Raw genomic sequence first — 144179 nt, 5'->3', positions numbered from 1 at the left:
AAAGAAATACATTCAGGGACAAATGGGATTTTATTCTAGTGTAGTCATGACTCTGTCTCCTATCTCACTTTCTTCATACCATATATGAGGAGGCAGAGTGTGATTAGGCTGAAGAAAACAGGGGGCAAATGGAAGTTGCTTGGGAGCACTAGGACAGATGACAGTTGTGACTTTCAGCAGCCCAAGTAGTAGGTTCTGACTATGTTGGATGAGCTGAGGGCCATGGTTAACCCAGATGGCACCCTCATGCAAACTACAAAATGTCCCCTGTCTTCCAGGTGGTAAGCAGATCAACAGAGCAAAGAATGAATTTTAGTCCCTCTGCACCCCTTGGGACAATGTCCGTGTGCAGTGAACAGCCTATAAGGCTAGAAAGAAGCCCCTGTAGATGAAGAGAGGCCCATGAACTTGAATGTCTTCCCTGAGGTCAGTTCTTCCTGTGAGTGTCTGCTGTCCTGACTGGTACACAGCTCCAGGACTTCAGGGCAACCCACTTACATGATGGCAAATGTCACCGCGACACACACACTCACTCTCTTTTTTTCCTTCAATAAGAAGCCCTTTGCCCTCAGAGGCCACTGTAATTAACCCAAGAGAGAATAAGTCATCCTTCTAGCCAAACAAGAAGCAGTCATAATGGCTTAACATATTCAAACTGAAAACCTGTTTCCAGGACTCACCCAATCTATATGTCCTTCCATGTGAAAAACCTTATAATCAATGTTAAAAGAAAAAAAGAAAACACACATTAATATTCTATTCTGCCTTTATCCCCCTCTTCCTGCATCCACACCAGGTCTAACTGTACCATAAACTGTACGAAGGAATTGTTCTGCTCATTAAGGAATCAGATAGTGACAATCACATGGCCCATGCCAGGCTGTAAGCTCCTTTGTCTAAATGCCACAAATTGTTATAGTTCTGCTCTGCACTTCAGTGCTGGTATCATCACCCTTTAATTGGCCAGAAGACTCTGCTGGAACATTCAAAAGGAATAACAACATTCTTAGTCCCTGTCCAGTTTTCAATATAATTATTTGTCAGAATCATATTAACCTGATGTATGACAAACCCATAAAATGGATTCATTTAGGTCTCCAGGAGTCCTCCCTCATTAACTCTGATATTTATAGCTATGCTTCAGTGCCGCATTCCCTCCTCCTGTGAAACACAGAGCTCCGATGTCAGATTGCTCTGACGCTATTAGGGGAGTCATTTGTTTCCCATTGTTGCGAAGAGGGGCGGAAGAAACCAGGCCTTGCATCCAGACCCTTGTGAACCCTGATTGGCTCCTTTGCCCATTCCTTTATTTTTAGAGAAAAGGAAAAAAAACTAAAATTAGACACTCGTGCACACATCCTGCATGTTGAATAATTCAACCAAGGTAATGAGGCAGAACTAATTAGACTGTAGTATTCAGAAGGCCGGTTCCTAAATCTATCTTCCTGGGATCAAAGTCTGGCTTTACCACTTACTAGCTTGGGCAAGGTGCTGCATTTCCTTTGACCTTGGCCTCCTCATCTGTAAAATAGAGGTAATAATGTCTACTGATCACATGGGTTGTTGTGGGAATTCAATGAATTCATCCTTATAAAGTGCTTAGAATAATCTTGGGCAAGTAAAAAATAAATGTTACTTAAGGGTGTGATTATAATTGCTATTACTACACCAGGCCATAGCTAAACTAAGTTTTGTTCTGCAGGTCAGCGTTCTAGCCCAGGGGACTTCACGCGGTATTCTAGAGAGTCTTGATCTTAGACGGAAGTGATTCAGAGGTGGAGGTGTGTTAGTTGTGGAAAGGACAGTGGGAAAAATTCCATCAGCATGGACTTCCTCATACTCTTTATTTAGTGACTCAACACTTTCGTCCATTTCTAGGTGACTTCTAGTGTAAAGATTGAGTTCAGGGCTTGAGACCCAACACTACAGTTCCAGATGTCTGTGATTTGTACAAGTTCCCCAGCTAGTCTACGGGGCCCTACGTGTGGCTGTCTCTGCTGCTTACCCAGAATTCTTCATGATACTATGACTAGGAGGCCCATGGAAGTTGTCCTGCCCTTTAAAAATTTTGGGAGTCGTATGGCTACAACTTTGATATCCTGGCATCACGAAGGGCTGGAGAGTTTCTAAGGACTTGAAAATGACTGTGTTGGAAATGTTGTCCACCACAACAACAAAAGCTTAAGCTTTGGTTTCATCAAGTCAACAGAGATAGGCTATTAATAATGACTGGGTCTGTTTTCACTGTGGTATTTCTCACGTTGCCTTCTTCCCGTCTGAGCTTGTTCCAGCAGTCCAGGGGCATTGTGTTCTGGGATTGTCCACCTGTCTCCTGGAGCTGGTGAGCTCAGGGCATTGCAGTCAGCTCACATCCTTGAGGAAGGCCCTCATTGACTCCCACAAAGCCCTTCAGTATTGATTCGCAAATTCTGAACAATAATGAGATGCAATGAAGCCCTTCTTCCTCATATCAGAGGATCTAGGTAAAACACCAATTTCACCCTGTCATTCTTTCCCTCAGACCTTTGCTATCTTCCTGATCTGTCTGTTGGATAAAGTCCAAATCCTTCATCCTGGCTTTCAGGTTGACCTAACCAACTTTTTCTCTCACTTTCCTCCCTCGCCAAAAAAACAAAAACAAAAAAACTTTCTGGTGGATTGAATAGATTTTATCACTACCCTCTGCATCATCTTTTTCCTATCCTCTCTTTATTTTCAAAACTGGTTCTGTTTTAAAGACCCACCTCAGGATTTCACCTCGGGATTCCCCTCCTTTATGAACTTCCCTTGGCTACCCCAAACCAACGATTGCTTCTTCTATCATCTATAACTGTGCATTCTGTCAGTCACCTTCTTTATTCTTACTTGGTGGGGCTGGTTGCAGCAGGAAAGGGAAAATGAATCAGAGCACCGAAAAGGAGGTGGATTGCTGCTACTGAGACAGGATCCCAAAGAGTGGCATTGGACCCAGGGAGACTGAGCGCTGAAAACCAATCCAAACACTGATGTGTGAACCAGGATGGTCATTATGAAGAGACATGGGCCATTCACATGAGCAGAGTATGGGTCCCCTGTTAGCACAAAAAGACAGAGAGACCAGGACAAGTGCAAATTCCATGCATCAGCTCTTTTATTCAGGAACGAAGTCTCCTACAGGTACGGGAGTGCAAGGATGGAAAGATGTCGTGGAACTGTTTCCTGGTGGAAAGTGAGTCCCCGAAAAAGAAAGGGATTGGATTTACATAGGTTACTTTGAGAGGTGGTCTAGTGAACACATGTTGGTTTGCAAGCCTTTTGGTCAGGGTCTGAGGATGGTGTTTAAAGAGAGTTTACTTTTGAGGAGATTAACAACCTTCCAGAGACTGCTTCCTTTAAGGGTGGTAAAACACCTCCTCCCTGTCTGCATCTGGCCTGGAAAACATTTGTCCTGGGAGATGAAGGCTGTCAGTACGTGGACTCCATTTTCACTCCCTTTTCCCAGGTCCCATTATCTTGAGGATCTTTTTATTCTCCATATCCATTATCTCCTATCCAGTATCTTTCTCCCTGCATCCAAATGTCACGAAAGCTTAATTGATCATTAAGGGGTTCACCAGACATTTCAGCACAGAAGGCAAATGTGAACTGTAATATAGGTTACAGTGAGAACTGGTCACACACCCAGGGCCCTAGCAGCAGTGGGAACTCTAGTGACCAAACACTCTGCTTCCCAGATTCAGTGTTTTTAAATAAAAATAAAAATATTTGCCTTTCTATGTCCTCACTTGTCTAGGTTCACAAGATTGTCTTTTTGTCTCCTACAACTCATTCATTTTATCCTTTTATTCAAGAAATATGTGTTGAACCTCATCTGCTGCGAGCCAAGTGCGGGGGATATGGTGAACAATACCTTAGCTACTTCCACACCACTGGTTTTACTACATTGGGGTTTTGCTATAGATCTAAAAGCTTTTCTTTTTAAGGTGACTTTGGTGCATCTAATCTGATGTACTGTCTTGATATCAGAATCCTACACAACACTATTATGTAACTTTCCTGAGTGAAAATATTATAGCTTCAACAATATCTTAAGCTCTCAAAAGGCAGGGAACAACTTAATATTTATCATGGATCCCTTATGGTATCTCTAGTAATGTTCTGTACATAACAAAAACTGAATATGTGTCTTTTTACAAGAGAAAATGTTTCTTACCAACCACAAAGGTAGGGGGAGGCAGTCTAATATGGTTTTATTTCAGAGTCCCAAACCAGGGGCTCATGCCTTCCATCCATCCAGCAGACAGGTTATATTTGGCATACACAGTGTTTGGGTTTTTTTAAAAAAAATTGAGCCAGTATTTTAAAGACTAAGCTGTCTTACACACACTCTCACACACACCCCTCAAGATTCACAACTCTTCTGGATTTTTTTTTTTTTTTTTCTGGAAAAACTGGAAGCATTGCAACCCTTGGCCTCATATCTACTGGGCGAAAATGCAGGCAGGCAAGTGAAAAGCTGGACCTCTTCAGAGACACAGTCCCCAGCATGCCACCGTCCCTGTCGCTCTGTATTTCATCACACCCAGCCAGCCTCACTTATATAACAGCCGATTCCCGAGGCATTGGAGTCTGTGTCCTCCGTTTTAACCAAAGTCAGGATATTGGGAAAGGAGAGAGGAAATAACTGCCTCAACACAGAGACCGCAGAAAAAGAACAACTCTGGCTGCTCGTGTGTGTGCTGGCGCGCCGAGGCGAGGACAGGCCCGCAGGCTGCGCCCCGCGCCTTGGCCCTGGGCCTTCCTGACAGTCAGCTTCTCTGGAATGCTGGTCCTCCTGCTGCGGAGCCTACTGCGGCTCCAAATGGCCTGTCTCAGCTGATCCAAAAGGCTTCAGCCGGTCTCCCAGCCCTTCTGCAACCAGCCCAACCCCACTCGGCAGCCTTGGGCTCATCTGCTCCTGCCAAGGGAATGTGCTCGACTCGCTGTCCCCTCCCCCTCCCCGTGCTCCTCATTCTCGAGCCACAGACACCTGCCTGGGAAAACGACAAGGAGGAGAGTGAAGAGCAGAGAGAGGCAGGGAGGAGGGGATTTTGTAAACCTTATCCCACTGGATCTCAGGTCTCAGTACACAAAGATTTTAATTGTGTGTGTGCTTGTGTGTGTGTGTTGTGTGAGTATGTGGGGGTGGGGGTTTTATGGGGACAAAGGATAAAAGGAATAGACCAAATATATCTGCAATCATTCTTTAAGCTAGAAAAGTAGTAAGCTCAACAGAGCTTGTAACATATGGGACAGGCCAAGACTGCTTCCTTGTCAAGGCACTAATATAAACACGTGTGCAAACGTGTACCTGGGAATATACCTGCACCAACACACACAGATGTGCATGCACGGTTCTCCTTTAGATTATAAACAATTGCTTACTTATTGTAGTAACTTGAAAAAATAAAATGAAAAATTAAGGAAATGGGATAAAAAACATAATCTTATTACTCAGATAATTTTTAATCTATTTCCCATTTCTATGCATAATGCATATTATTTTGTATAGCTGGGAGTTTATATTGAATAGTAAATTTTTCTAGCTTTTTTTTTTTCTTCTTAAAAATTGTGTCATAAATATATCCTGGTGATTTTTTTTTTTTTTTTTTTTTTTTTTGGTACCAGGAATTTAATCCAGGGGTTCTTAACCACTAAACCATATTCCCAGCTCTTTTTATTTTAAGACAGGGTCTTCCTAAGTTGCTTAGGGACTCACTAAATTGCTGAGGCTGGCCTTGAACTTATGTTCCTCCTGCCTCAGCCTCCCAAGCTGCTGGGATTACAGGTGTGCCTCTCCATACCCAACTTCCCAGTGATATTTTTAAAAGCTTTTGATAACCATTGTTTAAATAATTTCTTTATACCCATAGTGTGAATTTTCATAATATACTTAACAAATTTCCAACTTGAGGGCATTTAGGTTGATAGGAGTTTTTGAGCTTTATGAGTAATTTTCCAGTAAACATCTTTGTGAGATCTCTGCGTTTAGTCTTATTTCCTTGGAATAGATTTCTAAAAGTGGAATTACTGGACAAAGAGTAAAAATACCATTAAAATTCATGAATTTTATGTTGAATGCTATTGCTTCCCTGAAATTGATACTGCTTTGCCTTCCCAACATCCTTCTATGAAAGTGGGCACTAGAAAGCTCACAGAATTTTTCAATTTGATACAGTGTGATACAAGTATAAGATGTCTCATGTATGAAGGGATTATTTCACTATATAATTTATGAGTGGCTATAGAATACAGACAGTTACTGACTATAAGTAATAGCTGGTTTGACTTAAAATTTTTCAGTAATAGAATGGTGTGAAAGTGATATGCAATCTGAAGAAACTATAGTTTGAATTTTGATCTTTTCTTGTACTAGCCATATGCAGAGTCGAGCAGGGAAGTGGCAGGAAGTTGCAGCTCTCAATCAGTCACTCAATCACAAGTGTAAACAACTGGTACTCTGCAGTGTACTGTGTTGCTAAGTTATCATGCTTGGTAGGTTAGGTGGATGAAATTAATTTTTGCCTTGTGATATTTTCATCTTATGATGAGTTTATCAGGACCTAATACAATCGTAAATTGAGCACATCTGTATACCCTAGGAGAACAGCCAAAGCCACTAGATGAAAAGATATTTATCTAGGTCGCCTCACAATTCTGTCTAAGAGAAATGGAAGAGTAACTCCCTGGCTCGTCCCCAGATAGCTCCAGGATCTCCCGTCATCCGTCATCCCATCCATGAGTTCAGTGAAAACCCAGAGTTTTTCACTCAACTGCTTGTGGAAGAAATAGCACACTGTCAGCTTCTGCCAAAGATGGTCACCTAGCCACTGTCCTAACTGGCCAGAACAGGAAGTTCCTTGTTGCACAGAAATCCCCTGCAGAACCTGTGGGTCCATTTTCTTTGCCCATTTCATTACATATTCTCTTGATCTTTCAATGTGTGATCCATGTTTCCTCTCTCAATCAAACACCTCTCTCAGAAATGAAAGGGAAGAAATACCCTTTCAAGGCATACTGTACATTTTCAAAGCAGAGCTCTCTGTGTCTTTAGATTATTTTTGGTGTGTTCCTTTATCATCATTGTTATTATCACTTATTCTATGTTACACAACTCTCTCTCCCTATAACTTGTGGAACTGATTCAGATAAGGCTGGCTTGGTAGTCAACCTGACCTCAGCCGTGGAACTTTCATGCCTAAGAAAGTTACTTCTTACCTCAACTATGCTGCTCTTGCTTGGAGGGCGTGTTGCTTCATCTACGTGTATTGCAAGGGGCTGGGTGAAGGGAGGTATTAAGAGGTGAACTATTTTCCTCTGGCTTAGGGATGGGCTTTGAGATCCAGGGCTCAGTGGTCATTGTCAAAGTTCCCAATTTTCTGTGCTGTGAGGCTTCTTGGTCCTCCATGCGAATGACTGCTTTACCCACTAGACATCCCTGAAGTTTCAGTTTGTACAGAATCTAAGCCCTTAGTGGGGGCTCAGTTATAGACCAGATGGCGACATAAAATATACAGCACGGTTCTGATGTTAAAATTTAATCCCTTCTCCTAAGAAATAGTAAAATATCTCTGTCGCTATCCTTTCTTAGGGGTTGTCATCCTGAATCTCTATCTTTTGCTAATCCTCTTATGCTTTCATTCAGATATCAGTCTGTTTCAAATTGGTTGTTTCCTTAATCCTAGACATTTTCTTATTAATTGAATAAAATCCTCTGTCTTTCTGAGTTTGGTAATGTGTGAAAGGTTTTGATATCTCCTCTTTCTCTGGACAGAAGAGAGCAACTTTAAGACTGAATATGATCTGAAAAGAATTACCCCATGGTTCAAAATCATAGATCTATGATAAATTCTGAGTCATAACGTCAATCATTTCCCTGGGATAGAGTTCCCTGAGGATACAACTGCATAACTCTCATGGAGACGTGCCCTATGCCCCACTCTTAGAAACTCAGTGTCTTCCAGCAATGACAGTCCAGCTGATGAGACCACTTGCTGTGATATCCCTTTTTTATTAAAAAAGAAAAAAAGGAAAAGTCCATAACAGAAGGTAACCCATGTATGATGTAAGTCTCCTTCTTGTTAACTTAAATAGCCTGCTTAATAGACTTTTGAATTAAATTCAGTTTACCTGCTTTTAGTTTTCTTTTTTTTCTCTCATGTTATCAATGTAACTCAGTTTTATTGGAGGGCATTTAAACAGTTTGCAAAAAATAAAAATGTCAAAAAATTACCAGTAATTCACCAGAGATGGTTAATTTCTTGCATATTTTCCTCCAGACATTTAAAATACATATAGTTAAATTAAAATAGGATCCGGCTGTTTGGTAATCCTCTTTTTTCTTTGGTATAATGAACGTCTTGGGTTTAAACATTGAAAGTGAGAATTTTAAAATTTTCTTAGTAGTGCGTAGATTTTTCTGAAAGTCAGGTGAGAACAAACCAAAAATAAATGTAAGAGCTTATAAGGTATGTGCTTTTTGTACTTCTTCTTTTCCTTGTTTTTCTGTTATTGGTGAACAAAGGTGAAGATGAAATGACAGAGGAAAAAAGGGGCCTATATCCAGTCAAGTCACCATGACCACTCCTTCTATATTGGGTCTTGGATTTTTTATTTTTAATCAAAAAAGGAGCCTCCTCTGGGTAACTTGACAGGTCTTATGTCACTTTGGGCTCTTGGGCAGGCAACAGTTAAGTGTCACATAATTCTAAGATAGAAAGTGGTCCACAAGGTTGCATCATGTTGGGGATCTGCTTTGGAAATACTCACTGGCTGGGGTTAGCAAGTGGGAAATTTAATGAACTGAAATCCCAACCAGGATGTAGGTCCCAACTTCTTGATCCTTTGACATGATTCTTTCAACCACATTTTCTGTATATTGGAATCCAAGACTTGCCAGGCCCTTTTCAGTAATTATTTTCTTTATGTTAGAGACTGTTTTCCTCTGCCATCAACTTAGGCAGTTTATAGAGGTCAACTTGCTTCAACTTCCTACTATGTAATCATCACCATCCATATTAAGAAATATTTCCACAGCTGTACTATATGAGACATGGCTTACATTTATTTTAAAGGCTAATATTTTTAGATAGTTTAAATCATGACACTCAGACAAATATCAAATGAACAAATGTCAAAGATTTTATTTAACTCATTAATTAATGAGAAAGCCAGTGAAATGTTATAGTTGGCTCAAATGAGAATACAGTTCTATGCTGAAATGCATAGATGAAAATCTGGTGAATAACCACAGGGTAGAATTCAATGCATTCCACTAGACACAATTTGCTTTCCATTCCACAGATAAGAAAACTTTGCCTTATTTTCAGTTTCCTACAATTCACAGAGTTGTAAAATGACTCAAAGATAATAAAATACAGAGATGACCTCTAGCCAGGACACCCAACAATACTTTTTGCCCATTTAGAATTCTTCCACATTTTGAGTTCGTGTGCCTCTGCCTTAGCTGCAAGATCCTTTTCAGAGCTGTGTGCATAAAGCAACACTGGTTCACGCAAGGGAGTAACCAGCACCCAATGGGAGAAGCAGCCCTCATGGAAAAGTTTATTTCCACATCCTCTAGATAGTCTCTGGTTCATGAGAGTTTGGAGAGAGGAAATGGGAAGAGGATAGCTTCTTGGGTGAGTTCCCTTATTGGCAGCAAAGAGTTTGAGCAGTCAGTGGGCTCCAGACAACAGGCAGCAGAAACCTGAAACCTGTCCTTGGATCCTCCTGCTTCAACAGCGTCTTTCCCATTAGGGTCAGAATCTTCTTCAATGCAGTGAAACTGTGAGATGGGGGAAGGGTTGGAATCAGAGGGTGAACTACCAGATGAAGTCACCCTCATCACCATTTGAATACACAATTTTTACAACCTAGATGACTTAAATATTTAAATCATCCCTTCCAGCATCATCTCCACTGGGATTGTTTCATCATCCAATTTTAACCACTACATTAAAAGATTCTACACACAAGCTTGCTGATGCTCAGTTTAAATCATCTCATGAAGACAGTGTGTTCACAGAACTACCTAGGCTGGGAGTGGCCTTGGAAACCTTCACGGGGAAGCATGATGACATTTCCAGTCAGAAGCTGCAGCCCAGCCCTCCAGGGGATTCCCAGACTGCCCAGGAGCATTGAACCTCTGGGGTAGGAGACAGGTCCTCATGAAGTATGTCGAAATGTGTTTCGGCCACACTCTGGGTACTTCCTGGTAATAGTTTCCTGTAAATCATTTTAATTCTAGATTGATTGAAATGAAACACCCTCCCCTGCCTTCTTGGCCTTGATGGGAGTTCTGTGTCTCCAAGAAAGTACTGGGGTGAAGAAAAGGCCTTCTATCATTCTGAGACCTGGACATCACTTTCCGAGGAAGACAGAGGCTGCACAGAAGAGCTGAGCAAGGGCCAGTGTGTAAATGTTGGATGACTTCCCAGCAACTCCTGAGTCAGGTCATTATTATGCAGTTTCATCGTTTGGTTCGAAGGAAATTCCCAGGACTGCTCAGGTTCATACACTGTGCAGAAGTGCATTCTAATATAACAAACACAGCCGCTGTGATTTGGGACTTCTCTACTTCCCATTATCCACTAATAAAATTATGCATGTTTTATAATTGGAGTGTGTTAGGATACACAGTTGCATCTAGTATGTGGTTTGGTATACATTCACAAGTCCACTTGTGGACCCAATAAGCCATATGACCATGGGTGTCTTGCCTCATGGCTCTGTGTATCAGTGCACTCACTCATCCGCGAGCTATGGAAGGGGACCAGATGGCTTTTCAACTCCCTTTGACTCTACACATACACTTCCATCTCCAGAGTAAATCTCAATTCCTTTAAAAAGCTTGTCACCAGTCCTGTGCCTGGCCAAGCTCTTGGAGGATGGTGGTTTTGCCCTGAATCTAGTTACTCAGTTAAAATTAAATATTACTTTATTAAAGTCCTAACTTCTTTGGTAAACATTAAACTCCATCTGGACAGGGCTGATGTTGTGCTAACTCAGCACTCTCTCCCCAGCATCTGACACAGCATCTGGCACATGCAAAGCGCTGAATAAATATATATGGAACAAATGAATGAGGCCACCAGGGATTTGAATTCTTATGTGCTCAATGATAGCAGAAAGGAGGCCTGGCCAGGATGGGATGGTGGGAGCTTCCCAAACTGCTCTCACCACAAAGGTAGCAGAAACCTTCAGATAACTGTGATCACTGCCAAGGTCTCTTCTGGCAGCTGAGGCTGCAGGATCTGCAACACTCAGTCCTTAGAACCTTCCCAGCAATGAACTCACACCCCCAGGAGAACACTAGTGTTACGTCACTCGTGCGGCTCTTCACTTACCTGACCTCTACCTGCAGAAATTCTGGGTAGGCCCAGTGTGCCAATGCTGAGGAAGCTCCGTGCATAATGTAGGTGCTGCCTCTCACCTCTACACCCTGGCCAGGGCCTGCCCAGTCAATCCTCCCTTACTCCCAGTGCCCCCCACTCATCACCCCAGTGCAGGGCAATTTCCTGCCAATTCTGATGCAAGTCCAAGCCACTGTAAAGCACACCCAGATGATGGGACAAGTGGAACCTGAAACCCCACCCAAATTCCCCTCATCAGTGGGGGTACTTACTCTTGTGGAGTTTTACACAGGAAGAGGAAAGTGAAACCTTGAAGGGTGTGACTAGACCGAGCCCTGACTGAGTCATGTTCAATACTTTGCATAAAGCCAGTCCTGCCAGAAGCATGCGTTTGGTTAAGACTCTCTTTTCCCCTCCTGCTCTTCCTTCTGCTTCTTTTTAGTGCTAACGAGCTAAATGGACTGTATACACAAACCTGTCAATACACTTTATAGAAAAGTGCAGGATCGGAGCATTTGTGCGAACTGCAGGACTTTCTCCGTTTGGCTCAGCTGTGTGTAAGAGGGGTCACCCACCCTTGGGAGTCAGCTTCTCCTTCCAGACTCAACTCAGGGGGGTAAGGAGAGCAGCTGGAGGAAAGTCTGCTGCATCTCCAGGCAACTCTGTGTGCCTGGAAGCCAGGGGAGAGCAGTGCCCCCTACAAACAAGTGTCATCTCACCAACACACGAAAGAAGATATTTTTACCCAACATGAAGTTAAACTTCAATCACAGTCTTAAGCTTTTAAATGTTCCTTAGAGTCCACAGTATTTCATTTCACTCATGAAATCTGTGATCTTTCCCAGAGATCTCTAAGTATAAATACGGAATTTGGAACTGCAAAAATTGGAGGTCACATCAGCAGTACAATAGAGGGAGGGCCCTGTGGCAGAGAGAGCTCAGCTGTGCTGTGGCCTTTTTGTCTATGGGGCTTAGATGTTTCCCAGGACTAAACTATCTGGTTAATGTGATTTTTTTCTATAAACACTGTCCATAGATTATGATCAAAGGCAGTGTGCACTCAATGAAAGAAGTGAGACCATGAATGCTTTTTTTCCCCCCTTTCCTTTACTGAGTCCTTGCTTGGACTCGCAATCCTGTCTCGGGGGATATTTGACCATGTCAATATCCATTTTCAAATGTCTAGTAATTTATACACATCACCTGGGTGGGATGAAAATCAGCAGTACTTATCTCTTTTGCAAAAGCCTAGATAGAAGACTGAGTTATAACAGGAATCTGGAGGACCTTTAAAAGAATTTACTCAAAATCTATGGGGAATGGAAAACATGAGATTTTAAGTGTGTGTGTGTGTGTGTGTGTGTGTGTGTGTAGATTCTACAAAGGATGGGGGAGGATACAAGGACAAGTGATGGCAGAAAACATTTCTCTTTTAATAACGAGAAACAGAGATGGAGATGATTTGGTCTGGGAAGCCTAACTCTGTACTTCTTGGAGTGCTTTGTATATTGCAAAACGATTTGCATACTGCTGGGGCTTGCTGGGTCCCTGCCCTGCAATTCTCCCAGGCCTCTCTTTTCGCTTCTGCCCTCTTCTTCCCACTAGGAATATGGTAGTAATTAAGCTAGCAGGAAACTCAGAGAACAAAAGACTCAGTGACAGGAGCTCAAAGTCACCTCTTACTTTTAACTCTGAAAAGATCTGGAGACAGATCTGCCCTGTCAGCTTCTCAGGAGGAGAGTCCGCCATTATTTTCTCTCTTTCTGGAAAGGAAACCCATTCGAGGGATTATGAATGTTACTCTGTGCCTCAGTCTGAAGTTTAAATCTTTTCAAGCATGCAGTTATTAAGATGCCAAGTTGCCTCACTTAATTACAACCTTTATTATAGTATTGAATACTTTAAATGCACTATTTATCACACCTGAAGAGAAGAGCAGTTCTACTTTAATGGACCACTCTCAGTAGGCCATCTATTGATTACCTTCTCTACTGAATTAATTCCTTGTAATCGCCTAGTGAGCAGTCATTAAAGGAAGCTCTCCCTGTGCATACAGGGCTGGGGTTGAGGGATATGATGAGCCTCTCACATAGCATCTTCCCCCACATTGCTGCAATTTGAGCTCACATCCTTAATGAACTAAGACCTCCAGGCCTACATGCTGTCTTCCCCTCAGAAGGGCTGTCTGGATTTTATAGGGGGCCACCAGTCACCACAGGACTGATCAGTTCCTTCCTTAAGAGTTTATTCTAACCAAGCCAACTGCACCTTTGTTTCTCCTCACCCAAGATCCCTCTGACATTGAAAAACAAGATTGGTCTATTGAAGAAAGCCCAGCCCCAGCAGGAGGCTAGTGTTTTTGGAGTTTCCACCATGTGATGGGTGTTACATGACATACATGGCCTCATTCCATTGCCATTAATCCAATCGTTGAATGAGTTCAAGAAGCAAACTTCAAAGTACATGTTATTAGTCCAGTTTTTTGGATGAGCTCTCCGAGGTTCAGAGAGGTGATATAGGTTGTTGTCCAAGCAAATAATAGCTGGTAGGTGGTAACTGTTCAATTTCAAGGAGGAGACAGATTTAGAAAACAGCATGCTAACAAGAGACAGGAAGGTGAAGTCCACAGCTGCGACCTGGAAGACAGAGGTCCCTGCAGACCTGGCATCTCCCGGGTGACCTCCATTCTTTTGTCCTTTCATAAATCCCACTCAGGAGTCAACTTTATAGCACTCAGCAGAGCCTGCTCCTCACAGACACCTCAGCCTTTTACAAATGAACTGTCTCCTCTAATTCAATTCCACTGCAGTTGCCAGCGGCCAGTGTAGCAGTATATTTGCAAAGCTGAATAATGAATGGTCTGGTTGGTGGCTTCTTTTCAAAGTTCCCTTCCTATTCTGGACCATACGTAGGTGGGCTGCTCCTTTCTTTGGCCTCTTCCTGAGCCCACCATAAAGGTGGTTGAATGGGGAGGCAAGAGCTGTGCCCGAAGATCATGTGTCTGTCCTGGAGATTGAAATGTTTCTAGGTGGCTACCCAGTGAGGGTTCTGGGGTCAAACAAGGGACGTACTTAACTTAATGCAAAAGTTGGCAGAGTTAGATGTGGCCACCTGGTAATGCCATGAGTTTGTATTTATGACCCCTCACTCCTTGCTTGCTTTTCTCTCTTTGTGGTATCTTATAATAATAGCAACAATGATGATCATTTTTTAAAAAACCTATCATTTGTTAAATATTAATTAAGAAGCAAGCCCTGCACTTAATACATTATATGCATTATTCCACTTAATTCTGATGACAACCTAAGCTAGGCATGGCCATCTCATTATGAAGGAGAGTCTGTAGTTGTCAGTCATTGTTGCACATAATCACTCAAGGAGTTTTTAAAAATGTGGAGATGTAGCTGCCTGGGGGTGGAGCCTGACAACTAATGGCTGTTAATGGGGACTGCACATGGGAAGACATACTGATACTGGTTCCATTCCTACAGAGTTAGATTTGCTTGGTCTGGGATGAGGCCCAGGTTTCGGGATTTGTTTTTCCAGGTGAGTTAAATGAACAGTCAAGGGTGAGCTCTGTTGCACTGGGTTGGATAATTTCCTGGAGATCTACACACACTGGGGAGTGAGGCTGGAATTTGAACTGGCTGACCCCGATTTGTGAGCTCCTTATTGCTATTCCTACCACTTTCACCCATCCGTCCACCACCAAGAGGGAGGCTTCCATTATTTATGCCTTCATATGGATGTCTTTCAGTAGCATTTTAACCCCCCTTTCCTATTTGTGGAAGGAAAAACCGCTGTACTCCATGAAAAGCACATTAGGACCCTGGAGGCTGCTGGAAGCATTTTGGAGGTCAGAGGGAGCAGGAGCCCTGCTGCTAAGTCTCCAAGCCTGCATTTATGCATTACACCAAGGTCATGAGTCCTAAGGGTGTCCTGAGGCTGCTGGAACTAGAGCAGAGCCTGGAAGCACCCTGAGCCCTCCGTTAAATGCTCTCCTGAGTACCCTGTCTCCTGACATCTCATCCTGACAGCATAACCGCTTCACTTTTGCAACTTAATCCTTAAACAAAGGAGGTGGGGAGTGGGGGGCTGGGGGGAGCAGGGAGAAGGAAAAAGAAAAAATATATCAATCCGAGTAGAGTTGAACTTTAAACAGAAAATCTAACAAGAAAAAAAAAAACCCTCTCGTCTTAGTCTGTCGAAGTCCCCTCCCCGCATCTAGTGGATTGCCATTATCCCTCTTGTCCCAAATTTAGTCCCTAGTATTTGTCACCCTGGCTACACCTGGGGGCTGTCCCAGCTGGGCAGGAACTTCTGATCCTATTCCCAGGTCTGAGTGGGCCTGCAGAGTCTCCGCAGCCCTTGCAGGGTGTCAGGCCTTTCCCGGCTGAAGAGCTCACCACTCGATGGAAGACACAGTTCATGCTTCAGTGCTTGTCGTTCACAGCCCCACTGCAGGCCTGTGGTCCCCATTATGCATTTCTGGGAGTTCCCCTGGGGTTACCCTGCATTCACTTGGGAAGGAACGCAGTCCAAGGTTTTTTGTTTTTTGTTTTTTTTTAATCTCCACAGTATCTATCCTTCTCCATGTGTGCCAGGCAGCCTCGGGGGCTGTGGGAGGAGGAGGTGGCAGAGGCTCTGAGTGTGCTCACTTGTGTCACTGCTGGGTACTGCTCAGGGCAGGGGTCCCTGCAGAGATTTTAATGGAAACTGCTCTTTCAGGTGTTATTCACATTCTTCTTTCTGGAACCCGGACAGAAGTCAGTGGAGATCTGAGCTGAGGACAAACAAGACACAATATGCTGACTTTGGAAGTTCCCCTCTCCTTACTAATGACTAACGTCACTCATCTGGTGGCTTTTACTTTTTTTTCTCCTTGGGGAAATTTCTAGGAAATGACTCAGTTCCTTAAAAGAGTGGACTCCTAATTCTCTTGCCCACTGCTCCATGCCCAGGCTCCTGCCAATGACAGCTGAGGTGTGCCCGATGCCGAACCCCAGACACTCCCTTGGAATGCCCTGTGGCTGAGAAAAGCTCTTAGCTCATTGGTTCACTGAGGCTGTAGCTTGTAACTCCAAAAGATCAGATGCTGAAAAGTAGACAGAAAAAGCAGTTAGATAAAAAAAAGACTTAGTAATGCCAGCTGCTTTCTTCCCAGTTGCTCCTGACCAAAATCTTGGTGCTGTCCTCGACTTCTCTCTGCTCCCGCCCAACATTACACCAAGCAGCAAATACGGAGGGTTGGGCCTTCAAAACACATCCAGAGTTGGGCCCTGTCTCTCCTCCACTACTTCCACTTGATCCATCCTCTCTTTCACAGCTCTTCACAGCTCCCTTCCCCCTCCACCTTTTGCTACTTTGTGGTCTGATCAATGCAGCAAAATGATACTGCCAAAGATAAATTGGATCATATCAATCCTTTTTTTACCCACCTCCCACGATGACTTTCCATCTCATATGGAATAAAGTCAAAGTCTTTACAATGGCTACAAGGCAGATCCGACCCTCTTCCATTACTCTTCTCGTTCATTCTACTTCAGTCACAGGGTCTTTGCACTTTGGTCTTCTGCAAGTCATGCTATTCCTCAAAGTACAAGCATGACCCGTGGGCTTTATGCAGTAATGGCTCAATTGTTTTGCATTGATTTCTAAATACAGATGTTCGACTTTAAGCCTTTGTTCCTCTTTAATCAGTTAAAACAGAGTAAAAGGGAAAAACTTGCCAAAATCTGCATTGCCAACTCCCCAACCCCTCCTCCCTTTTTAAAGTGGATTTTCTATTTGGCCATATTTGGGTTATACATTATGGCACATAAAAGAAATCTGTCTACTCACTAAAAGAATATCTCAAAGGAATATCCAGATGAACCCTGGGCAAGGTCTGACAACCATTTATGACCACTAAGAACCAACTGAAGTGTGAATTTGCTTTGAAAAATGGCTATTAGTAATGAAAATGTCAAGTGAACTCTAACTTTCTGTAACCAGAGTAGATGAATTCACCTTTTTACAAAGCTTCAGCATGCAAAACAAGCCCTGATCTTTCACCAGGATTAAAACTTATTCAAGGCTGTGACTGGAAGCCCTGGTTGCAGTACCCCAAAAGGAATTTAAGAGGTTTTTAAATTATGGTTTGGCATGTCTCCGAATTATTCTCAGAACCTGGGTGGAGCCAGCCTGACCACTTGAATGTACTCATTTCTAAGTGGGAATTTTCTACAGATTGGCTCCAATGTGGACATACAAAATGCATCCACATATATGAAGTATGCATTTCTCTGCCATCTCAGTTTATCTATGTAATGTGTGGTTTATCTTATATGGTTTATCTATGATAAGAAAAAGAAATTTAGAAAATGCTGGCTCAGTGCCAGCTTGAATTATAGACTCCAAGTTAAGACAGAGTTTAAAACTCAAAATATCTTGAACTTATTCTACTTTTTTTCTTACTAATGAGTTGAGAATTCCTGCCTATTTCCTTAATTACTTATATTCTCTCAAAATCTGTATTCAGACAAGTCTTCAGGATTTGGTGCCAGCATTTAAGACTGTGATGGTTTACTTTTATGTACCAGCTGAAATTAAAAAAAAAAAAAAATCAACAGTTCTACATTATTATAGCCTGAGTCGATGGGTAAACACTTGCCTTAGCTTATCTCCACATAAGGGCATCCTGCAGCTAACTGTGTATTTCATCAGTCTTACAAAACTGCATATTCAAAAGGAAGAAAATTTAAAAGATTCCCACATTTGTTGCATACCCTGCCTACCACACACGAGATGCGCTTCTTTGATATAACAGTCGTAGTCATGCTGCTTTCTTTGAGAAGGAAGACATACTGTCCGCTTTAGGACAAACTGTGTCATATGGAAAGACTGCTGCTTGACTCTGGCTGAGCTAAGGATAGAGGGAGTTTCAACTGGGGTTATTGTTCTATCCTCATCTATCACTCACCTCTTTTTGTTCTTTATTTTTGCCTTCCTCTTATCTTTTCCAAATGAGGGTGAAAATTGAAAAGGCTTGAAATAAGATAGGAGATCAAAGATGCAAAAGATTTGAGAGTCCACATGTAAATTCTATCTCTTAGGTTATTTCTAAATCACCTCTATGTACACCTGCTTGCTTGATTTCAAATCCAATTAGCCTCATCATTTCTGTCACCTACCATGGGCTAGGCTCAATGCCAGGCACTGGAGATGCTCCAGAAAATCAGGCGGGACCTTTCTTCCCGGGGACTCATAATGTGGGAACATACCTGTAAGCATCATTTCATCATGGAAAAATCACCAAAACACACACAGTCATATTCCCATAGCTTTAAAAATATTACACAGGAAGAGGTAACAATGTCAATCCACTACTGAGAACTGAAAATCTTCAGTGGTTCCAGACTTTTTCTGATGCAAATATAAATATAGCCAAGAATTCATAGGTTGGGGTTCCTAAGACCACTTGCAGGTGCCATGATTTGCTAGAAGGACTCAAGGACTCAGTGTATAGCTATAGCTAAAGTGTATTATAGTGGGAAGATAAAGCAAGATTAACAAAGGCAAAAGGTTGCACAAGGTAAAATCTGGGAGAAGTCAGGCACCAGCTTCTAAGAGTTCTTTCCCAGTGGGTTCACACAGGACACACTTAACTCCTCAAGCAGTGAGTTGCAACACAGGTGAAATGCTGTCTACCAGGGAAGCTCTTTAAAGACTCAGTGTCCGGCATTTGTATCAAGGGTGGATATTGTGGCAACCTTTAATTGTCACATATCAAAATTTCAGACTTCTCCAAGGAAAGCAGATGTTCAGTATAAACCACATTGTCCATACAAGCAGGCAGAGGGTTTTATTCTTACCAGTTGGGAATGATAAGAACTCTCCTGAGTTCCAAGTTTCCGCCTGCCATCCATGTGTGAAGCATGTAAGCAGAATTTCAAAGTACAGAGGGAGGGCCTGCTGTGTTAACTCTTCTGAAAAATCCACCTATACACTTTATTCAGAACCATTATGGTCTGTCTGCAACTTTTAAAGACAACACTGATCATGGACCTCTTTTCATGTTAGTTCATGTAGTTCTACCTGATTCTTTGTTTTAATTAAATAATATTCCATTTTATAGATGAAAAAATTATGTAACTGAGCTGGCACAGTGGCACATGCCTGTAATCCCAGTAGCTTGGGAGGCTGACACAGGAGGATCTCCAGTTCAAAGCCAACCTCAGCAACTTAGTGAGGTGCTAAGCAACTAGGTGAGACCCTGTCTTGAAATAAAAATATAAAATAGGACTGGGATGTAGCTCAGTGGTTGAGTGCCTCTGAGTTCAATCCCCGGTACCCAATCCCCCCCCCCCAAATTTATTTAACTGAGATGACAATTTAGTTTCCAATTTTTATATTACAAATCATGATGCAATGAGCATAATTATACACATATTTTTCAAGTATTCACATGTGTTTATTAGCTTTCTGTCAGTGTGACAAAATACTTGAGAAAATCAGCTTAAAGGAGGAAAGGTTTTTGGGGGGTTCATGGTTTCAGGGGTTTCAGTCCATGATCTCTTGGTTCTATTGTTTCTGGGCTTGCGATGAAGCAGAACCTCATGGCATGAGGAAAGCTGCTCACGTAAGAATGGCCAATAGGCAAAGAAAAAGAGAGAGGAATGGGTCAGGAACAAAATATACCCTTAAAGGGCACACCCTCAATGACCTACAATCTCCAACTGGGCCCCACCTCCAAGAGTTTCCATCACCTTTGAATAACCCATTAAGTTATGAATCCATAGATGAATTGATCCATTCTTTATTTCATATATTATTATTTTGGGGGTACCAGGGATTGAATTCAGGAGCACTCAACTACTGAACCACATCCCCAGCCTTATTTTGTATTTTTATTTAGAGACAGGGTCTCACTGAGTTGAGTCGTGCCTTTCTTTCACTGAGACTAGCTTTGAACTCATGATCCTCCTGTGTCAGCCTCCCAAGCTGCTGGGAGGTGAGCCACCACACCTAGCTTGGATTAATCCTTAAGGTCAGAAGTCTTATGATCTAATCACCTCTCTAAGGACACACCTCTTCACACTGAGGCACTAGGGACCAAACCTTCACCATATGAGCTTTTGGATCATATTTAAGGTCCAAGCTATAATATAATTGTTTTCTGTTAAAGAGGCTTGTAGAAATAGTAATCCTGGTATCATCATTAGATTTGGCCAGGAAGGAAAACCACTGTGTTGGAATTTTAGTTGATGTATTAGTTTAGAGAGAGATTGTCAGAAAAGGGGACAGTTAGGAGGCTATTTTTGCTCTCTGCTTTTTAAAAATTTGTCCTTGGGGCTGGGGATATAGCTCAGTTGGTAGAGTGTTTGCCTCGCAAGCACAAGGCCCTGGGTTCAATCCCCAGTACCGGGGGAAAAAAAAAATCACTAAAAATTTGTCCTTTTTAGATATACATGACAGTAGAATGTATTTTGGCATATTATACATACACAGAATATAACTTATTCTAATTAGGATTCCATTCTTGTGTTTGTACATGATGTGGAGTTTCACTGGTCATGTATTCATATATGAACCTACGAAAGTTATGCTCAATTCATTCTACTGTCTTTCCTATTCCCATCCCCCTTCCCTTTGTCTAATCTAGTGAATTTCTATTCTTTCCCCGCTCCCCTTATTGTGTGTCAGCATCCATATGTTGCTGAAAGCTTGGTCCTTGTTCCTGATGCCAATCCAATAACGAGGACATGGTTTTGAGAAAAAGGGAAAAGAAGATTTATTGCTTTGTCCCAAAGGCTGTGTTTCTGCCCATCAGCAGGAACAGGGGACTTTTATAGAGGTGACTCAAAGGCTACATTCTACATATTCTCTGCTGGAGTTGTAATTCACTTCTTAATTTGGGAGATAGTCATTTTTGATATCTTCTGGTACTATCCCAAAGACTGAATTACTTGTTCCTATGGTGGGTGTGTTCTCAGGGACAGATAAATCAGCCTAGGATGGGGAATAAAGGTAATCCTGTTTCCCTTGAGATTAAGGAGAGGTAGAGATTAGGGAGAAGCAGGGAAAGAGGAAGAGAAAGAAACATGTCCTTTTTAAAAATAAGTTGCAGTGGCAGAGCAGCAAGGCCTATATTCAAAGCATAAAGTGGACCACTGTTACACATATATCAGAGAAACCATTCAGATTTTGGTTTTTTGGGATTGGCTTATTTCGCTTAGCAAGATAGTCCCCAGTTCCATTCACTTACTAGCAAATGTCAAAATTTCATTCTTATCTAAGACTGAATAATATTCCATCGTACATATATACACCACAATATATATTCTTAATCCATTCATCTATTGAAGGGCATCTATATGGGTTCCAAAGCTTAGCTATTGTGAATTGAGCTGCTATTAACATCAATGTAGCTGTGTCACTGTAGTATACTGATTTTAAGTCCTTTGGATATTTGCTTAGGAGTGGGATAAGTGGGTCAAATGTTGGTTCCATTCCAAGTTTTCTGAGAAATCTCCCCACTGCTTTCCATAGTGGTTGCACCAATTTGCAGTCCCACCAGCATTGTATGAGTGTCCTTTTCCCCACATCCTCACCAGCACTTATTGTTATTTGTTTTCTCGATAATTGTCATTCTGACTGGAGTGAGATGGAATCACAGTGTAGTTTTAATTTGCATTTCTCTAATTGCTAGAGATATTGAACATTTTTTCATATATTTGTTGACCATTCATGTTTCTTCTTCTGTGAAGTGCCTGTGCAGTTCCTTTGCCCATTTATTTATTGGGTTATTTGTCTTTTTGGTGTTAAGTTTTTTGAGTTCTATGTATATCCTGGAGATTAATGCTCTATCTGAGGTGCAGGTGGTAAATATTTTCTCCCATTATGTAGGCTCTTTCTTCATGTTCTTGATTGTTTCCTTTACTTTGAAGAAGATGTTTAGTTTGATAACATTCCATTCATTGATTCTTTATTTTACTTCTTGTGCTTTAGGAGTCTTGCTGAGCTAGTTGGTTTGTAAGCCGACATGATGTATTTGATCCTACGTTTTCTTCTAGTAGACACAAGGTCTCTGGTCTGATGCAAATCCTTGATCCACTTTGAGTTGAGTTTTGTGCAGAGTGAGAGATAGAGGTTAAATTTCATTCTATTACATATGGATTTCCAGATTTCCCAGCACCATTTGTTGAAGAGGCTATCTGTTCTCCAGTGCATATTCATCGTGCTTTTGTTTAGTATGAGATAACTGTACTTATGTGAGTTTGTCTCTGTGTCTTCTATTCTGTTCCATTGGTCTTCATGCCTGTTTTTGAGCCACTACCATGCCATTTTTGTTACTATAGCCCTGTCGTATAATTTAAGGTCTGGTATTGTGATGCCTTCTGCTTCACTTTTCTCAGTAAGGATTGCTTTGACTATTCTGGGCCTCTTGTTTTTCCAAATGAATTTCATGACTGCTTTTTCATAGGAGGCTATTTCATCTTACCCCAGTTAGAATGGCAATCATCAAAATTAAAAATAACAATTATTGCTGGTGAGGACATGAGGGGAAATGTGCATCATTAATGGGACTTCAAGTAAGTACAACCACTTTGAAAAGTAGTACTGGACATTCCTTAGAAGAGTAGAATGGAACTGCTGTACAACCCAGCTATCCCACTCTTTGGTAGTTATCCAAAACAGTTAAAATCAGCAACGATAGTGATACATGTATGCCAACATTTAGAGTAGCATGATCCACAGCCGAGTTATGGAACCATCCTTGGTACCCATCAATAGATGAATAAATAAAGGGAAGGTGGTATATATACACAAGGGAGCTCTACTCAGTCAAAAAGAAGAATGAAATTATGTCATTTTCTGGTGAACGAATGGAAATGGAGACAGCATGTTAAGTTAAATAAACCAGACTCAGAAAGTCAAGGGTCGAATGTTTTCTTTCAAATGCAGAAGCTAAGGTTTAAAAAAGGAATTTTAAAAAAAGGAAATCTCATGAATATAGAAGGGGAGATGAGTGGAGTAGGGGACCAATGGGGGAGGAAGAGAGGAGGGAAGGGGAAGAACTGGGGAATGAAGTTGACCACATTATGGGATGTGCATATAAGACTCTATCACAGTTCTAATTGTATATGTAACTAAATACACCAATTAAAAAATAAATGGAAGACAAATAGAGTAGGGGTTGGAAGGAGAAAGTGAGAGAAAGCAGAAATACTGGGGATTGAAATGGAGAAAACTATGGAAACTAGTGAACTTATGAACCCCACTAATATGTATAACTATAATGAACTAATTAACTTTTTTTTTTTTTTAAGACACATAAAAAGATCACAAAAATCCAGGTGACGGTTGATCAGGGCCCGAGGAAATCAGTGGCAAGGAGCAGAAATGGTATAGACTTAGTGGGAAGTCACACACAGTCCCTGATGATGGATGGGAAGTGGGGAGTGAGCAAGGAGGAGCTCAAGGTGACTCCTCCTTATTTGGTCTGGAGGACAGTGACCAGGGGAAATGCCACAAGAGTACCTGTGAAGCCATTGTAATAACTCAGGGGAGCAATGGAGGGAGCTCAGATTTTGAACTGTTCCTTCATTCACTCATGCTAAGCATTTGCTGTGTGTCAGCTACTCTATGAGTGGTTCTCGCTGGTGCAATATTTGTCTTTTATCTGTTTGGTTTGGTTAAAAACATTGAGATAGAAATTTATGCAATATAGATTCTAAATAATGTGGTTGCTAATTAACTTCATTGCTATTCTTTTGTGAATGACACAAAGCTTAATAAAAGCTGCAGAGAGTAGTGGTGAGTCAGGTCCCAAATGCTTGAATAATTTGCTCACACTTTAGAGTAAAAATATGAGAAGGGAAGGGGAAAGAATTACGAAAGCAAAGAGGATCTCTCCAGTGTCTGGGTTTGAAGGCAGACTCCCTCCTACGCTCGCCTTTCAGACAAATGCCCTTAGCAAGCGTGAGCAGGTGAGCCTCCTCCTCCCTCCCTCCAGAGAGCCTTCTCCCCTGCATGGTTTCAAGTATCACTTATGAGGCATCAAATGCGACACGAAAGAGAGGAGCCAGAGAGAGCAGGTCTCTCTATGCTTATCCCCTTCCCGTTTGTCCCTCCTCCCTCTCCATGAGCCTAAAATGCAACTCCCCACCATCTGAAGCCCAGACCCACATAAACTGCAATTTGAATGATAAGGGAAGTTTGAGTTTTATAGGGTTTTATGCATCCTTCAATAGAAATTGAAGTGCTTTTATGCATTTTATTTCACAACTTGTTTGAATTTATATTGGAATCTGCTTCCTGATTAAGTTTAGTTGAGTCTGCAGAGAACTCCCATTCTGAATTCATTTGCACCCAATGTATGTAAGGAATGTGATCTCACACATTCTTGGTAAAAAAAAAAAAAAAAAAAATTATAGTTTTCAAAGCCCATATGAGGGTCATTTTTTTTTCTTCCTACCAACATGCCTCTTTATTCTCCTTTTAATTTGTGTAAAAAGTCAAATTACATTCTCTAAAGAAGATACATAAGTGGCCAATAAGCATATGAAAAGATGTTCACCATCACTGTCATTAGGAAAATGTAAATCAAACCCATGATGAGCTATCACTTCTCACCCATTAGGGTGGCTATTACCAAAAAAAGCAGAACATAACAAGTGTTGATGAGGGTGTGGAGAAATTGGAACCCTGTGCATGACTGGTAGGAACACGAAATTGTGAGGTTGCTGTGGAAACTGTGCAGTGGTTCCTCAAAAATTAAACCCAGAATTACCTACTCTTCAGCAATTTTGCTTCCAGATAGAATTTTTCTACCCCAAGGAATTGAAAGCAGGGACTTGAGCAAGAATTTGTGTACCAACGTTCCCAGCATAATTATTCTCAATAGCCAAAAAGTGGAAGTAACCCAAGTGTCCAATAAGGGATGCATGGATAAACAAAATGTAGTATATCCACTTAATGGAATATTATTCAGCCTTAAAAAAGAACGAAATTCGAACACAAGCTACAACATGGATGAACATTATGCTAAGTGAAGTAAGCCCCCAACATAAGAACAATTATGGCTCTACTTAAGTGAGGTTCTAGGGCTAGTCAAATTCATACATGCAGGAAGTAGAAAGGTGGTTGGTAGCAGGTGGGTGAGGGGGACATGGCTAGTTACTGTAAAATTGGAGGAGAGTTTCAGTTTGGGAAGGTGTAAAAGTCCTGGAGATGGTGGTAATGGTGGTACAATAGAAGTCGCTGGGCATTTCAAGCCAAGAGGGATTTATAGAAGGGAAGGAAGTTTCCAACTTGTGGTAGAGAAGGAGGGGAAAAAAAAATGGATGTGAAGAGAGTATTGCTACAGAGACAGGCACTGAAGTCTACCCTTGTGACCCCTACAGGTCTACTTGCCCTGTGGCCTGCTCGGCTGCTTCAGAAGTCAGCAGCCGCTGTTCTGGAGCCTCTGCGTGGTCGCCACCCCTGCGGGAATTAGCATTAGGCCGCGACTGCCCAGGCGACAACCGGAAAGAGAATCTGTCTGCCTTCCCCCTGCCACCAGGGGATCTAAGCTGGAACCAGCTGGTATGGGAGTCTGAGAAATGTAGTTGACAAGTTTCTAGCTCTTGCGATTGGAGGAGAGCACAGAAAGGAGCTGTTGCACATAGCAGTCCATTTCCTGCCCAAACCCAGTGTTGCGCAGCAGTTGAAATGAACCCTTCACATAGTCGGAACCCTGTGTGATGCGACAGGCTTGGGTGCCAGGAGGAAAGATCATGGCTCCCACATCACACAGATGTGCTTACTGGAGTAGGATCATGGACAGCAATAGCAATGGTCATTTACCAAACCCCTCCAGGAAGCTGAGTGTTCTGTGAAGTTCTTTAAATCCTACACCAACAAGTTTGTGAGTGAAGTTTTGTAATCTACATTTTACATATAAGGGAGGGCAGATCACACAGCCTTAAATGGTAGGGCTGGGATTCAAAACCAAGTCTGACTGACTCCTGTCGTGTTTAACTCTTCCGAGCTTCAAGTTCCAACTCTCAGGCTTGTTGGAGGCTTAATGATATTTTGTGTGTGTGTGCACCTAGTTTTACATTTCTATTTTCTTTCCCTCTTTTTGCATTCCTTTTGCATTCTCCTCTCTCCATTGATTCATGTTCTCATGGAGCGCCTATCAAGAACCAGCACCATGTGGTCAACCTCCTCTGACCAGCACTGTCCTACGCAGAATGGGTGCCAGCCATTGCCTCTGTCTGCCTGGTTCTGATAAATGGATTGACTTCTGGGTCAAACAGGGGTCAGAAGACTCAGGGTTGTTTTTGCCACGTGGCAACTTCTTCCCCTTACCACCTGTATTAGCTTCCAATGGCTGCTGTAACAAGTTACCATAAACTGGGTGACTTCTAACCAATAGAAATCTATCCTTTTTGTAGTTCTAGAAGTTAGAAGTTTTATATTTAGGTGTCAGCAGGGCTACCCTCCCTCCTAAGGCTCTAGAGGACAATCTGTACTTGTCTCTTCCAGCTTCAGGTGACTCCAGGCATTCCCTGGGGGCTCTGCCTTCGTCTCCACACCACCTTCTCTCCCATGTGTCTAGTCTCCTTCTGCCTCATTCTGTTAAGGCTACTTGTGATGGCATTTAGTGCACACCTGGGTAATCCAGGATGATCTGTTCTCAAGATCTTTAATGTAATCATGTCTGCAAAGACCCTTCTCCCAATAAGGGCAACCTTCACAGGTCCTGGGGAGTGGGATATAGTCATATCTTTTGAACACAACACCGCGACACCAGCATTGGGAATTAGAAAGAAAGAAAGGCTTTCTCTTTCCATCTCCCACCTTTGGATCTGGGCCTTCTATTTAATTCTGTAGCATCTTTCCTCTGGTATTTTCTGAGCAGTGCCACTGAAGAAATCAGAAATCTTGAGGAACATGCTAAAAAGGTGGCTATTTACAAATGCAGCTTTGTCATCTTCCTTAGATGGGCAAAGTGAAACCCACTTCAGCCTCATTTCTAGTTTAGGAAACTCTCCCAGTCGCTCCCTAATCTCTAGTGTCGGAATCCTACTCATTTCTCACCTCAAAGAAACGACCCAAATTAGCCTTTCTCCTTTCTGGCACTCTGCCCTGGACAAAAATGGAAGAGAAGTTTCTCCAACTAACTTAGTTCTTCCTCGTTCCTTCCTTCTGGATTTTATTTCATAAAAGCATTTCTTCGGTTTCTGAATTAGGCCGTGCGAATTCTTCCCAGGGATCCTCACATTCAAAATTCCTGTTTCCATCTTCCCAACCCTCTGCCTCCCAGGAAGCATCCACCACATTTTCACTTCTGGCTGTTGTTGAGAGCAGGGTGGTATCTGTGCTGCTAACTGTCTCAAGGACAAACAGGACTGCTGGGCCCCTGTGCTTACCAAGGTTGTTAAGAGATATTTGTCCGAGGAATGTGCAGTTGCCTGGAGACCTTATCCGTCAAGGACGAGAGCAGGGCCTAGCCCCGACTCAGCTCCTGAATAGTTCACCCCTTCCCTCCTCCCTTCTTCCTCTAGGACCGTCCAGTTCTGGCCGGACCCAATGAAAATCAAATAGATTGACCGGACCCAACCAGGGGAGGTTTAGCTGTTCGAATGTTAGCTAATTAGAAGAACACTGTAAAACTGCTTGCTTTTCCTTATAAAAACCCTGCTGACGAGGGCTCGGGGCCTCTCTCCTAGCGTCGTTGATTAAGGACGCAGAGGACCGGGTTCGAACTCGCTAATAAATGACTCTTTGCTGCTTGCATTGATCGTGGTCTCTGGTGGTCCTTGTGGGGTCTCAAGCCTTTGGGCACAACAGCTGTCTTCCCAGGCTGTCTTTCATAAAAATATAAAGCACAGTGACGGTCAACTCGGTGAAATCTTCCTGGCCCAGGAAGAAAGGGGGTGACCCTCTTTCATGCAGGATTTGGGAAGGATTTCTACTCTCTGAAACCTCAGTAGAAATATGACCAGCGGGCCCATCTGGCTTCTGGAATCGGAGGCTCACCTCTTCCTAGTGGGTCAGTTGTACATGAAACAGGACTACAGGCTCCCCACCCCGGTAGACCTGTGCATTCACATCACACTGGGATCCTGGCCGTGTGATTTCACCTATCCAGGTGACTGATCAGGACACAGCGCCTCTGAACACCACTGAAGAGCTTCCATCTGCACAGCATTTCCAGTTTTGCAGGGTTTTTCACATAGACATTTATTTGATTCTGAAAATAAACCAGTGAAGCAGTTGGCTGCATATTACTAACCTCATTTTACAGATTGAGAAGCTGCGCTTAGATGGTGGAGCCCAAGTCATCAACCTGCAACCCCAGCGCAGGAATTCTGGCTACGAAGGAAACTGGCTTTCTGCTCCTGCATTTCTCCTTTTTTTCCCCCTCCTTGTTTTTCTTCCTCTTTTCATCCTCCTCTGACTCGGTCCTTTGCCATGTATCTTCCTCTCTCTCTTCTAATTCTTTCTGCTATTATCTTCGACCTGAGACCCTATAAGGGCTTCACATTTACTGTGTGATCTTGCCCATTTCTTGACCTCTCTGACCTTTGGTCCACTCATCTTAAAAGAGGGCTCATACTGACTCTCACACAGGGCTATGGCGGAGGTTTGATGAGAATATACAGAGAGAGGGATAGAAACAGAGATGTAAAGGTGAGAGGGAGTACGTGGAATGTAATTAATAGTCCTGGCGCTTGGCTGGCATCAGCAGGCCGTTCCTTGCTCCACTTTTGTAACAGCATGGACTCATGGCTAAGACTGCACACACTCGTCCCCCATTCGCCTGTGCCATCTTTATCATGGAACTGTTGGATTTGATTTATCAGGAGACCCTGGCTGTGCCTTTGTGACTGTGAGCCGTGGCTGAACGAGAGAAGGTTGATAGATGTGGTCGGAGTGATTAATAGCAGCCTGTCTCCAGAGCTCCAAGAGTGGCGAGTGAGGCGCACCGCCCCGACTCCACTTCTAGTTTTGTATTGTCATACGGGGCTGTTTGGCCAAGCAGAAGCCCTGCATCCACAGCATGGTGTCTGAATGCATGCTCTGGATTTCCTGGGTCACCAAGACAGATTCTCTGAGCAGGAAAGAAAATGATCCTGAGCAATGGTATTTACCCAGAGCAGGGTGTGAGTGCAGGGTATGTGTACAGCTGTGCTTCTACCCTTGACTGATTTTATCACTGGACAAAGTGTGAGCGAGAGAAGGCACGGAAAAGGCAGGCCCATGCAGGTTTCACCCCCGTTCCTGCAATGCCATTATCTGGTGCCTTCTCAGTGAGAAATTCATCATGCCCAGGAATGTAAGAGCCAAGCCCAGAGAAGAGATGTGTCTCATTTTCAGATGTTGTAGCTGCTGACCTTCACCCACCTTTTGCAAATGAAATAGTATTACTTTGTAAAGCCAGGTACTTACCAACTTCTAGTCTGCAAATGCCCTAGCATTAGGAGGATTAAACAGAAAGAAACTCTGGATGTATCATTGTGACCTACCAAAGTTAGAATTTTCTTCCCCTACCTTCTTGTCTTGAACATTGCTGTCAGAGTGTTCACTGATCTCATTCAAGGGAAAAGCAATGGTGAATATGTCTTATTCTTCCCCGAGCCAGTTATCAAATACTTACACAGTACTTCTGAGACCATAATCTGTCAGGAATAGGGGAGTTGAGGTCTTGCCCTGCTGGGTCAGTATCTATGATCTCAGCCTACCAGTAAAGGTGGAAAAAACAACACAGTTCCTATTTGAAATTACACAGTTGGATGATGTTTCTCTTGGCTTCAAGCATAAAAGACTGGTGCCCAGAGCCAATTTTTGGCAAAATTGAGACGTATGAAGTTTATTTTCCCCCTTCTAACATTCCCAACCTCCTTCTTAATCACTTTTTCTCTTGATCCCTCTCCAAGTTCCCTGAGACTGTTTTCTTCCTTTGCCTTATCCACTTGTGAACTCTGAAGGATCTGAAACATATTTTCAGTCCTAAGTGGTTGATAAAATCTAGAGCAGTGCTTCACAACTGTAAAGTGTGTATGAATTTTCTATACTATTTGTATTAGTCTGTTTTCTGTTGCCATAACAAAATACCTAAGACTGGGTAATTAAAAATGAGAAGAGGTTCATTTAGCTCACAAATTTGGAAGTTAATAGTTCAAACAACATGGCATGGTTCAGTTAAGGGCCCCTCCCCAGGGCTGTATCATATCATGGTGGATGGCGTCATGGTGGGAGAATAGGTGAAAGGGAGAGATCACATGGTAAGAGAGGAAGCTAGAGAGCAAGACAAGGAGGGGTCCAGCCTTGTCTTTTAGTAAAAACCCTCTTAAGAAAACTAACCAGACTCCCATGAGAATTACATCAATTCCTTCTGAGGGCAACACCCTCAATAACATGACTCTTCAAGCTTCCATCACCTCCCGATACCACTATACCGAGGACCAAGCTCTCAGTACGGGAACTCTCAGGGGACACACATTGAAACCATTGCATTATTAACATGCAGATTCAAAACTAGTAGCTCTGGAGTAGAGTCTGAGATTTTGAATTTCTAAGAAGTTTCCAATGATGCTAATGTTGCTGGTCTGTGGACCATCCTTGAGTGGCAATTTCAAATGGAGAAAATGGACATAGTAAAAACTCTTCCTTCTCCTTCTCTGTTTTAGGGGTATGTGTGAGTGTGCATGTGTGTGCGTGCGTGCACATGTGTTTGCATGTGTGTATTTATGTGTTTATGTCCTTTATTTCCTAGTTATTAGTTATAGCATGTGGTCTCTTCAGGTCATACAACAGCATTAGTTTGATCAAGATTTTAAATTAGTTTCTCAGATTTGTAATAAATATAATTTCCACTTTTAGAAACTTTCAAAATATCCTGATCTCTCCAGGGGCAGTGGTACATGCCTATAATTCCAGCAACTCAGGAGGCTATGGCCTGAGGATTGCAAGTTCAAGACCAGCCTCAGCAACTTAGTGAGGCCCTAAGCAACTTACTGAGAGCCTGTCTCAAAATAAAAGATAAAAAGGACTAGGGATGTAGTTCAGTGGTTAAGCACTCCTGGGTTAAATGCATAGTACCAAAAAGAAAAAAAAATCCTGATCTCTTGTATAAAGAACAGTCATATCTAAATTAGGTTTTTACAATGTTTTTTCTCCTACTTTGTGTTTGGGAAAGAGGTGACTAAAGAGGGTTCCCTAGATAGGAGCCAGAGGAGAGACCCTGGCTTCAGTCCAAGTTCTATTATCACTGCCATTCAATGCATCCAGTGAACTTCAGGAAGAGACAATTTGCTTAAGAAACTGAAGGGCCTGAAGAGGGACGTCACTATAGAAGACAGAATCTGGTCCACAACCAGATGAGGACCAAAGACTTGGACTGGTCCTGTTACAACCTTCCACTGATTCAATTACAAAGTCCTAAGGAGGGAGAAGGCCGTGTCCAATTCAAAAGGGTGTTTCCACAGATGATTCTTACTTTGGTATCTGAACACAATAGAAGGTGTAACAGAGAGATGACAACTTCAGGGTCTCCCCACCTCCACTGCCTTAGCAGGGATATTCACCAAAGACAAAGCACTTGCAGAGGGTGCAGCAGACTTGCCTAGCAAAGGCAAGAGCAATTCCTGTTAGATTAAGGAGCAGCCTGCCTGGAATGTGGTGGTGGGGGCAACAGAGACAAGGAGGTCAGGAACAGACTGTACAGAGCAGAATGATGTCATGCAGGGAGCTGACCCATTTCACTCATCATCTTAGGTGAGAAACTTGCCAGAGCCTTCCAAGAATATGAGGAGAGAGGTGAGGGGGTTGAGAGATTTTGCAAGGGTTGAAACTCTGCATTAACCAATAGGACTAAAAGCCTAGGACTGTGAATCCCATTTATTTAAAATCCCATTGTTTAGGCCTCCATTCTGTGACCCATAAAACTGGCACCTAAGCTGAGATAAGTGGCTTGGAGGTTACACACCTGCTTTGGTCACAGCAGGTCTCTGTTCCTTCTTATAGGGCTTCAATGTGTGGTTTCATTTGAGGACAGGATTCCTAAACTAAATATGTAGAGCTGGATGCTCTGGAAAAGCAGACCAGCATGAGAACCCTACCACCCTCTTCCTCTAAGAGTAAGGCAGCAATGGATTCACTGGAGCAGGGCCCAGGCCGGGGGAGTTATGGCTAAGGAGGGAATTCCTGGAGTCGGAACCCTTCATGGTACAACAACTCCAAGTGCTAATGAAGTCCAATTCCCACAGGACAATGAATCCACCCAGGACTGTTGTGGTAGAGATTAGGGCAGGAAGAGGATCTTTGGAACAGGTGCTGAAATCCCTGGAAAAAATGATAGTGGCCAAGGCCGCAGACCTTGTGAGCTATTTTAATCCAGGAATGAAGATGCTGCTACTCATGCTTCAACTTCACAGTGCTCAGAGTCAGGTCCCAGCACCAGCTGGACTCTGCAGCTCTGAGTGTCCCCAGGGAAGGAGGACACTTCTACATTCAGCAGGACCCAATCAGACACCTCATTCTACCATGATTGAAATGTTCCAAGTAATGGGATTCTGAATAAATTAGTTATTCATCATGAAGGAGGTATTATAGATAAATACCATACCTCATTGCTATTCTAAGCTGTCCACCAGTCATCTCTTTTAAGGAGAAAAATAGAAGAATTAATGTGATTCTGAACAGTGATCTGCTTAATGATTTCAAGGTTTTTATCTGGAGAGGATTTCAATAAACTACTTTAAAAGAAGTGGAAGGCAAAAAAAAATGTGTGAAGGGCTTGTATAATTGCTGAAAGGTTGGTTCTCTAGGGCGAGAAATCAACAAAAAGGGTGAATGTTATGGGAAGATTTTTAAGTACTTATTCAGGAAAACTAAATAGAAAATCAATCAGGAAAATAAAAAATTCATAAATCCAATTGCTTCTAATTGGCTTAGAACATAGCACAGAATTCAAAATGTTTGCCTGTGAACAGCTCGGTCTCTTGAAATTATAACTCTTATCATAGGAGAGAGCATTTGGGTTACATTTTTTTTTTCTATCAAAGAAAACTCATCAAGGCTGAAGCAATCCTTCAAAAGGCTCAAGCTGACAATCTTCTCATCTTGGCCATTTATGGAAAATTCCTCCTCAAGATTAACTGGAGCCAAGGAAGAACGTATTTATTGTAAACAAATGGGATACATGTTGTTTCTCTATTTGCACACGGAGTCAAGACATACCATTTGTGTAATCATAAATTTACATAGGGCAATGTTGTTTGATTCATTCTGTTATTTTTTTCCCTCCCCCCCACTCCTCCCACCCCTCTTTTCCCTCTATACAGTCCTTCTTCCCTTCATTCTTACCACCCTCCTTATCCCTAACCCTAAACCTAAACCTAACCCTAACCCTAATGCTAACACCTTCCACCCCCCATTATACGTCCTCATCCGCTTATCAGCGAGATCATTTGTCCTTTAGTTTTTTGAGATTGGCTTATCTCACTTAGCATGATATTCTCCAATTTCATCCATTTGCCTGCAAATGCCATAATTTTATCATTCTTCATGGCGGATAATATTCCATTGTATATATATGCCACGGTTTCTTTATACATTCATCAACTGTAGGACATCTAGGTTAGTTCCACAATCTGGCTATGGTGAATTGAGCAGCAATGAACATTGATGTGGCTGTATCTGTGTAGTATGCCGATTTTAAGTCCTTTGGGTATAGGCCAAGGAGTGGGATAGCTGGGTCAAATGGTGGTTCCATTCCAAGCTTTCTGAGGAATCTCCATACTGCTTTCCAGAGTGGCTGCACTAATTTGCAACCCCACCAGCAATGTATGAGTGTACCTTTTTCCCCACATCCTCGCCAACACCTATTGTTGCTTGTGTTCTTGATAATCGCCATTCTAACTGGGGTGAGATGAAATCTTAGGGTAGTTTTGATTTCCATTTCTCTTATTACTAGAGATGTTGAACATTTTTTCATATATCTGTTGTGAAGTGTCTGTTCATTTCCTTAGCCCATTTGTTGATTGGATTATTTGTATTCTTGGTGTAGAGTTTTTTGAGTTCTTTATAGATTCTGGAAATTAGTGCTCTATCTGAAGTATGAGTGGCAAAGATTTTCTCCCACTCTGTAGGCTCTCTCTTCACGTTTCTGATAGTTTCCTTTGCTGAGAGAAAGTTTTTTAGTTTGAATCTATCCCAGTTATTGATTCTTGCTTTTATTTCTTGTGCTATGGGAATCCTGTTAAGGAAGTCTGATCCTAAGCCAATAAGTTGAAGGTTTGGACCTACTTTTACTTCTGTAAGATGCAAGGTCTCTGGGGAAGAACGTATTTTCATTTCAAGTCTTTAAACATGTATTAAGCCCCTACTGCATACACAGCACTAGGCTGGGCCCTGTGGGAAAGACAAAGGAATGAGCTATGGTTCCTGGGAATTCTCAACATCGAGGGGGAAATGGATGAATACCTCGTTAACTTTAAGACAGGACTAATGCGATGAGCGCTTGATAACAGAGACATCACCACACAGCGTGAGAAGAGAAGAGGGCACTGAGGATTTCTGACTAGGGATTGCAAAGTTTTGTTGGAGAAGATGAAATCTGCTTAAAAAGCAGAAAGAAAATAGTCCATGCAGGAAACAAATTAACAAACATGTTGAACAAATGTGGAACTGTGAGCTCTGCTTGAGGAATGTGCACTCTTTCATAATAACTCAGAAGAGTAGGGACACAGTGAAAACCTAAGAACAGGACTTTTTTTTTTTTCCCTCCAATGGTAGGGATTGAACCCAGGGCCTTATGCTTGCAAGGCCAGCACTCTACCAACTGAGCTATATCCCCAACCCCAGGAATAGGACATTTCTGTTTAGCACCGTAGTCTGTCTTCCTTCTCTAACTTTTGTGAGATTTCATGCTTTGTGGCTCTCCTCATTTCTCTTACTAAAATGAAAATATCCCAGTCAACATACCTACCCTTACGCGTTACTAATAGGCTACCCCTCCCAAGGAGCATTAGCTGTCTAAATTAAGAAAAAAATACTATGTATTTGTTTAAGGAATAGAAGAATTCAAGATATGGAAGTATTCATAATTTAAATATTAAGGACAACTCTAAAAAGGGGCCAGTCCCCTTTTCTTGATCGTGGGCTTTTTCAACATTCCAAAGCCTGCTAAGGGGGGACATGGGAAATAATCACATTATTTTCTAAGGTGTAATCTTTCTCTGGTGAAGGGATTTCAAGTACCTGAGTGATGGTGGCATTGTCAGGAAGGGAGATTTACCTGAGCAGACGTTTGGGAGTCACCTTAGTCTTATGGTAGGGATACACACTTTAGAGACAAAGTCCTGGGTTTTAATTGTAGCTGTGCCTCTTGGAGTAGTGATTCTGTGACAAGCTGCTCTGCTTCTCAGAGACAAGATTTCCCCATGTGCAAACTGGAAGTGATCTCTGATTCCACGCCCAGAATGTGGCACAAAAGTCCCTGGAATTGCTGCAGGAGGCAGCAGCTGATAGTGAGCTCCTCCCTAGCACAGAGGCAGTAGAAGTGATTTGCCAGAGGGGCCCAGGCCTGAGGGAGTTCCCCAGAGCAAGCTATAGCATTAGGCCTTGGGGACCTACGGCCTGCAACTCAGAAGTGCTCCCCACCTCCTTTCCCACTTTCCTTGCTGACCCCCATTTCCTGCTCTTCCCAGTCGGTTTCTCTATGCTGACTTGGTCCCCATTCAGAGCTCAGAGGAAAACTGTTTTTCCAGAAGACCTGTCACCCCTCAGACGAGGTTGGTTCTGATCTTTGCTCACAACTCCTAATTTACCGACATTCAGTGCACTCATTATTAGGCTGTAAAATTCATAAAGATAAACATCAGATTAACGTGGTTTACTATGTGGCCCGAGTTAGGTGGCCTCAAATACTCTCCAGTGAATTAAGGAAGGAAAAGGGAAAGAAAGGGAGAGTGGGAGGCGAAGAGGGAGGGAAAGAAGATCTTATTAAAATTCACCACATTGCAACCAAATAGACCATCCAGAGGACTGAAGGATGGTGTGTTCAGACGGATGTGGCAGCCGCTAAGGAAGAATCAGAAGTAGCTCCCATTAATATGCTATGATCCTTCTGGAAGAATAAAAAGGCAGCACCGGAGCTCACTCATTCTTACATACGTCAGCTTTGCTTTCAGCACTATTCTTGCTAACATTTAAATGCCAACATCATGACCCTGGGGTCCCAAGAACTGCACACAATAAATTCCTGAAAACTGACACCCTTCTGCAGCTGGGAAGTGCCTCGGAATTCTGCTCACCTGCTTTGCAAATGGGCCGTCTTTGACTAAGTAGGGTAGATGAATATTTTAAAATAGTCTTTCAAGAAAATATAGTAGAACATTCCATCATAAAACATTCTGCTTCTGTTTGCAATCAAAATAGTTGATGGGGTCTGTGGATGGAGAATTTGGATTGTTCTTTTCATTTTTTTAAAAAATCTTGACTACAGACAGGAAGTCCTGACAAGGGGGAGAGTGAGGTTAGAGAGAGGTGAGGAGCAGTAATAGGAGCTTAGCATTGGGATTTAGCGCTCAATTCCCTGCAAGGAACACTTATTAAGCACTTATTGGGTTCAGTAGTTCAAAATAATATCAAGTGTCAGTGACCATGTTAATAATTAAAATGTTTTAAGCAATTCCGGTGCCAGGTAGTGAATTCTCACTTAATACTATGTATTCTATAGTTAATATTGTACTAAGTTTACCCCAACTTCCAGATGGGGAGTTGGACACAGTATAAAAATAAAAACTGCAAGTATATAAACCAACAAATAATCCTATGTGCAGGGACCCATAATCATTAGGTTGTGAAGTCAAGAATTTAACAAGACATGTGAGTCTGTAGGCTGTGCCTCTTAGGCACTGCTGGGTGGGCAGGGCAGGTGGGAATGGGGAGGGAAGAGATGGAGCTGGTGGATAGTCCTGGTCCTTGAGAGCCCAGAGTCATTGAGATGCATCACAGCCAGAGCCTGGATTCTTTATTTCTTCTCTTTTTGTTGTTGGTTTCTGTTGTTGCTTTTGCCTTTGTTTGAGTTGCTGGAGATCAAACCCAGGGCCTCACACATGCCAGGCAAGCACTCTGTCCCTGAGCTAAACCCCCAGGCCTCATATTTCCTGTGCTTCCTTGTGGTCTTAGATCTTCCTTTTGGAACTGGAGAGTAGTCTGTTGCGCTTTGCACCTGCCCTTCTGTGTTTCTCCTGACCATCCATCCATTCCTGCCATTGTGGTCACAGTTGATTGGGTTATAAATTCAGAAGAAGGAAAGCATTTTCCAGGCAGAGGAAAGAGACTTCGAGAGGTTTCTGGGGTAACAATTCCCAGGAACTGAGAAAAGTCTGGTGTGAGAGGGAAGACATGCAGATGGACAGAGAAGGAAGAAGGGGGTGAACCAGGCTAGACAGAAACATGTTGTGTACCCTTGCAGTCCAATAGTTTGGTAGCCTTTAAAACTTCGTTCTTTAAATATTTATTCAACATTTGTTGAAATGAGAGGCTGAGCTCTGTCTGGGAAAAGGGCAGAAGAAAGTCTGCTCATTTGTTCTGCTGTCCTAATTTAGCTCTGACCTCAAACTTCATATACAACCCAGCAAAGCAGTAGGTCTACCTGCTCCATATTATCTCTTCCCATCCACCCCAGATCTCGGTCTAGCCATCAGTTATGGTTGTTTCAGAACACCCCTCAGGATCTCATCTCCCATCCACTTCCACGTGTCTCGAGCTTTCCAAAAGCATGTGGTAATCTCTGAGAGGGGATTCTTCTCTGGTAACAATTTGGCACCCAGTTACATTTTGGCATTTCTTGTGGAAGTTACTCCAGTGGGATTGCTTCCAGCCTGTACTTAATCTATTCCTGAGACAAGGAAAGGTGCATTGGAGAAGGTCAGGTTCCTGATCACATAGACATTGATATAGGGTCTTGGGGAGCCACTGGAAGTTTAAATGGAAATGATGGGGTTTGTTTTCTGAAGAGACTGCTCTGCACCAGTGGACCGAGGCCATGATTGGTGAGTCTGGAGTACTGAGGATGAGAGGGATAGACAGTATTGGAACTTCCCAATCTCTCTCTGCCTAAGTACCTGACTCTGTTTTTCCTTTTTCTTTTGATGATAGTAATCATTACTGTCATTGGGGGCACCTTCATCATCATAAGTCATAGGGCCTGGTAAAAAATGAAAATGCAGGGTTCCTTAAGAATTTTAAGACAGAAGAGCCAAGGAGGGAGACTTTCTGAGCCCAGGGCCCTGTAAAACCACACAGGATACCGTGAAGTCAGTTCTGCTAGTAGTCATATCTTGCCTGTCCCAGAATTTCCTGTGTTAGCTTAGCCTTCCCCATTTCTTTACTTTTATCATCTTTCCTCTGCTCTGTTCTGCTCTGTAGAGTCTGCTGACTGTCTTCTTTCTGGGTGTCATATGGCTTCTGTCTTTGCTACTGACTGATGATTATCTCTGAATATCTAATTTTCAGACGCCACATAAGAGAGGGGTTGAAAAATTGAAAAATTAGGAAGAGTGGCAGCAGATGATTAATCTCAAAATCTTAGGCTGACCTTGACTCAGCTGGCAGGGGCACATGAACAGATGGGGTCCTGGATAGAGCAGGTACAAATGTATGACAGACTCCTCCCCAATAAAAAAGGTAGGGTTGACTCCTCTTCTAGGCTCTATAACTATGAAAAATCATAAGACATATAAAGGGCCTATAAATTTATTTGGGAGCATCTTAGGTCTTTTTCTGCTACTAAAACATAGTATTTAAGACTGAGATACTTATAAAGAAAAAAAAAATTAGATTGAAGTAGAGAGCTTGCCTAGCATGCACAAGGCCCTGGGTTCAATTCTCAGTACTACACACACACACACACACACACACACACACACACACACACAATAATTTGTCTAGAGGTTGGGAAGCCCAAGAGCACGATGCCAGCCTTTGTTGAGGGCTCTTGTGCTGCATCATCCCATGGTAGAAGGTGAAAGGGCAAGTGCACAGACAAAGAGTGAAGGGCCAAACTTCTCCTTTTGGCAGAACCCATTTACATCATAACTAAACCACTTTTGCAATTAACAGTATTAATTCATTCAAAAGGATGATTGAATCGCCTCTTAAGGGTCTTACCTTTTCATACCATCACAATGGAAATTAAATTCCATTGAGTTATAAAAGGTATGTTCAAACCATAGCAGGGAGAAAGACACAAAAATCTAAGTCATGCTGTGAGGCTCCTGTCAGGATGGGGCCAGAAATGCATTGCCCAGCCCAGCCCACCTCCTCCCCTTCTGGTGGCTGCTGTGAGGGGGTTTGCCCATGTTGCACATCTGGCCCACCATCTGCAGTACTGTGTACCGGGCATGCCCTCTACTTCTCTGAACTTCAATATTCTCATGTATAAAATTAGGACAATTAGTGTACAGTCCCAATTTCATAGCATTTTGTAAGATAAAATGCATGACTCAGCAAATGATTTGACAATATTTTCTACTACAAATTTTTTTTCCCCTTTATTCCTAAAATGTTCTCCTCCTCCTGAATAGGCAAATCTGCTCTCTCTCCATGCAGGCGGTCTATGCTCTGTTCCTGCTCCTGTGATTTGCTCAGAGTTTTTCCACTACCCAGTGTGTCTTCCCTTCTCTTAAGAGCACAATTTAAGTTCCAAGACCTTCATGAAACCTTCCTTGATTATTTCAATCCACATACAGATACTCACAGAGCAGTAGTGAGGGTTGAAAGCGCTTAGGCCTCAGGGTGTACCCCCTCCTTCACAGCTCAGGAAATTGGGGCTGACAGAGCCTAACCTCTCTCTCTTTCCTCATCTTCCACTTACCACTCATCCGCAGCACCCATCATGACACTTAGTCATCCATTGCCACTCTTCCTCCTGTTTCCCATTAAAAAAAAAAAAAAAAAAAAGCTACTTGACTTTCTGATCTCAGTTCAAATAATTCCTTCTTCTCTACAGAACAGACCAATTGTACCAGTTGTCCTTTCTTATAGCTACCTGTTCCTCCCCTTGGCAGGCATCATCAAAAAGCAATTGGGACTTGCCTTCTCCCTCACTTGCTGCAATGAAAGCTGCTGTTATTTAAAAATCAAATGTTTAGCCAAGCATGGTGGCACATGTGTATAGTCCTAGCTACACCAGAGGCTGAAGCAGGAGGGCTAAGACCAGTCTGGGCAACTTAGTGGGACACTGTCTTAAAATAAAATTATAAAGGGTCTTAAAATAAAATTATAAAGGGCCAGGGGATGTTGCTCAGTGGTAGAGTAACTTGCTTAGCATGCACAAGGCTCTGGGTTCAACCCCCAGTAACTCCCACATCCCCCACACCCAAAAAACATCAAATATTAACTGGGTGCTTAGGAAGCCTACTGTGTGCACAATAGTGTGCTGACCATTGGGGATTCAATGGCAAGCCAGATGGATTTGGTGGTCCCTGCCTTCATGGATTTTATGTAAGACTATGGAATTGAGAACTGAGAATGAGTTCCTAGAACTTTCAGGAACAATCATAGACTGGAAGTTGCTTAAAAAATAAAAAAAAGAAAGAAAAAAAAAAAGAAAAGAAAAAAACTATTGAACCCCCCCACCCCTGCCACCACCACTATATTGAAGCAAAATAATGAGGGGTTTCTATAGTCAAACATAAGCTGATAGAAATATCTCAAGTGTTCCAGGAAGCATAACAAAGAAAAACGCTTTTGAAAATGAAATACCACTTTCTTGAGGCGAGGTTCCTGTTTCAAAGCACAAGAGTCAACATTTACTTTTGTCTTAGTTGTCTAAACTGCTCTAATGCTTTGTTTCACAAGGAAGAGCCTGGTTCTTTGTTGAGAAGTTGCCCTCACCCCTGAGCACCTGAGCAGTTATCTTCCTTTGTTAACTAATCTGAGTGTAAACAAAGCCCTGCATTGGAAGGTCAAGAGTTTCTTTTATTTAAAGAAGCCAAAATCTTGTGAAGTGGCACTAAATTATAAGCATTCGATCCATTCAGGGCGAGACTACTAATTTTCTAGGTTTCTAAAGGTCCACTTACGGGGACCTCCGTCTCTGCTGGTCTGAAAATACTCTCTTTAGAGATTATAATGGTCACAGCATCCTGTCCACGTTACTAGGATCCCATTGCCCATGGGCATTTCTGCTTAGCTCACTCTGCCAATAATTCAATATCCATAGGTCCCAAATGGAATTGTGATCTGTGTGCTCTCTTTTTATTCCTAATTTCTCTCTTTTTTTTTTTTTGCAAAAGGATTTATAATTTCAAATGATGGATGGGGAGAGGGCAGAAGTAATATAATATGTGATGATTATGAAGGAGAGGAGAAAAGAAAAAGTAAAAAATTAAAGGAAGAGTGAAAGAGAACAATAGAGATTGGCTGTCAGCAGAAATAGAGATAATCAAGGGGAACAGGTAGGAGAAAGAAGTATATCTAACATAAACATTTTTAAAAATTAAAAACGAAAATAAAAGAATACAAAACAAAACTAAAATATACTAATTGAACATCATAGTTCACAATAAAAACTAATCCAGAAAAATTAACTGACTTCAAAAATGCTAGAAATGAGAAAAAACAACTATGAATATGTATATATGTCCCTGTACCATTAAGGTCACAATTAAAAAGAGAAAAAGAATTAAAAAATGAAGATTTTCATGAAAAATTAAGGAATTATTTCCATTGGAGTTCAAAAGAGTCTCAGTTTCTCGCCTCAGCAGTTTTGGGTGGAGTTGTCTGCGGCAATGTGCCCCACCCTCTGGATGGCTGGAGTGAGAGGCAATCCTGTAGGTGAAATTCCTGGAGACAGGGTTTAGGCTCAGGTGGGCTTGAGGCTCTTTAATGAATGCCAATTGGTGTGAAGATTTTAAATCAGTGCACCTCCAGCGCACAGTACATGCTGAAAGACTGTACCCCAGGGATCTCCCCTAGGTTCCAATTGTGTGTTGGGGACCCAGTTCTTAGTCCCATAAGTCACCTTCAGACCCCACATTTCCTGGTCTTGGGTTCAGTCTCCAAACAATTTCTCCTGGTCCTGCCCTTCCAAGTTCCCAGCTAGATGTCTCTCTCCTAGTCAGTTCGGCAAGCAGCTGGATGGGAGGGGGAGAGGTAGAGTCAGGTAGGTTTCCATGACCAGTTGTCCTCTTTGTAAACCTCTCTCCCTGTTTGATTTTCTCCTCGTCACTTAAGCACACTCTATGTCATGCAGTGCGTGTTTCCTGGACCTGTATTTCAGGCCAAACTCAGGTTTGCCAGGAATTGGTCCCCTCAGCTGCTAGCCCCCTTGAAGTGACTGCAAACTGGTTCCTTCCTTTGTCCTCACACTTCCTGGAGAGATGGCAGCTTCTTTCCCTGCATAATGGATATTGTGCAGCACGTCTTTCAGGTTTGCTGGACAATGTCTTTGATTTCTAAATTCTCCATACCCAGACACACCTTGGGCCTGCAATGCGGTTCCTTTAATTCCCTTATCCTTCCACTATACTCATGGAGGGAACTCTCTGGATGGTGCTTCTGGCCTGGCCCTGCCAGTGACTGTGCTGCTGGGGATTTCTTTCTTATTTTTATTTTATCCAACCTCCTGAGTCCCTGATCTGCTTTGAATGTACAGTTTTAGATTCCAGTAAAGTCCTTCTGCGTTCTTTTTCGTTCACCCACCTTGCTGAGAAACTGCCATCTGCTTTCTTGGTTTCACTCCATGGAGCAGCCAGGAAAGTGACCTCCCCTGATTCTGCTATCTTGAAAACCTCAATTGCTGGATTTTATTAAAGGCCTTTTCAGTATTTATCAAGATGATAATATGATTCTTGTCCTTAATTGTATTTGTGTCATGAATCACATTTATTGATTTGCGTATGTTGAACCAAACTTGCATCCCTGGGATGAAGCCCACTGATCATGGTGTACTATCTTCTGGATTCCACCCCATACTCTATTTTTTTTTTAATTATTGTAAACAAATGGGATACATGTTGTTTCTCTATTTGTACATGGAGTCAAGGCATACCATTTGTGTAATCATAAATTTACATAGGGTAATGTTGTTTGATTCATTCTGTTATTTTTTCCCTTCCCCCAACCCCTCCCACCCCTCCTTTCCCTCTATATAGTCCTTCCTTCCTCCATTCTTACCACCCTCCTTATCCCTAACCCTACTAACCCTAAACCTAACACTAACCCCTCCCACCCCCCATTATATGTCCTCATCCGCTTATCAGCGAGATCATTCGTCCTTTAATTTTTTGAGATTGGCTTATCTCACTTAGCATGATATTCTCCAATTTCATCCATTTACCTGCAAATGCCATAATTTATCATTCTTCATGGCAGAGTAATATTCCATTGTATATATATGCCACAGTTTCTTTATTCATTCATCAACTGAAGGGCATCTAGGTTGGTTCCACAATCTGGCTATGGTGAATTGAGCAGCAATGAACATTGATGTGGCTGTATCTGTGTAGTATGCTGATTTTTAAGTCCTTTGGGTATAGGCCAAGGAGTGGGATAGCTGGGTCAAATGATGGTTCCATTCCAAGCTTTCTGAGGAATCTCCATACTGCTTTCCAGAGTGGCTGCACTAATTTGCAACTCCACCAGCAGTGTATGAGTGTACCTTTTTCCCCACATCCTCGCCAACACCTATTGTTGCTTGTGTTCTTGATAATCACCATTCTAACTGGGGTGAGATGAAATCTTAGGGTAGTTTTGATTTCCATTTCTCTTATTACTAGAGATGTTGAACATTTTTTCATATATCTGTTGATTGCTTGTACATCTTCTTCTGTGAAGTGTCTGTTCATTTCCTTAACCCATTTGTTGATTGGATTATTTGTATTCTTGGTGTAGAGTTTTTTGAGTTCTTTATAGATTCTGGAAATTAGCGCTCTATCTGAAGTATGAGTGGCAAAGATATTCTCCCACTCTGTAGGCTCTCTCTTCACATTACTGATAGTTTACTTTGCTGAGAGAAAGCTTTTTAGTTTGAATCTATCCCAGTTATTGATTCTTGCTTTTATTTCTTGTGCTATGGGAGTCCTGTTAAACCCAGAATAACTAAAGCAATCCTCAGTAGAAAGAGCGAAGCAGGGGGTATTGCAATACCAGATCTTCAACTCTATTACAAAGCAATAGTAACAAAAACGGCATGGTATTGGTACCAAAATAGAAAGGAGGATCAGTGGTACAGAATAGAGGACATGGACACAAATCCAAATAAATACAATTTTCTCATACTAGACAAAGAGGCCAAAAATATGCAATGGAGAAAAGATAGCCTCTTCAACAAATGGTGCTGGGAAAACTGGAAAACCATATGCAACAGAATGAAATTAAACCCCTATCTCTCACCCTACACAAAACTCAACTCAAAATGGATCAAGGACCTCGGAATCAGACCAGAGACCCTGCATCTTATAGAAGAAAAAGTAGGTCCAAATCTTCAACTTATTGGCTTAGGATCAGACTTCCTAATATCTCTTAATGATACTTCTGAATTAGAAATCTGAGAACACTCTAGACTCCTTATTCAAATTCAAAATTCTGCTGTTTTTAATCTAAATGTCTCCTGAATTGACCTCCCAACTCCCTCCCTGCACCTTCTTTCTTCTCCTGCCGTCCCTTCTTCCCCCGCCCTGGCTCTGGTCCTCATACCTTCATTACCCTTGTGTGTAATGTGGCTTCCTAATCTTCCTCAAGCCTTCAGGCTTGTCTTTCTGAGTCCCACAGCTCCATCCCACCAAATCATCTGCTTGCGATTCCTATCTTGTCACTTCCCTATTCAAACCTCTTCAGTGGTTTCCAGTTATCAGCTGTTTTTCTCAAGGGGAGGGGAGCCCTTTGAAACTTCAGGAGGGGCAGTTCATTGTAATGACTGCAGGACATTAGGATTCCTGGCTGCAGGCTACTACGTGCCAGTACCCACTCTCACCCTAGTCTTTATGATAACCAAAAAGTGTACACACACATTTCCAAATTGTCCCTGGTTCTGACCCTGTTGATAATTACCTCTCGGAGAAAAGCCAGTTCTTTTTATGGACTACAAAGCCCTCCAACACCTGCCAACAACTGCCCCTACCTAGACTTCTAGACTTCTGTACCCCTACCTGACACTTGATTATCACAGTGAACAGCTCTGCTGTTCCACAGGCCTGATGGCTCCTCCAAGTTCCTCAACTAGGTGACTCCTTCTTGTTCCAGACTCAATTCAGGGTCTCCTTCCAGAAACCTTTCTTGAATGGCCTCCTTTCTCTCATCTCCCTGAGTGCCCTTGTTAGGGATCATGGGCCTTCCAAGAAACTGAGGCAGCACAAAAGGCTCCCCTTCACCCTCATTCTTTTTCTTTTTATTTTTTTGGTATCAGGGATTGAGCCCAGGGGTGCTTAACCACTGAGCCACATCCCCAGACCTTTCTATTTTTTTATTTTGAGACAGGGTCTCACTAAGTTCTTAGGGCTTTCCTAAGTTGCTGAGGCTGGACTCAAACTTGTGATCCTCTTGCCTCAATCTCCCGAGTTGCTGGGATTACAGACATGCACCACCAAGCCTGGTTTTACCCCCTGATTCTTGAGATGAGGCCAGAAAGATTCCAGACATGTTGCTCAGAGTAACAGGCATGAGTTTATTAGCAGAGATAGAAAAGGAGAAGAGGACATTCTTAAGAGAGAGAGTCCTTTCAGAGAGGAGAGGGTGGTGCCCCCCTCCTCCTGCCCCCCAGTTTTATTGGGAGTCCTAGGGAAGATTCCAAAGTCCCATCCAAGTTGACCTTCTGACTTTTGACTGACAGCATGTACCTCCTCCAAGAGGAAATGGTAGGGTGGTCAGAGTTGAAGTTCTTAAGGAAATTGAGTCCTCTGTTGTTGTTGCCTCAATTTCTTGCCCCCTTAATCCCACTTGACCCTTTCATGAGGGTCTTGGTGTTTGGGCAAGCAGGGTGATTGGGGGTTGTGACATAGTTTCCCTAGTAATGGAGAAGCCTAGGGACTTGGATACATGAGAAAATGATGACGTAGACCACAAGTGGTAGTGTTTCCTCATTAAGACTCGGAGAGATTTCCGTGAACCATCTTCCAGGTATTTGTTAGATAAAGCTCCCTGTGAATTTTTTTTTTCCTTCAGTTGCCCTTGATTGTCCTTCTCCTGCTCACCCATCCATGGCTGACTAGCTACCTAATAACCTTCCTCTTGTCCTTGTCTCCACTACAACGCTGAGTGGTCAAGTGCTTCCCTGGGTATGCCCAGATCCCCAGGAATATTATCAGAACACTAATCACATCAAGTCACGATGGCCTGAGGGCTCTACTTGTGTTTCTGGGACAGACCTACCTTCCATCCACTTCCCACCCCACCCCACTTCATGGAGGCATTTGTTGTCTGTATTAATATCCTAGAGCCATGACAAATTAAAATAACCGAAAAGTTGTCTCCCACACTTCTGGAGGCCAGAAGTTCAAGTCATGGTTGCAACAGGGCTATTCTCCCACTAAAATCTCTAAGGGAGAATCCTTTCTTGTCTCTCCAGCTTCTGCTGGCTCCATTTTGTTTTTGTTTTTCTCTACCCTTTGGCTTGTGACTGCACAGTTCTGATGTGTCTCGTCTTGTGTGTCTCCTCTCCTGTCCCTTTTAAGAAAACTTGTCATTGGATTTAGGGCCCACCCAGGTAACCCAGAATGATTTTATTTCAAGATCCTTAATTACTCAGCAAAGGCCCTTTTTCTAAAAAGGTCCCAATACAATGTTCTGGAGGTTAGGAGGTAGATTCATCTTTAGGGGTCCTTTTCCCAAGTCACTGCATTCTCCAACTGCAGGGACCCCTGAGGGATCAGCTCCACAGCAGAGCCATGTTAGACTTGTGACAGGCTGGTTGAATATCCAGATGAGTCACTGAGAATTTGTCACCTGGTCACTTGGCAATGATTGGGAATACCCATGGATAAATTCATTCTCTTTAATTTTCAATTCCCTGTGCTCATGATTCACTTTCTCTGGAGCTTTCTTTTTCTTTCTTTCTTTCTTTCTTTCTTTCTTTCTTTCTTTCTTTCTTTCTTTCTTTCTTCCTTCCTTCCTTCCTTCCTTCCTTCCTTCCTTCCTTCCTTCCTTCCTTTCTTTCTTTCTTTCTTTCTTTCTTTCTTTCTTTCTTTCTTTCTTTCTTTCTTTCTTTCTTTCTTTCTTTCTTCTTTCTTTCTTTCAGTATGGTGGGTAGAACCCTGGGGTGTTCTACCACTGAGCTACATCACCAGCCCTCTTACATTTTTATTTTGAGATGGAGTCTCATTAAGTTGCCCAAGCTGGCCTCAAACTTTCGATCCTCCTGCCTCAGCCTCCTGCATAGCTGGGATTACAGTAGCCTGTGCCACTGTGCCCAGCTTTGAATTTCTTTCCATGTTAATTTTTTGAGAGCCTTTAAACCTCTCACTGAGTGAATCATTGAGGTTGCTGTGGAAGAAGCCTAATGGATTCCCTGTCCTCCTGGGGCCATCCTTCCTGATAGGGAAGACACAATTGCTTGTCATGATGAATGATAAAGGAAAGTGGTGGCTTCAGAAAGAGAGCAAGGTTAGGCTCTGTCAGGCTCAATTTCCTGAGCTGTAAAGAGAGAAAGGAAGGCTGCACTCTGAAGTCAAAGAGTTTTCAACACTAGCTACTTCTCCTTAAGTCTCTGGATGGAGGTCAAAATAATCAAGGAAAGTTTCACGAGGGCCTTGGGTCCTAACTGGGCTGTTAAACCAGAGAGAGCTTCAACAGGAGGAAGGAGAAGGGGAGGACAGTCCATCCAGCTTGTGGGGGCAGGAGGGAGGTGAGCATCTTGAGAAAGAGGTATTCGCCTGCTCTCCAGGGAAGGGAGACCTGGCTTTGGAATTGAAGCCCAGGGCCTGGAGCACTAAGCAGCAGGAATAAGGATGGATAGGATTGCAGTTGTGCAGGACCCAGGAAGCCAGTGTGCAGCCAGTGTGGAGGCATAGAGCTGTTGACAGCTTCCAGAGTGGGGGAGAATCAAATGAGGTTACAAAAGAGGCGTTTATTTTTTTAAGGAAAGCATTCAAGACACCAAGAAAAGTCCAGAGACCAGAAATCTGAAGCCAACACATGAGGCTGCCGTTGCCCAGGGGTGTGGAAGGGTGGCACCTGCAATTCAGGTGGCAGTGATGTTAGAGACCTACCTGAGTTTTTGTGTAATTAACTGGTATGCACTTTAAAAGAGACGAAAATCTCAATTAACCCCCAAAGAACCTGGGAGACACCCAGAAATACCCGTGGGAATTAAGATTCAAAAAAAGAAAATGATGAGCTTGCTTTGGGACACGTGTTGTGGCAATGTCCGGAAATTCAAACAGAAGTGTCCAGCTGTTTGTTAGCGATGCCTCGTTGCCCCCGTGTCACTTTTGCACCAGTGTCTTGTCACAGCCTGGCCTAATGGGCTGTCTCTCCATTGCTCCTGGGAAGGCAGCCTCCTGCTAAAACTTCAGAAAGGCATCCTCTGTCTTATCTTGAATGTGACCTTTCCCTTAATTTATAATATCTACTCCTGAATCTTTTGTTGTGTTAGCATCCATTTTCCACTCTCTAGTGACTGAAGAAGAGGCAGGAGGGGAGGTCAGCGCCCGTTTACGTATTTGTTCAGTGGATATGTATCAAGCACCTATTTTGTGCTGGGCACTGTGCAAAGCCCTGGGTATCTAAGAATGAGTAAAACAAACCTGGTCACCTTCATGGTGGGGCAGAATGAGGGCAAACTAGGGGACATGCAAGAAAGGGAAGTTCAGGATTCTTAAGAGCATGAAACAGCAAATCCTCAAGTACTCAAATGCGTAATTTTCATTTCAGCTCAGTTCTTACAGGGACCTCTGAACTGATCAGAGTTACAATTGACTCATGCTAACTAAACTCATAAGGCATTAATAGACATAAACCTTGTTTGTTAATTTTCATGAGAAATGAGAGTATCTGTCACGTAGGCCAGAGATTGACAGCCTTGAGGTGCTGACTCATGCTAACTAAGCTCCCAAGACATGAATATATGCAAGCCGGCGTGCGGGTGTGTTAATTTTCTATGAGAAACAGAGTCAATCTGTCAAATAGACCAGAGATTGGCAGCCCATCCTCTCTGTGTAGGGGGCTCCCTGGGAAGCTTGATTATCCCAGGTTTCGTTGTGAGCCTGGGATCAGAGGAAAGAGCAGATAGTTACATGACCTGAAGATTTATGGAGCTGAGCTTCTGTGTCTCCTGTGTTCATCTCTTCTGGGGGTAGGCTCAGTGGGCTTGTTGGGGAAAGGGGCAACGTGGGGGCTCAGCCCTTGTGGCATTTTTGTGCTTCTCTGCTCTGAAGCTCATTAACCCTTTTGATTCTTACCCTCTCCTGCTTAGGATTAACCAATTCACTGCACAGCTATATAAAATTGACCATTTGGGTTGATTTCAATGATTTAATCCCAGGACCTCCCTTCCCATTGTTCAGGTGCAGAGTGGAAACTTTCTGCTGCCCTCAGGCTACTCACACTCACAAACTGATTTAGTGATTTGGTGTCATGGTCTTGGTGTTAATATGTCCCCCAAATCTCACCTGCTGGAAACCTAATCTCCATTGCAATAGTGTTGGGAGGTGGGGTCTAACAGGGCCCCCCTCATGGTTTTGGTCATGAGGGCTCATTAATGGATTCATGCTGTTACAGTATGTGGGTGAGTTGTTTCGGGAGTGAGTTCCTGACAGAAGGATGAGTTGAGGCCTCTTCCTCTCTCTCATGCAGCAAGAAGGCCCTCCCTCACTGGTGTGGGCCCCTCTACCTTAGGTTCCCAGCTTCCAGAACTGTAAGAAGTAGATTTCTATTCTTTATAAATTACCCAGGCTCAGGTGTTCTGTTTATAGTAACACTTGTCAGTAACAGCTTTATGGTTTTAGGAGAAACTGAATGCAAACAGTCTATAAAAAGGTAAAAAGCATCATTTAAGTCATCCTTCCAAGGCTAGAACTTACATGTACAGACTTCCTGCCCCCCTCTGCTGGAGCCTACACCCTGCTGCGGGGGTGGGAGTGGGCACAAGCTCTGGCCTTATCTATACTGGATCTTGCTTAGTCTGTGTGCTTGATGTAGTGAGCAGGATAATGGCCCTTGTCTTAGTCCATTTGTGCTGATATGACAGAAGCCATAAACTTGGTAAATGACAAACAAATGTAAGTTTATTTGGCTCATGGTTCTAGAGGTTGGGAAGTCTAAGATCAAGGGGCCACATCTGGTGAGGGCTTTCTTGCTGGGTCATAACATAACAAAAGGCATCACATGGTGATAGAGCATATGCATGAAGGAGAACTTATTAACGTACTTAATTAAAACTCTTTATTTAAAGGCATTAAACCCTTCCATGAGGGCAGACCCCTCATGGACTAATACCTCCTAAATGCCCCACTTCCCAAGGCCGTCACTTTGGCAGTTCAATTTCTATGAGCTTTGGAGGGGGCATTCAAACCATAGCACTGACCAGAGACATCTACGTCTCATCCCTGGAACATGTGCTCATGGGCCCACAAGGCAAAGTGACCTCGCAGGTATGACTGAGGGTCTTGGAATGGGGAGATGACCATGAACTGTCTGGACTTGATGTAATCACAAGGCACACATCAAGGAAAGAGGGAGGCAGATGAATAAGAGAGGTGAGGATGGAGCAGAGGTCGCACATTAAAGACACTATTGGGCTGGCTTTGAAGATGGAAGGACAAATTTTGTGCCAAGGAATGTGATGGCCTCTAGCAGGTGGAACAGGCAAGGAAACAGATTCTGTCCTGGAACCTCCAGAAGAGACACAGTCCTGTTAACATCTTTTTTAAAAAATATATCTGTATTACTTCTTCATGAACCTTTATTTATTTATTTGTAGGCAGTGCCAAGAATCGAATCCAGTGCCTCACACACACTGGGCAAGTGCTCTACCACTGAGCCACAATCGCAGTCCTGCTAACATCTTAATTTCAGGTTCTGATAGATAGAACGATATGATAATAAAATTGTATTATTTTATACTACTAACTTTGGGGGTTGTTAAAACAACAAAGGGAACAAATAAATTTGGCTAACCCTGTCTCCAGGACCCACTTGGCAATGGCCACTCTGACTTTGAATGTCCCCTTGCTCTGCCCACGTTGGAGAACCTGTTGGTGGGAGATGAGTCACTTCAGTGTGCAAAGCAAAGAGTCCTATTTCTCACACAAAGTGCAGCATTAAAATCCCCAGGTCATTGCTCCCTGTGCGTAAGTGGTGATTCTAAACCCCAGACCAAAAATACATTCCCACTGTCACTGATACCACCTGTGTCTGACACAGGCCTCCTGGGGCCCTGATGAAGAGACAGGCTTCCTTTGAAGCTAGTTGTGCAGATCAGCTCCACGGGGGCCTAAAGCAAGATGAGAACCAGGCCCAAGATTCTCATCATGATGCAGGTTTCGTATCAAAATGCACAATCAACCAACTGGAACAGGAAATAATTAATCAGGACATTACAGAGCAGTTAAGTATAATTAATTCATATAAAAGAATGTGAGTGTGCAGTTTTCACTGCCAGAGTGATTTTATTTCCCTGCAAATTTAGTTCAAGATAAACAAACATCAGAATAATCTTCAGATTTTTCATGACTCATGGGTTATTTCCTCCTTCTTAGTTACTAAAAAATTATTAAATTCATTTACCAACACCTCTAAGTTGTTTGTATTCTGGAAAAAGAACTCTCTGTTCATGGTTAAGTGGGAAATTAACTCTGTCATAGAAATCACTTTTCACATACGTGAATGTCTCTGTGTGTGTGTGTGTGTGTGTGTGTGTGTGTGTGTGTTAGAAGGAAACTAAGTACTTGGCACTGAATAAAACCTGGAAGGAAATTTTGATGTCTGCCCAAACATCTTAAAAATCTAAGCAGAATACATAAAAAATTTATGTTGTGAAACACCAGTGGAGAAAGTGACTTGATCTCAAGGGTAAATTTACTGATATTGTGTGGGTTTTCCTTTCTTTTTTATCTTTTTTTTTTTTTTTCCCCTCCCCTGGAGCAGGGAGCACTTTATAAAGAAAGAAGTGAAAAATCTAAGGCAACATGAGCTGGCTGTGGGAGCAGCATTATTGGTCTTCAACCTAGTTCTCCTGTCGTAGCCAGGACACTCAAAAAGCCAAAAAAGACGTGCCCTGTGAGCGGGGCTTTACATGGATGTTGAAAAATTCATCCATAGGAATGTTGGAGGGAATATTTTCTCTCCTCTGTGACTCCAGAGAGCACAGTGTGCACTGTTGAGCTGGAAAAATAGAATTGGGCTGGTGTGATGGATGGTTATTGTTTAGCATTGCAGATCCATCAAGGCCACAATAGGGGAGGCAGGGCTCCTGGACAGCTTTCAACAGACCACTGGGCTTCTCTCCCCTTGATGGATTGCTGGAGGGCATTGATTTACTTCCCTGGTTAACCTGATCACAAATTACTTGCAAAGGGCTGTCTGATCACCTCGGTCCTATAATAATGTCCTATCATGTGACAAATAAGGATGTGCTCTGATTTCTGAGCCACTTCACAGTATAAGGAAGCTCCAGTTTTTTTTTTTGTTTTTTTTTTTTTTTTTTTTTTTTTGAGTCTTAATTCTTGCAGCTGGAATCAGTCTGGTTCCCAAGAACTTCACTTTGATGTCTTCAATCTCTACCTTCACTGTAGGATGTGGCTTTCAAGATGAAAGTTGTGATCCACCTATGCGTTTTGAAATAAATTTAGTGAGTCATAACCAGCATTTTAATGTATTTTTTTAAACAAAGCGATAGAATAGAAGAAAAAGTACCAGAATATATCACACACCGCAAGGTTAGTGTGTGAAACTTGAGTTTCAAATAATATGTGTGTTATCTGTATTTACATCACACCAAACATACTCATCTACACACTTGTGTGTTTGTGTGTACTTGATGAAAACTTGTTAAATTGGGACCAAAAACATCAGAAAGCATCTGCATGTACTGGGTCATTCAGAGCCCATCTCACCTCCAGGGTGATGTGGAAAATGGCTGGAGCCCCAAAGAAAGGGGAAGGTGGAGATATGCTAATGGCGGCTGTGCTGATCCCTCTGCCTCAGATCCAGTTGAGGTCTCCGCACTCAAACACACAGCTCTTTCCCTGGATGCCCGAAACCTCTTTCCTTTTTTGCTATGTGTGTACCTGGGTGAGTTTCTATTCACTAAATGGGACATAACATGATTGACTGACTAGGAGACACATGCAGAATCTCTAAGGACTAATACAGAACGAGGGTTTGTGGGCAGAGGGGGAAACCTGTTGATTAAGGGCCACAGCTCCTTCGTTGTGCTATGAGTAACATATTGGTGTGGAAAGGGCTGCACCGTCATGTCCTAACACAATCTTGAGCAAGAGCAAGATGCAGCTACGTGCTGTATTTTTATGTGTCTGTTTCAGGGTTCTAGCGCTACACTCACAATTGAAAATGATGCTTTTGTTCTAGAAATTCCTGCAGTTTTCATTCCCCTCTTTTTTTGCCCCCTTTGGTTAACTGAAACAAAAGTATATATAATGCTATTTTGTTTGGGTAAGGCTGCCTGGGCACACAGCTCTCAGCACCTGAGACTGCTGTAGCTCCTCCCATTACTTGGGCCAGCTCAAGGGAACCGCCCTTCCTTGTTATTGAAGGCATCGAAGACTGAACAGATAACAGAGCCAATATCTCAGGTTTGTTATTTTTCATGTGTATCTGTGGGGGAGTTTTAGTAAAAGGGGTCTTCATATCAAAAATGCTGGTTACGACCTGAGAAATCATCATCAATAGTTCATGATATCCAGAGACAACCAGGCATTAGGCACCTCTTGAGAGAAGTACAAAAAATCCAAACCTCCAGTTCTAAGTACCAATGTGCAGGAAAGAAAGGAGAGAAGGACACATGTTAAACAATGTCATGGGGATCCATTTATGTCATGCCCCAATACAGGAAACTACCTGAAAAAAAAAGCTAGCAAATTATTACATAAAGTATTTTCTATCTCATTTAGTCAAATACTTGTCTTAGAAACAAAATATGTTGTAAAGCTATAATTTTTATGGACTGAAAGCTGATGAAATATCAAGACATTTCAAGTGAATTTTTGGAGCATATTTGGATATTTGGTTAATTGGAAAGTGATGCTTATATGATTAATAAACTAATACATACATAAAAAATGACCTACATCCTTTAACATCAATAACAATAATAAAAACACAATAAACAAGGGAAAAGACTATGGGCCTTATTTAGATTCCAAGGCAAATAATCTTTCAAAAGAGAAAGGAGGGAGATGGAGGTTTTTTACAGAATAATTATTAAGTTGATATTTGATGCTATTAAGGAATTTATTAATATGACTTTAGGGAGCTATGATGACGTTTAGGGAAAGGTGATGATGTTATCATAGCTGTTTTCAAAAAAGGATGTCCTTGTCTTTTACAGATACACACTGAAACATTTGCTGATGAAATGCTCTTACATCTAAGATTGCTTCAAAATGATTCTGACCAGAGAGGGAATTGGGAGGAGCAGAGGAAGTTTACGACAGGCCATGAGTTGAAAATACTGAGGTTGGGTGAAGTATCTACTCTACACTTTAGGTCTTCTTGAAATTTTTCCTAATAAGGAAAATGTGGTGTCTGTTTCATTGAGGCATTTGTTGTTTTACCAGCATGTTGAAATCACATTGCACAGCAGGTATTGGATAGATAGAGACAAATTAGCTTTCTGGTCAACACTATCATTGCTTCCCAGTTCCTCTTCCTAAGATGTCATTGATTTCAAGATACACAATTATTTTAATTGCAGCTTTTGAAGTCTCCAGACTCGAAGGTCAATGCTCAATTGGAGTGATAGAGTGGAAAAGAACAAACTACCACACTAAAAATTATACACCGATTTTAAGACACCTCCTGATTTTAGGCTATTCATACTATGTATCTTAGAATCAAGGAAGAAAGGCAATTTCTATTTTCCTTTGGATCAAAGAAAATATTTGGCTGTAAATATTTGGTTGTGTTTAGCCTAACTGTGGTTTTCATATTCATATATTTTCCCCCCCAGTATGTCAGAATCTAGTCATTAAGTTGAAAGAGGTCAATCTAGTCTTATCATCAACAGATGTGCCTCAGTCATTTGGAAGATGCTGACACAGAAGTAACTTGGTTATGCTCTTTAGGAATATAGTTGTAGAAACCTTGTTTGCAGTAGGTTTTAAACTGTTTCCCAAAGTTAAGGGGAATTCAACAGTCGAGAGCAAAAAAGCTTTCTCCAGCACAGCCTTCCTTGGCACAGTGGTGGAGAATAGAGCCGGGGCTTGGAGCCAGAGGAACTGGGTTAAAACCTGCCGGTGTCTGTTACCAACCGTGTGACCTTGGGTGTGCTTCTTATTCTCTGAGCCTCCTGTGCTTCACAGATAAAATATGTCTAAAGGAACCTTCTGTTGAGTGAATAACAACATACCTAACGTACGTGGTGTAGTGTTAGGATACAGTAGAAGCTTAAGTTCCTATTCTAACTTCTTAAACAATTTCCTGGAACCCAAAGTGAGGCTCCATTGACATCTACTCTGGTTGGAGGTTTTGGACCCAATCTTTTGACTGGTACTTGCAGTTAACTGCTCATTTTTCAAAGCAATCTTTGGTGAATTAACCATCCAAGAATTCATGTGGGTGTTGTCTTAGCTCAGGCTGCTATAGCAATATCCTATAGACTGGGTAATTCTAAAGGTTGGGAAGTTCAAGATGAAGATGATGGCCTCTTGCAGATGGCCATCTTCTTGCTGTATCCTCAAATGGTGGAAAGAAGAGCTCATATCTCTTCCTTTTACCACTAGGGCATTAATCCCACCATTAGTGCCCCATCCTCCTGAACTAAATTAATTATCTCCCAAAGGCCAAAGTCCCTACCTTGAAAATATCATCACATTGGGGATTAGGACCTCGACATGAATAGGTAAGTGGGAGGGGACACAGTCAGTCCATGGCATGTGAATTGGCTGCTTGGTTCAGATACAGAAACCTTAGGACTTTCTCAGGATTTTCTCCAGATATGATTAATGCTTAGCAAACAAGCATCTCTGTGGATCATATGGCCTTAGCCAGGGATACAGGGGAAACTCTTTAGGTATTCAGCACATAGTAGGTGCTCATCAAATAGGTTGAATGAGTTACTAAAGAGAAACCTCCCAGAGTTCAAGTCTGTGGAGGTTTCTCAGTCACATCCAGCGTGGATGAGAAAAGGGTTAACTTCCTGAGGACAATGTTGGCTATAAATCAATCAATTACCCATAAATTCATCTAATCAATAAACACACAAGAGCCAATACTCTTTATAAATGAGAGGGGGTATGATGGGTTGGGCCATACCAGCTCTGGCCTCTAACAACACGGAGTAGCCCAATTCTCTTTTATTTATAATCACACAGGTAAAGGGGGCCAAGAATGGGAGAACCTTCTTCTGTGATGAACAGGATGGGGAGAAGTTAGGGGAGCCATTTTCTTAGGGAAACTGTAGAACCAGACAGGAAACCACTCCCCCAGTGCCACATACCCCTGGCAATCTGTGACATACCTCCAGTGTCTGCCAGTTCTGAGAAGTCAGGCCTTTGCGTCATGAGGCTCAACCTCGTCTGATTCTACTAGATAAGGATGGCTTCCCACACACATCCTGGCTACACTTTAGTTCCATGAATCTCAATGGTGTGAATTTTTTATTTTTCTAGGATGTTTATACAATATTCTCTCCTTATCTACACGGGACATGTTCCAAAATCTCCAAAGGATGCCTGAAACTACGGATAGTACCAAACCCTACACATACCGTGTTTTTTACCCCCCATATGTAAATACATATGCTAAGTTTATAAATTAGGCACAGCAAGCGATCAACATTAATAATAAACTAGAACAATTATAAGAACACACTGTAACAAAAATTTTGTGAATGTGTTCTCTCTTGCTCTCTGAGTACCTTAAATAGTGCTCATGCTGCTTCTTGTGATGAAATGCTACAATGCTTATGTGATGAGATGAGCTCAGGTGTGTGATGTAGGAGCAGCATTAGGCTGCTCCATAGCGGTTCCTTGAATACAAGCCCTGCAGAATCATAGTCAAGCTGTTAACTGAGAAGTCTACTGGGTAACTAATTGGCAGGTAGTATATACAGTGTGGGTATGTTGAACAAAGGGATGACTCACATTCTGGGCAGGATGGTGTAAGATTTTATCATGTTTCTCAGAAAGCAGTAGAATTAAAACATTAATTTTTAATTTCTGGAATTGCAAACCTATTATTTTTAGATGGGGTTAATCATGAGTAACTAAAACCACATAAAGTAAAACCATGGATGAGAGGGGTGCTATGATATACCCTCCAGACATCGTGATATCACTACTCTGGCAGAGTGGTCTACGTTCCACTTCAGAGCTGGGATGAGTATCTACCTCCTCCTCCAACCCCACTTCTCTGGAATTGGGCCACACTTGAGGGCCAGAGGCAGAAAACTGGGGAACGTCTGGTCATCCTCATGCCCAAATAAATAGCTGGTGCTCTCCTGAGGATTTCAGGACCCAGCTTTCATAATCAGCCTGCATTGGCAGAGGCCATTCTATCAGGCTGCAGGCACCAGCTGGCTTCTCTCCCTGCCCTGCCCCATCTGCTAGATGAGGTGACACCTGAAGAAGCCACTCAGCCAGCTGAAAACCGGAGATCTAGTGTATGTGTGCATATTGCTGTCATGCTGGGAGAACCAGGAAGGGGACTCGGGGAGGGTGATTTTACCCTCCTTAGGGAAAGGAGCAAGGAAAGGCACCTTTCCAATCCCTGTCTAGACCCTTTGGGCGAATTATTTACCTGCCTGAGTCTGAATTTCCTCATCTCTATGAAAGATGGAGAAGACCATAACAGAAAATCATGTAATCAGTATTCCAAGCAAACTAAAGGTTAGTCTCTCAAACCTTAGCCTTTGAAGACTGATGGATGAGATTCGTTAAGTTTGCTGCAGGTGGTGAAACAAGCAAAATCTAGAGACAACAGAACTCCTGCCAAGGTAGAGCACCAAGGCAATCCCACCACAACCTGTGAAGGAAGAAGGGTTTAGAAAAATAGTTGCAGACTATCTGTCGATTTCCATCCTCCAAGTTTTCAAGGGAAAGAGTAAAATGAAATAAAATGCCTTTAAGAGTCAGGTAGGCAATATATATAAGTAGAGCATTCTAGGGCCTCGTATAGTAAACATTAGCAATATTTCTCACTTTCAAAAAGATGCTTTCTCCATTTGTTGGTAAAACACACAGTCCTCTGGGTCTATGTTTGTTTTCCAACTTTTTGTAGATTTAGGAGAACAGAAACAGTTTTCTACCACAAGCAAAAAAAAAAAAAAAAAAAAAAAAAAAAAAAAAATTTCAAGTAGCAATTGCAGAAGGAGACATGGAGAACTGGGAAGCACATCTTCTCCCCAAAGGGCCATGCTGTGCAACTCCAACTAACCACTAGGGGAGGGGTAATATGATCCCATTGAAGACACATCTACTTTTTCGTTTACTAGAAGATAAAAATCCAGATTTTTTTAAAAAAATACGGAATCTCCTGTTTTTGCTGGTTTTCTTTCTCTGTTTCTTTTTAATACACAGATTTATAAAAGCAAAACAAAACAAAAACTTCATGTACATGAAATGGAACCGACCTGCTGAGGCCCATTTCTACACGAGGTCCTTGCTGAATTTTCCAAAGGCATTCTGGGCAACCCTCCTTGTGCTTTAAGATCCTTAGTGACTAGGAGACCCAGGTCTTTGAACTTGATTTGGGCTTGGTGTCCTCAGGGGATGCCAGGGGACTGGTTCTGGTTAGACAGAGGTGTGATCTCCCTTTTCACCAGAATTTCCTTTCTGGAGTCTTTATATCACCTTGAGGAGGAGCCACGGTGCTGGCTCCTTCTGCAGGTCACCTCTTGACCTCTGCTTGGGTAGAGGGTGGAGAAGAAATGCAATCTCGGAGTCCCATCCACTCCAGTGGGATGTGATGGATGATTGGCACTGGGCTGTTGAAGCATCTTGGCCAGCTCCTCATTTTGCACATAAATAAGGTGAGATGCACAAAGCTACAGTGTCCAGTCTGAGCCCACAGTTCATCAATGACAGCTAAGGGCTAGATGCTCCATTGTATGGTGTGGCTCCTGCCTTTACTGTGCATGCCCAGCCCCTCCCAACCTTCTCCAGAGTTTTATCAGCATTGAATGAACTCAGTGAACTTCAGATCTGAGGCTAGGGCAACTGGGTAAGACCAGAGGAAAAATGAGGAGTGTGGGGGAATTTGGAGCACCGTTTTGTTTTCCTCTGGATATGAGCAGAACTCACACCAATCTATCCTGCAAAGTCTATTGCTTGCTTTCATCAGGGCATGGGGTTGCCATGCCCCTGGTGCATATCGGGAACCTACGATGGGCACATGGGACCTGACGGCAGACCTGGGGGTTGTTACACACATCTCCACAAGTTTGCACAGTGAAGCTCTCTCTGGCTGCTAGGAAAGTCAGCACCAAGGCTCTGGATCCTTCAGCTCCACCTCCCAAGGTCTAGCCTCCATCCTGGAGACCAAAGGGCTTCTAGGTACCTGAGACTCAAATGAGCACATTTCTCATGCCAGCGATGGATCTGCTACCTTGATGGAACGTGTCCTGGCAGGGAAGGCTGTATGTACACAATTGCTGGTCCTGTGATTTCTGACCTATGAACAGCTCATCTTTTTTTAAATCAACTCCTTCAGCTTCTTACCCTTAAAACAAAACAAAACAAAAAACCAAAAAACTTATGAAGTGGGGAAATGTAAGAATTTATTTTTTTTTCCCTTTTCAACTTATGAATCGGGGAAAAAAAGAGTAGCATTTCCTGAGCTCCTAGTAATATTCCACTAGGCACTTGTATATACTGTAAAATAAAAATCTTAAAATTTTGTAGTTCATTTGATAAGCAGCAATTTATGAATTGGGGAACACAAGACTGAAAGAGGTTTAGTGTTATGACAACAAAGCAGCAGAGTATTTGTGGGGAAAATCTGGAAGCAAAAAAGAAATTATTTGGTTGTAGTTACAAAATTCCCTTTTTTAGTTTACTCTGTTGGAAATTCCCTCATGAAATAATCATATGTTAGTTGGTTGCTTATGATTGGCTAAGGTTCAGTTTTGTGGCTAACATTTCTAAGCATTTACTAAAACTGACCCAGAGTAAGTTTTGCTTATTTTTACGATTGAAGTAAGGATAAGTTATTTTTAAGGTCTCATTGATTTTATTTGCTCAGGAATATTTTTAAGGCCCAGTTTGTCTTTTATTTTACTTATTTTTAATTTTTTTGATACTGGGGATTGAACCCAGGGGGCACTTTACCACTGAGCTACATTCCCAGCCCCCTTTTTTTTTTAAGGGTTTCCCTAAGTTGCTGAGGTTGGTCTTGAACTTGTGATACTTCTGCCTCAGTCTCCAAGTTGCTGGGTTATAAGCATGTGCCACTGCACCCAGTTCCCTTTAAATTTGCTTTAATAATACCTTATAAAGCTCTGACACCATTACCGTATGTAAATGTATGATTACACAAATGGTATGCCTCTACTTCATGTACAAACAGAGAAACAAGTTGTACCCCATTTGTTTACAATAAAAAAATAAATAAATAAAAAGCCCTGAAAACATTTCCAGAAGAAAATAAAAACATAACTAATTCTCACACTTTTTCCTAAGGAACAAATGAGGGGATTGAGGTTCACAGAAAATAAGAAACAAACCAAATTCTCCACTTTATCTTGGAGGGCCTGTGTCTGGTGGATCCGGTGTGGAGTGGTAGGCTCTTGCATAGTGTCTGCACAGAACAAGGGCTCAAAAAGTAGTTGCTGATAATGCTATTTCCAGGGCGAACAGGGAGGGAGGGGAAAACCTTGTGAGATGAAGAAGAAAAGCAAGAAGGCTGCATAATTAACAGTGAAATAAGAAATGACAGTGATTTATATATCATAACATCTTTCTTTCAAGGATTTTGCAGTATTTGACATGTTATCTCACTTGTCTTTTCACCAATCCCAGCAATATTCCTGACAAGTGAGGGGGAAATGAAGCAAGAAATGATTCAGGAAGGGTCAGACACAACTCCAGGGCTAGGCTCCTGGAACCTGCTCCAGGTCTGGGTCCTTCTTGCACCCCTGTGACCTTTCTGTGCTCTAGGGAGAGGGCCTTCCACCTCGTACCCCATCCTGTCACCTCCCCTGCGTTTTTGTCATTAAATTCAGCGTGGGGAATTGACTAAAATTTCACCTTGGGTTTTTGGTTAATGGATAGATGGAAAGAAACTCAGAAACTGACTGTAGGGAGGTATTTAGACAAAGTAGATGGGAACAGCCCCCTAATTCTGTCTTTTCCCCAAAACTGAACATGAATGTATGCTGTAATGCCTAGAACATTACATTAGCTGAAAAGAAGCAAATTCTCAAATAAATGCTTTGACAGGATTTATGTATTGCTCTTATCAGAAAAAAATAACATGAACTAAAAATTTTAGCTATAGATATGACATAGGCTTTGCTTACATCATCCCAATATGGTATCTTTTCATTAGAACCATAGAATAGAAAATACAGGGGAAGTGGCATTAGTCATAATTCTTCTTAGGAGATTTTTATAACTAAACTGGGGATTCCTATACCTGTAAACTGAAAGCCAGTGGAAGTTTATATGAGACTCCTAAATACAGACTTGCCACTACCTATCTTCAAAACTTGTCTGAAATGCAGAAGTCTTGATTAAATGCAGACGACAAGATGTCCTGAGTTGATTTTTCTCATTTAACATTAGACTTTCTTGATTTAAGCAGCTCAGTAAGAAGCAAGACATAATTGGGTCTTGCTTTTAATTAAACATATATATATTTATTTATTTACTAGTTCCACTGAGATATTGCTTAATTTTCATTAATGCTGTTGACTTTTTATTTCCGTGGAACATTCCTGTTAATCTTGCTTGGATGCAATTAGTTGTCCTGTGTTTATCTTGCTGGTTTAGAAGTTAATTCAAGTATAGAACAAATTGACATATTTTTCACTGCTCAGAACATCTTTCCCACTGAAAATTCGTTGATAATGCCACTTTTCACAGTGTACTTTTATTTCTGGGTGGAAGAAACTGAGGGATTGATTTGGAGGAAGAAAGGAGAGGCAGGTGTCTATGAAATTCTCTTCATTTTGTTAGATTAGAATGGCAATATTCTGAATGAAGGACACAAGTGTCCACTTTTTGATATAATTATAGTGCTGTGATTGACTTTCTGTATCACTTTCTGTTCCTCAGAGACAGATGATGGACTAGGAAAGAACTCTAGCATAGTTATTGCATTTCTAAACACTGAACAGACACAAACAGTGAAGCATCTTTTAATGCAATGTGACATATTGATTCACCACACATCTCTGGCCAAGTTGGGAGTCAGAAGCTCAAATGCTGACAGATTAGGACAGTTGTCTCCCTCTCTATGAAAATACTTAATACTGTAGGCATTTGGGGCTTAATAGAAAACCATGCCTTAAAATGGATTTGGGGCCTTCAACCAGGTACTTTCCAAATCAAGTTTCTGCACTGCATTCAACGGATGCAGGCATTAGCTGCATGGTGTTTTATTCCTGTTTGAACTGGGCACCATCCCTGGCCATATGAGTAGGCGGAGAAAAAGTAAATAGAAGCCACTTCCAACTCACAGCATGCAACCAGCTGCCCTTCCCATTTATTTATTTATTTATTGGCATTCCACAGTCACCTAAAAGAACTAACAGAGCAAGGCCTATAGTTATTTCAGAGAAGTGAGCAGGCTGATTATAGTATAACCTGGGCCTTATCACACACACCCACCCCTCCATGAAATGTTTCCATTTGGGAAATAATATTTACGGAGTCTCAGTAATTTTAATATGTATCTGCACTAAATCCATATGCTTGGATTTCATTTCTGCTGGTTATTAGCCTAAAGACAGCTCTAAGTTCTTAATCACAGACTGTTTAGTGTGATTGGAGGGCCTGCTCTTAACACATTTTCAGAAGTCTCAAGAATCAGTCATTGGCATGAATGAATAAATGGATGAGCTGAGTAAGTCGGCAGGAGGAGTGGGGTCCTGAAGACAGAGACAGGTTCCGTCCCTGTCACTTTCTTGACTTTCAAGAAAAGAGCAAATAGGGTTATCTGCTGCCTAATGTCATCTTCTGTCCTCCAGTTTCACTAAGGGACGCAGGGAGTATTCTAACAGGAATACTGTGGTTGGAATGAACATGTCTACAGTTTAGCCATACTTGTTATTTTGACACTCTCAGTTATTTTCTGTTCTATTTGCTTCTTTGGTCGTATCTCAGCATAGGAAAAAATATTTTTCAGTATATGTCATGCTCATCTCTATACTCTCTCAATGCTAGTTTTTTTTCTACCTAGGCCAGTGTATAAGAAGAAAAAGAGAAGTAACTTAGGAGCCACGCTCTAGCTACTTTGTCTTTTCTCATTTCTCTTTATACTCCATCTCCATTTTACAAATGAAGACACTGAGGCACCAAGAAGATAGGTAAGTTGTGCAAAGTCACCTAGTTAGTAAGGCTAGGGCCCTGGCACTCTCCCTGGGTGCACTATCCTTAAATGCCTGCAGGTAGAGTAGGTTCCAAGGTCTACTAAAGGAGTCAGCAGGGATGAGATCTAGACGCAGAGGAAGCACCTTCACTACATAGACGAAGAACCTATTATCAGGAAACATTGAAGCCCCTGCGGTCTCCTTTCAAGGGCAAGAGTGCATGTGCAGAACTACCCTTTGAGGCACTAATAACCAGGCTGCTGAACAACACCATGGCTATTATTGTTTTCTGGACTGACACTTGGCCCTTCTTTCTCTTTTCTACTTTCAGACTAATAATTAGATTTAAATCCCTAACAGGACTCTAACCATCACCCCAGGGGTTCTAGATTTCTTTACTATTGCTTGCAAAGTTTTCATTTTTTTAAAAAAGCCCTTTGAAACTCTAAGTAAGTTACACTCAGCAATAGCTTTTAGAAAATCTATTATCTTATTGAGTCTCTTGAAGAACACATGCTGCTCTCTCCCTCCTCACCTGGAGAGGCCATCCCTTATTTTTAATCTCCAATTGGAAGAATAAAAATACCCTGGAGGACGGGGGCAGGTGGACTCATAAAATGTTTCATCAGCTCTGGTGCCCCTGGCAGGTGGATCTGGAAAGCAGCTAGGGTCTTGAACATGTGGGTTCAGGAATTTTGGTTTCATTTTTTAATATCTATTTGTTTTCTATATATAGTGAAAATTATCGTGATGGCTTTGTTTCTCAGGGGAAACATAAAGAAGAATCCTTCTTTTTATGAGTAAATTAATCTCTCAACCTCTGTGTCTGGATTGCTTTGAGCAAAGCAGTCAGAGACCAGGCTTTGCTTGAGCTGTTTACCCACACTGCTCTGCTGTCCTCCCACGCCCGTGCCCTCGAGCACATGAGCCCCAGAGTGCCTGTGATCCTGGGAAGCAGCTTCTCTCAGTGGCAAGCCTGACCCAAATGGGATTCTTCAAGTTCTTTGAGGAACAGGATGAAGCCACCTAAATAAGCAGCTAACTGGCTCAGGTGGGGGTGGAGTGGTAACACCAGCCTCATTAACGCACGTTAAAGCAAATGAGTGGCTTCCCTGGGGCCGAGCACTGGGACTCTCTCAGAGGCCCATCTCTTGAGGACTCCTTTGTGTTAGGTAGAGAGCCGGCCTTGTGCAGATGGGTGGGTGGGTGGGACAATAAAAGGAGATAACTTACAAGAAGGACATCAAACATATACATCAAAGTGAGTCCATAAGTCACAGGGACAAGAATCACAAGAAAAATTTATTAAAGTGAACAAATATCTGAAAAATGGGAATTGATACATCAAACCTCCCCTAGTCATAATTATAATCCCCTCTTACGACCAGGTCATCAGGACCCTCACAGAGAAAATTGCTGAGGGCTATATAAAATAACAAAGGACAATCACATAGAGGGTTATGAGAGAATAAGGCAAGAACAAAGGGATCCAAAACCCTTAAAAACCCATACTCTGTAAGAGCTACTGCTGTTCTCCCCAGAGGTGGTCTCCTCAGTGCCTGTGCTGTGTCCCCACTCTTACCCTCTCTCATACTTGTGCCTGTTACTCTGTGCAATTCACTTGAAATCCTTCCTGCAGGATTGCAAGGACTGGTCACTGTGGATCCCTGTGGTTACTTGGGCTCTGTGAACTGGCTCTTCAATGCTTTGGAGATTCCAATTGCTTTTCAGGAGAGGCAAAACGTTTGCTGGTCTCTCTACTAAGTCTAGTCTATCCACACAATAAAGAGAGATGATTCCACCCAGAACGCCAAAGAATGAGATGTGGTGAACAACTCCAGTCAAACCTGTCAGCCAAATGTTTTTCCTGAAGAAGGTATTTTGTACTTTTCCAGAGACACAAAAATAATACACGAATATTTAATCTTACTAAATGTGATGCTTTCGAAAAAACTAAACTGGAATTTTTTTAGCTATAGCTTCAAGTACAAATCTTTTAGGCAAATAATAAATGCCCCCCACTATCTACCAATGGACTTAAAGAATAAAGGTTCCATAATTTTCCAACCACTTTCTTTAAGCAGGAGTAAGAAAAATTGATACTTTTTGATGCTTTCAAATATATTCCTGCACAGGGTCCAGGGTAATCTTTTCCATTCCATTTAGTCAGTAATTACTAGAATAATTTCCATTCATAGCTAGGCATGTAGCTAAAGGTGTGAGGAGACATGTGTTTTATTGAATCCATGATTATAAAATATGAAAATTCAGGATATATGCCTAACAAATCCAACTATGAGGGGCACTTAATAACACTGCAATAAGGAAAGGTTTCTTCAGGTAACCAAATATATGCATCTGCTAACTTGCCAAAGTGAGGCTTGTGAACATCATATTCTAAAAAAGTCTGGTTGATCTGGGGGTGGAAACTCCTTGGAGAGTGAGAAACATTCCTAGAAAGAGCTGCCTGGAAGGTGGGGTTGGAGGTGAGCCACATAGGGCTCTCACCCAAGGTGGTGGGATAAGCTGTTTCTGCTAAGGGAGGAGTTGGCAGCTGTGGAGAGGGCAAGGGTTGTAGTACTATCCAGCTGCCCTGGACATGCCAAAATTACATTTCCCCACAAGATCTGTTGCATACATGATGATGGTACACATAATTCACTCCAACCTTAGTGCAGCTTTACTGCTACACCCCAAAACAATGCTTTTGGTAAGAATGAGTGAAAAAAAAAAAGTAGCTCCATGGAAGATATATTTTAAACAGCATGCTTAATTTTTTTTTATTATTTTTATTTGGCTTTTAATTTTTTACAGACTTCATTTTGATTCATTGTACACAAATGGGGTACATAATTTCATTTCTATGATTGTACATAATGCAGATTCATCCCATTCGTGTAATCATACATGTACATAGGGCAATGATGTCTGTCTCATTCCACCATTTTTCATACCCCCCTCCCTCTCATTTTCTTCTACAATATTCTATAAAGTTCCCCAATTATTCTCTCATTTCCCACCCCATCCCCATTATATATCATCCTCCACTTATCAGGAAAAACATTCGGCCTTTGGTTTTTTGGGCTTGGCTTATTTCACTAAGCATGATATTCTCCAATTCCATCCATTTATTTGCAAATGCCATAATATTATTCTTCTTTATGGCTGAATAGTATTCCATTGTGTATATATACCAGAGTTTCTTCATCCATTCATCTGTTGAAGGGCATCTAGGTTGGTTCCACAATCTAGCTATTGTGAACTGAGCTGCTATAAACATTGATGTGGCTGTGTTACTATAGTTTGCTGATTTTAGGTCCTTTGGGTATAAACCGAGGAGTGGGATAACTGGGTGAAAAGGTGGGTCCATTCAAAGTGTTCTTAGGATTCTCCACACCGCTTTCCAGAGTGGCTGCACCAATTTGCAACTCCACCAGCAATGTAAAAGTGTGCCTTTTCCCCCACATCCATGCCAACATCTATTATTGTTTGTGTTCTTGATAAAAGCCATTCTAATTGGAGTAAGATGAAATCTAAGAGTTGTTTTATTTTGCATTTCTCTAATTACTAGACACACTTAATTTTTAAAAACAATTCATTTGTTTAAAAGGCTAACAGTGGGCTGGGGAGATAGCTCAGCTGGTAGAGTGCTTGCCTTGCAAGCACAAGGCCCTGAGTTCGATCCCCAGTACCGCAAAAAAAAAAAAAAAAAAAAAAAAAAGGCTAACAGCTTACAGGATGTCACTTTAACATGGAGAAATTTCTCTGGCAACCCAAATACAATTTGGAAACAAAACTATAAGTTCCTTTTTTTTTTTTTTTTTTTAAGACAGATCTCTGATCAGATAATACTATTTTTTTTTTCAGTAAAGGCCTCCAGAAAGCCTAGTACTATGATATGGTGATGCAATAGCTGCTTATTAAAGAGCAATGGCAATGGTTTTGCACTTCTGTCATCAAGACTGGGAGCTGACTGCAGTTTTCAGACTTAGAAACATTTATCTCCAAATTAGAAGAAATGCTTACCAGGAGTTTCTCATCATCCAAATTGGGAAAAGATACCTGTTTTTCAAGTTCTGCCTTCTAGCTGGATGACTAAATAAGTACTTGCTAAGTAAGTAAGAGTTCTGATTACTTCTATGCGATCTGTAGTGCTGTCTTCAACATGAAATAATCAGCCAAATTATCCATAATTTAGGGTTAAATACTTCATTTCCCTCTGATTTGATGGTTTGGTATGTGAGTTTGAAGCTTATGAAAAATAAAGACTGGGTGTGTGAGTTCTGAAATAGCCACACATTGCCACTCAAATCCCCCAGCTACTGCCAAAATCAAGGATGATGTTACCATAACCCATTGTTTTCCGAAGTTGTCAAACCTGAGGCCCTGAGGTAGAAAGGTGCTACACAAAGTGAAATCCAGCTGCATTTGGAAGCCTACAGCTCCGTGGGAGTCCTAATCAGGCTGAGTACAGTTCTGTGCAACAGAGAGCAGTTTTCAGTGCAGGAGGTAGGTCATTAAATGCTTTCTGAACCCCATTAGTTACTCCTGCTGAGAATGAAAAAATCCTCATAAATGCATAAAAAATTAAATTGCCTGAGAGGTAAGGAATGAGATGGTACCTTACTGCTGAATATTATTTTCCATTCACATGGTCTACAATCACACATAAAATGCAGAGTCATAGAATACAGATCTGAGGGGATGCAGCACTGAGAATCCTGTGTCCCAAATCTAATGACAGCTCATTGCCTGGGAACAATCCCAGTCTTTGCTTTGGATGAACTTGTCTTCGCCTTCCATCCCATCCCAGCCCAGTGTGGGTGCTGCAGATACAGCCTCCATTCCAGGCTAGATCTGGAGGGTAGGCTGGTCCAATCACAGCAAGAAAGATGCTTGGTCTCAGTGACTGAGGGATGACATGTGACCCAATCAGAGGACCGAGGTGCAATCTGGGGTGGACAAGACTACTGAGAAAGAGACAAGCACCCCTGTTTTCCTTTCACCCTCTAGTCTCCCTGACTGGGAGAAGGTGGGCCTGGGACTACAGTCAGTTGTTTGCCACCACAGAAACCTGGGAGGGAAAGTCAGGTGTTGAGGTGAGAAAAGCTGAAGGCTGGTGAAATACTGGTTCCTATGACTTGGTTTGGAGGTCCAGAATCCCAGTTGCACATGAGTTTTTTGTTTCATTAGTTAAAAGATTTTTTGTTTCTAAATTTAGGTTTTCTTTCACTTGCATTAAAAATAGTCCTAACAAATTAAAATGGAAAACATATAGTTCAATCTTGGCAGAGGCTTACCTTATTCTACAGGCAAGGATGGTCACCAAGGCATAGGCAGGTGGCTTGCCCAGGTCCTCTGCTAGTTAGCAATACTGTCAGGACTAGAACCCAGGTCTCTTTCTTTCTCATGTGATGTTTTCACTATACCATGGGGAAAATTAATTAAAAATGATCAAATACACAGGACTTCTTACAACATCTAATAAGAACTTTGTTCCAGCTATAAGTTTATGTATTGGGTACTATATTTTAAAACAAGAACTTATACTTGATATTTTAAGTCATTCTTTGCATTGTTACATAGAATATGGACAAACTGAAGGTGTATTAATGAACTAAATTTCTCAGAAACGTTCATGTGGTCGGCTGTCGCAATAGAAATAGCTCAACAAATAGCTTAAAATGTTTTATTAAGTATATATAATATTACAGGATAGTATTTACAAAGTTATGTTTTTTTTAAATAAAAAAGTATCTTGGCAAAGGTTGCAGATATTCAAAGCTTCAAACAGTGATAAATTGATTTAATACATATTAAAAAAAAAAACTTTAACGGTAACACAGCTGTAAAACAACTTTGGTCTTTAAATCACTGCAAAAAAATGGCTACTGACAAATAGCACACCTTTAATTGCTATGCAAAAAAGCCCCCAAGAGAGCATCTAACACATAGCAACACTGGAGTTCTCTTTATTTAGAATGGTTAATGGATATTTATATGATGTGGGATCTACTTCTTAACAATGGCTTTTTGTAAATAATGCTCCATTTAATAAAAACAAAAATGTTTCCCTCTTTCACCAATCATGATAACAACACTTTGAAGATTCCACTGCTATTGTCTCACAGAGAAGCTTATTACAGAGGCTTGCTTTCTTTTTTTTTTCTCCAAAGACTAGATTTATGGAAAAGCTGGTCTTAAATGATCATAATTAAGAGCTATCAAAGTTAAAGGCAGGAAAACTTCCTGGTCACTGCTCATCTCCTCAAAGTTAACTTGGATTAACCCTATTAGACTAAAAAAGGAACCCAGTGGGTGATGGCAGTTAGTGACTTTGAATATAAGACACACATGCAAAACTAATATTTCTAAATAAACCCTCAATCAAATAAAATACAAAGAAAATATAAAGAGCTGCCAGACAACTTTTCTCCAGTTTCCAACAAGAGGTAAAGGGGTATGTATTTCCAGACATAAATCACCTGTCACCACTTCTGAATACCCTTTGTAAGATGAGAGAAATCTAGAAGGTCATGGATGTAGTGTTTTTTTAAATTAATGAGATGAAGGAGTAAACTTATCACTTTTTGAGCTTTATCAAATCACAATTTGGTTGGACACTTACTAAACTGGCAAGAGAAATCTGAAAAGAGCAATATTCCCAATTATGGGATAGCCAAATTGGCTCTGATTCTCAAGAATTTTTAACAGAACAGACCTGGAATTTCCAGGTTTAAAAAAAAAAAAATTTGCTTTTAAGGATTTCCGAGCATGTGCAGTTTGTCAAAAAAGAAAATTCTCTAGCTCACCTATTAAAAATAGTGAGAAATCTAAATACAGCCAACTCGCAATCATCAAACTTATGTGCAGAGTGTCTAATGTACGCAGAACACTGCACACAGCAGCAAGAGAGAAAGGAAGAAAGAAAAGCTCTTGCTATGGAAGCAATTTTAAAATCGAGTGAGAAAAGCAAGACAAAAAACCCCCAACAGAACTAAACCGAGATAAATGAAGTACTAAGGAAGGGTAAGAAAGAGATGAGAGACGCTGCTAGACAAATGGGGACAGACTGCAAAGGACAGCCAGTGGGGGAGGAAGGGCTGGAGCAGAATGTTTTGAAGGAAAAGAAAAATGTGATTTGGCCAAAAAGGCTGAAAAGGTTGTTGGAAAAAATGACAAATGGTGTCACTTTGAGAATGTATAATAAATAAAACTGAATGGAGGAGATGATGACAAAAATTGGGATCAGGGAGTAAAAAGCATCTTATGGGGCAAAACAGATCTATGATGCTCAAAACACTGTTAGCAAGTTATTTGATGTGACAGAGTTGGGAGCCATTACAAGTCTGATTTAAAGAGAATGATCTGGCCCAATGATGCCCAGGCAAGAGGACTGCCGCTGCCGTGGTCCCTTATCTAGAGAAGTTGACGAGGGTAGAGCAAGAGTTGATTGCATCTGGCATTTCCCCTGCTACCTCTAGTGGCATTGTCTAGGGCAGTGAACACCTTAAGAGGCAGGTAGCATCAAAGAGAACACAACAGATGGTCAGACTCTAGACGGAGCCCCACATAAAGGAGAGTTTACAATGTATTAAAATTTACAACTTTAGTTCATAAAAAAATTTGACTATAAAGATTTTCATACCTGATTTTCTTAATGGAGAATATGAATTTGGATCTTTTTCAAGTCCATCTGCTTTGTCCCCCCTTTCATCAAAACTAATTTCTAAAGTACCAAACGATATTAGCAAAGTGTAAATATTTTCAGAAGAGCAGCAGGAGCCATTAGATTTGTATAAAGGAATACAGCTCCCTCTCCATATGCTAATATTTTGGACAGCTACTCAATCAGGGAAGAGAGAAAAATACCTCTACATATTTTTCTCTGAGAAGAGCTGTCTTGATAGTGTGTTGTTTTCTGAGAGGCCTCAGCAGGTCATAAGTTTAGGTCTGCCATGGGCAAACCACTTGGTCCCAACATGAAATATGACAATAAATTTGGCATAAAAGAGGCACATGGAAACATTCAGTTGACTAAGAAATAATTATCAGTGATGCCACTACAAATATGAATGTCTCATTACACAAACAGGAAGAATCACTAGTATTTTTAGAGGGCATTGGTGAGCAGTCAAAAAGCTTGGCGAATTACCTAGAAGTTTTTAAAGTTTTAAGTGATCAAATATTTGCATCAAATATAATTCCACCTGATAAGGACCTTTGTTTTTAAATGTTTTTACTAAAAGCACAAAGTCAGCACTTGCTCTCCTGTAGGTTCGGCACTTTGGTCCCTACAGGAGGAGCAGGAGCCTACCTTATACATGTGCACATACAAACACACATCCACAAACGAGGTAAAAAACGAGTGCTAAGAATCTAAAAGTACTCCAGGCGATCACACTGTCAGAACGATATTTTTCTTCTAACTGGGGTAGGAAATGTGGTTCTGTTTTACTTTTCAATCTCCAGGGAGCGGGAGCAGGAGGCAGGACTACAGGAGGAAGGTGATGAGTGGTTATCATGCAACACAGACACAACAGGAGGAGAAGCGCCCTCTCGAGGGCTGGCCCAGGGCCTGATGAAGACACACGGAAGGTTGCCATGCAGGAGACTCATAGTTCAGATTTCAGTCTTGCTTTTGTCATGCCTCCGATCAGAAAATAAGTGAAGAAACACTGTAGAGTTTTGCCTTCAAACCAGAGGAAGGGAATACATATGTTACAACCATAGCTATTTTTGCTGGAAAGTGTGAACACAGTGCTCTGAGAACAAGTCTGGCTCCTTTCTGCAACTGATGCTGCTGCGTCACTGGACCACGTTCAGAAAGGAGAAAAGGTGCTACATCTTATACAGCAGAAGCGAGTAACAGGAGGGCAAGAAAGGGTTCACAGGGTTGTGTGAATTAAAGAAAAAAACCACACTCGTCAATAAAAGTAACCCACCTCTGGGGAGTACCTGTCACACTGTACGCTGAAGGGGGCCTGTGTGAATGGCAACCCCCAAGAATGAAGACCACTATCTCCATTGATGTCACAGCACATGTAGGTGGCATACAAGATGTTCCCAACCAAATTCCTGTCTCTACTGAAGTTACTATTCCCCTGACCCAGAAGTGGCAGATGCCTTATTTGGCTAACAGCCTAACTGCCATGGCTGTTGGGAACCTGAGTTTACTAAGGTTTGATGGAAGCCACTGTTTTTAGAGATATTTCTGGGTAACCATCAGGTTGATGTTAGAGCATTCTCACTCTGAACCAATTTAAACCCAGAGTCGAGAGGCCTGAGGATATGGAAAGTATCATTCTTGGAAGTTGCCCCCTCCACTTTTGCCCCTCATTGAATGAAAATAACAGAAAATTGGACCTCAACTGGGCACACAACACAGATCATAATTCTTTTATTAACTAAATTACAGCTGTTTTGAATAAAAACTGTGATAATCATTTATGGGTCAATGACTTGTTTTTTTCTCACAGATGAAAACCAGTTATTTATTTTTTTCTTCTTCCCAACAGTGAATCATCAAGGCCGTGGTCTTTAAATACAAGTGTACTCCTTCAGGTTCTATGACTCTCCAAATCAGAGTCCATCACTTCACTTCAGTTACTCTGGAAAATTGAAAAACGAACATATTGTCACTATTCATGTCTACTTCTTGTGCATTAAGAAGTCTATGCATTTTGAAAACTTGGAATAGTTTTAGATACACAGTCTCTTAAAAATAAAGAAAATATGTCTCAAAAGGTAAGAGACAGAAACCAGGCAAATCATTAGCCTTTTCCGTTTTGGTAAGTGAAATGCAGTCAATGCCAAATGAAAACAAAAATCAACAGTCTGATAATCTCCATTTGCTGGTTGAGTTGAGGAAGCCAAGATATTGGTATTTTAAAGAAAAGGATACTAATCCTAGACTAATATTCCATCACATTCACTTTAGATCTACACTGTTTGTCTAATGTAAATGAAAGAAACATGATAAATATAGGTAAGAGGAACACCTTAGGCAGGACTGGGGACATCCTCCCTGAAGAACAGACATGCTAGAAGCATCAGGCAGGTGTCAGCAGACAGAACCTGCCAGATAGGCATTCAGAAAACAAACTCTGACCAGCTAATATTAGCAAAATCCAGGGTATTTCAAAGGACATCATAGATTTCATCTGCTATGAACAAACAAAATTTCAAGACGAAAGTCACAACTTAAGGGAAAGTTCACAAAGATGCACTCAAGATTCTTATACTGGTTTTCTGAAAATGGAGAAAAGTTTAGTTTCTTCATACAGAATGACATCACAGTAGGAGAGAACAAAGGAACTGAGAAACCAGAATGGAAGCATGAACAAAGATGCCATAATTCCAGAAATGGGTCTTTTCAAATGTCTTTTAATTTCTTCCTACTAACTATAATTGTTTTAGGAGACAGTGGCTTGCATAACGAAACCTGATTTAAAGGCTGTGGCCCAAACCTACAGAAATGGGATCATTCAGTGGCTCCTGGGTGAACAGAAGCCTCGACATTGTTTAAAATTTAGTTCAACAATGACTGGAGTGTTTGAATCTTATGCAAAAATTAATTGTAACCAGGAGAACAAATCCTTCTGTGTTAAATGCTGCACTGTGGGCAGGTCACAGGCTTTAAAACTATAAAATATATAGCACACTGCTGACACAGGCAGGGAATGATTGCAAATATCAAAGATACGAAGCATGTTTGAAAATAAGGCAAAAACACAAACATAGCTACTAAATGCCAGTGGACCTGAAGATTGCAGCATATTTAGGTAAAACCAAAACGAAAGCTAGCAGCACTTGAGGTTCAGATTTGGTTATCTTTAAAAATTAGCAAATCTATGCCTTTGAAATATTCAATGAGAATTAGAGGTTATTAGTCTAGAGTTCCAAAAATAGATGTGAAAGTGGGAGTGACTAAACATTGTTCTTTGCCTTTTTTCTGTAACCCTTACCAAAAGGTCAGAACCCGCTCCTGTTTGGAAAATCAGAGATATTAAGTCCCCAAGGATGAAATGCACCAAAATCACCAACACAAGCATAAAATGGACTCTGTCAAAATGATAAAGATTTGTGCCAGATTATCTCTATGCCTTATAAAAGCATTTTAAAGTTAGTTACCAGGTGCTGAATCTGAAAAATGTCTTACAAAAAAGGGACAATTTCTCTTTGCTCTACGCCATCTGACTGTGGATTCAGATTCTTGAGGCCCTATAACTCTTACAGTGGTAGTTTTTCAATTTTTAGTGAAATAGATTTGAGTTTTATCCATCAAGAAATGTGGTCTTTAATGATTTGACAGTGTCCCTTTTATTTTCAAGAAGTATTTTTCTTTTCAATATGCATATTTCAATCACTCTATAAGGATAGGAATATTTTACACTTACCATCATTCATCATTCCTTTTGATTCTTTAAATGCTAAGGGTTAGTAACAAGCCAAGGAGGCAATTAGTAAGGATCCATAATTAGAAATCATTTCAAAACAAACAAGTATCAGCAACAGCATGCCAACTATTCTATAATCGTACAGGCAAATTAACTTTAAGACTATCATTTTTATTACAAAGCATTTCTGTGGCTCACACCCATAGTATCCACAGAGGAAACAGATTCAGTTGGGAATACAGTTTCAGATCTACATAGACAGCAAAATGATCTGGTTTGGTCTCACTATGTAGTGATAACCTGTATCTTTCTGAAATTTACAAATTGGAAATTGGAAGTGAGATGCCTCTTTAATGGGATGCCACAGCACCCTTCATTTTGGCCTCACATAAAAGGGCAATGGTGCCCTTGCCCAAATACCACTTGGCTAAGGTAAACAACTCCTTGAGGGACGAAGGAAGGGCCCTTTTTCCTAGAGGTGGGAATATTACAAAAGCAATACTCCTAATTCTTAATGAATAAGAAAAGAAAGAGAGGTCAAAGCAAGAGAAAAACTAAACCAACCAAACCCTAGATCCATCCCAAAGAATAGATGGGCATTCTAATTTCTTTGAGGGCCAGTTCAAAGTATGATTTGATAATAGATCAAGAACATACAAGTTTGTAATAACTACATACCATTAAGAGGTTCTTCTACAGCTTTCTGGAAAATATTTAAAATATATTTACATAAAAATATAATTTGTTTCATGTCCTTATATACTAAAACATATATTCTAGCATTAAACTATATAGGACGGAGTGAATCCTTTCATCTAAAAACAAAACAATGCAGTAATCGCTGAAGCAAAGCTTGCCAAGTCTAACTGGTAGTTTGGTAATAACTGTATTATTCTCCTAATATTCTTTTTCTATGCAGAATTTCCTATCCCACCCACTTCATTCAGTTCAAGAAATCCTAACTTCTCACAAAAGTATTAAAGTGCAAGTATGTAAACAGCAATAGCAGAATAAATAATACAGTTAAGCAAGAGAAGGGAGCAAATCAGAAGCATATTCAAGTCAGACAAAATGAACTCAGTAATGGGAGAAAGGAAACTGTTAGGATTTAAATGTACAGTGGTTGGGTTATCTCTAAGAGGCACTTCAGAAACCGCTGGCTGCTTGGGACCAGGTAGCCATGGAACCGATCTTTTTAGAATAAACGGCTGAGGTGAAGCAAACACACTCTGACCAGCCTGCCCTTTTGGCATGCCTGAGGAAGCTTCTTAGACTCAGAAGCACTTCCTGACACAGACAGAAGACTCTCTCTGGGATTCCAGGTAGATCCATCATCAATCCATTATAGGAAGCTGAGTACAATGCAGTCCTCTCCAGATCTTATTTCCATAAAAGAGCTTTGGGTCTGTCATTGTGATGAGTCTATATTTATCAAGATAGTTTTCTCCTCATTTATCCCCTCCTAAATTTGCTCCTTTTCTTGGAATTTTCTCAGAAAGCTTATTAAAATAATCTAAAGTACAGTGAAAGCTGCAATACAGTTTTTGGGAAGAAAAATGTTTATAAAATGGTGTGGGGTGAATTGTAACTCAGATTTTTCAGCAATATTTACATTCATTTTATATATTATAATTTTAATGAAGTCAACTTAATATAAATTTCTCTTCCTCATTATTAAGCATGAAACTGTCATTTTGTGTATTCACATCAAATGGATCCAAAAGGTGAGGTAATATATTGGAATCAGCTTCCTTCTGATGGAAGAGATAATAACCATTATTCCTACTCATAAACTTTACAATTCTGGATATGAGAAGTCAGTACAATTTTATGAAATCATTTATTCCATCCCATTGATACTTAAATGAGCAAACATAAGTTTTAAAATAGAATTGGACCCATTCACACAAAGGTCATGAAATGACTTCAACATTATCTTAATTTGACGTTACACAAAACAGCAAAATAGTTCAATATTCCAATTATCACTCCTCAGTCTAACCCATCAAGAGATCATTCCCAATTCATTTAATAAACTTTAACTTACCCTAGGAGCTTGTATAGTCCTCTGATTAGAAGCTGGTATAAATAAAAAATAAGAATATGAATTTAATAAATGAAATAAATTAAGGCAATGCAATGTTTAATTTTAAGATAAAATGTTCAGGGCTAAAACTAGAGGGTGCCAGAGATTTCAGTGAAGGAGTTCCAGCTTTGACAGTCTATTCAAAAATACAGAATATTCTTGATTATATGCATTGATAGAAGAAAATGAAGCAAATAATTCACCTACATCAGATAATAAGCACACATGTTCTCTCATTTGTGCAAACCATCTCGCCCCCCAAATCAGCCACTTGCTACACTTCTTGGTGGAAAAATGCTGTCATCTATCATCCCCACCATGGGCGCTCCATCTCTTCCCATTCACTCACTGTTCTTATTCCCTGCAGCCCAACCTGCACGCCTCCTTCAAAACTTCCCAGTTTTCAAGGCTCCAAATGGCCAATAAAATAAAGAAAACATTAAGACTCCTCTGAGTTTAAAAATTTATTCTAGGCAGCTAGTTTCAGCCATGATCAAGCCCTCCCTTCTACAATTCCTCTTAGCTTTCGGGTTGCCCTTTTCACAGCTTCCTAATGGGTTAGTTAATAAAGATGAAGGAATATAAGGCAGGAAGAAAATGACAAAAGGGAAAAGAACTACTCTAGTTGGGTAGGAAACAGAACTGCCTTGAAAAACCAAAGAAGATGCCCAAGAGCAGCTAAATTCTCAATGCCACGCAGTTCCACAAATTCAAAACATCAGCCAGCAACACTGTCTGATATCCAGGAGGAAGGTTATTCTCTTACTGTTCTTTTTTTTATATTTTTTTAAAATAGAATTTCTCACTCCTCTCTCAGTTCAAGAAGTTCTAATTTCTCACAAATAATATTAAAGTTTAAACATAGAAGTAGCGACAGAATAAATAATATCATTAAACAAGAGATGGGAGCAAAAGAAAATCATTTTCAAGTCCTGTGAACTGAACTCAATAATGGAAAGAAAATGTGCTAGGACTGACAGGATTCCATTGTAACCTGGATTGGACGAGAGCAGAGTCCAGCGCTCATCAGCAGACAGGCAGGCCCCAGGACTGCTTTCCTGCTCCATGCTATTTGTCTCTACTATCCCCCACCCCAGCTCTATCAAGTTTCTATAGCTTATGGGAAATGGGGTGGATTCTGACCCAAGGTCAGTCAATCTACAGACTAGTTGACAAGGCTCACTCAAACTGGAAAATGGTAGCTGACTGGCCTGGTAAGGTTCTCACTCTCACTGGAGCCCAAAGGGAAAACAGAAGAAAAGACTAGAAAGCTGGTGATGGGAAGGGAAAATGAAAAAGAAACAAAGTAAACGAGAACTCAAAGCTTACAGTGATAGGTAAGAAAAGCTATCACTGAGAAGACGTGATTGGGGTAAAAAATAGGGGCACAACGGAGAGGCTGAGCTACCTGGCTAACAGGTGAAGAACCAAAGGCAGACGAACTCAGGAACCATAACTGACAGAAAGACACCAATTAAATCTTGTTGCTAAGCGGGAAGGTGATGACCCAGTGCATGGAGAGGTGCTGGAGCTGTTCAGCAGCCAAATTGCACACTGCCCCTCTCTGATGAGGCCGTTACCTGTCTGCACTCAGGACATCCTCTGCTGGAGCTAGGTGTGGCTTTAAACTGACTCCCTCACTGTGGCAACACTTGCAGAGTGGTTTGTCCTTGTGTCCCAAAATGAAGGCAGCCTCTTTAAAGGCACAGAGTGAAATGGTTTGGGAGCATTCCATTTAGCAGCTTCCCAAATAAACAAAGCAGAATTACAGAATTTTGTTAGGGATATCAGGAGAGTTACGTGAATAGATAATTTACTTTAACTAAACCATGCCCTTTTTCTATGGTGTTTTTGTTTGTTTGCTTGTTTGTTTGGGGAGTAGGGATTGAACTCAGGGGTTCTTTACCACTGAGCCACATCCCCAGTCCCCCTTTTGTATTGTTTTTGGGACCGGGGACTGAACTCAGGGGCACTCGACCACTGAACCACATCCCTAACCCTATTTTTTGTATTTTATTTAGAGACAGGGTCTTGCTGAGTTGCTTAGCACCTTGCTTTTGCTGAGGCTGGCTTTGAACTCTGGATCCTCTTGCCTCAGCCTCCTAAGCTGCTAGTATTACAGGTGTGCACCACTGTGTCTGGCCTTTTTTGTTTTTTATATTGAGACAGCATCTCACTGAGTTGCTTAGGGCCTTGCTAAGTTGTTGAGGTTGGCTTTGAACTCATGATCCTCCTGTCTCTGCTCCTGAGTCGCTAGGATTACAGGCATGCGCCACTGAGTCTGGCCTAAAGTTCTGATTGGTCATATGATGGTCAGAGACAATATTTTAGAGTTCTATTTTTGAGTTCAACAGAATTAGTATTAAGAATAGCCAAGTAACTGACCCCCCCATAACATATAAAGAATAGTCTCTAAATTCCAATTTGCAGGAGTAAGAAATGTCACATATGTCTAGACCATTCTGAAAATAGAGATCTATGAAGAACAGTGATTCAAAGGGACACCAGTTGTGATACCTCTAAGTGTATAAAACTAAACAATGCAGATGTTAATTTTACCTGAGTTAATACTGTCCAATGGAGCTACAACACATGAGCCAAAAGAATGATCATGACTAATTGCTATCATGAGCCTAGGTCATATATATATATATATATAAAAAAATATATATATATAAAAATTATATATATATAAAATATATATACATATATATGTATAAAAATTATATATAATATATATGTTATATATATATAATTTTTTTTAAACTAAAAGCCTTAAACATTCTACCGGGCTGACTTGTAATTCTTCTGCATTAATTTTGTTCTCTAAAACACCTGACCACATGACAAATATATATTTCCAGGTTTTGAATTTTTCAGAAACACTTTTTCTAGTGATAACATATATATATACCTTTCCTCAACAATGGCAAGAAAATATATCTGAATACATAAACAAACATGAATATCTATCTATCGACTGATTCTGTATCATTCTAAAACATCTGAGATGTGCAGTAAATATGTTTCTGACTTCAATGGGGCTAATTTGTCAAAACACTAATATATGACCTTATATTGAATTAAGTAGTAATGGCTTTAAAAAACAAACAAGTGCATTTACCCTTACAAATAATAGATATAAGCACCCATTATACCAATAAGCTCAACTCTTTTGAGTTTAGCCAGTTCCTTTTAATCTTTTCACATTATTGTTCCCAGGGTCTTATCTCACTAAATTTATAAAACTAAAATGCTTCCAGCAAGAAGGAAAAAAAGATCCAATAAAAGAAAGACTTAGTGAAAGTCGAAATCCCTATTCTTCAAAATAATAAGGCTATAAATTTAAATTTATAAATAATGAAAAACAAAAAAAGTTAAAATTCTCACTCAACTCACTCTTAAAGAGAGAGCTTGGGTTTTTATTTTTTTTAAATGATCTGAGGATTTTATTGCATTTAAATCAAGACACATTCATTTCTAAAACAGCACATCTACAATAAGTAAAAATTATTTTTGAGACATTCGCTTTTACAAAATACTAAAATTTGCAACATTCATGTTACATATATTCAGATTTACACAGATTATATAAGCAAAACACATTAATCTTCCTAGTCTACCACATTATTCAAAAGCAACTTTCCTGTACCTTTTCTCTTCTTGCCTTTCAACTGACCGAAGGTCTCTCTCTGCACTCTGGCATCAGACAAGTTGATTTGAAAAGTTAATTTAGGATATTCTCAAAATATCAACAAATTGGACTAAATTCTTAAAATAGATACATATATTTATACAGTAAACTATGATAAAGAAAAATAATCTGGGGTGCTTATAGGGACTTTCATTTTAATTCAGAACAGTGACATTTTTAATGATAGTAGTTTCACAGGCTTCTTGGGGACGTAAGCAATGGAGAGGGCGGGAGAACAAGGCCAAAGGTTGGCAGCTAAGCAGTGTCCACTCAAACTGAGGTAGCATCTCTAGACCTCTGGCAACTGTGCTGAACACCTGCCAGAGATGGAGGGCCTGGGGAAGCAAGGGAACAAAAGGGGGCAATCCAGATAGTGAGGGAAAAGCTAGAACACAGAGCTGAGCGTCAGTCAGGGACACCTAATACCACTTGAGTGTTCTGTGAGTACTGCAGTGGCCTGCTGTTGGAGGCAATGAAATCAGCAGTGCGACCCTTAAGAATCAGACACTTGGTGACCGGAAGACTTAACCAGAATGGAATAGCATCAATGGTATGGTAGGACATTCACCAAAGTGACCATGCAAATTCCAGTCTGCTTTAGATGTCTTATTATTTATTTATTATTTATTTGGAGGTTGGGGTCTTTCTAAGTTGCCCAGGTTGCCCTCAAACTTGAAATCCTATCTTAGTCTCCTGAATAGTTGGGTTTACAGGCGTGCACCACTACATCTGGCTTTATAGATGTTTTGTGTTTTATAAGCTTATGTGGCATGAAATTGGGAAATTTCATTGACAAACAACTAAGACTCAAGAACATATAAACTAAAGATAGGTAGATTTTGATATCTTTTAGTTATTTATCTAATAAGCATTGATTAAAGGGGCCAGACAATATGTAACAGAACCAAATGTAACTATCAGTTATCAGGAGCTGGGATTCAGAAATAAAGGTAAAATTTCTTTGAAAGTAATTATGCAAGCCATATGGGAAATTTCTTGACTATATCAATTCAAGTTTTATATTAATTTAAAAACAAACAGTAAAGTTCACCTAATGAAAAGCAGAAACACAAACACTGATTTGTCTACCACATTAATTTGTAACTTCTAATTCTTTTGCTAGGTAGTGAAGAGTTTGCTTTACTTCATAAATAAAAATCAGATTTTTTTTTTAAAAAGGGAGGCTACTATACACCAGATTGAAGGTAATATCATCAGCTTAGATAAGAAACACTAGTTTCAGGCACTATGAAAAGTATGCATGCACTTTCACTGTGTGTGTGTGTGTGTGTGTGTGTGTGTGTGTGTGTTTTCAAAGTTAGAATTTATGCAGAAACCTGTTATTTGAAAACTGGTAGATTAAATATCAAGGTTAGAAAAAAACTGAAGCTAATCCATATACATACTATGAATTTATTTTTAAAATGGTAAAATCCTAAGTTTAAAAACTTACTGCTTTTATTGTATTAACTAAAAATATTTTAACATTGTGCACTGAAGGCCATTATACTATTAAATAAAAAAGTGACAGACTCTGATTTTCAATTCCTGACATATTAGGGGTGTCCCTGTGGCATAAAGAATGCACAAGAGTGATAAGTGACATACAGGTCTCTGCAAAAGAGCTATACCACAGGAATAATGGAACAATTAAAAACCTTTTTCTATGAATTAAAATGGATCCTTTAGAGATCTCTCCCTTTACTTAGCACAAAATAATCTATACATTCTAATATAGAAAGCCATTTTCTTTTAAAGTAGTTCACAATCCAAGCTTTTCATTAATTCATATGCCTTCTACCCTCTTTAATTAGCCTCATTCTAACTCTATTTTCTCACTTTTGGAGTTGTCAATACATTTCTAGAAGAACCAACTCAAAGCATTTCCATGTATATATCTGAAATTATTGGCATATGCTAATAAAAATAAGACTGACTTACCCACAAATTTCATATAAACTAGTCCAAGTAATTCTGCTAGAGCTATGATACCCAAACCTGAAATCAGAAGAGGGCCATGCACTGGTATACATGCTGTAAAAACAAATGAAAATTACTATTAGAAATGCCCATAAAATAAATGGATTTTAAAAAGGAATCAACAAGAACTAATAATGTCAAGTTTTAGGAGAGTAATTCTTGTTCTAAAAATTATTTGCATATATAGAGAATAAAAATATCTTCATTATTAACAACTCAGTCACTGAAATAACTCCAAATTATAATAAGAAAATGTCCTCCTTTGCACAACATACATCTTATCATATGAAGACTAAAGTAAAATAGCATGTAAAGTCTAAGGCATCAACCAATTGGAGACTGGTAATTTTAAAAGTTCTTCCATAATTATAGGCATAAAATTTTGGCTGCCAAAACAATCAGCCCATAAGTCACATATAGCCAATATTCATGGCAATGAAAAAAATACTTTTTCCTCCAGTATTTCCTTGGAGGAAAAATGAGAGTTAAAAAATAAATGTTCACAATACCAAATGCTGGCAAATATGTGGAGAAATAGTAAGTCTTTTTCATTGGTGATGATAATGCAAAACTGTGAGTTGAGTAGTTTATTAAAAAACTAATCATCCCTTAACATATAATCCAGAAACTGCACTCCTTCATATTTACCCAGATGGAGATGAATTATGCCCACACAAAAACATGCAAATGAATATTTATAGTAGCTTTATTCATAGTCACAAAAAAAGAATGCAATCCAGATCCAGATGTTCCTCAATACACAAACTATGGTATATCCACACAATGGAATATTATTCAGTGTTAAAAAGTAATAAGGTATGAAAAGACAAGAAGGGAATGTAAATTCATATTTCTAAGTTAAAGCAGCCCATATGAAAAGGCTACATTCTGTATGATTCCAACTCATTCTATAAAATGCAAAACTATGGAGACAGTAACAAAGTCAGTGTTGTCAGGGATTTGGGGGGAGGGAAGGATGAACAAATGGAGCACAAAGGATTTTTGGAACAGTGAAAATATTCTGTATGACACTACATTAGGGGATGCATGTCATTATACATTTGTAATAGCCACAGAATATACAACACCAAGAGTGAACTGCAAAGGAAGCTCTGAACTTTGGGTGATAATGATGTGTCATCATTGGTTCATCAGTTGTAACAAATGTGCCACTCTAGTATGGGATGTGGAAGGAAGCTGTGACTGTGTGGAGCACATGAAAGGGCTGGAGGATATGGAAACCCAGTGTAACTTTCCATTCAATTTTTCTGTGGGTCTAAAAACTGCTCTAAAAAAAGAGTTCTGTTTCTTAAGGGGGGCGGGGGAAGAAACGAAAAAAGAGCTCTGTTCAAGAAAAATTCAAACTGGAAATACAGGAGAATGAGACTCACCCATGATACAGAGACATAGTCCAACCACAGCGAGCACATAGCCCAGCACCTGAGTGATCAATATGGCAATAGTGAAGGAGGTCATCCCAAAAGCTAGAGGCAGGAAAAGGACAAAAGAGAAGTGGGTTGAGAACACTGATGAAGCAATCACTCCTGCCTGCATCTAGTGCAACCAAGAGCAAGATCCTATGCCCAAGGACTGACTGCAGTGCCTTGTCAGATGGTGGACGCTCTTCCAGAGCCCAACCTTCCACACAAGTGTCAGTCCCAGATCCACACACTCTGCAGCCCTTTACTGTCACAGGACTATGAGCAGGACTGGCAGGTTTTACGCAAAATCCTAGAACAATCCTGCTTTGACCACACTTCTATGCTTTTCTCCATGAATGGCTATCAGGCATGGCTTCTTCGAATGCACAGAAACTGCTCTGGTGGAGTGACCCACTATGCAAACGGGACTGCAAACGTCATGACCTTACCTTGTGCATCTCGATCTGTGGTTCTACAGTGAACTGACACCTTTACCACTCATAGCAAGTCAGAGAGAGGTTCTAAGGTCCAGTGTTAAATGTGACTCTTTAATTACAATGAAAATTAAAATGCAGCGAAAACAATGCTGATTATAGTTAGGAGATCCCCACCATCCTCTAAGGCTACAGTGTCACGATTTGCCTCTAAGTAAAAGAAATATGTTTGCAACTTATAACTTCATCTTGTGGAACTAGTCTTTTTTAACGTAGAGGATTAGCAAATGAAGAGTATGTTGAACCATAAAAAACTGAAATCAGAATATGCAGAGAGTATTAAAAATATGTAGCATGATTTAAATTATAAAACCAGCATCAAATACATACAAAAATCACTTTTCACAAAATAATTAACTGCCTTAAAGATCTAAGACAGCCTTAAATCAATCTGTGCAAGGAAATCACTAAGAATGTAATGGAAGCTCTTTTAATAAAACAGCTTCTATTGAACTATTAAAAAAATATAAGAAAATTTTCACCAAAAGTACTGTTCTTTAATGAAAAAAGGAGACAAAAATCATACTGTTAAAACAAATACCCACCTGTCATAAACACATTGTACTGAAGTAATATTAATATCCCTGTAGAAATTACAATGAAACCAAGTCCTGAAGCATTCTTTACTGAATATTCTCCTGTTAATAAAAAAAATTTGAAAATATGTTCATACATACTTCCTATTCTTGACAAAGTTAAAGCATTTAATTTAAAAATTTCAACCTCAATAATACTCCTACAAACTGAAAGGCTTAAAAATGTTTTACCCAAAATTCACACAAATGAGTAATTATTTTTTGATTATTTAAGACAGAATGTAAACCTCAACATGTAAAATCCTTGAATTGGCTCTATCTCCTCCTCAACTATCTAACAGGATTCCAAATGGGACACTCTGTAGTCATCTCTTACAATTCCCTCCCTTTGCTATAGTCCATCTGTCCCAAAGTCAAATCAACTGTCTTTCGGGCTGACTTCTGAACTTACCTCCTTCTCCCCATGCCCTCAGTACCTCTGTATGTAAATATAGGTGCTGAGTTTATGTTTCAAACTTAATTCCTACACTACCACCTCCTGAAGAAACCACATGGTGTGCTACAGCCCACCACTCTGCATGTCTTTGCTGTTCTTCCATGTGCTCCCTGCCCTTCCTTCCCACGCTCACTCTCATCCCCCAGATGCAGCTGTCACTACAGACAGACATGGTTCCCACATTCTTTCCCGCGTCCACATCTTGGTCAACATGAGACTTGTCTCCATGGTGGGCTGAATGGTGGCCCTGAAGCTGTTTCCACTTCCCAGTTCCTAGAACCTGTGAATATCGCCTTATATGGCAAAAGAGCAAGTGACATTATATGGCCAAAGTTAAGGATCTTGAAGGAACTTATCTTGGATTATACAGGTGGGCCTGAATTTCAATGAGAAGTGTCCTTGAGAGAGAGGAGAGGGGCAGAGAGAAGTCTGCACAGACACACAGAGCAGAAGACAGAGGAGAGGAAGAGGCACTGCGACTGTGGAGAAAGACACAGGCTACAGAATGCCAAGCACTGCCAGGAAATGCTGAAGCAGGAAACGGACCCTCCCTAGAGCCTGGGGAGGGAATGTGGGTCCAGTGACACCATGACTGAGGGCCAGACTTATGGCCTCTGGAGTGGTGAGAGAACTTCTGTTGTTGGAAGCCAACCTGTTTGCCATAATCTGCTACAACAGCCCTAGGAAACATACCCTCCCCCTGGCAGGTTCTCCTTACATCAACCCTTCATGTCCTCATAGCAACTGTGCATCTTACCTGGGACGAAGAGAATGGCTCCAACAATGACAATTGCAGTGAGCAGTAGTCCAGCAATAAGTAAAAGAATGATTTTCTTATTTGTACAATTGGATTTATATTTAAGTGCTAAAAAACAAAACAAAACAATTACAATCACAAGTGAAGTCACTTCTATAAGTTATAAGGTGCAGAGACAAACTGACACCTCACTATAACTGAAGAACCTCTGAGCGACAACTCCTTCAAGTCACCTCACATCTTTACAAAAGACAATGGATAAACAGGATAATGGTAGCATACATGTGGATGCTTAATACACAGGTGACACTTTATTCCCCGCACTTTAAAGAATGAAGTGATATACACCAACTTTCTCAACTGAGGCATTATTTACTTTGGGGGCTAGATAAGCCTTTGTGTGGGGGATGCTTTGTGCATTATAGAATGCTATGCAGAATCCCTGGATTTTATGTTAAGAGATGCTAGTAACAGTCCCCCAGTTATGTCAATCAAAATGTCTTTAGACATTGTCAATGTCCCTTGATGAGCAAAATCACCCCAGATGGACAACACAACACTGATACACATAATGCTGATGGGAAATAACTGGCTAATTAGCAATATTGAGAAAAAGAGAACTAAGTTCCACCTTACATAACATTAGTAAAACATCTGGAAATATGGACACATCATTCTGAAAAACAGGATAGAATAAGCATTGAACAAATCACACCCTTGCAAAATCCTGATGGAAAAAAAATGCTTAAAATTTTCAGCTATTTTAATAAAAATAAACTGCAAAGACTCAACAGGATTCATCATATATATTATTGTTTCTAATGAAACATTAGAAATAACAGTACCTTCCCTGAAATAACAGTGTAATGGATAAGCCTAAAAGTATTTCCTTTAACTCTCTATTGGCCTTTTTTTTGTGTGTTAACATTGAAATTAACTTTTCACCAAGACATTATAAAGGTAACCTAAAATTAGACTGAGGAGTAGAGAGCAAAAAGATATACGATTGAAATTTTGCTGGGTGTCACACACACAGATTTTCTTTGTGCCAGTAATCAATGGGTATCTGTCACAAAGGGGAAAATACTTTAAATGTTGTATTCTGCATTTAATTTTCCTCCACCAAAATGATGAATAGATGAATCATGGTAAAATTAACAATAAATAACCATGAAAAAATCTGCAGGGACCTAAACATTTTTTAAATCTCTACCTACCCAAACTTTATAATCCCAACTCTAGTCTCTTTGGGGGAGACACAGCCTAAGCAGATGCCATTCCTGAAGCTGAGTAACAAATCCATATGAGTCAGAAAAGAGAAATCACAGTAATCTTTAGAAAGCATCATGTGGTAAGTTCCCCAAGTCTTTATTTGACCTGTTACTCCTCCCAGTCCTAGAATGCCTGTGACTACTACTCAGTCTCATCCTAGCCTCCTTATCAGGCTCAGTTCTCACAGTTTCCTTGTCATCAGGCTCAAATACCAGTTAGAATAAAACAGAATGCACAGGTCACAAAAGGCAGACATAGAGAAAGAAATTTTCTCTAGACATGTGTCATGCTTTCCATTTGAATTCCATGCATATTGTTATCTAAACAGAGCTTCAAAGTTCTGCCAAGGGTTATAATATAGAAGCTGCTTCAAATGCCCTCACAAACATTCATAAGAGACTCTTGCGGGTTAATGTGGTAAAGGAGATACTAAGTAACAAATAGTTAAGGCTTGACTTCAGAGTATAATTTCATGTAAAAAGGCTGACTTCTGTCATTCTTAAAGAAAAAAAAGATTTTGAACATCATATAAAATTCAATACCATCAGGCTTAGGATAAAAATAATATGAACAAAACTCAAACCACAAAGAACTACTGTTAGTGTTTCATCATAAAATGGCCTTTTTCTTTTGAGCAGAAGCACCCTGTAGGTTGGAGGCAGCTTTAATTCCTGTTGATTGGTTCAATTATTATTTTCAAGGTTATCTTAAACTTTTCTCTAAGTAAAGCAGCCATTTCCAAAAAACACATTACTGCAGTCTACTTAAGTAACCACAGGCAATGAAAGAACATCTCCATATTTCTTTAGTGGCCCTTTATAAAGAGTGTCTTATGACTCCTTTTCTTTGCTCACAATGACCACATTTTAGAGGTCCCACAGCAACTGTGGGCAAGGTATCTTGCCGTTAGCCCAGTTGTCATTTTCTCAGCTACACTGAGATGCTGTAAAACCCAATAATCTTCAGGCCCTCTTATTAGTGATCTTTTCCAGTCCTTTAATAAGTAGATGTCTCCCTAGTTATCAAATTTATCAAAACATTAGATGTGACAAAGAAAATAAATTCAAGTGATTCCCCAAACACTTGGCATTAAGATAAAAATAATTTAATGTATTCTTAACAGCAGGCTTTTATCAAACTTTCTGGTATGATTTTCTGGCTGCTTAGCAAGACAATCTATGTAATTTAAAAAATCTGCATGCTTTTAAAGATTCCCCTCAGCTAAAACTACTGAGCTCAATACATAAAATGAAATACATGAGAAATAATAGTATTTACATTTTAACAAAAATCTTACAACCTAAGCTCTGCCTGATACAGGATTATCAAACACCAGGGGAAACAATACAATATTTTAATCAACAAATTAGAAATGCTAAAATTTTCCTTTTTCTATTTCAGAATAGATATTGTTTAATTTCAGTATAATTCCAGAGCATATGTAATATAAAATAGTTAAATCTAGCAGGTTACTTCTCGGAAAAATGTTAGGTTGGTTCACTCATTTTTTTCTACAAATGTTTTTTATGTACCTACAAAGTGCCAGACCCTTTTATTAGTCCAAACCAGGGAACAAGCAGATTGCTTTATTAAACAATAACTGACTGAGCACTATCAACCCATGTGACAATCACGACTCTATGTGCTTACGCTGACACTACACAAAAAACCACAAGGCGGCCTTGGGGCCCTCATAGTCTAATGGGTGAGAGTGTGTTTGGGGGATGAATGACAGTTTTATTCCCAAGTCTTCTTCCCCAGTTAAATACAAGGTGAAGGTGTCCTCTAGTCTAAGAAAGCTCCTTTAGGTATTAAACCCTTCCCTTTCACGTGCTGGAAGCAATGATGTGTCCCCCTAGCCATCTAAAGATGATGCTAACGTTAGGATCGATGAGATTTTCTGGTCTCTGTGAGTGACAGGGAGCACATCTAAGATAGAATGCAGGTTGAAGCCGGCAAAATCTAGCATATTTACCAAGTCAATTTGGAGATAAAATAAAATCTATCATGTCAGGTTTTCACGACACTCTAAAGATTGGACTGATAATACTCATACAGGCCCCTAGAAACTACAGTCTACCTAAAAAGATCCAAAACTCCCAAGGATGCCATGCCTGCTCAAAGATGTGACATTTAGTCCCCAGCCAAGCGATCAGTGACTAAGCAGAGACACAAAAGCCTACCAGTGTGATAAAATGCATATTAGATTAAGAATAAATCATAAAGGGAGACAAGAGTTTGATTTAATTATTATACAGCTATTTTCTGATAACTCTAGGAAAGTAATTTAGAATCCTTTTGATATCTGTTGAGCTATAAACAATACTGTCTTAAATATAGGATAAAGTACATATGATAAGTTTTAAAATCAAACTATAATTTCAAAATTTTTAATTATTTAAATTTGAACTACTATTTTAAAAATATTTAACATATTCATGTAAATATACACACACACAAATGAAGGCTTTGTGAAACTGGTATGAGGGAAAAACAAATTGCCAATTATAAATTGGTTACTTGCCAGAAGGCAAACAAAATAATTTTATTATAAACTCCATGTACTAACCAACTTGCTCTGGTGAAACAACCTTGTCAAAATGAATACTGACTAAATATCACATTCCCACTCTATGGGACCTAGAGATAAAAGAGCTCATGCTTTGTGCAGTAAGTATGTTGAATATAAATGAAGGGGATGTGCTATACATGAATCTCCTTTCCTGATTCCAAGTGTGCCCTGGTCTTGTGGAAAGTTTCACATTTCAGAGTATATGCAGGAAGTTGGGATGAAATGGTTTAGAAAGGGTCAAGAAAGTTGCAACTACATGTCCAAAACAGAGAAAAATGTTCAACTTTAGTTTTATTCAATTCCTCCTATAATAAAATCAGTGCATAACCACATGACTTAATAACAGAAGGTGATCAAGGACCAAGGGAAAACACCGCGAGTTCAAGATTATTGAAGAGAATTCACAACAAACTTCGTTATTAGGTCCTATTATTGGGGGATAGCAATCAGGTCACAGAATGATTCCTTATAATATTATATATTAGAAGATTTTACCTTCTTGCGTAGATACTTCCAGTACACCTCAATATAGGTCCTCACCTCTCCGGAATGATCTTTTCACCAATGAAGAAATTCCCTGCTCTTTTACTTCTCTTAAATGTGCCTTTGCGGCCTAACCACTTTCATTAGTGAGCTAGTCCTCAAGTCTGGACTTGAAGACTTAGTAGAACCTCAAGGCTGTTGCCTTGGAGAATTTTTTTCCTTGAATTTCCCAACAATGATTTTCACAGGAACATCTACCCAAATACCTCTGAGTAGTAGCCAAAATCCTTGTGGAATAAGCTTGAGTAGGGGTGAGAAAATTAGAAAATGGAAGATGTCTAGAAAACAAGAGTTGAACTATAGCAGTCCTCACCACACACAGTTCTGATGTGAATGAATTCCAGTTACCATCATTTAGTTAAAAAACACAAGTCCCCCAAAATATAGTTCAAATTTTGGTTACCACAATATATTAACTGAGTAACTACACAGAGTACAGACTTCGCTGCTATCTGTTCAGTCTACAAGTCACTACATAAATAGCAGATGTTCACCGTGATCAGTCACATCACTTCTGAAGACTGTTGCCAACTGGTCACTGGTCACTGCACATCTGTTCTTCAGTTCAAGTGTATAGATGTTATCTCATCTCCCAGTGGTAAACCCACGTGCTACTTTATAATGGATTATCAAAAGGAAAATGAGCAAGAAAGAAGAGCAAAGAAATGAAAAGAAGGATGCTAGATTTGAATTTCGATTGGGCCCTAAGTGGAAGAGCAGAAAAAACAGCTGACTGTGGGAATGCGCATGCTCAGGACGCAGCCAGAGCAACTCAGTGAAGGAGACTCACTGGTATGAATGAGGAGGGTGAGGAGGACAGACAAAAAGAAATAAGATGTCCTGGAGGAAGTGACTCTGACAAAAGCAAAAGCAAAAACCATGTCACACTGAAGGGACTCCCAGAGATATTTCATGACATTGACACTATAAAGAATAAAATGTTGAAACCCTGATCAAAACGGGAGGCTGACAATTCACCAAGGCAGAAAAGATGTGTGTTCTGTATTCAAAGTTACATACTAAGAATACAAGAGTTGTTCAAATGTGTCTGACAAACATTTTAATCTTCAATGTTTTTAATATTTTAATTTACCATGTACTAAAAATTAATTTGACTTTTTTCATTTTCCAATGCAGTTATTATTGATAATACAAAATTTTTAATGCTTTGAAAAAATATTTTTAAGGTCATAAAAAAACAGTAACTTTCCCAATGTTTATTAAGATTGCTCTGCAGAGTTTTAGCTCACATGGTAGTGTTTATGGTTTCCCAGATCTGTGCAAAGCAAAGACTCCAATACATGACAAAAGTTCAAGGAAAGGAAAAGGAAGAACAGATAGGCCTACTTCAAAGACTTTCAAAATGTCAGCCAGTTCTTTGAATACAGTTGTACCTTAATCCTACAGGAACCAGAGGACTAGGTGGGCAGCCCTAGCAATCATACATCAACCATCTCAATGATGGAAAGAAGCTGTTGTGAGATCAGAGAGTAAGGATGAAGACCATGAAAAGTTAGCAGGGAATTTAATCATCAACAAATCTGGAGTAACAAATTGTGAGTTGGTATATTTTCAGAATAAAAACCAAGTGTCTGAAAGTAATATTATTGGTTAAGATTCAGTGCTTAATTCTAGTCATCCCTGAGTTATTTGCTAAGCACAGAGATTCTTCTCTAAAGTGTTAAAGCCAAAGGTGAAGGGTATTAGAGTAGTTCTCTGTTAGTGAACTTTGTCTTCAAAATGTGGTCCAGGGCTCACCAAGGCTTGGCTTGACTCCTTCCTTAGCAGGACCAATGGCATCCTGAGATGCAGCTTAAGACACAGCTCTGGTACGCAGAATAGCATTTCACCACATAATTGTCATAGATTTTATGTTAAACTTTTTTGCAAAATAGTGGGGTGGGACAATTATGTAAAGCTTCTTTTAAAAAAAAAGTTCCAGTATTACTTAAAAAATCATTTATTACTAAACTGTCTTTGGTGCATGATTATGGTACACAGAATGCTTGTGAATATATGTTAATGCAGTGTCAACAATTATGCAGTGGAATACAGAAACTCCTTATCCTCAAGTGACAGCATAGTGCACTGTCCTTCCAGGAAGTTCAGCCACACAAAAGTCTAGGTTTCATCTTGGACCACAAAAGACCCACATGCAGAGCTGTATAAACCACTCAGAGAAATATCCTATAGTCAAGTGCAGACCATAAACGGTCATCAGCAAAGTTAAGGAGAACTAGAAATACAGAAATTAAAGGCCAGGGATCTGAGTGACTGTTAACACCACAGGGGCTGTGACGTCCTGGATTCCAAGAAAGGCACAAGAATTCATTTAGGTGGAAAACACAGGTGCTCCCCTCTTTGGCAGAATGCCAGGCCATAACCAGGAGGCCTCTTACAATGGGCTCCAACAGAAAATTTGGTTCAGATCAGGGGCGGCACAGGAAGACACACTGTCCCCTCTACTGTGACTGACGTGCAGGTCTACGAGCCAGGGACGATGGGCGCTAACTTCCACATCTCAAGCATGGAGCCCAGTACCTGCAATCAGTGGGCACCCTGTCCCAGGTATTCATACAGACAAATTAGATCAACATTCTGCTTATCAATAATGGTCACACCTACTCAGAGTGTGTACCTACATGGGGTGTTAGCCTTCATAGAAAGAAAACTCTCAAACTCAAGGTGGGGAGGCAGCACAGGGTAACAGTAAACAAACAGCAGAATTCAAATCCCAGGGCTACCAGGAAACACCCAGGTGGCTGTGGGCAAACTGCCTAACCCGATCTGTGCCTCAGTTTCTCCTCTATGAGATGGGAATGACAACAGTACCTACACCCAAAGTCCATGGAGAAGTCAGTGTGATTTCAGGTACAGCATGTGTGGCACCGTGCCTGTCCCACAGGGCAAGGGGTCCACACTTAGTTACTATTATGATCAACACCTCTAAATGGGAGGCCAGGCTAGATGGATCCATTGTGGAGGAACCTATTCCACACACACACAGACACCACGTTTACTTGTTTAAGATGTGCCAAAATAATAAACCACCACCAAAATAGTTCTTTAGGTTAATAAACATGAACCTAGAAAACCTTAAAATATAGTAGTGGAAAAAAAATGTAAAAAAGAACATTTAACCTCACAAACACAAAATTGAAAATTAAAAGAAGATGCTTTTTAACCCATTGAATTAGCAGATTTTAGAATTATAATGTCAGGACTGTGAGGTGAAAGACAGGTATTCTCAGCTGCAATGGTAGGAACTGATGTGATGGTTCTGGAAAACATTTTGGCAGCATGAATCACAAGGCTTAAAATATCTCTGCCACCTCTCAGCTTACATATTGTTAGCAGAGTTATTTTCATAGTATTAAAAAACTTGGAAACATCCCCAATATCCATCAAGATGAGAGGTAGGTAAATGATTGTACATCCATAGAAATGGAGAAGAGTTCTAATGAGCGTTACAAAGACATCCTGAAAATTAGGGTGTGTAAGAACATAAACAGCATGAGCCCATTCATAGTTTCCATGTTTTTTGCTTTTTTGTTTTTTGGTACTGGGGATTGAACTCAGGAGCACTCGACTAATGAGCCACATCTCCAGTCCTATTTTGTATTTTATTTGGAGACAGGGTCTCACTGAGTTGCTGAGGCCGGCTTTAACTTGAGATCCTCCTGTCTTGGCCTCCTGAGCTGCTGGCATTACAGGCATGTGCCACCACGCCCGGCATGGTTTCCATTTTTAAAACAAAGATAACAAAAAAACAAAGACGATAACAGAATGAGACAAACATCATTACCCTATGTACCCGTATGATTACACAAACGGTGTGACTCTACTTTGCGTACAACCAGAGAAACCTAAGTTGGTACCCCATTTGTGTACAATGAATCTAAATTAAAACAAACAAACAAAAAACAAAGACAGGGAAACAGGAAATTTTCTAGGACACACCAATAGCTTATTTTTAGGTTTGTGACGTGCAGATGACTTTTGCTTTTTCCTATAACTTCCTATATTCTACAAGGTGTTCTAAGGTGATGTGTACAGCCAGCCCTCCACATCTGTTAATGTGGAACACTGTGAACCTGAAATGTTAAAAAAAAATTATATCTGCCTTGAATATGTACAGACTTTTCCTTATCATTCCCTAAATAAATAGCATATCCACTATTTATGTAGCATTTACGTCGTACTATAAGCAACCTAGTGATCTAGAGATGATTGACAAGCACACAGGAGGATGTGTGTGGGTTAAATGCAAATGCGATGACATTTTATAAAGCAGGTGAGCATCAGTTGATTTTGGTATCTGGTGCAGGGTGTGGCAGAGTGGGGGGGTGTCCTAGAACCAGTCCCCCATGGACACTGTATTACTTTTTAAAGTCAGAACAACAACAAAAAAAGTAAAGTTTACTTTGTAAAATTTAGTTGAACGAATTTACCTCTGCTTCATTCCACTAAATGTAATTTCACTAAGGATAACACCATGATCAGCAAACTTCTTCATGAATCCAAACTCAACAAATCACACTAATGTGAAATAATTTTATAATCATAAAAAGTTTTTGTTTTTCCCTGCCCAAATCATATGACTTGGCCCTTAAAGCTCGGTCTGCCAATATGACTGCATGCTTTCCCTAACAACATGGAGGACAGAATAGGTCCTGATGCTGTACCAGTTTTTTTTGAAGGCTTTATTGAAATTCTAAGATAATTTCCAAAAGAGGTCTAGACACCTTTTCAAGGTAAGAGTTGTGAGCTGTCTTGACAGTTGGCACTGTCAGTCCTTTGTTCCCCTCTTTTTTTCTTTTAGACAAAAAAGTTGAGAACATCTCTGAAACCACTAGCATTTCCGAGGGTTATACAATGAGTAAAGCTCTTAAAATATATTATCAGTCATCTCTCTTAACATTTTTACATATCACTGAGGATACACACAGCTTAAACTTTTGAGGAAAAGTAAAATTCATAACAGATACAATAGGCTAATCCACTGCAACATTTTACTGCATTTCACTTTTCTAAAAGTCACAGGATAAACTAAATCAGCATTATTTACTCCTTCTGTATAGATGCTTATTGGTCTTCAATAACTATTCAGTGCTATAGGGAGAGTAGGAATCTTACATCTTCAAAGTCAAAAATAAGTTTAGAACATCACCTCAGAAATCCATTAATGTAGTAAATTTTCTTTACCAAGCAGGTATGGCCCTATGGTTGAGTGTGAATGTTAACCATAATGCAGATAACCTATTTACCTTGTAATGGAAGTACTATACTGTTGATGCTCAATCTGACACAGCATTAAGATTTGCCCTGAGGTTTGGTTACATGACTATCACAGCAAAGCAAGATCAAAGAACACAACTCTCCCATGGCCGCTTCCTTAAGGGCTACAAAGCTGCACATTGAAGATGATAAAACATGGTTCAGTGGGACTTCTCCATGGGTGAGCACGTGTCTACAGAGAAGTTCAAACTGGGAAAATGAGGAGAGGGGAATCCTAATGCTCCAGAGGATCACATCATGCTGTCTTAACACTAATGTGGTCTGTGACCATCTGTTCATCAAATAAAATGTATGTAAATATAAAAATGCTACATGACTTAAGGTGCTGCTATTACTAGTAGTCCTACTATTCATTCTTTAAAGATGTAGAAAACAACAACTAATTTAAAAAATCCACCTTTTTAAGGATTAAAGGTGACCTGTAGCAAAATATGGGGGACAATATATACTTCAAGGAGATTGTTAGTATTGAAGCCACATTACTTTCATTACTCAAATAACACTCTACCTAATACAACTTCAACAAAATATTTTACTAGTATAACCTCCTAGAAATAACAATTTCTTCACCAAAGCATTAAAAAAAAAAAAATAGAAATAAATACTTACTTAAAATGCCAAATTGTCCCCAGAACAGAAGTATAGCCAAAATTGGGAAAATAACAACGAGAATATTTTCATTTGGAGAAAACCATGACACTGAGAAGAAAGAAAACAAAAAATGACAATTAATCTTTATTATAATTACTTTAAATCTCACTAGCAGTCTCAAATATATCTTATGTAGAGGGACAATAAAAATAACCAACTATGACCTTAATTCATACACATATGAGAAACAAATTTGTAAAACAGATTTTGTTAAGTAAACAAAAGCCACAGCTGTCTGAGTGTCTCTCTCCACACTTCTCCCAGCCTGAGCTCTATGGAAGGAGGCAGCCCAGCACAGCAGCTGAGCACAGAGCTCTGGGCCACGCCGCTGCCGGGGTTTGAAACCCAACTCTGACAATCTGAGACAACATCCCAAAGCCTCTGTTCAGCATCCTTGACTGTTACACAGGTATGACAGGGCCTACCACTTGAAGGACTGCTGTTACCTGTGACCATTAACAAAGTTAACACAGATGAAGGGCTTAAAGCAGTGGGTGGACTTACCAAGTGCTCAGCTAACGTTAACTACCACTCTCACGTGTTGGATACCCGTATGCATGAGGAGCCTAGATTTACCTTCAAGCATCAGTGAAGTGCTCCTGTACGGACCGGCTCAGGGGACCCAGGTGAGGGAGCTCGCTCTACCACTATGTCCCTCCCCTTAGTGTGAGTAAGACAAGACAGGTGAGCCCTGTCTTTCCTCAAACTGACTGTGGAATAGAAGCCTCATTCATAATAATTAGATTTCAAAAGGATCATTTACACATAAACACGAGAAGCTCTGGTTATTAAGGAAGCTGTTATTAAGTGGGTCACATGTTACTTACATGGTGAAAATGTATCCACACATCCTATATAAAGGGAATTGAGATATTAAGACTTCAAATAAAATTTGTTGAGAACTTTTAAAAAATTAAGTTTAACTGCATCTCATAAACCCTTAAAACTGTAATTTAGCTATGAGATTTCTTCTATAACAATAAAGCCAAGTAGAAATAAAGCATTTCAAAGTTTACCGGTACAGGGTGGAAGAACCCTTTTCAATACAGTCCCCAGCAAGTGCTGGCATTCCTGTGAGATCAATATATGTATTCAAATCCTCCATTCTTCTGCCCTCAGTATCAGCATGTGAGGAACTTCATGGGTTTTCACTCCACAATGATAGCCATGTACTTCTATTAAGCTTATAATGTTAGACCATGATAAAATGCTTACATTAATCCTGGGAATGTAACGACATTATAAATTTTATCTTGGTCCTATAAGCTTTTCAGAATCTAGCATATTCTCCTATCCATATTAGATACTCAACACATTTGCTGTTGAATGTTACAAGACAGTTTAGTGAGTGAATGGAATATAATTTTTTGATGCTCCTTGGTTGCAGAAAAATACCAGGAGAGATGTTTTTAGATACTGAGTCAATAGCCTAATTTCCAACTGTATAACTGAACATCATCCTATACCAAAGAAAACACACTTCAATACAGCATAAAATCCTACTGGGAAAAAATTTTGTGCACTATGCTTAGGTTTTCATATCTAATGCCCAGAGGATTTTGTAAAAGCTCTATGATCTAATAACTATGCTTAAACAATTTACTTTTCTTAACTGACTTTCTCTATTATTTTACCTTGAGTTATGTACATTAACTATTTAAATACTTAAAACTATCATGAGAAATTATTAACTCTCACTTAAAGTTGAGGAGACTAACGCACAGTGAAATTAAGGATTATAAGCATCTGACCTATCCATGTCCCAAACTCACCCTGATGGCCCCCTCACACACCCAACCTCCCCTCTCTATTTTCCTCATTTCAGTGGTGATAACTCCATTTCTTCAGATGCACAGGTGCATAATCTTGAGTTTTACATGACTCCTTGGTTTCTCTCATACCCACATCTAGCTGGGCAGCAAATCCTGCTGGCTCTACCTTCAGATATAACCAGTTGCTGTGCAGGGTGAGCTGATAATAAAACACTCATTCCCCGCTGTTCCCTGCCCCTACCCACAATCTGAGGATCTATTAACAGATCTCTATTAATAAAAATAAGAGGTGCATTCAGCCCTGTTCAACTACTAATTAGTCACTTATTCCACAGCAGCATTTGTTGGAAGCCCACCACGGCACCCCTTCTTCTAGGCTCTTAAAGGTCCAACAGTAAAAGATGCAGGAGTTCTGAGCTTGAGGAGGGGGGACGAGTGGAAGACAGACTCTTGGAGGCAGTACAAAAAGGCCCCCAAGGGGAGGACCTGGAACTGAGCCTCGGGTGGGGAGGAGCCTGCCGTGTGAGGACAGGGAAGAGGAGATGCCAAAGGAACAGCAAGGCAAGGAGCCACATGATGGAATTTAGTGATAGAAGATCAGATTCAAAGGGCTTGGGGGCAAGATCATGCTGGGTCTTAACAGTTTGTTAAAGGAGTTTGTATGTTATTCAGAGAGCAATGACAAGTGGCTGGAAGGTACAAATACAGAAGAAAAATGATCTCATTTAAAATCTCCTTTGGCAGTCATGTGGAGAATGTATCCCGGAGAAGCTGGACCTGTCTGAAATCTATGGCAGTGGTCACTCTTGTTGGCCATGACCAACAAACCCCATCCCGAGTTCAGTTTTCCTTATCACATTTAAAGATGTCACAGAACTGCTCCAAAGGGAGGTGACTAGAATGGGGATCCTGAAACCGTCAGCAATGATGAAAAGAATCAGGAAATCAGGGATTTTAAGCCCAGGCAAGAATAAACCTGGGAGAAATGACATAGCCTTCGCAGTGAGTGAGAACTTACAAGGGACCACGTTCTAGCCTGACTTAAGGGAGAACTGGAACTGCATGATCAGGGCCCAAGACCTTTAGCAAGCAACAGTGCCTCCTCATGCCACAGCTCCAGGTAACAAGTCAGAATGGCCGACTGCCCGCATGGAACAGAAGTAACCTGTGAATCAGATGGTGAGACAGACTAGACGATTCTTCAATGACTCCAAGATTCTATGCAGAAATAGTGAGAAAAATAAGAGAGCAATTTGATGACAGAGATTATAGAACAAAAGCTACTACTAAGTGACTCAACTGGAGCTCATCAGAATCACCTAGAAGGTTATTCAGCCTCATACATGATATCCCTTCTGCCACCCCAAGATTTTCACATGTTCCCTGATAATAAGTATGAGAAGTTTGGGGATGCTCATGATTCTCAGCTTAAAATCACTTCTGCAGATTTCTGCTGGAGTTTAGCTTCAGTCACTGACATGAATGTGCTACCTTTCTAATTTATTGTGGTAAAAAAACCTGAGAATCACTGAATTGGACGTTTAAGAACCAATTAAGAAACGGGGAAAAACAATGTTTTATATAAAACCACTTATATGTCCATTAAGTTATTGATTTGTTATGGTACTACTGTCAGATGATCTTTTTCCCCAAAGGGAGAATGAGACAAGATACTTCTCTAAGATCGCTTTCAGCTCTGAATTTCTACGGCACTAAGAAAATAAATTAAGCATAAAATGAACTAAGAACAGTATCAGATATCTTTCTGTCTTGTGATTACAAAAGATAATCCAAGGGCATTCACGCTCTTATTCTGCCCAAGCTGTGGCTGACATCTCTGTCCATCACCCTCCCCCAAGCTCCCATTCCTGCTCAGGAGGAGTGGCTCCCAGTAAAAAGAACTTTCTACCAGCGGAAAGGCAAAGAAATGGTATTAGAGGACGTGGTCTGGGATGAGCATCTAACTTTTGCTTGTATGCCTAGTATTTTTAAAACCCAGGACCTCACTTTTCCTAATCTTGTGTTCAAAAATGAGAACATTGAGAAGGTGGAGGGACCGCTCTGATTAACTGTGTCTCTCCTTCAAATACATAACGCAAACCTCCACAAACAGAGAGAACACCAGTTCCCACAAAAGAAGATCATAATAAAATTTAAAACACCAAAATTCAAACCAGATTTTTACTGGATATTTCAGAACTATATGGATTTTATTTTTGATGTGTCAACGTGGCTGAGCAATAGTTCTCAGTTATTTGGTCAAACCCAGAATTCTAAGGTGGCCTCCCAAACCCCTGACATCCACACCTGCATGCTTGCTTCTTCTTGTAAGACTGTAAACATGTTCATTTCCATAAGTATGTTATGTCACCTGGAAGAGGGAATTTGCTGATGTAATTAAGGTCCCTAATCAGTTGACATTAAGGAGATTATCCTTGAGGAATAGAAGGCTGGCTTTATCAAGTGATTCCTTAAAGATTCTTGAATTTTCTTGGAACAGTAATTCAGCATTTGAGAGGGATCTGACAAGAGGAAGAGTCTCCTTCTCTGTTTTTAAGTATGCAAGGACATATGTGGCAGAGAATGGGACTGACTTCCAGGAGGTGGGAGAAGTCCCTGGTGAATATCCATTAAAGAAGCAGGGACCTCAGCCCTGCAATGAGAAGAAACTGAATTCTGCCACAATTATGTGAGTTTGAAACAGGCCTCAAACTCCAGAGAAAAACACAACTTGGATCAATGACACTCTTCACAGAACTAGAAAAAAAAAAGAAAAAAAAAGTCCTACAATTCATTTGGAAGAATAAAAGACCTAGAATAGCCAAAATAATTTTAAGCCAAAGGAGCTACGTTGGATGCACCAAAATATGTGATTTCAAATTGTACTACAGAGCTATGGTACCAAAAACCGCATGATACTGGCATAAAAACAGACACATAGACCAATGGCACAAAATAGAAGACACAGAGACAAACTCACAGAGACACAGTCATCTGATCCTTGACAAAGGTGCCAAAAACATATACTGGAGAAAGATAGCTTTTTAAACAAATGGCATTGGGAAAACTTGCTACCCATTTGTATAAGAATGAAACTAGACCCTTATCCTTCACCCTTCACAAAAGTCAACTCAAAATGGAACGAATACCTAGAAATTAGACTAGAATCTATGCAACTCCTACAAGAAAATGTAGGGTCAATACTCTAGCATTTAGGCACAGGCAATGACTTTCTTAATAGTACCTCAAAAGCTCAGGAAATAATGCCAAGAATTAATAAATAAGATAGCATCAAATTTAAAAACTTATGTACAACAAAGGAAGCAATTAGGAATGTGAAGAGAACCTGCTGAATAGGAAAAAAATCTTGGCTAGCTACTCTTTTGACAGAGGATTAATATCTTGAATATCTAAAGAGCTCAAATTAACTTCACATCAAAAAAATCAAATAACCCAATTGATAAACGGGCAAAACAGATACTTCTCAAAAGAAAAAATACAAATGGCCAACAAATACGTGAAAAATGTTCAACATCATTAGCAATCAGGGAAATGCAAATCAAAACTACATGAGATTTCATCTCATCCCAGTCAGAATGGCAGCCATCAAGAATACAATAAATGTTGGAAAGGATGTGAGGAAAAAAAAAACAAAACTCTTTTACATTGGTGGGACTATAAATGGAAATCAGTATGGTCCCTGAAAAGGCTAGGCAAGGAACTACCGTATGACCCTGCTATGCCACTCTTCACTATTTATCCTTAAGAATTAAAGTCATCTTCTACAGTGATACATGCCTACCCATGTTACAACAGCACAATTCACAATAGCCAAACTATGTGTCTATGAACAGATAAATAGATAAAGAAAATGTAGTAGTATATTTACAAAATGGAATTTTACTCAGCCATAAATAAAAAATGAAATTATGTCATTTGCAGGAAAATGGATGGAACTAGAGGCCATGTTAAGCAAAATAGGTCAAACTCAGAAGGTCAAGGGTCATATGTGTTTCTCTCATAAGTGGAAGCTAGAGAGGAAAAAGGAAAAGGAAGGTGGGGGCGGATCTCATAGAAATCAAAGGGAGATGAGTAGAGGAAAGGGACCAGAACTGAGAGGCAGGGAGGGAAGGGGGAAGTATTGGAGAATGATGTTGGCCAAATTATATTGTTACATTGTGCACACGGAGGAATATGTAACAAATTCCATCAATATGTACAACTATAATGCACCAATAAAAACTGTGGGAAAAAAAAAGAACACAACTTGGCCAACATTTTAATTTTAGTTTTGTAGAATTTTGAGCAGAAAATACAAATAACCAAATCAATAAATGAGCTAAGGAACTGAGCAGACACTTTACAGAAGAAGATAGACAACTGATCAACGAATATATGAAAAAAGGTTCGACATCTCTAGCAATTAGAGAAATGCAAATCAAAACTATCCTAGATTTCATCTCACTTCAATTTGAATGGCAATTATCAGGAATACAAGCAACAGCAGGTGTTGGTGAGGACATGGGGAAAAAGGTACACTCATACATTGCTGGTGGGACTGCAAATTAGTGTAGCCACTCTGGAAAGCAGTATGGAGATTCCTCAGAAAACTTGGAATGGACCCACCATTTGACCCAGTTATCCCACTCCTCGGTTTAATCCAAGGACTTAAAATCAGCGTACTACAGTGACGCAGCTACATCAATGTTACAGTAGCTCAATTCACAATAGCTAGATTGTGGAACCAACCTAGATGCCCTTCAATAAATGAATGGATAAAGAAACTGAGGTATATGTACATAATGGAATATTAAACAGTCATAAAGAAGAATAAAATTATGGTATTTGCAGGTAAATGGATGGAGCTGGAGAATATCATGCTAAGTGAAATAAGCCAATCCCAAAGAACCAAAGGCTGAATATTTTCTCTGATAAGTAGATGCTGATGCATAACGGGAGGGGGCTGGGGGTAAGGGAAGAATGGAGAAATCTTGGATTATGTAGAAGGAAATGAGGGAAGGGGAGTGGGCAGGTGAAAGGAAAGATGGTGGAATGAGACAAACATCACATCATTACCCTATGTACATGTATGGCTGCACACATGGTGTGACTCTACATTGTGAACAACCACAGAAATGAAAAGTTGTATTCCATTTGTGTACTATGAATCAAAATGCATTCTGCCATTCTGCTGTCATGTATAACTAAATAGAACAAACGATAAAAAAGACTGTGAATTAATACATGTGTATTGTTTTAAGTTTCTAAGTCTGTGGTTATGTACTGCATAGCACTAGAAAACTAATAGGAGGACCTTATGGTGCCTTTGTCGTTACAAAGAAAATGTATATCATGTTGACAAATGATGGAATTGGCAACTCTGCTGAACTTGGACTGACTTTTTTGAGGGGTTGCTGAGGAGCAAACCCAGGGCCTCGCACATGCTAGGCAAGGTGTCTACCACCGAGCTACACCTCCCAGCCCGTGAATTGACCTTTTTTTTTTTTTAAACAAAATCTTAATAGTTTACACAGAGTAAAATAAAATTTAAGCTCTCAATGTTTTTTGTATTATAAATTGAAAGAGAAATATTATTTTTTCTCCTTCTTTTAAAAAGTTTTTAATACATGTATATAAGGTAATAATCTCTGTCTCATTCTACCATTCTTCCTGAAATAGAAATATTATTAATAATTAATTTTATAAGTACTATTATTTACGTTTAGTATTTCAGTTACTTATAAGATATTTTCACAAAGGAAATGTGTATACACTATGGTTGTTTTAAAGCCAGAGAGATGCAGGCTACAATTCTGGCAGTGACTCTGACCTTGAACAAGTACCTTGAGTCTCTCATGTACTAAGTGGTGAGACCTGCATCTGTGTTCTAGAGTTCTTTAGAAGAACACAGGGCATGACATATAGTACCAACATATAGTACCATATGTGTATTATATACACATGAGGTATCTAGTAGGTGCTCAAATAAATAAATAAATAAATAAATAAGTGCCAGGTCATTTTGTGCTTCTTCCTTGATGTAGTAACATTTTATTCATCACTGAATCCACCATGTCTAGCACACTGTCACATAGTAGGCACTCAAGTCTTTGTTAAGGAAGAGAGAGATTATTTATGACAAACATTCCTGTAATTGAGATGGCATTCTCACTGTACTGATAAAAAACTGAGGGGTAGATAGGTTGAACTTCTTATCTGAGTTTTGTAAGCTAGAAAATGATGAACTACAGAAAAACAGCTTTCTAAATTCAAGAACTGTGCTCCCTCCATAGTGCTATACTGTCCACTAGCACCAGAGGTCTACGAAGTCATGTCTCATAGACTGTGTTCATGTACACTTGACTCTCATGCTCCAGAGAAGGGTGCACTGAATGGTTTCCATTACCTGCATTCTATGAAGTAGAATTCAATTCGCATTGAGTAATTCCTATTCCTCACATATACCTATTTTTGCAAAAAAAAAAAAAAAAAAAAAAAAAAAAGTACAATGCAGTAAAAATAGTTTCTAATGCCTAAATTCCCGAAGCCTACATGATGGGTGTCATTATTACAACAAATGTGTATTTCCCAGCAAGAGTCCTGCCCTATTGAACCTTTTGGTGCAGAGGAACATTTTATTTTTCAAATTAAAAACAGTGGCACAACAGTGGAACCAAATCATGGCTAAGATGTGGAGAAACTAGATCACTTGTGTTGCTGATGAGAATGTAAAATGGATTAGCCATTCTGGGAAATGAAGCATACACTTACCATACAACCCAGTAATCCTACTTCCTGAAATGGATCAGAGAAACTAAATATATATCTAAACAAGAACCTGTACACAACAGTTCACAGCAGTTTCATTTGTGATAACTCACACCTGGAAGTAACCAAATGTCCTGCAATAGTTGAATGGCTAGACAAGTTATGATAAATCCACACCACTGAATACCACTCAGTTAAAAAAAAAAAAAAGTGAGCAAATAAAAATAAACCAAAAGACCAAAACAAAGCAACAAAAGAACCTAGGCACTGATATTTGCAACAACGTGGATAGATCTCAAGGGTACTGCACTAAGGGATCGAAGCCAAAATACTGGAAGGTCTTCTATCATATGATTGCATTTATATAACACTGACCAATTAGTGCTTGTCAGGTTAGGGGTAATGGAGGTGGGGGTGTGACTATGAAGGGTTAGATAAGGAAGCAATTTGTGTTGATGGGATAGCTCTCTAATTCTGACTAGTGTGGTAGTTACACAAGTACCATGTGCAGAAATGACAGAGAATCACTCACACACACAGTATGGTTGTGAACTTCCTGCTTTTGATATGGTGCCACACACAAGATGGTACCTTTAGGGGAGAGTGGAAGAAGGGCACACAGCACCTCTCTCTGTGTGATTCTTCCTGTGAATCAATCATTATTTCAAAAAAGAAAAATAGTGCAAAGTCAAATGTATCAATCCTTTGGCAGAATGTTCTACATTCTCTATAACAAAAATAACAATTTCTCATTTTAATATAAGTTTTTATATGGTATTTTAAAAACAAAGAAAAAACAACAGCATGCAAAATATAACTTGTCTTCATCTCAGATACTGTTATTCCCTTCCCAATCTTCTTTATTCCATCTTCTGACCTTTTAGGTCTTGGTTCTTAACAGTTTTCCTCTCAGTGATCTACCTTGCCTCCACAGTTACTGACACCCAGGACTTGTTCTTTCACTCCCATGAAACACTTCATTCCTCCAAAAAATTTCAACCATCTCCCTCCAGGTACTCACAATGTATGGGTTTGACCAATTAGCTCTCTTCTGAAATGTGTACATTTAAAAAGAAATCTCCTTAGTCCACATTAATATCAATAGTAAAAGTTACAAGGTAAGCAAGATTTCTGAGCATGAAAGCCTTCCAAAATCTTCTTGCCTACTCTGAGCCACCCCCTGCCTGTTCTTCCTGCACACAAATCCCTCTCACAATATTCCACACCAGTTTCAGTAACCTGATAACCTTATAATATGAACATTCCAGGAAAACAAGTAATACTTGCGACACATTGGTTTTCAGAGAACTTCTAACACATAGGTTTCATTAGATCCTGGAGAACACATAAAAGTAAGCATCTACCTATTTTCATCCCCATTTTAGAGATGAAGCAACTTGGACTCAATGAAGCAACTTCTCAAGATCACACAGTAAACAGTAAGACGCTGATTCCCAATCCTGAGCAATGTCAAAATACTTCATCAAACTAAACACCCCATTCCCAGTCAGGTAAAGAGACATAACAGTAAAAGGTGGAAGTACAGAAGGACACTAGTTGATCTAATTGAACTGTTCTGATCCCATTTAGAGCAGAGACTCTCAAAGTATGGTCAATCCTAAGATCAGCAATATGCTGGGTGATGTGAAATAGAGCTTTGAAAATGTAAAGCTAAAAACCCCTTGTGTGTGGATGAAGAAATTGGCTAGTGCAGCAAGAAACAGTAAAAAGACTATATATTCCAGCTAACTTCATGGTTTCACACAACTCACCAGCCCAGTATTGCAAAGAGGGCAGAACTAGGATGTGACCAAACATGAACCCAATTCAGTAAAGCTGGATCCCTGTCCCACCACATCTTGGCCAAGGAAAAGAACACCAAAGTAAGGCTCAGCACAGAAAACCATAAGGAAAGGGATCATCCATGATAACCTGACCTTTAATTTCCAGATTCTCCTCCTTTGTAGAGGGAGCACAACTGGGTCTTGGTAACACTTGGTATAAGTGAAAAGTTACAAAACAAAAAAGGCTAATAATTGAAAAGAGGCTCAAAACAAATCACATGAAACAAAATACTTTTGATGGCAGTAAACAAAAGCACCAAGTAGGTGTCTCAGAACTGACCACCCAATTAGAACAGTCCTCAGACCCAAAGTTTGAGAAGCGCACAATGTATAAATGAACAATCAGTAAATGAGTTTTCCTGTGGAAAGTAACAGAGCAAATAAGATAGAAGCTATGATCTTAATGCTGCTGAACATTACACCAACATTCATTATTAATAGCCTGCTTTCTGGTTCAAAGGAGTTCCTAGTCCCATGGTGCCCCATTTCTAATAGGATCAGCTGTAGCAGGACAAATAAAGAGGAAGCTATTATAGAGGTCTTACTGTTTTAGTTCGTTTACAGTTGTTATAAGAGAACGCCTGAGATTGGGTTATTTATAAGGCACAGAGTTTTATTTGGCTTCATGCTTCTGAGACTGGGAAGTCCAAGAGCATGGGTATAGGCATCTGCTCTGCTTTGGTGTTGCATCATGACATGATGGAAGGGCAGAATGGGAAGGGAGGAGTGTGTATTTGAGAGAAAAAGAACAAGGGAGGTCTTGCTTTGTCACAGCTCATTCTCTAAAGAACGGCCTTGATCCCTCTCGATGACCGAATCACCTTTTAGTAGTCCCACTACCCGACAGGGTCACAAAGGCAGTCCAGCTGTGACATGAGTTTCAAAGGGGAGATACCATATTCAAACTATATTACTTACCAACACGATACTTGAGTTCTATGACTGTTTCACCTTCTCTGGTTAATTCTGTTACTTCACATGTGTAGTTTCCTACTTTTGCATCACCCTTATCCATCTTCAAAGAAGCATCTCCTTTAAGTAATTCTGAGACTGCGATTTTTGCACTTGAAAAGTTACTGTCTGTAGTGGCATTGTTTTGGCCTCCATCAAAGATGAAAATGTATTTTCCTTTAAATTTCCACTTTACGTACATTTCGTTAGTGTTTTGGGCCCCCACGTTAGTAACGAAACATGGGATGACAACAGTTTCATTGCAAAAGGTGAATTCTACCGATTTGGTTTTATTAAATAGGAGCTGGGCTGAACCTGGAAAATAAAAAAGAAAAAGATTTCATTAATTATAGAATTCTATAACATAAATCTTAGGTACATTACAAATCCTTAAAATAAGAAGCAAAGCTTCCACTGTTCATTTAAGCAAGTAGTGCAGCCATAGAGAAGAGCAGAAAAGTGAAAAACAGGGCAAATTATTTCAATATTAACTTGCACAGCTGGTAGACAACACTGTAACTTTTCTTTATCCAACCTCAAAAATACAAAGTATACATTACCATGCATCTTGGGAAGAAATTCAGCAATTGTGTTGGAACATGCAGGTATAATATCTGGTTTTAAAAGCTTTGAAGTAATCACTTCTGCCTACTGATATATGTAGAAAAATATTGTCCTTACCATGGGAAAATTTTGAGGAGAAAAACCAAACCAAATATTATATTCACTCTCAACTTGTATATGTGTCTTCTACATAGAACTTGCTAAACTGATATGAAATTTATCTCTACCTTTATGCTGCATTCCTAAAAGAAAAAGGGGGGGGGCAGTTCTACTGTATTTTAATATCCAAAGTAACTGGATACATCAAATCATATCTTTCCACAAAGATGGAAAGTCTTAGAATACTAATGAGAAAAAAACATTCTCTGTGATGATTTTCCCACTGCAAATCTAGACAGCAATAGACATTTTATATGCAAGCCTTACAAAGGATTAGATACAATTGAATGGCATTTTCCCACTTCTATATTTCATTGAATCTACAGAACAACAATTTCCAAGTGTATATTATAGGTCTTTCTTTCTTGGAGAAACTATACACCGCTCTAAAACCAAGAAAAAAGTTGAAACCAAGAGCAGATGCTGTTAACGATCAGGATGTATTCCATCAACTCTTCCTAATGGCACAAACTACCAGTAGCTGCAATATACAAAAGGGGCTTAGGACAGAACACAAGAACTCACCCTTCAACTAAAATGTGTAACAATGTGGAGAAACTAGTTGTCTTTCAAATTCTTCAGCCTCTTATCAACTCTTTTATCTAAGTGGTTGTCTTTCTCCTCAACAAAACACTAACGAATATAAATGAAGTGTATATAGTTTGTCCTTAAGATGTCTTTCATCTATATAAACTAGAATCAAAATTCATGGGCATAGGATGTTATTATTCTAAGAACATAGTTATTATTCAATAAACAAACTGAACATAAGGATGCAGAGTTGAATATGACCTGGATGATGTTCATAAAATATCCCAGCACAAATCCTATGTCTCCCATTTTTTGATATGCAACCTTAAGCAACTCACTTTTCTATGCCTTGGTTCACTCCGTAAGTAAGAGGATAAAAACAAGCTGGGCTCAGTGGTGGATGCCTATAATCCCAGAGACTAGGGAGGCTGAGACAGAAGGATTGCAAGCTGGAGGTCAACCTCAGAAATTTAGTGACTCCCTAAGTAACTTAGTGAGACTCTGTCTCACAATAAAACATTAAAAGGGCTGGGGATGTAGCTCAGTGTTAAAGCAACCCTGAGTTCAATCCTAAGCACAGGAAAAAAAAAAAAAAAAAAAAAAAAAAAAGAAAAAGAAAAAAGGTAGATGGAGAGAGAGATTTAAAAAAAAAAAAAAAAAAAAAAAAGAACACTGGGACTGGGGATATAGCTCAGTGGCAGAGCACTTGTCAAACATGCTCAAGGCCCTGGGTTCAATCTCTAGCACAAAACAAAATAAACAAACTTCATGGCAACTTCATAAAACTATAGGAACATCAAAGGAGAAAATATACAGGCTAATGCTCTCTAAGCAATACTGTGCTATAAAAATAAAGGGCAACACAATAAAAACTAGACAATATGGCATTTTAATGTAATGATCTGGGCCCTCTCTGGTCCAAACTGTTACATTTCTGGGAACCTGCCCTCTGAAACAGCCCTGTGGGTGTCCACAGCTCACTTCTTTCTAGTTCTATGCTTCAAGGCACCCAAATATTAGGAAGCCCCAGGCAAACCTGGACATCGAATTGCATTCTTCAAAACCTTGGAGTTGTGAATTATTTCCCCTGAGAGAGAAGGATGGAGGGGGAGAAACCAGTGTATAAAAGGGTGATGATGTGGGAATTACAAAAGATGGCAAGTGTCAAAATATATGCAAAAGATTTTGAAATGGACGGAAAGATTACTGGGGGTCCCCCTTCAGTGGAGTGCTGAGCACTGTCTATCAGATCCTTTGGAATTATCTGACTCTATAGGGATCAGTGTCTTTCACTAACTTTGGGCTCTTTTACAATTTCAGAAGTTGTTGAAAACGAATTGCAACGTACATTATTGGTGTCCTAAGAGATACAAATAAATTTCGTTTTGCAGATGATTTCTACCTGGTGGAAAAGAATATTCCAAAAATTATTTTTTACTGATAAGGATATTGATCAATTTTGCATCTGTTAGCAAATTTATTTTAGCATTCCTTCTTGCTTATAAATATTTCCACTCTTCCAATTCTCTTTCAAATGTGTTTTGCCTTCTTGCTGCATTGTTTTTAATGAGTGAAATAAAAAAATTTTACATGTGCACTGTACACTTCTGAATCATTTAAAAGACTTAAAAATAATATTTGTATAGGTAATTTAAAAATTTTTCTTTAGTAGAAGGGATAAAAGTGAAGAGCTGTTATCCTATCAAACTTTTTGAGAAAACTAGGTAAGAAGTGGTTGATAAACCACATAATTTCACAACTATGTTTAGAAAATAAGTTTTCTAAAGAACACAGAAAGCACTAATTGCACTGCATTACTTCCTTTAAAAAAATCATTTCAGAGCTAAAGTAATTTGAGTAGAAAAAAATGTTGTCAGTAAAATTTAAAATAAAATTGACCAGAATAAACCAAATCATGTTTTGAATAACTTTTACATTAATAAGTAATAAATAAGGGTAGTCTGAAAATGTCACTTCGGATATTAATTATAACTTCTTCCTTTATAAACACGAATCAAGAAATACTAGGTAGTAAAAATTATCTAATCTGGGGTTTTTCTCTTCTGTCTGTTGCCTTCTGATAAAACAGCAAAGTGAAGAAAAGATGAAAAATATAGGGAGCAATAACGGAAAATAAGTACTATGAGTAAAGAAAATTCTGAATAAACAAGATGTGCTTTCAGCAATCTAAATTAGAAAGCAGATAAATTTAACTGAAAGGGATACAGAGTATAAGAAAATTAGCAAGTAAAGAGAAAAAAATTACTTTATATCAAATGCCAAAAGCACTGGACCTTATGACTTCCATGAATACACTCCACCATTGCAAACATTTCAGACCACAGTTCTAAAAGTAGCTAAGTTGCTGCAGTGAAGCTCCAATCCACGGTAGTCAGAGCAGAGTCCAGCTCAAAAATTTTAAAAATGCAAGCAACTTTTATTGAGAATTACCTGATATGATCATTGTGACAGGACAGGGGATTCAGGAATGAAAGTAATGTAGGAAATATATCTGTTAGGAGCTTACAATTCTCATATGGGAAACGGTAAGTACTTCATATGATGAAAGGTCGTAGTGGTGTCCTTTCTATATGGACAAAGTGCTATGCATGGGCAGAGGAGACTCTTATCACAGCCTTCTAAGAAAATTTGTATTGCAAAAATATTTTTAAAAAGAAAAGGAAGAAAGGGAGGGAGGGAAGGAAAGAGAAAGGAAAATAGTGTTGTGATTAGGGGACAGCACAAGATTGTCTGACCCCACCTATCTGGGCCCTTTTATATATTCTTGTGTTCCACGTACATTTTCTCTCCTTCTTAACAACTCTTAAACCCTTTTCCTTCTGCCTCTCATCCTACACTCTCTAAAGGATCCCTCTCTCCCTGCTTAATTCAAATTAAGTCCTTCAGAGAAGCCAGAAGCTTCCAGCAGTGCCCATCTATAAACTTACCTGCAACCCCAACTACCCATGCCTCTTCTCCTCCTGCTTCCTACTTTTTAGATATGAATCCCTTCACCCGAGAGCTGGTTTCCACTTCTGCCTCCAACCCATCTATCTCAAGGACTTTCACAAAGTGATAATCAGCCTCCCACATGCCCCTATTCTACTTACAAAGTATATGTCTTTTAAAATGTTTGAATAATAATCAGCTTTAAACAATCTTACATGCTTGTCTCTCTTTCCTAGCATCCTAAAATAATAATCTGTGCACATTTCTTCAACTCCAGCAACTCCTTAAGTCTCTGTCACCTGCCTCCACACCTACTGCACCCCTACTGGTTCACTACTCCTGCTCTTGCCAAAATCACCAAGGATCCCAAGTGAAAAACTGTGATCAAATATGTACAGTTCCCTTTCTGTCCTGACTCATAGTTCTTGAGCCAGTGGGCAGCTCCTTGTCTTGCCCTCTCTTGTCCTCTATGGTATCTCTTCATTGGGAATCTTCTCCTGCTTGTCCACCCCATCCTAGCTTTCTCTCTAGAAGTCTATTCCTTGGCTCTCACCAATATCAGTGTGTCTTCAGGCTTCATAGTCAGTAGCCCCTCACCAAGTATTATTCCTCACTCTCATGGCTTTATTTTCCTGAGCACTTTTACTTCTGAGTCAGGCCCCATCTTTCTTCTAAACTGCAGACCTTGGTCAATCAACTGTCTGTTGTGCATTTCTCCCTCAATATACTACAGTAACTTCAAAGTCAGACTACCAACCTACTTAGCACCTCCCTCTCCACCTCCCAAATCCTCACCTTCCTAAAGTATTTTCTACCAGTCAACCAGACTTGGACCCAGGAATCATGCTAGATTCCTCCCTCTCCTTAGTCATGGAGGATTCTAGATAGGCTCAACCTATTTAATAGATCCTAAATCCAATGTCTGTTGAATTGAATGAATTAGACACTTGTCTTTCTCCCTTGAACTAATGCCATACCCTCCTAACTACTTCCTACCTCTCCATCTTCAACATTTCTCTATCCCAGTTCCAGGGTATTTTCCACAGTTCCCAAAATAACTGTTCCAAATGCAAATGTGCACTCCTTTGCCTAATACACTTTAACAACACCCTCCCCCCTTCTCCAGATAAGTCCTAAGTGCAGTACCATGGAATACAGACAAGGTCCTTCAAGATCCTTTCCAGCCTAACCTGTAGTCCCTCAATTCCCTACTAAGCTCCAAACATCAGGACTTTCTTGCAATCCATGAATATGCAGGTGCACTCTCATTTCCAGGCCTGAACATGAGCTGCTCTCCAGCCTATGGAGGTGCCCGTCCTCCCCTGGGTATAGAGTATGTAGTAGAGCTGGAGGCTGGTTCAAGACTCAGCTCAAGCACTTCATGCCTAGAACCTTAGACAAGTTTCTTAACCTCTGTACCTCAGTGTCCCAGTCTATAAAATGTGAATAGTGATGCTATCTACTTAAGTCAGAGGGATTTTCAGATTTAATGAGACAATGAACATGAAGTTCTCATTGCATTGCCTTTCACATACACAGAAAATGCTCAATAAAGTGGCAGCTGTAGTTGGTTATCTTCTGTCCTTCTTGCCAAAGCCTCGAGATGTTCATTTCTGTCCCCTTTCCCTACCACAACTCAACTGTTTTTGTCTTCTTCTGATTGCTCCCACTATCCCTTGTTGAGTGCTTCGCTGTACCTACCATCAAATATTATTGCTGTGCTACTTAACTAATTTCTTCATTAGTCTCAGAGGGCAGGACAATGTCTTCATGTGGCATCCTAAGAATCACCAAGGATACAGACAGGAGGATTCAGCGTATTTTTTTTTTTAATCAATACAAAAAGTTTAAAGTACAAATGTCAAGAAAGGAAATACAAGAGTCTTATGAGAAAGGGTTTACTCATCCACATTTCAAGAGGAAATCCCCATGCTTCGCACTCCTATGGAATTGTGAAGATGCACGTTTTAAGGAAAAAAAACTCATGTCAGTTGCAAGCTTAGATATAAAAGTTCCTAAAAAAAAAATTACAAGAATGTGCCTAAGAATGATCTTAGAGGGTGATGTTAAAATTGAGTCTTGAAGAATGAGTAGGAGTGTGGGAAAGAGAGGGCTTTCTCGGGAGCATAAATTACATGTACTCAGAGGAATGAAGAAAGTGATTAACCAAAAGCAGAAAACCATTCAGATGAGATCTTGGAAGGGAGGTTGGAAAGTTAGTTAACAAAATCTGGGAAGGCTTCCTTGAATGTCATGCTGAGAAGTTTAGACTTGATAATATAAGTAATAGGGAACCATGCAGATTTATTTTCAGTTTAAAAAACAACACTGCCAGTGGTATGAAAGATGGAATAAGGGCAGGAAAGGAGAGAAAAGAGGAAGATCCATTAGGAGCCTACTGCAACAGACCAGGTAAGTGAATCTGGACAGAAGGGTTAAAATGACAAGAAAAATCAAAGGAGTAAACAGAAGTCAGATGTAGGAGGTAAAGGAGATGAAAAGGGAAAAATTAAAAATGGTTAGCCAAAACAGTATGTGAAACTACTATTCACTTGTGGATTCACTATAAAGAAAAAAGGTTTAAAGACCTGGGGAGAATATTCTTTCAACATTTAAAGTCTGGGCATTAAAATGTCTGTGGCAGAATGAAGTAGGGATGTCCAGTATGTCTCCAGGTATATGAATCTGGATTTGAGAAGAAAGGTCAGAACCATAAAGACTTGGGAATAACTAAAGACACAGCTAGTAACTGAAATCATGAGCATAAAGAAGACTGATCAGAGAGTCCTAAAGCAAATGAGAAGGACAGAGAATAAAATCCTGGGCAACACCAATATTTATGTAGCAAATTGTGAAAGGGAAAGAAACAAGGAAGTAAGAAAAACGAGAGAAAATAGAAGCAGCAAAAAGAATACGGGTCTTCATTAGCTCTTCACTGACAGCAATGTCAATGAACTGGTGAATTCAGATGCAGATTGATTTGGGAAGAAAATGCGAGCAGAAAAAGTAAGTGATTCTCTTTCAATAATTTGGCACAATATTAAGGCACAGAAAAAAGGCAACAACTGACAGTGCGGAACAAGGGCAAGGATTTTTTTTGTTTCTTCTTGGATTTTTTTTTTTTTTTCTTTTTTTAAATGTGGGACAAAATTTGACCATGATTGCAAGCTATGGGTAAGATGTCACTGGAAAGGGCAAGATCTGGGATACAAGACTGAAGAATTAAGCTGACTGAGCAGGTCTCCAAGATGGTGGAAATCAAAGAGTGGTAGATAGGCTGTCCTTCCCTTAGAAAGGTAAACAGGGATTCTTCTGAAACCAGGTGAGGGAGGAGAATGAGGGGAAGGTTGTCTCAGATATTATGGATCAGTTTAGTAAATGGTGGGAGGATAGATGAGGGAGTCCACTATTTTTTGCAGTCGAGTAGGAAGTTAATTATCTGCTCAGAATGGATGTTCAGGAATGGGGTGAGAAGTCCCAGCTGCTGCTAAGTTAAATGAAGCAAATCTCCTGAGTAAAGATACCTGTTAGAAACGAATTCTATAAGTTTTGCCCTGAGAACTACCTGGCATGATGAACTGGAGTCTCAGACTGAATCAGGATTCGTATAGAAGGAGGGAGCTAGTCAGATCTCTCCTTGGTGGAGAGTTAAACTAAGTCTGTGGTATAGTGGGGTGTCCACAGTTATTCAGTTCTGACTGTGAAGCAATATCCCTTCCCCCACTGGATTTAAAAGTGTCCTTAAAAGAATAGAAAGTGGTCAACCTAGAATTACAGGGACCAGAACAATTTAAAGTCAGTAGCATCCAGAATTATGTCTTTATGAAGAACTTCAACTACATCAAGTTACTACTAAGGGATTAAAAAAAAAAAAAAATCTCTGAGCCTGGCACAATGGTGCACACCTATAATCCCACTGGCTTGGAAAGCTGAGGCAGGAGGATTGAGTTCAAAGCCAGCCTCAGCAAAAGTGAAGCACTAAGCAACTCTGTGAGACTCTGTTTCTAAATAAAATACAAAATAGGCCAGGGGATGTGGCTCAGTGGTTGAGTGCTCCTGAGTTCAATCCCTTGTAAACACCCTCCCCCCAAATCTCTGTTCTCTATAAATTACACTGTAAATTATTAAGAGGAGTAGTCTGAAATTTGTGTATATGCCCAAGAAGGCCTTGCAAAGTGCTTGGAGTATACATGGACTTACACTTGCTTAAAATGAAGCACTTTTGACAGACCTTGCACTTGCCAAACCCCTTGCTTTACCTTTTAACCTGTGTGATGTGTATTTTAAAATGCATATTAATTCTCCTGCTTTAATCTCAAACCTTGGGGTTGACCAGATTCTGAATTTTACACAACTGTTTCATGAATTAGGAATGAAATATTCAGAGAAGGGAGAAGTTTCTAATTCCTGTTTTGACTCCACATAACCACAAAGAAAATTCAGGTTCTGTTGTCTTAGTTTAGGTATATTAGAATCAAGATTTCCTGGATGCTCTATATTTTTTACTTGTGTACTACAATGAATTGAGCAAAATTGAACTTACACTATTCTTTTTCTTTTACCATAGGATAAATATCTGTGCTAGTACATAAAGTGAAAGTAATTTTATGATAATCCAAGTGTGCATATTAGGCTAAAACATAAAATATAAAAATATAGAAATTTTTATCACGTATAAAAAGCTATGACAGCAAAAACCTAAGAGGAAAAGACAGATAAATTGGTTGCCTGAAAATTATGTCACAAAAAGAATATTATCATATTAAAAACAATGTCTGAACTAGCTATAGCTGAATGCACATTAAGATATGCAAGCTTAGTTTTGAAAAAAATAAGGTATTATTTTGGATTTAGAATATTTATCAATGGGGGAGCAGGTGTGACACCTCCTTTTCATTTTTCAAACCTGGCCTTTCAAATATCCATTAACACCTCAGTGGCAAAGACAAGACATCTGCCAAAACACATGTGACAGCATGCACAAGGGTCCTAAGCTAGGCATCTAGTGAAACTGCCTTTCTGACTGCTGGGGTGGCCCCATGAATAAGGATGTTTGCTTCCTTAAAACAGTAACTGTATTTAAAAATGATGTTTTTCAGGGGGAAAAAAAAAAGGAAAGTATTTTTAACTTAAACAAGTCAAATGACTACTAGACTTTGACCAAAAAAAAATGGCTTTTAAAAAATATAATCATGTGCACCCCTGATATAAAAGAATATATTCTTTGAAGAAGGAAAAATCTCTCAACCACTAAAAAGACTGTTCATATATATCACTGCCATTATTTAGTTAAGGTTGTATTTGCTAGTTGGAGAATATCACTGAAGCTATTGATGCACTTTTAAACTATAACTGGACATGTGGGGAAAACATATTAATTCATTCTGTATCTTGTAAACCAATACAGTTAGTTGCATTCTGCCTTTAATCAGCTTAAAGAGGTATCTGAGAAAACTTTCTTTACCACAAAGGTCACTGAAATTTTAGAGGTTACCAAGAAGTGGCCTCTGATTATAAGTGTTTTATAAATGAAACTGAAAGCAAAAATCAAGCTTCAGTACAAATGAATGTACTAAAGCCATGTTTTAAATTTTACTCTAGATTTTAAATTCAGTCTTCCAAATCCCTTGAATTATAACTACTTGTGTTTTGAGACTGTTAACACAATACACATTCTCCTGCAGCTACTTATGACACACACAAAATCCATTTTATCTCATGACAAACACTATCACTTCCTGTTTTATATTCAAAACTAAAATTCAAATGTGTAATGCCTGTATTTGGGGGTTGTGTTCAAGTTAGTATTAGCAAGTACAATAAAATACTACAAATTCTGAATTCTTCAGGGATTTGACTGCATTAAAATTGTATGAAAACGAGTGTTAATTAAATGTGATCTTAACTGTAACTAAGAAAGGCCTAAAAGAATTCATATCCCCTAAGTTTAACTGCAACAGTTCTTTTTAATCTACTTGAAAATAGGACCCCCATTTTAAAAATAATACATGGTTTACACTTTTTAATCTTCAAACAAGCTTTGATATCAATGGTCTGAATTAGTGATATTTTATTATGAATTTATATCTGGTTCAATATGAAGGCTCTCTGATTACACAACAGGTATTTGAAAGCAGTATCATTTTAGCTCTAATAGTAATGACAACAGGCATACTGAAGATGATGACAGGAAACACCTAACATCAACCGTTTAGATAATAGACAGCTTGATTATTAATAGCTGCAACATCCAGGGTGCTTGGGAGGGACTTCAGGGCATCTTGCAAATAACACAAGACACAAGCCTTTCTGAATGGCACATTGAGGCTAATAAACAGTTTTAAATCGAACTAATTTAGCATTTTAGGATAAATGTAACAATTGCTGTTAGTCCTACTCAAACTCAATTCTGAATCTTACAAAAGTTCACAAAGGGTACAAATATGAAGTGTGACAGGCACTGTAGAGTCATTGAAATTCCCATTCCTTCCTCGGTTTTTACAGAGGAAGCATACGTTTCTAAAAAGAGAGTCAACTGCAAAAATTGTGTGTGTGGGGGGCACTCCTTTGACGTCAAAAGACATCAAATCCCACTCTGCTGCACATGTGTTTTGACTCGAGGTTACTGTATTCATATTTCGGGCGAAATCTGGTTAACTTTTAAAACGGTTTCCCCAGTAAAGTGGGAAAACTTCAACTCACAATTCTGAATGTATTAAAGTGTGGGGGTCACGAGAGAGAGTTTCAAGGAAGCTTATTTATTTATTTTTTTTTTTGATTAAAAACAACAACAAAAAAAGCGGCCACAAGATTCTTCTGATAAATGCTGGGTCGGGAATGAAACTTAACTGTATCCTTTTTCATCCCCATTCGCTCAGATGCTCATGCAGTAGGGCAAAACCCTTTCTGGTCGACTCCACCAAAATGCGCACTTCCATCATAAGAGGCCTGGGCCCTCCCACTCTCCCTTCTTAAACCCCAAACGCATATAAGAAGGGAGAGGGTGAGAAAGAAGAGGGTCCTAAGCAGCTGCCACCCCTCGCCTATGATCGCGCCCTTTCTTTATAGTTCGCTATTGCACGAGTTGTGCGTTTTCCAGTCTTCCTCGGTGTGTGCATTTGGAGGTGCAAACGGGGTGAAAGAGATGAGCCCGTTGTCACCCGGGGGAAGAGGAAGAAAGGAGGAAAGGAAGGGGGCGCCCGATTACCCGCAGGGCCCTCCCACGTCCGCACTCCGGGCGCACAGGGCCCGCGCATCCAGCGCTCTGGCCACCCTCTCGCGGGCGCCACTTGGGCGGCGGGGGAGCAGCCCACACGCCTGCGGGGGACGCCCGCGGGGGCGCAGAGACACTAGCTTACGGCTGGGAGCCAGGAAGCACTCACCGCAGCAAAACGAGCCCAGCAACAGCGCCGCCACCAAGGGCCACATCTCCGCGCCGCCGGGGGTCGCCGCCGCCGCCGCCGCAGGTGTCTGGAACAGCCGCCGCCTCCGCGGCCGTTTCACGCAGGACCAGCAGCCTCCACAGCAGTCACAGGCAGGACCCGCCGCCCAGGCTTCCTGGCCGCGCGCACGCTCGCTCCCGCCGCCCCACGCCCGCTCCCCCGCCCGCACGAGCCGCGCACGCGCACTCGACCCCACCCCGCCGCCACGGCTGTAGACGTGGCGCCCTCCCTACTCTCGGGCTCCTGTCGGGCTCCCGCGCGCTCCGCGGAGGGCCCGAGCTCGCTCCTGGGTGGTGGCGCGCGCCCTGCTTCCTGGTCACGTCCCGTCGCCCCCGCTCTCCCCGGGGTCCGTGTACTCGTCCGCTACAGAAGGTTGTGTGTGTGTTCCTACGCTCACCGGGGACCTCAGGGCACCTTCCCTATTCGCTGCTCTCTTCTCGCCTCTCGCACAATCCAGGGCCCCACAGTTTTCGCTCCACATTTCCTTGCCTGGCTTTCACTCCAACCTGCGCGCTTCAGGGGCCTCGGAGCCCAGCCCTGCACCGGCTCCTGGCTCCTTCTTCTGAGCTCTAGACCTGGACGTTTCCTGGACTCTCACCTGCGCCCCTTTTTTTTGCCCCTCAACGCCGCCGCCGCGACCCAGGGCGCACCTAGCGTAGGGGGTCTCCACATTTCCCGCGCGATTTCCGAGCCCGAGGGCGCCACGCCGAGGCCAGGGCGGTGGCCGGATCCGCGCAGAATGGGAACTTCCACTCACAGTCCTCGTGGGCTTCACGCCCTGCTCCCCTCACTGACCAGGCTGGTTTCAGATGCGATTCTCTTCCTTCTGACTTTGTTCTTTAGTGTTTTCATTCTCTGCACACGGTAAGTCGAACAAGCTCCGTTTATGGTGGTGAACATTTTAAAATGTGAACACGGAGACCCCGGGGACCATCAGGGCATAGTCCTAGTGAGTAGACAGTCCTATCAGAGGAGCCTGGTTTGTGACTTCTGCACGTGCAGTACTCTGAGCTGTGTTTGAGTTTAACCTGTTTGAAAAATGGGTTCAAAATGTGGCTCCAAGCCACAGTATGGACAAGGCCTTTGAATGTGTCGCTTACTCACCCCGACCACATCATTCTTCCTGAAGCAAAAGCCCTTTTAAAGCTACCTCTAACATTTATCCTGAGTGATGAACTCTCTTGTCAAAGAGTCAGGCTCTGGTGGCTGCTCTAATGGGTGCATATCCTGTCGTCTCCCTGGGTTGTTTTTCTCTTACCTGCTGAAAAGAAAGCAATTTTCCACCACAACATCCCATTTCTCCAACTCTACTCTGGGTGTCTCCTCCCAAACACCCCATTGCTACTGTAATAAAATATAGGAAACAAAATTGCCACTGTCCTTGACTCTATAGCAATGTGTTGTGTACTATATAACTTTTTCCTGTGTGTGTGTGTGTGTGTGTGTGAGAGAGAGAGAGAGAGAGAGAGAGAGAGAGAGAGAGAGAGAGAGAGAGGGAGAGAGAGAACACACACCTCTTCCCCACACCACTATTGATTCCTTAAAATCATAGAGGGCATTTTAAGAATTCCCACTTCCAAGACTTTCTATTGAACTGGGCAAACAGAAGGGTGTTAATAAATGTGCTATGTGACTTGAGGCAAGCATTGCTCTAGTGAAATTTGATTGTTTTTTTAATGATTTAAAAAGAAAGAAAAACAATTTTCTAACAGACATCTCACTAAAACAATGGTTAATAATTATGTTGGTAATGATTTGAATGGCAGGGTTGACACCCTGAGGCTATCAAAGGAACTGATCGATTCTCCTCCAACTGCTGCTTATATGGATACAAAAGAATCAACACCAGACTTTGAGCATTAGGGACATTGTGTATCACAGAGCAGCTGGTTGGCTAAATAAGGCTGTCAGCTGTCCCTGGAACTAACCAACCCCCCTAAAACTGGGGGTGACTGGAAAGGACTGTCCCCAACCTTCAGAGGTAGCGATTCAGTGATGCCCTATTTTATACTGGGAGCTAGTGAGGCTATATGCCTAAAGTCTTTTTGTGCAGAAAATGGAATAGACTTCAATCAGGTGAATGAGAGACCATCTGGGTGATTGCCTCTGCTTTGGGACATATTGGGGTGGGGGGCCAGAGGAGGCCTATCCCAGGAGTGACATTTCACAGCAACCTGCCTATATTTGATTTCTTCTCCCTGAGGTAATGTTAAGCTCATTTCCCCAGTACATATCCTCTTTTAAAATTTCCCTTTTATTTTTTCCAGGCATTTTTATTGAACTATGAGCTCAACTTTTATAAAGGGTTTCTTGGGTAGAAGGAGAGGGGATAATACATATTAGGACATTTTGAACATAGATGGTACACATTAACTGGATTACCTAAATTAATCTCCATAATATCCTTATTATGAGTATAATAGTATTATGATCGCCAAATTAGAGACGAAGAAACAAAGAGAGAGAAGCATCTTGTGCTCTTTGCCCAGGGTTATATGTGATACTGCTCTTGCACATGTGCACTGTCTTTCTCTCTGCCTTTTCCTACTTTTTAATTTACCCTATAACATCTAAGTTGTTATAGTTTTCCCTTTAAGGTTGAAAAGACCTACAACTCCAACACAATCACTATTATCATCTTATAGATGGTCAAAAGCTCATGGAGGGGGCTACGGTTGGACAGAATCTACCTGACTCCAAGGTTACTGAAACAGCCACAATTCTTTGTCAATTCATCCAATTCTCCTTCCCCCACATTCTATCTCAATCATATAACTGCCTTCCTCTACCCTCTAAAACTACATGTACTTCCTGCAACATAGTAGGTATCAGTGTGATATTGTCTAAAAATTTATGGACATGATTGCATCCTTATTGTGCATTTTCATTCAACAAATACTTCTCGCCCCATGTTGGAGGACTGTGCAAGGGCATGGATTAGGAGTGACTTATGCTTTGTGTGTGACCTAGTTTATCTTTTTACATAAATGGACCTACATCAAAAGATCCTGCAGCAGACCAAAGCTTAAGATAATGCCCCTTCTCTGTGTTTTAGTCTTGTTTGATACATATCAGTTACCATATTAAAGTGATTGGTTTACGTGGCTTTTTCCCTTTTTAATCCTTCCTGAATGAAAGGACAGACACATGAGTCTTCTTCACTCTCGCCCTATTACCTGGCATACAGGTGCTCAAAAAAAAAAAAAAATGGTCATGAAAATGATGAATGAGTGAGTAAAGAAACCTCTCAAAGCTAGGCACAGCATCTCCGATCAATCTTTGGCAAAATACCCTTCTGACCTTTGTGATTCAAGCTGACTTCTGTTCCATGGGCAGGTGCTGCACTATCAAAGTGAATTATTCCACACCTGGTCTAGTCCACTTTCAGGCCCTGAGCTGCAGTCGTGCTGTCCCCTTGACTTCAAATGTTCTGCCCCCATGTTTTCTTTTCTTCTCAATTCAAAGAATCCAAACATCACCTTCTCCAAAAAGCCTTTCTAAATCCTACTTTTCTTTTTTCCCGCAACTGTCATTGTGAGGGTCTAATGACCTGTGCATGACACTTTGTTCAGCCTGCTAATAAGATGTGTCAATAGATATTTGTTTCTACACATCTGCCTCTTATATCACATTAGCTGAGGAAAAAAAAATGAATTTTGTCCTGGATGTATTTGTATTTCCGTATTGGTTAGGATTCTCTAGAGAGACAGAACTGATAGGAGATATCTCTAGATCTATATAGATGTTGGTAAATATATGTAGATATATTTGTAGGTTGGTTCCAGGACTCCAGTAGATACCCAAATCTGTGAATGCTCAAGTTTCTCATGAAAAATGGTGTAGTGTTTGTATATAACTTATACACGTCTTCTCATGTACTTTAGATCATCTTTAGATTGATTATAATGCCTAATACTATGTAAATAGCATTGTAAAAAGTTGTTATACTTTACAGTTTAGTGACAAGAAAAAAGTCTGTACACATTCAGTACAGACACAGTTTCTTCTGAATATTTTCCATCCAAGGTTGGTTGAATGTGTGAATATGGAACCCTTGGATATATAAAGTCAATGATAAATAGATAGAAAAAAAGGTATAGATAGATGAGAAGGGATTTATTAGGGGAATTGAATCATGTGATTATGGAGGCTGAGAGGTACCATTGTTATGGGGCACAACTTAAGAACAGACCAATCACCACTGAGAAGTCCAAATTTGAGAGTCTTTATTAAGCTGGCCAACTAACTCACACAATGCCCCAAAAAATGGCTATTGGGAGAACAGCCCCGACCACAGGGTTGTAGAGGTTCTTATACCAAAAATCACATCAATCATAAGTGTCTGTTGCTATGATTCAAAATTAAACATTAATATCATGAGATCATCAACAGAGGGGGAAGTGGGTCAAAATGACCCTTACCTAGGTGCAAACTAAAGAATGGTTACTAACATCCACACAATCACCATTCACATGGTACATTGTTTAGGAGCAATAGAAATCAAAAGAGAGCAATTTTTCTTTACATAGGAATTATCATTCTGTATTGTTAAACATGTCACACTAAGTAACTGATGTTGGGTACAGAGGCGAGGTGTTCCCATGGGAGAAGCTTATTTCCTACATAACATGGAGTCTCAGAGCAAAATGGAGTCTGTTTAGTCATTTCCCTTAGAGTCTGGCCTATAACATTCTCATGGAGCCAGATCACATCACACATGATAAGGAATATGTGAGCAGGAGGAACAGGCAAGCTGTTAGCATGGTGGTCTGAAGGCCTGAGATCCCAGGGAAGTCAGTTGTGTAACTCTCAGTTGGAGGCCAAAGACCTGAGATCCTAGGGGGCTCAGGAACCAGTTCCAGAGTCCAAAAACCAAACAATGTGGAATTCTGATGCCCAGATGCCAGAGAAGAAGGGTGTCCCACCTCCCGGGAGAGAGGGAGGGAGGGAGGGAGGAAGGGAGGGGAAGGAAAGAAAGAGATTTTACCTTTCCTCTACATTTTCTTCTATCTGGGCTCCAGTTGATAGCATGATGCCCACTCAGTCCCCTGACTCACCTGTCAAACTCCTCTGGGAACAACCTCACAGACACACCCAGAAATACTTCTTTACCAGCTCTCTAGGTATGCTTTAATCCAATCACATTGACAGCTAAAATTAACCATCAGAACCTCAAAGGAGTAACACGGTGCTGGTGTGGAACGAAGTGTTTCTAAATAGTCCAGAGAAATCACAGCCTGGAACGTAGTGCAGAGTCATTCCACCCTCAGTTTGAATTACAACTCAAGCCACTTACTACCTGTTAATTTTGCACAAGTTGCTGAATGTTCTGAGCTTTCATTTCCTCTTTTGTAAAGCAGGAATGGTAACAATAGTAGAAATTAACCCTTCACATTGCCTTGGAAATTTAATTGAGTTCACACATTTCCAGTTTAGAGTAGTGCCTGACATCCAGTAAACACACAATAAATCTTAGCCCTTATTATTATAATCATCTTATGTAGCGAGAAGGGTTTCCTTGAAGGGCAGTGAAAACTGTTTCCAAAAGAATTACCAACTACTGATCAGGAGTGTTGAAGGTGCACCTTGAGTTGGAAGCGTGAACAATTTTGGTTCAAGGTAGGCATACATCTGTGCCTGGCGGTTGGGGGGATACCTTAATTCAATTGCTCTTCTATGTGCTTTTTGGTTGACTGAACACTGAGGGACCCTTTTTATGACACCTGGCTAAGAGCCCAGTGTCCTGGGGTGTTATTGCAAGTTGGCCCAGTTGTAGAAGCATAGGAACTGCAGTCACCAAATAAGTTGGAGCAATGAGGGCCTATGTTTTGGGCAGGAACTGGGTTTGGATGGTCAGGCAACTGGAAGATACTAAAGTGGGGTTGCAGAGTTGGATTTGGCCTAGGGAAATGGAAGGAAGGCTCCCAACTGTGGGAAATGATCTTTCTAGCCTGTGCTTCAATTGGGGGCAAATATTAGAAGCAGAAACTGCCTATAGGTAGGAGGGTGATAGAACTGAGGCTTTAGGTAAGCAAGGTCCTGTTGTGAAAGTGGCAAGCTGATCTGCCATGAATTTCTCTCCATGTGTCAGTCGAGTAATAGGATGGGTTTGCCTTGGCCTGGGAGATGCACATGTTTCCTGCTCCTCCCCCTGCTGATGCTGCTGGGGCTGCTCATGTAGGGAGCCCATATTCATGGCAGCTTGAAAGCACTGGAGAAAGCCAGCCTGGTAACTAGTTGTAAAATCGCAGTGAGAACATTTCTTTGAGAGCATGCAGTATTTTGGGTCCTGGGAAGGCCCCTGTGTATCTTGCCTAACTCTCCTCTTTGAGGGCAGATTCCATATGTACAGTGAGTGTATGCTGTGCACCAAGACCTCACTGTGCAGGTGGGTTTATTTTCCAATGCTGCTGTAACAAATTACCACAAATGCAGAAGCTTAAAACAACATGCATTCATTATCTCACAGTTCCCAGAAATTCAGTGCGCTCAGCTGGTTTCTCTGTTGAGTCTCAGAAGCTAAAGTCAAGGTGTTGTCTGGGTTTCTCTACCTTCTGGAGGCCCCAGGGGAGAATTGATTTCCAGATCATCCAGGTGGTTAGCAGAATTCAGTGTGTGGGGGGCTGAGATTCCCATTTCCTTGCTGGCTCCTGTCTGGGGATGGGGGTGGGTTGTCTCTCTAGGGACCTTTTGGTCATTGTGTGTAGTCTTAGAACATCTTGAAAATTGTGGTGGCACAATAAATCCTGAGGATGTCATGTCTTCTCTGCCTCTCCTCTTCTGCCATGTCTCTAACCTCTAGGACCTACTCTTCTGCCTTTCTCTTCTCCTTTTAAGTGCTCAAGTGATTGGATGGGGCCCACTTGGTCATCCAGGATAATCTCCCTCTTGTAAGGTCTGTAATCATAATCACATACACACAGTCTCTTTCGCCATGTACAAACATCTCCTCATGTTCCTGGGGATTAGGTCTTGGAAATCTTCTGGGGACATTATTGTGTCTACTACAGTTAGTTGCTTTCCATATTTAACCCCTGTAATCCTCACAACAGGCTGATGAGGAAAGCACTTTTATCTCCATGTTATAAGAGAACAAACTGAGGTTCAGAGAGGTTTATATCACAGGAAAAAAGTGGTGGAGCTGGGGTTTGAACTTTGCTTCTGTGCTCATGCTCCTTCCTCTGCCAGAGAGAGGAAGAGGGGAAGCAAGTGGTCCTTCGCCCTGTTGCTCTGGCTGCATTCCCCACTGTTGTGCTAGTGCTGCTGCTCAGTTGAGACAGGATGCCTCTGTCCCTGACAGATCTGCTCTTCTCCTATGTGCATAATTTGTGTGTCGGCCGGGTCCAGCAGACATCAGATAGCACTCTCCAGTGAAGTTACTGAGGAGAGATTGATAAAGGGACTGTTGACAGGGTTGTGAACGGGGTCATGGGAGACCAGAAAGGAACAGTGAAGCACCTTAGCTGCAACAGCTATCTCACCTTCAATGTGGAGTGACACAGGAAAGACACACTTGCCAAAAACCTGAGGACAGGAGCCATGGTCTCCAGAGCAGAACACAGTCACTACCAGCCTGGCAGGAGGAAGGTGGCCAGGTAGGAACATGGGCTCCTCTCTCTACCCCTCCCCCAACTCCCATTACTGGCAAATCTCAACCAGAAGCCAGAGGGAAAGGGGGTCTGTTTATGCAGTTTTTGAAGATTAGCTTTGTAGGTCCAGAGCAGAGGTGGGAGGAAGGAGAGCAGACCTGAAGAAGGCCGTCCAGCCCTGCAGGACTGTCCCTACCCCACATAGATGTTGTATGACAATGTGACTTGCTTTGATCAGTGCGCATAGCTGCCTAAACAAATTACCATAAGTGAGAGGCTTAAACCAAGAGAAGTTTGTTCTCTCATAGTTCTGGAGGCTGGAAGTCCAAAATCAAGGCATCCACAGGGCCATTCTCCCTCTGAAGGCTCGAGAAGAATCCTTCTGGCTTCTGCCTCATTTCTTCTGATGCTGGCAAGTGTGATGCTCCCTGCCTTGATCTGCTTCATTATAGTCTTCCTCTGTCTATACCTGGTCATCCTGTCTCTGTGTCCTCTCATCTTCATAAAGGGACACCAGTCATGGGATTCAGGTATGATATCATCTTGAGACCCTTAACTCCCTGTTAAGACCCTATTTCTAAGTAAAATTACATTAACCTTCTGGGTTGGACGTGAATTTTGGAGATACTATTCCACTCATGATAGCCAGTGACATGTTACTCCTAGGCAAAAACTTTAAATCTCTTCACATAGTTTGTCACTGTTTGTTTCCCTCTGCCACGACAGTGAGCAAAGCCCAGAAAGTAGATGTTCCCTTGGCCTGGGTCCTGGCGTGAGGGTGAAGAAGAAAGCCCCAGGTGACCAGCTGACCTGCAAGGGAAATATACCAAGAAAAGAAATGAACGTGTCATCTCCTCTGACAGACAGCAGGCACAGTATGTACCACAGTCCAGCTCTTCAGGGACTTTCCCAGCAGCCACGGCAGCTCCCCTCAATTTGCCCAAAACCACTCTGCAGGCTCCATTCTTCTTAGTCCCAACATTTTATTGGACTACTGCACTTCTTTGGGCCTAGGTGTAGAAAGAAATAGGACTTTAAAGGCTGCTTTTTGTGTCCTTGGAGGGGCAAGTTTTCTAGGGTAAAAGAGCAGGGTGTTCTTTGAAGTTAGCTGCAGCACAACTGTCTGCATTTGGCACTGGCAGCCTCACCTCCAGTTTCAGGTGAGTCCCTACCAGCAGCAGCCAAGAATGTGCACTGAGAAGACTTTGTTCTCTGTCTCCACCAGGGCTCTCTAGCCTGCCCTTCCCTGCCCTGCTATGGTCGCTTGTGCAAAGCCACTGGAGAGACCTGCCTCATGAAGCTTGTTCACTGATGTTCTGTAGGTTCTCTGTGTACATCTGCCAGTCTACTTTACCTCTGGTCTGGTGGCTGTGTTGTGGGCTATGCAGGCAAACTCTCAGCAACAGGACTTTCAAAGTGGAGTGGACAAGCTGGCATCAGACTGCCACATGAGACAGAACTACATATGTGGAATCAGAAGGTTGCCTTGTTCCACATCCCTTTTACCTTGCTTACTTGCCTTGAATGGCAGCCTGGCCTTGATGTCCCACAGGTTGACTGTTGCTGCTGAAGCTGCAACTCCCACCCTTCTTCTCCCAAAGACCCCTGAAACACAAGGGTAGGAGGAAAGAAAAAGTTTGACACACCCTGAACCCAGAGGGTGGTTCTCAAAGACTGGTACCTGGCTCCACAGCAACCACAGCATCTGAGAACTTGTTAGAAATGCACATTCATGTGCCCTGACCCCAAATCCTAAACAGATACTCTGGGATCGGCCTGGCAGTCTCTGTGTTAGTGAGTCTTCCAGGTGATTCTGGTGCACACAGAAGTTTGAGAGCTGCTGGCTTGCCATCTGACCTCAGGAGATAGATGACCTGCCTTCAAGGGGATCCATCCTGGTAAAATGTCATTAGCTCCCCCTTCTCCTTTGCTTTAGCAAGAGAAACCCACCGGCAGTACAGTACAGAATATCTCAAAATCCCAGTTGTCTCCTGTCCTACTGGGTGCTTTGTATTAGCTGCAAGTCACAAGTGCCAGTTGGGTGGTAGCAGCACCCAGGAGACACAGGCATGACGGCTGTAAGTGAAGCCCTTTGTATGGACAGCAAGCAGCATGTACAGCATCTCATGATAAAAGAGCACATATCGCATCTCTGTTCTGACAGAAGCCAACATGTACTGCCCTTTATGAAATTCCTTTTTGTGTGTCCATCAAGATACTTAGTATCTGGGTTCAATACTCAGCACCACCAGAAAGTAAAAACAAGCAAAAAGAAAAACTTAGTATCTGAAAGCTGAGCTAATCTCTTGCAAGTTTCCGTTTATAAGATGTCATTTTGATAAAATGTGGAAAGTTTCCACTTGGTTACACAATGGTGTCTCTGTCCAGAGAATGAAGTAAACAAAACCAGGGATCCCCTAGAGGAATGGTGGATCAATACCCATTCTACCAGGTGGCAAATTCAAAGGGGCCTACATGGCGATGTGTAGGGTAGGGGAGACAGAAGTCATACTCTATCATAATTTGAAAGAAAATTTGTTCATTTTTGACAACCACAGGGGCTAGACCTCCTGCGGTGGGTTTTGATAAACTAGGCAAAGAGCTCAGCCTAACCTGTTCTGTCTTGGAAAGGTCAGCAACATTCTGTACACATGCATGCATGAGCACTGCCGCCTCCTCTGGAGATGGAATAGGGGTGCTGTTGACAAATCCGTCAGACTTGCTAATGGCTAAATTCCTGTTTTTCACTTGTTCAGGTGATTCTCTTAATTTTGTCTGATGGTACTGGGTTGCTTGATGAAGTCCACTGGTTTCCTTGCACAGCACAGCCTGTGACTCAGGAATTATTTTTTGTCCTCTTTTTAGTGAAAAAAAATTGCACTTCTCAATATTTTCCTTCTTTCCACCTTCAGAATCCTCATGGTATTCTGAACAGTGTTAAGGTCCCAGAAAGGAATATGCTTGTGATTTGTACTCCAATAATCTCCTTCCCCACCCACCCAGTCTTTCTTCTTTGAGGGTTGAGACCTATGCCTGTTTGGCTTCCTTTTTCTTCCCCAAGAAGTGCTTTGTGCCAGCGGGACTGTAAGCTAGATGAAAAGCTATCAAAGCACTAAGGGAAGGAATCGATAGTAATATATGTAAGTGCATACATATATCACAAATGACAGGCTTATTTCTATGCAAGTTAAGATGTTCTCAGTGCCTCTAATTGGCACCCTGCCTAGCTATGTGCATGCATGCTCTGAGGGGATATTCATGGCTGGACTCACCCTGTAAAGGCAGAATGGACAGCTACCCATGGGCTGTGGTTTGATATTCCTTCAGGGACCTCTCTGTGGCTACTCCAGCTGCCCAGGCCTGGAGTCTGCTGGGGATTCCCACATCACTTACTTCTTTGCATTCAGGCACTAAAAGTTGTTTAAATGCAAATTATTTTCCAGGAGGTAGAGACATTATTATTCATTAATATCTGGGCTTTAATGAGTTTATCAGCTTAGAAGAGAATGTGCCAGGGTCTTTGGGTAATAGAAGCCAGGAAGATATGTTTTAATAATGACAGGTGGAAGAGGGAAGGGTAAGTTCTGAAATACTATAGAAACTATAGCTACAGACTCAAGGTGTGGTGTGAGCCACTGGTTATAAGGTAAGAAGTAAGATGAAAAAGGATGGACAATAAAATGCCTTCACGAGTCCACAGGCAGTTAATGCCTGAAGTTCCCTTCAACTCTCTGAGAGACCTGTTTTCAGGAACCCCTGTCAGACCTGATGCATTCCACCTGTGCTGTGGCACCAGTGCTTTCTGCAACTTGTTCATTTGTGAAACATCTAGGCACCAGGCACTGTGAGTATATCAGGAGAATAAGCCCAACGACACCCCTGTTTTTGTGGAGCTGGCATTTTAGTGGTGAGATGGAAAGAGACAAAAGACACAAAAAGATGGAATGTGATATGTTAAATGGTGATAGATGCTATGGAGAAAAATAAAGCAACCAGAGGCTGTCATTTAAAATAAAGTGGTCAGAAGCTAGGTATAGTGGCACACATCTGTGATCCTAGCAACTTGGGAGGCAGAGGCAGGAGGACACCAAGTTGAGGCCAATCTGGACAACTTAGGGAGACTTTGACTCAAAATAAAAATTAAAAAAAGACTGGGGATGTGGTTTAGTGGTAAAGCACCCCTGGGTTCAATCCCTAGTACCAAAATGAATAAATAAGTAAATTGTGGTCAGTGAAGGTTCCTTAGAATGTGGCAGTAACCAGTGAGTGGAGAGTGAGCAAGCCAGACAGAAGTCAATGCAGAGGTTCTTTCAGGCACGGAGGACAGAAAATGCAAGACCCTGCATCAAGGGCAGGCCTGGTTTATTTGAGATGAGGGGTTGGTCCACGCAACTGAATCAAAGTGAGCAAAGGGGAGAAAAGTGGGTGGTGAGATCAGAGCAGCCATGGGGGCTCCAGTTCACACAGGGCCCTGTGTGACTTTAACTTTCACCCTGCGTGAGTGTTTTGAGCAGGGCAGTGATGTCATCCAACTTGCAATATAATAGGCTATTGTACAGGTTGACAAAATTTTTTCTGTAGAGAGCCAGAGTTGGTAAATGTTTTCTTGGGCTAAGAGTTGTCTACTACAACATCCCGACTCTTCTGTGGTAGTACAAAAGTGGCCGTAGGCAAGGTCAACCCATGAGTGTGTCTGTGTTCCAAAGAAACTTCATTCACCCAAACAGGTGGCCAGTCAGTTTTGGCCCATGTTGACTCTCAGACCGGTGCAATCAATAATCCAGAAGAGAGAGGAAGTAGACCTGGATGAGATTTGTAACAATAAAAGCAACAAGGGTTTAGACACTGGCTATGTTTTGAGGGTAGGATCTGCTGTCAGACCACGTATGGGGTATGAAAAACTTAGGGGTCAAGTATAACTCCATTTTTGATCCTGGGTAACTGGAGAAATGCAGTAACTGCTATGGAGATGAAGACAACCAAGAAGGAAGGTGGGCAGGGGAAGGGGACCAGAATCAGTCTGGGATGGGAGAATTTAAGATGCCTTTAGGTTAAAGGAATTGGATAAGATGTTCCCTAACTTCCCTCCCAGTTCTGATATTCTATGATCCCACAACTGTGAGACAATAACATCTACCCCAGCAGCTTCTGCTGTGACCACATTCTTTAGGGAGACCTTCCTCACCACATTACTCCATCTTTCCCCAGTGCAGTTGGTGATTATGCTGGCTAGAGATCAGATGCTGGAAGGAGGAAACACTGCAAGGGAAGAAGCAACTGCCAGCTGAAAGCAGCAGGGGGACTTGGAAGAGTGGTGTAAATGGTATATGTGCCCGAGGAGGCTTTGAGGGCTAGAGGCAAATTCCTATGTATCTTCGTTTCCTGGAGGTTATTCTTAATGGAGGGTTGTCAGTCAACCAGGCTAAGAATGTTCAACTCATTTTCAAAGAAAAGCAAAGCTACTTATGCTTTACCTCTGCTCCTCCCTCGGAACAGGCACACTTCAGACATGTCACCCTCTTCAGAGATTCCCTGAGCTGTGTGTGGATCCTGAGAGCTTCCATATATCTGCAGGAAACAGCCAGAGTCTGCCTACATTAGCTTCTCCGGGCAATTTCATTCCTCTTCTCTCTCATCTGTCCTCATTGGGAGCTAAGTCTTCTCTCTGTCCAAATTCTTTCCATCCAAGTAGTGGCTCTGTGCCAGGGGGATTGTTTGCTGGATAGGGCCGGCAAGTCACATTGGGAGTGTGCTGATTGTAATATATTTAAAATATGAGCATTTATCAGAAGCAGCAGATGGAGGCAGCAGAGTGGAGCTCCCAGAACTGAGGGCAGGGAACGCTTCATTCAAGTGTAAAGCGCGCACCATCTATACTCAGCTGGCACAAGCTCATAAAACCAGTGAAAAGAAGGGGGAAAAAAAGAGAAAAAAGAAAGGAAGGAAGGAAGAAAAGACCATCTTTGTGCTGGGTTTGGTAGGTCACGATGTTCCCTGACCTTGAGTCCTTGATGCCTCAAAGACAGCATTCACTCTAGGATGAGAAGAGCAAACCTGTCTTTAATATTTTTTTTTACTTCCTTAAAGCCTACTCACTTTAATAAAAATTTGAAGCTCAAAACAAATGGAAACGTAGATCATTTTATTCATGTATATGTGCATGAATTCCTTCAACAAATATTCATTACATGACTCAGTCATGCCAGAAGCCATGGAATACTCTGGGACAGAATAGAGAGAGGCAGATATGTTGTCATTCTTAAGTATTGGACATGTCCAAAGTATTTCAGTTCTGAGTTTTTTACTACCATCCTTAAACCCACACTTAAAGTACAAATATATTTAAAATCTAGTCTATGTAATATTTGAACTGAGAAATAAATATGTTTTTACTGATAAATTTTCTCAGGGTACAAATGCCAATCTCAATACAATGATATTAATTTCAAGTCACCTGCTTGAGAAGAGAACTACTAGTGCTATCCCATTTGCAACGACAATTTTAGCAGCTGATCTCAGGTCTGCAGGAAGGGTTCTGAGTCACTCAATAATCAACAGAAATTATACCTGTAACAGTAAACATTTGAGGAAATGCTTGCCTTCAGTTATTTTGAAAGACTTATCTCATATTTCTTTATTATTGCCTTTTTATGACAGTCTGAAAACAGGAACCTTTGCATCATTACATGTGGAAGGTATGGATCCCATCCTCTGAAAATACCCTACTCAGAATTAATTGCTCCTTCCCTTGGTACCACCAGGGAGGCATAATGTCACATTTAAGTAGACCAAGTTTTGTACTTTGCCGTTTCTCATGATACATTGTGAATTTGTCAAAGGAAAGTATAGCCTTGCGCTTGGCACACAATTGGTATTGAACACATTGAATAAAAGGCTAGAGTCTGTGCAGAAATACATGAGGTTATAAAGAGGAAAAAAGAGATTACCAAAAGTCCATTTTATCATATTATCTTCAGGGTGAAGTAGATACATTAGAAAAGATCCTATTTTAATGGAGGACAATATCTTCAATCTACATGTTCTCAGAATTGTTCTTTCTATTTTATTTTATTATTTGTTATATGGATCCAACAGTCTTGTTGAACATTTACTCAGTTTCAGATTGCATGATTACTGAGGGGTACAAAGGAAATTAAGAGACATTCCTGCTCTGTAAACAGGCTCTGCTTTCCAAGGGCCTAGGACAGAACTACATTCAGGGCCCCTCCTAGAGCACCAGGGGGGAAAGAGCCTGGGAAAAACCAGCAGAGGGAAAGGGGACTGTGCAAATTGAGACTGGAAGGAGCAGCAGAGTGGGTCAGGCAGACCAATGGTTCTCAGCAGGAAAGTATTACCCCTTTGGGATATTTGGAAATGTTGGGGCATTACATTTGGTTTCTGTTGGGAGGATACTCTGACTTGTGGTGGATGAGATCAGAGATGCTAGATGCCCTGCTATGCCTGGTTTAATGCATTAATAAAGAGTGATTCAGTATCTAGCCTAATGTTTGAATGTCCCACTAGACATTCATGTAGGTGCAAACCTGGTTATAGCTATCTGAGCTCAACACCTAATTCATGTCACATATGAACACAAAGCATGCATTGGACAGTTTTAATAAAAAATGCATTCTCCTAGAACATGAACCCCTGGTGAATCAAAGGAGTACTGTGCTCTGCTCTCTTTGGAACTTTGCCAAGTGTCGTTCACCATTTTGAACAGTCACATCATTGGCTGTTTCATTGCTCACGGTACTTTTTTGCCAATATAATACATTGAATCAGTCTTAATATGTACCTGTCAATCCCCAATGATTCTGGGCAAACATTTTAATATTTTGTTATGCTTTTGAGTACAGTGAGATTTGAATTTAAGGTGCCTGTCCTATCAAAAACCAGGAAGATATTCAACAGGACTAGCATAAAGACTTTTACTAAGAGCATTTATATTTCACTTTAGCAGAAACCACTCATATAGGGAGATTCATTTGCCAAGATACTGTGGATTTCCAAGGAGTGGAGCAGAAACATATGCAGTCCCAAATCTTGGTCTTTCTCTCTCTCTGCTACTCACTCACACAATGCATACCCACTCTCAGACTTCTCTTTGCTGTGCTCCTAGTTTATAGACGTTCCTATGGTAGTGGGTTTGAGAAGTCCTATGAGATCACAGGCCTGTTAACACCATTCCTCCCTTAATTGTGCCAGGCTCCACAAACACCACGAATACCTGGTCTACACTGAGTACTGGGGGCCAGGTCCCTGTCCATAATCTTCAACTATTTTATCTCATTCCATCTTTACAGTAACTTTAAGGAGAATCTTCATTCAGCTAAGGTCACGTGGAGAGAAGAAAAGATGAATTTAATCCTAATCTCCTTTCTTTTCTTGCTCCACTATTCATTTCCTCCTGCTTCTCCCAGTCATCCTCAGGTGACAGGTGTGCCTCCAACACACCATGCTGCCTCACACCTCTGCACACACTGAGTGCTTCTCCCCGGAGTCCTCCTGGGTCACCGTGTCTGTGAGAATCTTTCAAGTCTCCTGACTTGATGCCCGGTACACATTTCCCCAGTGGTGTATGGCACCCCACTGTAACAAGTATGTCCAGTCCCTGCCTCTCTCCCGGCTGTGGGCTCCTGAGGGGCAGGGCATGTCTTGATCTTCTTCCTTCATTGTACCTGGGTCAGATAACTGGTCAGTAAAGGCTACTTACAAACTGGTGTGCACAGTCATTAATGGTCCTCTATAAATGTCATTGTTTATAACAGCACCTGTTTCTAGGGAAAGTAGATGTTAGCCTTGGACTAAAATGGTGCCCTGGAAAGTCATAGACTTTTAAAATATTTATTATATGTATGTACAACTTTTTATAAAAAGTGGGTTTCACAGTGGACTCCTTCCTCTCCTGAAATTCCCAACCATTAATATTAGATTTAATTATTTAAATTTAATTTATTGGAAGTCGATACTTAATTTAAAATCTAATTCCTATTAGGGTTTTAATAAATAATAACATTTAATAACTGCCAATGACACTTCAGTATATAAAAACCATTAATTCTTTACATAATTAATTTTTAAATAAAACTGAATGGAAACAATTCCTTCACACAGAACTCTACACAGAACTCTTGACCAAGTTTCAGTTCTAATCCTCCTTGATTCTCTTTGTATTGTCCACGTTCTTTGCTTTCTTTCTTTTCCTATTCTTTCTTTAGTGAGGTTTATGTGAAGGAAGGTCCTTTGGGTTTACAATAAAGTGTGTGTGGGTGGGTTGGTACTAACTTAAGAAAATACAAGTATAATTACTTTTAATATGCAGGAAGATATGAGGTGTGTATAAATAAACATATTTGGGTTTGAACATTAAATTCCATTGTTATATAGTAAGCATTTAATTTTATAATAAACTAACAAATATTTGACATATCTAGAATGCTGTCTTCTGATTTTTAATTCAGATGATGTACTGGAACATGATACACATAGAAACACACACACACACACACACACACACACACACACACACACACACACATTTCCCTAAAACCACTGCCTTAGTTTAAATCTTCAGGGAACAATCAGATAAATTTGATGAATACAAGTTTATTGTAAGGTCATGTCTCTCAAACTGAGGAGCCATATCTCAAGGGATTAGCTGGCAGTTGGCCAAGAATTATGAGAAGCAACTGAAACAAACGAAGTCGTTTATCCCCTTAAATTGTTCATTTTAATCAATGGATTAAACATCATTTTTGCATAAAAACAAGTACAGATCTTTTAAGGAGGAGAATGCAAATTTCTCAAGAAATTTTAAAGATCAAAACTACGTGAGATTGCAAAGAAATGTTGAACTTATGATAAGCTGCTTGGGCTATGTCCCAGACTGCTAGTAGTACACATTCTTTTTGCTTCAGATAAAGATATGAAGGCTTTGCATTGCAACCAAAATAATGTTTTATAGAATTTTAAATAATGGAAACTCCATCTGAGGGCATATTCTATGTAAGGGAGGTGTCCTTTCTTTTATTTTTATTTCCTTTAAAAACATGTCTTGTATTTTGGTTACAAATGATTGTGTTAAACAGACTCTTTCACTCCTAGCCTACCATTCCTATTGGATCATGCAAAACCTCTCATCTTAGTGTTACTATAATAAAATACCTGAGACTAGATAACTTATAAAGAACAGAAATTTATTTCTCACAGTTGTGGAGGCTGGAAGTTCAAGATAAAGGCACCAGCAGGTTTGATATCTGCTAAGAGTCTAGTCTCTGCTTTTGAGATGGTGCCTTGTTGCTCCATCCTCTGGAGTGGAAGAAAGCTCTGTTCCCATAAATAAACAGGCCTAGCTGGGCTTCCCCTCCTAGTGTATTAGTAATCATGCCCAGGCAATGAAGTCTCCATGAAACTCCCAAAAGACACCATTTGGAGACCTTATGGTTAGCTGAATGTGTGAAGGTTGCTGGAGAGTGATGCACGTGGAGAGGACATGGAAGTCCAGCGTCCCTTCTCCCACACCTTGCCATGTGCATGTCTTCATCTGAGTCCTTGTAATATACTTTCTAAGAAAACTGTGAATGTAAGTCAGCGCTTCCCTGGGTTCTATGAGCCCTGGGAGCAAATTAAACATGAAGAGGAAGTTGTGGGAGACCTGAGTTTCAGCCAGTTGGTCAGAAATGCAGGTAAAACAATCAGGGGCTTGCATTGGAAACTGGGCCCCCGATCTTTGGGAATGTTGCTATTTCCAGGTAGATAGCATCAGAATTAAAGTGGATTAGAGGATGACCTGCTGGTGTCCACTGCTGCAGAACTGATTGCATGCTTGCTGCTAGAGAGAAACTCCTACACCTTTTGAGGTCATAGAAATCCTCTGTGTTGATCGTGAAGTGGGAGTAGAGGGGAAACAGTCATTAGTGTTTTTCTTCACACACAGGAATTAAGTTTCAATGTGAATTTTGGAAGGGACAAAAAACATCCAACCACAGCATCTCTCTTGATTGACTGATTAATTGATTGATTGGAATCCTCTCTACAATTTCTCTAATCTGCTAGAACTCAGGGAAACGATGCATTTCATACAGAAAGTTCTCCAGTTTTTAGATAATTATTTCTTACATTAAACAAAAAATAACTTTCCTACAGCTGCTCCGATGTTCTCAGATTTCCTGTGGAAACTTATAGAAAAAAAGTCAATTTCATCCCTAATACAATAACCATAAAGTCTGTTATCATTACTCCTGAGTCTTTACTCTGCTAGGTGAAGTAATCTATTCCTTGTTAAGTGACTTTAAGATACTAAACTACCTAGTCACATTTTTTTGGACACATTCTAGTTTGACAATGTCTTTAAGGAATAAGTTATGTTTGTTAGCTCTCTATCACCGTCAAAAAATACTAGGGGTAATTAATTTGTAAAAGGAAAGGGCTTATTTTGCCTCATGGTTTTGGAGTTTCTGGTCCAAGACTATTCTCATTGATTTGGGTCTTTGGCAAGGGTGGCATATCATGGCAAGAGTGTGTAGTGGACCAGAACTCATGCGCAAGAGGAGACAGGAAGAAACTGGGTATCCACAATCCCCTTTGAGGTTATAACCCCAGTGACTTAGGGATGTTCCACTAGGTCCCACCTGAAAATAACATCACTTCCTGATAGCACTACCCTGGAGACCAAGACTTGACCACACAGGCCTGGAGAAACATTCAACATACAAAGCAGAGCATAGGTGTTTAAATATTTAAAAATAGATGTGCTTTGCCAATGCAGAAAGTGATGGGTACAACCTTGCTCCTCCCCTCCCTAATTTCAATTCCTATTAATGCATCCTAAAATTTGTATTATTTTTTAAAAATAATATCCCATTTTTGACTCTCATTGAACTTTAAATCTTTTTCAAGTGAACTGCTGTCAATCCAGGGCTTTATTACCTTGTATTTAAGTAGTTGATTCTTTGAACTTAGATGCAAAATTTAACATTTAACCTTATTAAGTTGTATATTGTTAATTTCATTCCATCATTCTCCTTTCCAAGGTCTTTTGATTCTAGTTTGATTCTTTAATATGACTTACCAGCTTTATCTCCAACTTTCAGTCATTTATAAATTTGATAGGCCAAGTTTATGTTGGAATTCACCCAATTCACTGATTAAAATGTTTATAATTTTAGGAGAAAAGAGAATTATCTTTAATAGTCATCTTAAAACTTGAGTGTGCCAAAGAATTACCTAGAACATTTGTTCTGATGAGTCTCATTTCCTGAAATTTCAATTCAGTAAGTTTGGAATGTGATTCTAGGATTGTGCATTTTTAACAAGTACCATATGTGATTCTGCTGCTTTTGGTCATCCTAGACTACACTTTAGAAAAGTCTTCATGAATTTCCTACTAAGTTGACATTAATGTGTTCCATAAATTTAATGGGGTTCTGTGGTTTTCTAGCACGGAGTTGGATGTAGGATTGATACTCAATGAATGAATGAATGGATGGACAACAGAAGGAATAGGGTAGAAGAGGTTCTCAGTTAATAGCTATATTTTTCATTTTAATCATAAAGCTAATAGGATCACATTTTCCAAACACTCTGTGTAATTAAAATATATTATGTCCTGGATGTTCCCAACTAGGGGGAAAAAGAGATGTATTTTGCATGACCTATTCTTAATGAACATATGTTGTCTCTTAGTGATCATTGTTTCTCTTCTCAAGGGCTTAAAAATCTTATATTTAATTTTCTATCTAGAATTTCATTGAGATTTAATAATATATCAAACCCCAGAGATCTTCCTGCTTTACCTTTAAGAAACTGGGACTCAGGTGTAGTGATTGACTTATTGGTTCCCCTTCAGGTCCCATTGGTTGTCTCCAAGTCTTACTATGTTTGCAGATAGATAAGGACCAGAGTGCTGGACACTTCACAGGAGACATTTCTTACTTTCCCCTAAATTTATATTTTTGAAAATTTCTAAAACTCATGGAACAACTCAAAAAGTAAGATAATAGTCTTGACTTGGATCAACAATTCATTGTTAGCATTTCACTGTATTTGCTAGATTTACTTTTCTTCCTGAACCAATGGGTTGGCAGCTTTCTTCAGTCTCCTTTACTCTAGGATTTCTCTATCTTATTTTTTTGCCTTTCTGAGTGGGCACCTGAAACCTCTGAGTATCCTTCTTATTTATGTTTGTTTGTTTGTTTACTCTTTTTCAGTTTGGGTTTCTGAAGCACATAAATCTTAATCAAATAATAAAATTAAAAAGGATTTTAAAAAAAGCAAACTTTCACATTTCATCCTAAATAGGGATGGGGATGGCACATCATTGTGTTCACCACCAATATTCAGGAAACCAAGAGAAGTCTTGTCGTAAGTAAGAGAAAAGAAGACTGGAGGAAAAATTCTAGACCACTGAGAAGTCTAAAGAAGGTTCATCAGTCCCATCAGGGATTTTTCCAAACAAAATCTACTATCAGATCAGTCCCCCATCTCCCAAGGAGGGGTGTGCCTGAATATCCCTACTGACTTTGCTTTGGGCTGGAAGCAGTGGTGGGAAAAGTAGCCTGGGCACAAATGCAAAGATGGCTTTTAGATCCCAGTCCCTGGGTCTGCAGGAGTGGACCTCATGGTGACTCTCATGACTGCCTCCCTGCAGAGTCCCTCTGCATTCTCCAGGTGACCCTCTTCCAAGTGATTGCAAGGGTATGAAAGCCCACCTCTTGCCTTAACTCTGGACATTGTGGAGCATCCCAATGAGGCTTTGTTTTCACCATGGCTCAGCCTCTTACTCTGCTCAGTTCTGCTTCCCTCTCTTCACTGCCCCTCTGATTGAATTTGGGAACACTCCGTAATCAAACTTCTGTGTACCCATCCAGTTACAAGGGCTGCTCCCAGCTCTCACTACCTGCTAACAGATGGAATTCTCAAAAGGCTATGAGGTAAGTGCTAACACACCCCCATTCTATCCTTGTGGAAACTGAGGCACAGAGAGTGGCTCAGTGACTGTCATAAGGTACTCACACAGCTGGGAAGTGGAAAATACTTGCCTCCAAGGTAGGCATTCTTACTCCCTGCCACCCCCTCATCTGCCACTTACTGCATTTCTCTGTGACACAGAGATTCTTGTTAGCATACCCAGTATCCTAGTTCTAACATAATTTCTGAATGTTTTCCTAAATAAAGATGTAGAGGAACTTCTGGAGATTTAGCACAGGACAGGATTTGTCCTGGTTTTGTAAGAAAGGTATTGTAGGTAAAGGCACTTATCACCTGAATCTTTATTCTTTCCTATGGCATTATCCCTAAACTTCCCAGTTTTTCTCCAGGAACATGATACACCTGCCACTCCCAGTCTGCAAAAGGAAAGAATATATGTAGCACAAAGAACGAAATGAGAGCTAAATAGGCTCCTCTTCCTTAAGACAAGAGTGAGTTCTTATTCCCTGACCTATTTGAGTGCATGCAACATTCAGAGCTTGTATAATGTAGCTAAATCAGCCTATTTAGTATTTATGCAATCTGCTCTGTTTTCAACAAGCTCTTAAGATGTGACTTACCCAGAAATCTTCAGAAATCTGCAAGGTTGCAGCAGTCATCTCTACAGGGAGACTGAAGGAATTATCAAGATCATGGTTGTAATTTAGAGTGGGAAAATCTTTCTACTCTGATGAGGCTCTCATGCCAATTGTAGGGTGACCAACTGACCTGGTTCCCCAGGGTTGAAAGCTTTGCCTGGACATTAGAGTTTCTTTGCCAAAACCAAGAGAATCCTGGGCAAACTGGGACAGTTGGACACCCTACAATGAATACTTTATGACTATTACACACAGGAAACGTCAGCCTCTCTATTGCAGATAATTTCTATTATTTCAAAAAGTATTTATATGTTATTATTAATGAGAAAATTACCTATAGAAACTAGGAAAGAAATGAAGATGAAACTAAAAGCTACATATAAGCTTATAACACAGTGGTTACTATTTAAACACTTCAATAACTTCCATGAGTTTTTTCTGTGTGTGTATATACATATATTTATAGATCTAAAATTGTGCATTACAAATAGTTCTGTATCCTGATTTTAATCTAGCATGTACACATTTTCTCATATCAACAAATACTTTTTGAAACATTACTGCTGTGGTTGCATAATTTCCACTGAGGAGGTACTCTATTTAACTATTTTATTGTTCAACATTTAGCTTGATTTTTGCTACTAAAGATAAGGCTGCTGTGAACATCTTTGGTTTCTAATGATTCCTTTTGGAGAAGTTTCCAGGACCTTAATGGGTAAACATTTGGTGCTTAGTTATAGCTACTGAATCCTTCCTCTAAAAGGCTTCAGAAAGGCTGTCCTTAGCCATGTTGATACCCATTCTACTAAATTCCTGCCAGCATTGAGAATATTTTCAATCTCCACCAATATTATAAAAAGAAAGTTGTCCTAAATACTCTTTCTTTGTTTACAAGTCTCTTTCATGTCTTTTTCATTTGATTTTTCCTGAAATCATTTATACACATTTTTTTTTTTTTCAGATTTTATGTTGAGTTAAAATGTCTTTCTCCCCATTTGTATAGACTCCTTACAAACTATTGTGACTCTTTTTTGGGTCAGACTTGTTTCAAATACTTTTCTTGACTTACAGTTTGAAAGGCATTTTAAAAATAATGAGTCAAAGATTTTATATGTTTATAGTCTAAGTAGTGCCTTAAACCCTGTACACATGTGCACACGCAACCCTGGTGAGTGTCTGTGCTTTCCTGTAAAGGCGTCTTATTTCCTGCATTCTGAGATCATCTGCACTGATTTAAATTACTTTGGAATTCTTGAAAAAAATACATATCATATGTATAATTCTAAAGAGGAATGGTACCACATGAATCCATCACTCAACACGTAGGAGCTAGAATATATCACTACTGTGAGTCTCTCCCCCGTCAGAGAGCACCAACTTTCCCAAGATGGAACTGTCATCCTGCTTTTGCCTTTATCATTTCCTTGCTTGTAAAAAACTAGTTTTATCACATATATGTTTGTGCCTCTAAGCATATGTTTAGTTTTCATACTTTTGAGCTTTACAGAAATAGCTTCACAAAAATTCATCTTATCTCTTCTTCTGTCTTGCTTTTTTCATTAAGTGCTATATATACATTTTATCTATATTTTATGGGAAGATACAGTTCATTCATTTTCACCACTGGCTATTTCATTTCATGAATATATGTACATATTCTTGGTGCCTATGCGTGAGAATTTATCTCTGGAGTTTTCATGTGGGAGTGGAACTGCTGGGTTGGAGTGTCTGTGCCTGATCAATTTTACAAGTCAGTGCTAAATTGTTTTCCCCAGTGGTTGTACTAATTGCATTCCCAACTGCAGAGTATGAGATTCCTGTTGCTTGATTTCCTTG

At 40.5% G+C, this 144179-nt stretch overlaps 1 protein-coding gene and 1 non-coding gene across 7 annotated transcripts; one reads left to right on the top strand and one right to left on the bottom strand.

The window, feature by feature from the left end:
- The first annotated feature begins 20708 nt into the window (after positions 1-20708).
- On the top strand, positions 20709-20777 carry Trnaa-cgc (transfer RNA alanine (anticodon CGC)). Its single transcript has one exon. It is a non-coding gene; the product is annotated as a tRNA-Ala (tRNA).
- Positions 20778-70091: 49314 nt separating this feature from the next.
- Cd47 (CD47 molecule) lies at positions 70092-120409 on the bottom strand. 6 transcript variants are annotated; one of them, XR_007110170.1, is made up of 12 exons: positions 120125-120409; positions 108507-108854; positions 97163-97252; positions 86869-86976; positions 85625-85717; positions 84556-84648; positions 83126-83218; positions 81143-81189; positions 77452-77483; positions 76083-76107; positions 75405-75437; positions 70092-73616 (listed from the first exon to the last, which is right to left on the bottom strand). XR_007110170.1 is itself a non-coding variant. In XM_047563818.1 (11 exons), exons 1-11 carry the CDS (start codon positions 120168-120170, stop codon positions 73612-73614), a joined length of 966 nt encoding a protein of 321 aa, XP_047419774.1. In that variant the 5' UTR covers positions 120171-120409; the 3' UTR covers positions 70092-73611. The 6 variants fall into 6 exon arrangements, 3 of the variants coding, with proteins under 3 accessions (XP_047419774.1, XP_047419775.1, XP_047419776.1); XR_007110171.1 differs by lacking the exon at positions 75405-75437; XM_047563818.1 differs by lacking the exon at positions 81143-81189.
- Positions 120410-144179: the final 23770 nt, after the last annotated feature.

Source organism: Sciurus carolinensis, chromosome 9 (assembly GCF_902686445.1).
Source record: "Sciurus carolinensis chromosome 9, mSciCar1.2, whole genome shotgun sequence".
Classification (NCBI taxonomy): Eukaryota; Metazoa; Chordata; class Mammalia; order Rodentia; family Sciuridae; genus Sciurus; species Sciurus carolinensis.
The sequence above is the reverse complement of the archived record's forward strand: the minus strand, read 5'-3'. Positions and strand labels throughout refer to the sequence as shown.

Excerpts from the sequence above, each read along its gene's own strand:
- Cd47 (XM_047563818.1), bottom strand. The coding sequence starts at position 120,170 with ATGTGGCCCTTGGTGGCGGCGCTGTTGCTGGGCTCGTTTTGCTGCG. Across the intron at positions 97,253-108,506 it reads AGAACTCAAGTATCGTGTTG|TGTCATGGTTTTCTCCAAAT; the intron begins GTAAGTAATATA and ends CTTTCTTCTCAG. Across the intron at positions 86,977-97,162 it reads GGGACAATTTGGCATTTTAA|CACTTAAATATAAATCCAAT; the intron begins GTAAGTATTTAT and ends TTTGTTTTTTAG.